General features: G+C 43.3%; 2 protein-coding genes across 3 annotated transcripts; one reads left to right on the top strand and one right to left on the bottom strand.

The window, feature by feature from the left end:
- Nucleotides 1-22472: 22472 nt before the first annotated feature.
- Nucleotides 22473-77384, bottom strand: LNX2 (ligand of numb-protein X 2). Of its 2 annotated transcripts, none has more exons than XM_065678474.1 (10): nt 77215-77384; nt 44563-45081; nt 39089-39327; nt 37815-38014; nt 33783-34154; nt 32376-32522; nt 31391-31568; nt 29396-29627; nt 27438-27596; nt 22473-24888 (listed from the first exon to the last, which is right to left on the bottom strand). In XM_065678474.1, exons 2-10 carry the CDS (start codon nt 44961-44963, stop codon nt 24753-24755), a joined length of 2064 nt encoding a protein of 687 aa, XP_065534546.1. In that variant the 5' UTR covers nt 44964-45081; nt 77215-77384; the 3' UTR covers nt 22473-24752. The 2 variants fall into 2 exon arrangements, with proteins under 2 accessions (XP_065534546.1, XP_065534547.1); XM_065678475.1 differs by lacking the exon at nt 77215-77384 and adding an exon at nt 71580-71608.
- Nucleotides 77385-77580: 196 nt separating this feature from the next.
- POLR1D (RNA polymerase I and III subunit D) lies at nt 77581-95369 on the top strand. The gene is made up of 3 exons (XM_065678472.1): nt 77581-78098; nt 86882-86956; nt 94028-95369. The coding sequence occupies exons 1-3, from the start codon at nt 78073-78075 to the stop codon at nt 94311-94313; spliced, it is 387 nt and encodes a 128-aa protein (XP_065534544.1). The 5' UTR covers nt 77581-78072; the 3' UTR covers nt 94314-95369.
- The last annotated feature ends 32189 nt before the right edge of the window (nt 95370-127558 follow it).

Raw genomic sequence — 127558 nt, 5'->3', positions numbered from 1 at the left:
CAGGACAAGGGGAAATGGCTTTAAACTGGAAGAGGGGAGATTTAGATTAGACATTAGGAAGAATTTCTTTAGTATGAGGGTGGTGAGGCCCTGGCACAGGTTGCCCAGAGAAGCTGTGGCTGCCCTGACCCTGGCCATGTTCAAGGTCAGGCTGAACGGAGCTTTGAGGAACCTGGTCTAGTGGAAGGTGTCCCTGCCCATGGCAGGGGGTTGGAACTGGGTGAGCTTTAAGGCTCCTTCCAACCCAAACCAGTCTATTTTATGATATTTTTCTTCCTATAGCAAAGATTCCAGTATGGAAGGAAAAGAAAATGGCAGCTTTATGGCATTCCAAAATTATTCTGACTTTGGCAATTTGGTTTTAATGTAAATGTAAGAATGAGGTATTCTTCCCATTAGTAAGTTAGAATAACCTTCCCTCCTCACCACCCTGTGTTGTAGTTGTAGTAATTAACTCAATGTGCTAATGAGAGTTTCCAGGGAAAACACTGACAGGATTAATTAATGGATGAGTTTCACTTTAATAAATGCATAGGCAATTTTTTAAATGCAGATGGCACTGTCCACACTGACAGGGCTCAGCCTAGGGCTACTTAATACAGTAAGTGTCTGGGGAAAGAGGTTAATTTGCAGTGTGCTTCATGATGCTGTATTGGGTTTGCGTGGCAAGGTTTTGATAGCAGCGGGGCTACAGGGACGGCTTCTGTGAGAAGCTGCTGGAAGCTTCCCCTGTGTCCGATGGAGACAATGCCTGCTGGCTGCAAGACAGACCCACCACTGGCCAAGGCTGAGCCCATCTGCACAGTTGCTGACAGAGAGGAGAGTGAGAACATGTGAGAGCAGCAGCTCTGCAGACAGCAAGGGCAGTGCAGAAGGAGAGGAGGAGGTGCTCCAGGCACCGGAGCTGACATTCATTCCCCTGCAGCCCGTGGTGCAGCCCATGGTGAGGCAGCTGTGCCCTGCAGCACATGGAGGTCCATGGTGAATCAGATTCCCATCCGTGGGGGACCCTACACTGGATCAGGAGGATGCCCACAGGAGGCTGTGACCCCATGGGAAGCCCACACTGGAGCAGGTTTGCTGCAGGACTTGTGACCCCACAGGGGACCTGCACTGGAGCAGTTCATGGAGAACTGAGTCCTGTGGGAGGGACACAAGGCTGGAGTGAGGGAAATGTGTGAGGAGTCCTTCCCTGAGGAGGAAGGAGCGGCAGAGACAGTGTGTGATGAGCTGACTGCAACTCCTGTTCTCTGCCCCTGTGCTGCTCAGGGGGAGGAAGAAGAGAATTTGAGGGTAAAGTTAAGCCTGGGAAGAGGGGAGGGACGGAGGGAAGGTGTTATAAGATTTGGTTTTATTTCTCATTTTCCTACTCTGAAATGATTGGTAATAAATTAAACTAATTTTCCCAAGTCAAGTCTATTTTGCCCATGACAGTAATTGCTCGGTGATCAATGCCTACCCTTATCTCAACCCATGTGCCTTTCATTATATTTCCTCTCCCCTGTCCAGCTGAGGAGGCCAGCGATAGAGCAGCTTTGATGGGCACCTTGCATCCAGCCAGGGTCAACCCATCGCTGATCAGGAGAGAAATAATGCTTATGTTTGCTTCCCAATGCATTATTCTCAACAGTGGAAATACGGCATCTTTTTACATGTTCACCTTTTTCAGACCCACCTTATTTGCAGTAACTTCCGACAAAAGTCGTTCTATACTTTTGGTATTCTTATCTCATGGTTTGTCACTTCTAGCACATTCTTTTAAGCTAGGGAGACCAGAACTGTACACAGTATTCAAGGTTTGAGTACATCTACGCTATGGCATAATGGTGTTTTATATTTTGTACTCTGTTCTTTGCCTAATAACTCCTGACATCGTATTTACCTTCTTGGCCACCACTGAGTAATGAGCTGGTATTTCAGAGAGCTGTTCAAAGATCTCCTCCCTGGTGATAACAGCTAATTTAGAGCCCATCACTGAGCTTTTCTCCCATGTACATTACTTAGGATTTATCAATGTTGGGTTTCATCTTGCATTTTATCCACAAAGTCACTCCACGGGATAAAATCCATCTGCAGCTTTTCATAGCGAGTTGCCACTGTTACTCCCTGACGATTTTGCAACCTCATCAAATTTTGTCACCTCCCTTGTCCAAATCACTTATGAAAATGTTGGCCAGCACAGCTCCCCAGTGGTTATCTCCCTCACCGTGAAAAACTGCCTCATCTTCTCCACCTTCTGTTTCACATCCTTTAACCACTTTAGATTAGATATTAATCCTCAAAGGAGGATCTTTCATGGCAGTTCCATTTCTGTAAGGGCCTTCATGAGGGACCTGACTGAGAGGTTTTTGGAAAAAAGGAGAAGAAAAAGTAATACCACAAAGGTAAAAGTACAGAGGGAAAAGTACTTATGAAGGTGGGTGAAGCAAAGCTCCCACTTTCCTCATTGTACCTGGAGGTAAGATACAAGCAAGAGGGAAATGAAATATCTGACGCAACTCTTTGGATGAAAAGATGTTCCTTTGAGCCAGGGTGTTCTCCCAGGCGGCCAAGGAATCAGTCCTCGCAGGGCTTCAAACCTTGACTGTAGAAGGCCCTAAGAAACCTGGTCCAGTTTAAATCGTGTTTTTCTGTAGTCAGTGTAAAGTCCTAAACCTCCGCCCACAGGAGTTGCAGCTGTGGATGTTTTATTTGTCAAGTTCTCCTATAACTGTCCTGGCCAAAGACAGTGTTGGGCTAACCTTCTGCAGTGGTCCCCGTGGGCAACCCAAATCAAGTCTTTGAGCAGCACCTGCATACGAAATCATTTCATGTCCCTCATTTTAGATAGCAAATTATCTTTCTCCCAGACAAATCTGATATTAATTGTCACTTATTACCACGAATCACTGTAATTAGACACAGCTTGCTATTAACGGGCTGTAAAAAGTGAATCAGTGTTTAATTCAAGCCGCCACTTCATGATTTAGTCATGACCTGTCTGTGTCCTTCAGGCCAGCGGCAAAGGTGATGTCTGAACTGCTCCGTCTGGAGAGTGCAATGAGGTCCCCAGTGGAGCTGGAGCTCTGGGGGTCGGTTCATCACCCCCATACACCTGGTAATGGAGAAACTGATTTGTTTCCCAACTGAAAGGGCACAGCAGTGTGAGCAGAGAGGCTCAACAAGGAACGTGTCAGTTCTTCTCTGATCCTCTCTGCTCTCTGTGCACCTACCCTGGCAATAACTGCCCTGGGCTCAATGCAAGACCCTGAGACAAACTTGAGCCACTGTACGCTGTGTTCACCCCCGTCTTGCTCTCCTTGGGGCCCACTGCTTTCTGCCAAGCTCCAAACGCTGCTCAGGCTTCAAAGACCTGCAGTCTCGGGAGTTAAAAATAGCCGTATAAGTATTCCTTATGTTCCCCCAAAAGGTAAAGTGATAGTTTTCAGAATTTCATTTACAGTGCTCATTTTATTATTTATTTATAGAGCTTAATTTTGGAGATAAAGGTCATGGACCACGACATCACAAAGCTGTTTGTATTTCGTGTTTATCTCCTCGGTCCTCATCCCAGAAAAAAGCATAACAATGTACGTTGCGTAGTTCCTTTGTCATTATCACACCGCTCTTAAAAGAAGCCCCAACTCTTTTAAGAAGTCGTACATCATTAGCAGTCCAACAGATTGCTCCAGCTAAGCTTAAAGGGAGAGTTGAAAAACATTGTGGCTATTGTTGTGAAGTCTTTTATGGGCGCACATCCCACTTTGGTCCTGACTTACACTGCTCAATGGTGTTACTGTATGAAGCAGCCTCAGCAGCTGCTGTAGACTGCATTTCTCTTGTTCCAGCCCATGTTATGTCATACCACCCACTGAACTGTGCAGGAGCTGTGTCTGTGCTGTGATTTGTGACTGAAATCCCGAGCTGGGTTAAGAATAAATGTTTGGCAGGTTTTCTAGAGGTGAGGCCAAGAGCCCTCACTCAGTTCGCAATGTGGCTGCTCCAGAGCCAAGACGTAACACGGTACCAGGTGGGCAAAGGACCGTGGTACAGGAGCGAGGGGGCACGGATGCGCTGCTGCTCGCCGCAGAGCCACAGCCTCATGTGGAGATAGTTCTCCACCAGCAGCCACTGCCATCTCCTTCCCCTGCCCTTTCATTCCCACCCGCCATGCTGCCACCTGTGCTGTACTGACACGAGCAGCTTGTGGCTGCTGAGCCAAACAGATGAAAAGTGACGTTGCAGAAAGGGGTGTTGTTTGTGTTGGTTTTCATCCAAGTAAGTACAGTGGTCCTGGTCACCCTGTGTGGCACAAACGGGTGCTGGCACAGTTGGTGGGCAGACTAGAAGCAGAAGGAGCTGCTGAAGATGGAGCTGGGAGGAAATACAGATTGACTGTCTTGTTAGTGGCAGTGCAGAAACATGCACGATACAAATGCATTTGAAATGCATACAGCCCAACAACCAGACTCTTTGCCTTCCATGGCTACCACAGTCCTACCATGTACCCACATCCGGACACCAGGATCCCTCACACAGCGCTTCCTCACCATCACTGTGATAACGCCCTTGCATGGGCAGGTATTCATGATCAGCCTGGTGGTAACACACTCAGTGATGGTGGTGACTTTGCCGCGGTGAGATAGATGACACTGTCAAACTCCAGCAGTACCACAGCACTGTCACCAAGGTGTTGCAGAAGTGTTTCAGGTGCCTGTGGATGGGGGCAGAGAGCTTGCTTTGTCGCCTGACTGACCCAGCACCTAATGGTGGAGGCAGCAGCACAAAGCAGAGCCTGTCTCCTGAAAGGAACACGTGTCCTGGGTAGGTACTACTGAAACCGCCATAGCTTGCGGGTCTGATGTCGTGAATGGTTTGACTTGTGATACTGCTAGGGTGTCAGTGCACCCCCATCACCACCCTGGAGCCAAAGAAAGAGCCCAAACACACAGGCAGGAGAGTCAGTGGCTTCTCCTGACATCTGAGACCCTCCACGCACATGTAGCTGTGTCCCTCATAGACCCCACGGCTGCTGTGTATTAAAATGCACAGTTCAAATACCACGGTGGCACACTGATGTGTTCATAATGACACCTTTCCCTCTGGTCTCCAGCTAAAAGCCATTTCCAGGATACGAGGCACAAGATGAAGTCAATGTTGCTTAGCAGGTTTCCATGTCAACTTTCCACTGTGTGTGCTCCTCTCCTCCCTGTGGGCCAAAACAAGCCAATGGTCCAGCCGTCTCCGTGAGCTCAGGGCACATGTGGCAGATAAACTGTGACTGCCTCCAAGCCCTCTGTCTTGGTGAGGTGGCTGTCCCCTGTGCTCATGCCACCAGCGTTCTGCAGGCTAGGGGCCAGCAGGTCCTCCCTGCACCCCTGGTGCAGGTGGATCGGGGTCCTCTCTGGCACTGCAGGAGCTGCTCTTCTCCCCACATGCGGGCCAGTCGGAGATCTAGATCTCCAGACCACTTTTGCTCCAGCTCCTTTCCTTAACAAGTCATAATATCCCCGTGTTACCAGCACTGCTCAGAGACTCTATTGAGTAAGTAATTTCTCAGTTTAAGGCAGTATATTCCTAACTGGCTGTAAATCACACAGGTTGAGTGTGTCTTCCCCCACATCCATCTCAGGCAAAGAACACCCAGGTGGACAAAGCACCATCCTTCAGAAAGTGTCCCCAGCCCGGAGGGCAGCAGAGCCCAGTGGCATCTAATGTGGGTGAAGTGCTGGGACATCCTGGCATGGCTTGGCCACCAAGGGCACTGGAGAGGGCCTCCTGCCACCCATTGCTGCCTGTGTGCATGGGGTTAAAGGAAGAAAGCAGCCCACTGTCATCCATCCGGCAGGAAATATGCTCCATGGCAAAGACTTTCCAAGGATGCCTATTCACTGGGGCAACAAATGTGGAGAGAGCCTCTGGAGCCCCTTCTGCAGCCTTCTCAGGAAGCTCCTCTGGAGGAAGCTATGCAGAGAGCAGGAAGCCTTGCTCCATCAGTGCAGGTACAGTAACTGCTGGCAGGTAATCCATTCACTGGGGTGGGGGAACCATGTGTGCTAGTTGGTATTTTTAGCTGCGGCTGTGGAAGTGAACACGCTTTTGTCCATGTCAGGAGGGAATGGTGGTGGATTTCTCCTGGGGGAAGGAGGGATACTCAGAATTAAGGAGGTGACAACTCTTCCATCAGTACAACCTGTCACACCCTGTGCTGTGGATCGTTTTCCTGGGAAAGATGCTGTGTCTTCTCATCCTGCCTGGAGAAAGATGTAATAAGCAGCTATTAGTACCATGCCTGCAGGTTGCTGAGCACTGCAGTGAGCTTATTGTCAGCGCTGCACAAGGTTTCTGCTGTCTGCAGTCCTTGAGAGGAAAGTCCTTGAAAAAGCATCCCTTTCTTAAAATGGACAGATTTGATGGAATTAATCCGACAACAACTGTGTAATAGCATCACTTTGGTGGTGTTTGCTTTGCTAGTGCGCTAATGCATTGTCCCTGTGCTCACAAAATTCCATTTCCAGTAAGCTGCACATTGATCACCGCATTTTGTTTTGCTGCTGCTTAAATTACTGTGCTAGCCCACACCTCCGAGTGACTTGTGCCAGGCTGCTTGCACACTTCTGAAGCAGTCTCATCGCCCTCATCTCAGCATGCTTACATCAGGTCTTAACACTCTCTTTGTAAGCAGGGGGGAGGGAAAAATACCCATGGGGGTGGGAAGAGGGATTTCTTCGTCATGATTTAGGTTGTGCTTCTGGGGGTAGAGGGAAAATGTAAACCCAAACTCTGAGAAGTCCAGAGCAACCTAAACCAGTGCCCATGCGATTTCCTGGGTTACTGGGGCTTGGAGCAACCTGCTGTAGTGGAAGGTGTCTCTGCCTATGGCAGGGGGTTGGAACTGGATGAGCTTTAAGGTCCCTCCCAACCCAAGCCAGCCTGTGAGTCTATGATTCAGGCTGGGATTTGTGGCAAAGCATCAGGTTGATTGACAGGAAATCTGACCATCATTTTCTGTGCTATATGCCATGCCCGAGGGACCTGCCAGGTGAGATGGGGCTTTCTGGGGGTTGCCCAGGCAGAGGCAGGGGCAGGAGGGAAGAGGCAGCATGGCTATGCTGCTGCCCTGCCTCTCCTGCTGAAGCATGAAGAAAAGGGAAAAAGCTGTGTTCTTTCTCTGTACCCTCGGCAGCGTGCCTGCAGCTTTTCCACTCTGTGTGTGTGTGTGTGTGTGTGTGTGTGTGTGTGTGTCTTTCTTTAACACAGACACAGATAAAAGCATTTTTGGCAAGAGCCAGGATGAAGGATTTGAAAAGCACATTCCTCTCCCTACTTGGGTTCCTTCTTGCAAAAACAGTGTTAATTTTTATTCCTATTCCATAAAGTAAATGCTAAAGAGCCTCCACTGAGGAAGCAGCAGAAGCCAGGCTGGTGGCAGAGCAGCTGAGGTGCTAGACATGGGGCTGGTTGCCTATTGAGTGGCTGACGCTTTCTGGCTGGGTCTGCTGCTCCACACAGCATCCATGAATGCCAGAGCCGGAGATGACCTCGAGCTGTCTTTACCTAAGACAAAGATGAGTGGGGATATCTGTGGGGTTTCATCTGTTTATAGTGGAACAAGAACAGTTGGCATTCAAGGATGGAACTGGCTCCCATGATAAATCTCTCCCTTCCTGCCTCCACCACACTCCTGTGCAAGGAAAAGGCCTCACAAAAAAATCCCATTTTCGTGGAGATTTTCCAGGGTAAATTTTATTTACAGAGTTAAAAGCTTGGCAAAATCAGCAAATGCACTAAAGCTGTGCTATTTTAGCATTTTCTCCATCACAGACCTTTTTGGCATCTATCTTAAGTGCCCAGGTGAGATCCCTGCTGATCTAGCTCTTCACCCTGCATATCCTTCTTATAAATCCGCAGTATTTAAGGGCAGAAGGGAACTCAAATCGCCTGGGCAGGCTGCCTGTCTATCACAGGCTACCACATTTTGTTTGCTTACCCCTGTCCAGCGCCCAATTACTTGTGTGTCCAGCCTTGAGCTGGTGATAGCTATTGCCTTTGGCACTGAGAGTTAATGCTTAAACACCCTGGCTGGTGGAGGTCTGCACTCCACTGCCAAGCTGAATTTGTGTGACTGCAGCTTCATTCCTCAGTTCTTGCTCTGACTTTCTCCTCTAAATCATACAGTCCCTTCGCAACCCCTGTTTTCTCTCGGAACAAGTTAGTACAAACTGCGGCTAGGTCAGCTCTCAATATCCTTTATAAGCTGGTCAGGTTTTTCACTGCAGTGTTTCCTCCAAGTCTTGAAATGTGGGGATTATCTGGTAACTTCTTGAATACTGAACACCTTCCCAAACTACAGAGGCTGGAAGTGGATACAGTATAAGGGTCATTGAAGTGCGCAATTAAAATATCCCTTTCAGCCCTGTTTGGATATGCAGGGACCACAACAGCCCTTTACATAGACAAGGGCCATGTTTTGTAGGACATGAACCTGTGGGAGCGACTCCGGAGGAGGGCCATGGAAACAATCTGAGGGCTGGAGCACCTGTCCTAAGAAGACTGTCTGGGATGGGCTTGTTCAGCCTGGAGAAGAAAAGGCACTGGGGAGACCTTGGAGCAGCTTCCAGTGCCTAATGGGGCTACAGGAAATCTGAAGAAGGACTTTTTACAAGGGCACAGAGTGACAGGACAAGGGGGAATGGTTTTAAACTGACAGAGGGGGGATTTGGATTAGGATTACAAGAAGTTGCTCCCTGTGGGGGTGGTGAGGCCCTGGCACAGGTTGCCCAGAGAAGCTGTGGCTGCCCCATCCCTGGCAGTGTTCAAGGCCAGGTTGGACAGAGCTTGAAGCAACCTGGTCTAGTGGAAGGTCTCTTGACATGAGAAATCCAGCTTAAGGAGCACAGCCATCTTGTGCCTTCCACTGTCTCCTGGATCACCTGGAAAGGTGCTGCTCTCCTGGCCACCAAGGAGACCACCAGACCCTGATGACTCCTGGTGAAACCACCCTATCCTGCACGCACTCGCCAAGTGCTTCAGTGCTGGTGACAGCTGCTTGCCAAGGGGTCAGCATCTTCATTCCTTTTAGGGGCAAATGTTAAATATAATCCCTAAGAAATTCCTTTTAGTGCCTTTTAGATATGGAACAATGCAAGAGTCTGGGCAGATGTTGGAAAATGCCAGACAAAGCACTAGGGCCAAAGGCAGTAATGAGGCAGAAACCTAAGTTTTGGGCATACAATTGAGTGACCGAGCTCACCAAACACCTGCTGCATGCTGGCTGCTGGGCTCGTTTTGGGGCAGTGAAGGTGAGGCAGTGGGCATCAGCAGGGATGGAGGCCCAGGCCAACCACAGCATCTCACCTTCCATGAGCAGCGGGATGAGAAAACTGCTGCAGTTCAGATGGGATGGTCTAACCTGTCCTGGCGCACTCCCCTGGCTGGGTTTGACATCTGTCTTGGGGGCCTGACTAATTGCCCGTGGTATCTGCTCCAGTTTTTTGTACATCAGGCCCAGCTCCGAGCACCAAAGCACTCGCTTAGGAGGTTACTGTAAAAACCCATTAAAAATCACCCTGGTGCAAGAGCTCTCGGGACCTTTCCTCCAGCCTGTGCATCCCCCCACAGCCTAAGCATCTCCAGCCTTCAGAAGCAGCTGTGAGCAGGGTGAGCAGTTCACCCTTCCCTAAATTGGTGGGTGCATAGTCCATTGCAAGGACACTGAGCCAAATTTGCACTGATGCAAATAGATGCAGCTGCTGTTGAATTCAATGCAAACCCAAGCATATAAACCGAAGCTGAATCTCAGCTGGAGTCTCTTTATTCTGTAATAAATTCCTAAATGGATTGTCAGATTTGATATTCTCTCATAAATGTCTAATTAAGGAAAAAGAAAACCTCTGCTTCATGAAATCCCTGAGTGATAGTACTAATAAAATATCATAAATGCAATGAATGTTGTGATAATGCTTTTAGAGACTAATTGCCTTTCATTATCATTAGCGCAGAATTGATCAGCAGAGATACCGCTGTGCCGTGCTGGCATTGCTAGATGCAGGACAGGGCCTGGCCAGGAGGAAGGGGAGAAAGGAGGGGTCTTGGTGTCAGTGGCTGGGTTTGGTACCTTCCTCCTCTGTCCCTGGGCTGGAGACCACTTTGTGGCCCCAGGCCCTTGGGAATTCATTGATCCCGGTTGTCCCCATGCACTGTCTGCCCTCTGCCCTGCAGAGCATTACCATTGCAGCAAGGAGCTGAGCATAAGGATTTTAGCTCCCACCATGGCAAGCTGTGGAGTCCCCAGCTCAGCCTCTCAGCAGTGTTCAAGGAGGAGACTCTTGACCCAACTTGCATGCTGTGGGGCAGAGATACAGGCAGAGCTTTGCTTTGCTGGTCGCCCAGCATCACAGCAGTGAGCTTTGCCTGCATCCCACACCCCAGCCATACAGGGGATTTAAAGTTGGAGGTGGTTGCTTGGAAATTACGTGCAAATGTGCAGATTATATCATTATGGTGCTGGCATGAAATGGCACACACAGAGCGGATGAAAACTTGGCAGCAACAGAAATGGGGAAAGCAAAAAGGAATCCAAAGAGGGATGCGAAGCTCCCTTGTCCCCCTCTTGCCCTCTTGCATGAGCAAGTTCTGGGTGGATAAAATCCTCCAGGCTGGCCTGGGAAAGCGTGACGTCTCCACCTAGCTTTCTGTGCTACCTCCATCGTGCTTGGTTAATGCAGCTCAACATCAATGCTTTGGCTGGAATTTATTCACATATCGAGCCACATCCGGGTGTTTGCAGTACCCGTGTGTTCTTCCCAGCCTCACCTGGTAAACGGTGGGAGAAGGGAGAAGGGGGAACCAGGAGTTTCTGTTTTCTTTGCCCTCCAAAGCACAAAGTCAAGACTGGCAGTAGAAAAAGATTGGTTTATTGCATGATTTGTTGTGTAACACGGCAGTGCTGGGGCCCGGCAGGGGTAGGACAGTGTACATGAGACGGATGGAGTTACAGTGCCAGGGAGGTCCTGGAAGAGCACGCATAAACCTTCCCAGGGCACGTGTTTCCCCACCCCTGCCTGGTGTCAGGCGGGCTGTTGGTTGGATGGATGCACCCACCCATTGCTGGGGGCTGCCAGCACTGACCCAGCATCGCTCTCACCCTGCTCCAAATCCCACCTCGGTGGCTTCTGTCATCCATGTCCAGCCTCGCGCTTGGAGCCTCAGCAATTAGATCATTTAATAAACCATCTCATTTCGGGCTGTTTTGTGTAAAGCATTTTACCTGGCTTTATTTCCCGCATTGCTTTGTATTCCTTCAAACTCCAACCCAGCAAATCAATGTGGTGCTGCTATTGTTGCCTCTAAAATGTTTACTCCTGGCTCTCTTTAGGACCTAAAAGGCTGAAAACTGCATCGTAATTGCCCAATTAGTCCTAATGCTGCGTAGTGTTGACTGTTTAGTTACCATATATTGTGTACAGAACTAATTGTGGTGAAAGTAAATGAATGTGAAGGAAACAAACAAGCTACTAGAAAATAATTACTTGGAGTGTTTCTTTTTAGTACCTGTACAGCGGATTTCATTATAGTCAACAGCTTCTAAAGCTGCTTGAAATAGCGGTATTTGTCATTTTCATAGAAACTTGATAATGACATTAATTTATCTTAATGGTCTGTTCTATTGTTATAAATAGTAAAATTAGCTTAAATTGTCTTGCTTTTGCTGGTTTTGGATGGCTCCAAAGGGCCCCACAACAGCAGATGAGTAGATAATTTGGTGTGCTTGACAGATTTCCAATAATTTGTTATGTGGAACATGAGGTAATGCTAGTACCATTAATGTTCATTTTCCTCTAAATTCATTACTGCCCTTTTCCCTTTTATCTTTTTTAATGTCTGGGCCATTTTTCTATATTTCAAGTGGAGCTACAAAGCCTATTCATATTCAGCTATAGTAGCTATTAACATTCTGCACATAGAGAACATCATGTAGAAAAACAACTCTTTATGAAATGATGAGGCTGGTGGCTATTTATGCTGCAAAGTAGGCAAAATGGGTTGTTTGCTGGTATTAGGGATTGGCTGTAATTAAGTCAAATGTAATTTTAAAGAAATTTAAATGTTTTCATTTTTATAGCCAAGGTAAAATACAATTCAGGGAAATTCTAAGATGGTGTAAATGCATTAATAAAAACTATTTTCCCTGTTTTCTGCCACGCCTGTTTAAACTTCACTGAGGGTTTTATGCATAGCTAGTTATTTGTGTAATATTTTCTACCCAATTTAAACCTAATTAGTCTTGGGAAAGTATTAAAATTAATGGTACTTTTGTGTGGGTTTGCTGATACAGTAATGATCTGAACAAACAGGAGAGCTTCTCATCGGTGGGGAATTATGGTGCGTTTTTCTCCTTTTCTTTCTTTTTACTTTTGTATCTAACTAACATCAGCAGCCTCTTCCCCTGCAGGTGCAGAGATGCAGAGCAATGGATGGGGAGGAAGGGGATGAGGTTCGCTGTCTGTATCTCACTAGTATGTACGTAGCATGCATGAAAACCCATGCAGAAGCAGTGAGACATGAGGCTGGCTGCCATGGGGTGGCTGTGGAGGGATGCCCTGCACCATGGCCACATCCCCACCATGTGGCAGGTGAGCAGGGGCAGGCCAGGAGGCAGATGGGCTTTGCTCTGGGCGAGGATGCCCTGGTGGTGCCTCACTGGTGAATGGTGGTGGTGTTGTCCAGCCAGATGGAAGGGGATTGACCCTGTGTGCACCCCCTTTCTGCTGGAAAGCACTCGGTGAGCAGGACAACAAGAATGCTTCCACCAGAGCGTGTGCTCCTGAGGGATGAAGGTACTTCTGCAATTTGCCGTTTCATAAAATCCCAGGGTCACCTTTCAGAAAAGCTTCATTGAGAACAGTCTTTGTTTCTGTACCATTTGTACTTTACTTCTAAGTTTCACAGAATCAGAGAGGGATTGAGGTGAGGAGGGACCGATGGAGGTTGTTTGGTCCAACTCCCTGCTCAAGCAGGGCCACGTACAGCCAGTTGCCCAGGACCATGTCCACAGCTTGGGAGTATTTCCAAGACAGGATTTGCTGGAAGCAGCCAGCAAGAGCACAGGCAGTGGCAGGGGGTGGCTCATTCCTGAGTTACCGATGTTTTAGTGTGGTCACGTTTCCCTGACAGCCCCCAGACCACAAGTTTTGGGTTGGGTTTTGTCTGAGATGAACCATTTCCAACCTAGGAGCACCTTAAGGAGGTGGCTGGAGGTGGTAACTCCCCTGCCATGGACCTCTCTGAGTACCTCACCCCTTGGGCCTCCTTTGGGTGTTTTACCATGTGTGCTCAATGTTGTCTGATGCCACTGCATCTCAGGAGGGGAGCTGAAGTCTTTGTTACCTACATTTTCTTGTCTGCTCTCAAAACCAGCCTCTCTCAGGGGCTTTATATCTGTCTTATTTGTGAAACTCCTCCTCCTGTCTATGGTAGGATTCATCACACCTGCCTTTAGACACTACCCTGTGAAAGCTGGTACCTCAGCTGCTCCTTTTCAAGACAGGGAAAAAAAAGCTATGCCCATAGCGTGAGTCATCTGATTTATTTTAGACAACTACATTAGGATGAGATGAACAGCCCCTGAAAGTGCCAATTTCTCTCCATTAAAGAGACCGGGAGCCCATGCTCCCTGGTATAAACATTAGATATCAACATGATGGATATCTGTGCCTGGGCAGAGCAGCTCTATCCTCCTCACACCTCACATCCAGACTGTCGGTGGGAGAGATGCCTGCCTGGTGAAATTCTCCTCCATCGTGAAGGTGCTGGGTAGCACAAAGGTTGCACAGCTACAGCCGTGTTTTACTTCAAAGTGTGAAAGTGCAACCCAGTTATATACCACGGAGCCCTTCCCGACTTCTAAAGCTGATGTTCATTTCCAAACTCAGGCTGAAGCTTACCTGCATTGTCCACAAAGGTCTATTTTGTTGTTCCTGGTTTGCATATATGAGGTTTAAACCATTATTTAAAGCTGTGCTTGTCTCACTTTACAGTTGTGGGGCTGTCGCTGCACACACTGGGTTTTGAGAAGATCCTTTCTGACTGTTGCTGCTCCTGCACTGAGAAATACATTGACTTGACTGAGAATTTGTAATTAAAATATCCGCTGTTCAAAGCTCCCATGAGTGGCAGTCAGACACACCTGGCTGAAGCTGGAAGCGGCGCAGTTTATCTGTTGCTTGCAGGTGCCTGTCACAACATGCCAGGTTTGTTCCCTGCTCCCTGGTTAGCTTTTATGTGTCTGACAATGAAAAATCACGCTGAAGGAAGGGGAAATTTGCATCGCAAAGATGCATCGCTGCGCTCAGCTTCCCACCTTCATGAGGCAGGCAACAGCTTTGTCATTTCAGCATCGCAACACGTACGGTGTGCAAAAAGACACTCTCAAGCCCAGGTGAGCAGCTCCTTACTCTTCGCTGAGAAGGGGAAACAGTGGGAGAGAAACACAGAGTCTGCAGGATATGGCAGATAAAATACCCTAAACCAAGACAGACGACCTCTGGCTGTTCATTTGTACAACACTAACCGAGCCTCACATCTTACTCACTCCATCTGACTTTACACGGAGTCCCTGGGAAGAAACCATGGCTCTGGGGCTCTGCACAGAGGAGTTTGTTTGGGGAGCAAGGTTTTGGTTTAATTGTATTTCAAAGAACAGGTACTTGAATGCTCCAGCCATGATCAACAGCAGCAGCTGAGGAGCTGTGGCTTCTTGTGCTAGGAGAGCACAAATTAAGGCAAAGTCAAACCATTACAGACCTCTTGTTGATGGTCCATGTGCAGCGTAGTCATGTAGCCCATGAGACCATAACATACACAAAGACCTGAACATAGCTGACCTGTTTGCTAATAGAATGAATCAATTTAGCAATAAACTAAGGGTTTTCTAAAAGCAGACAAATGCACTGGACTTCATTAGATTGGGACAAGCTTTTCTCTGCCTCATGGTGTGCCGCATCCACTGCCAAAAGATGTTTCTGTGGTGCTTCTTGACTGATTCCACTCCTGATAAGAAATCCCTCCCCGTAACTCCCTTGCCAACAAAATAACAAGACACAGAAATGAAATCAGTGTAGACAGAAGCATAGCTGCTGAGTGCCTTCAAAGCCTGCCCTGGGGTTGAGCCTGTCCTGGCTATAGCCTGCAGCAGCAGCTCCGCACCAGGGTGGTGGGGCCAGTACCTTCCCAGGTACTTTGGTAGACTATATAGATAGTGAGGGGAAGGTGAATTAGGAGAGAAGGAAGCAAAGGAAAAATGAGTGTGGGTTTGGTGTTTTTAAGCTCGCTAAGACTGATTTACAGCTGTGTAAGGAAGCAGAGCTGTGCCTTGAGGAGCTGTGGGTCTGGAAGCAGAACAAACAAGTGACATTCAGTCTTGCCCACACTGGGCCACCCAAAGGCTGCAGACTTTTAGGTAATTATCTATAACTTTTTATCTATAACATATAGGGAGTTATAGTTAGTTATATGGTAATTATATGGGTTGTACATAATATATAGGTCATAAAAATGCCACCCAGTCTCTGAGAAGGTACCTGAGGAGGCCACTGCAGTGCAGGTTCACATACACGGCCATTGACTGAGGGAGTATTTTCCTGTGAGTCCCAGGAGACTCAGCTGATGACAAATATTTCTGCATGACCATGTCTCACTGGATTTCTGGCAGATGATTCTGAGAGGAAAAAAAAGAGCAGATGTTTCATTCAAGAAGCTCCTTGTGAAGTACAGTTCCTTCAGACTGCAGATCAGGTTGCTCTGGACAGCTGGGAGATATGCCTTGAAAAGACAACTGGTTTTGATGTCCGGGAAGGTACCAGCACTTGCCCAGATGATGCTGGCAATACCGACACACAGAATCATAGAATGGTTTGAGTTGGAAAGGACCTTAACATCATCCAGATCCTAACCCCCTGCCATGGGCAGGGACACCTCACACTAAACCATCCCACCCAAGGCTTCATCCAACCCGGCCTTGAACACCGCCAGGGATGGAGCACTCACAACTCCCCTGGGCAACCCATTCCAGTGTCTCACCTCCCTAACAGGAAAGAACGTCTTCCTTATATCCAATCTAAACTTCCCCTGTTTAAGTTTTAACCCATTACCCCTTGTCCTGTCACTACAGTCCCTGACGAAGAGTCCCTCCCCAGCATCCCTATAGGCCCCCTTCAGACACTGGAAGGCTGCTATGAGGTCTCCACGCAGCCTTCTCTTCTCCAGGCGGAAAAGCCCCAACTTCCTCAGCCTATCTTCATACGGGAGGTGCTCCAGTCCCCTGATCATCCTCGTGGCCCTCCTCTGGACTTGTTCCAGCAGTTCCATGTCCTTTTCATGTTGAGGACACCAGAACTGCACACAATGCTCCAGGTGGGGTCTCACAAGAGCAGAGTAGAGGGGCAGGATCACCTCCTTCGACCTGCTGGTCACGCTCCTTTTGATGCAGCCCAGGATACGGTTGGCTTTCTGGGCTGCGAGCGCACACTCAAGCCGGCTCATGTTCAGTTTCTCATTGAGCAACACCCCCAAGTCCTTCTCCACAGGGCTGCTCTGAATCTCTTCTCTGCCCAACCTGTAGCTGTGCCTGGGATTGCTCTGACCCAGGTGTAGAACCTTGCACTTGGCATGGTTAAACCTCATATGGTTGGCATCAGCCCACCTCACAAGCGTGTTGAGGTCCCTCTGGATGGCATCCCTTCCCTCCAGCGTATCAACCAAACCAGCCATGCACCCTGGGAAGGACAGCCGGAGGGGAGGAAGTGGGTGTACTCAGGGCTCTTCTTGCCCCCCATGGCACACAGCACTTGCTGTGCTTCAGCTTCATGGCACAAAGGTGTTCACTGTATGAGAGATAAAAATGTGGACACTGAAATGGTGTCTATAGAGGAGTAAGGGACAGGATCACAGGGTTCCAAACACACCGGTGCTGGAACGCAGCGGCTGCAGCGCGAGTGAATGGTGATCACCTCTCCAATGGCCAGTGCCAGGAAAGGCTTCCTGGTTGCAGGAGATGAACAGCGCCCAAGAAAGCTGAGCAGCTCCTCACAGTTGCTGTGAGAGTGAACCTGCTGACTGGGGACCAAAGGTGTTGGAATGTTTCTCAGGTGAACCATGGCACTGAAGGAGCGGGCAGGGCTGGGGGCACACAGTGCTGATGGTGCAGAGAGAGAGCGGCCCTGCGGTGCACCACAGGAAGAATGGTCTGAGCCTGATCTGGACCTCCAGCACCCCCAGTGTAGAGACGCAGCAGGACTGCGTACACCATGGGAAGTGCAGAATCGGATCCTCGTCTGTCCTGAGCCCAGTTCATATGCAAAAGGCACTAGGGAAGGAGGGAGCTCTTACTTTTCCCTTCACCCAGAGAGTGATGCCCTAGACACAACTCTGCTTGGTGGGCAAGGAGCTATGAAAGGAGACGTGTGCAGCAGAAGATGTGAGCTATTTTACCTCGGTCTATGGGGCAGGTTAACTGGGATAGAGGAGAGGGGCTGGCTGCTCTCTCCATGAGATGGGTTGCAGCCCACCAGCAGCACTCCAAACTTTACCAATTACCATAGCTTCAGTTCAGCTGAGACGAGTTGGAGATTGAGCAGCTGAAATTCAGCAAGTCTTGGCGTATTTACTGCTCCGCCCTGCATGAACTCACACCAATCTGTATTTCAGCATTCATGGTAAAACCTGTTCGTGCCACTGAGGCCAGGCTGGAGCTCTTTTCTGCGGCATTAGTTCCTGGGCTTGTTTTTCCTATTCCAAAGTTGTCCACAGGTCATTCCCCTCAGCTGCAGTGAGGGATGGAACAGCACATTGAAATCATTATTGATAAAGTTACATCTCGAAGTTACACAGAGCCATTACTTCCCAAAGATGTGAACAAAATGGTTTTGCATCGTGTGAATTATTTTCCTATTTAAAACACAGAATCTCTCTCAAATAGCTTTAAAACCCATATTGTAGTGAGCATCCAGTTTGTTCCATTAACTACTCTCAGAGTCAACTGGAGAACCACTGTTATTAATTTCAGTGGGAAGCTAAAATGCAGTTCATTTTCTGTAATTGCAGGCCCATCACCTAAAGACCCAGGAAAAGCTTTTAATCCAAGGCATTTTTAGAAGGGTCTGATTACATTGCATATCTTCATAAGGTGCATAATTACCAGGGCATCAATCACAAAGAGCCAAACTTCCCAAGCTGTTAGAGAGCAGTTCCCTCCCATCACCCTGGGGCTGCCAGTCTACGGGGTGCTGGGTGGGCACTTGCAGTGGGGGACCTCTCTGGGACACAGTGCGATGCTTCCTGCAGTGGGGAGCTGCAAACCCAGCAGCTATTCCAGTGTCAGGCTGTACCCCAGGTGCCAACGGTGCTGGCAGCAATGGAAAACTCAAAGTACCCCTTACGCCTCCCCACGTCACAGCCTACGGGCTACAGGATGCTACAACAGAAAGACATGGAGCCTACAGGAAGCGTTAGTGACTGGAAGCTGCCTTGAGAAAAGCAGTACTTAAGGGGGATAGGGGCATCACTGCAGTAGGATGTTGGACATGGAACAAACAGAAAGGCCAGAAAAAGCAATGGAAAGCTTGGGAACTACAATCTAAGGGTAAATGCTGTTTAAGGGTTAGAAAGACTCTGAGGGCTGAATAGAATTCCACCGCAAGGGCAGAGGACAACTTCCTGCAGCTGGACTGCTGACCCAGGACCCCTGGGCAGGATGAGGGCTGCAGCAGCATGGAGGCTGCTGGCCTGTCCCAGCTTGCCCCCATGGACATGAGCCCATGACAAGCTGCCAGCCGTGCTCACAGCCAGAAGGGAGCACGTGGTCTAAAGTCAAGGTCTTTGCTACCTGGACTCTATTCAACCAAAACAGGATGGATGTAACACCTCCGGCATGTCTGTGGGAAGAGCTAGAGGGGGAAGAAAGGAAAACCTTTGTGTCGGAGTTATCGCTTGTCCGCCTCACTCAAGGAGGGCCAGCAGTGATCCCTGCTGGGATCCGAGGCTGCTGCAGCTCTGAGGCGTACCCACAGGACCTGCAGCTGCAGGCAGTGCAAGGCCACCGCTCCCAAGCGGGGTCCTTTGTACTTGCAAGCCTGACTCACTGGGGGAGCTCAGATCAGTGAAGATATAGACGCCACAAGACCAGCCCACTTAAATCAGGCATTTGACGTGCATTAACAGCCCCTTTCCTTCGGCTCTTGGCTTCAGTCCTCTCCTGCGTTAAGCACTGATGGACGCTGAGCAGTGGCTGCAGCAGCAGAGGGGCGAGAGCTGAAGCTGTTTCTATCCAGAGCTGCTTCACCAGTAAAGAGGAGCCACCTCTTGCTGCATCCCACAACAAGGGACCCTTTAATTGGTTGCAGAAAGAGCTGAGTGTACTTAGCACGCTGGTGGATGAGGACTAAGGTGGGTAATAGTGGTGGCAGAAGTAGCTGTTGGGGAAGCAATTTAATGAATAAAAACGTAAGAAACAGAAAGGTCAAGCCTTGCCTCTGCTGTGCTGCGTTTAATCTGCACATGTACACAGGGCTCTGGGCTCCCAGTTTGGTCTGTTTTTTTTCGCTGGCACATTTCCCCAAACACGATAACATTTTTTAACCTCAGTGGATGACATTTCATAATATGTTTAAGGATCTGTAATATTTTATGCTTGTAGCTTTTTGCGATTGTTGTTCCAATATGGCACTGATGCCAGTATTAAAGTTTAATATGATTAGAAAGCTCAATTGTATAACCAAGGGGTTATACTCTTTATCTATCCTAATCTGATTAAAATGCTTCTCTTCAGTAGCTTTCCACAATCGCTTTATAGCAAAACCTGGGAGCAAAGCCACCAGCACTTCGATCTGTCCCAGATCAAAATACCAAATGGGCTCCGTAATTGTGTACTTCATTCATCACCACACAAAGCTGGGGCCAAACTACAGACCCGGTTCGTTTGCCCTTAGTGCAGCTGCTCACGGAGAAAGGGCTTGTGGGAGCTCACTGAGAAAGGGTTTGTGGGACAGTCTGAGGCTGGCTGAGGTTCAATACCTGCATGGTTTATGAGCAGAAGAAAAGCATTTTGGGTCTTGCTGCCTGGTGGTTTTGGACCACCATACACTATGCTTCAGGGGTAAAGCAGAGCTGCTGGATGAAACCCCTACACAGCAGAGGTTATCCTGTCGGCTATGGATCCACAGCATTAGGCAAGCCTAGCTCTGAAACCAGAGTTAGCGAGTGCTCCTGATGTGTTGACATGAATGGGTGTAGCTACAGCTGAAGAGATGGGGATGGTTGCTCTGCAAGACACCCAAGGCTGAGTCACTTCTGAGACCACAACCTCTGACTCCTGTGAAGCCAAAGCTGGTGCTTAACACCATGGCAGGCCGTTGAGGGATGCAAAGTAGCCACAATGCCACTGCCTCTTTCTAAATCCAAGCCACGGTCTCACTGTGGCTAAAGCAGGGCAGGAAAGATCCAGCAAGGGAGTTGAGGTGTTTTAAGGTAGGTACTATTATTTGGGAAGGAGGGTGAAGAGGGGTAACCCCTTCTAGATGTGATATTTGCCCCTAGGAGTCACAGAAGAGGCTCTCCTCTTTCATCTCTTCCATCTTCATGTACTCCTCCTGCAATGGGAATGGTTTGCTCTCGTATCTCCTTTGGCAAAACAAACTTGGCTGTTCCTGCTGAGGAGCATGCTGTTTGTGCCTGGCTGTGCTTGCAACAAAAGCCAGCCTTTATCAGCACAGTTTAACAACAAAAACAATCCCCAAACACAAACACATTCCCTCTCCTTCTAAAACAGCTTCAGGCGCAGTGAATGCCACTGCTGATGCTGAGCAGGCTCCCTTGACTGGACTCTCAGGCCTCTGTGATATCTGATGGTTGTTGGCATCACCCTATAGAAGGGAGTTCATCACCCTCGTATCAATGCATCATTGACATGGGCACTGGATCCATATTGCACTGCTAATATTCATAGGACTCATCCACCACATGATATGGCAACAAAGAGGTCATCATCAACATTTAGCTAATATTAAGCTTTCTTACCCATATAAAGTTATTTTAATTGTCCCAGATGGATAAAGTCTGAGGCTTTCTCCACCCTTTGGGCAACAAGTAATTTAAGAATTGTTCTTTACTAGCTGGACAGGTTTATGGCTGGTGTGATGAGGTCACTGCAAATCATTTTCTGTCTCTCCTTTTTCTATGTGTTGGGGGAGATCCACTTTTTAGGTAAGCAAGCTTGCCTAGAAGGTGCCCGAAACAACTGGGACAAGGATGTTCACTGACCTTCCTCTGTGTTATATTTTGGTCCCTGTTTTATCAAGACATGTAATATCAGACATGCTGCCCTGCCTGGCATACTCATTCTTTTAACTCATCAGGATCTCCTAACTTAGTTCACAATGTATTAAAATTACCTCAGAAGTAAATGGTTAAGTCTCTCTAAAAGAAACTTGCCTTGCTTCTGATATTATCTGGGTCACACTGTATCTGAGAACCGGGCTTAGATTTTCACTATACCCACCCCAGATCTATTAGGACATTTACAAATAAATGGATTTGTAATTCTTTTGTCATGCTAAATTTTCCCCTGTTGTTACCTACTCCAAATAGGAAGTTTACAGCAGCAAATTAAAAGTCTTCAGATTTCACTTCACTGGCACGCTGTGAAGCAGAATGAACTGTTTTATGTTCTTCATTGAGGATGGCTAGGGTTGTCTGGGGAAGGTGCTCCTATGAAGCTCCAGCACACAGATGACTCGGTCCACCGCCTCACATAACCACTCTGTGCACCTTCAGCTGCAACAATGAATACATTAATCTGTCTGTAAATCAAAACTCTGATCATCTGGCTTCCACCTTACAAGAAGAGCTAACAGCCTACTGGTAGACGTGGCCAGTTTCTTCTGTGCATAGGCCTGGTTTTGTTTGAAAGGAACTCATCTATTTGTAACCCACTAACTACTGCGAGGAATAAAAATCCAGGTTCTGGGCAGCTTTACTGTTATTCATTAAGAAATTGCTTTGAGATGCATTCCAGCTTCGCGGACATCTAAAGATAGAGCATACTTGCCTGCAGGAGACTGAGAGGGGAACTGATTGCCAGGAGGCTCAAGTTCCAGCTGTAAAACTGATGTTTCCAGCAAGACTGTCTCCTTGCATCAAATCTGTGCTGTGAAAACATCCTCCAGCTGATCGGTACCAGCTGGTGCTGAGGGGGAAAGGAAACGCTGCTTGTGGCAATGCACCATAAGGCACGCATCTCACCTCTGCTTTAGAAACGCTCCTCAGCGTGGAATTACTGGTTAAACAGCTGGTACATTACCCTGCTGGGATGAGCATGCCCTCAGACTCTTTTGGTACATTCACTAACTAATGTATGATAAATCACAGCAGGAAATAAAAATACCTTTAAACCCAGTCTGATATCTTTTGCAAAGAGACAATGGTTTGAGTTACTACAATGAGTAGAATGAACTTTTATTTTCACTCATCCTCCATTAATACCATACAATTAGAATGCAATATCTGGAAAGAAAAATAACCTTGAAATAATTTAAAACAGAAGGCACAGAAAACCAAACCCAACTATGCAGCTACAAGAGAAAGAGGGGAAAATGGTTCAGGAAGGGAATTAATTCAGAAAGGTTTTCTGGCTAGACGTTCTGATCAAAAGCTACAGCTCACAGAAACAAAACCGCACAAGTTTAAGCTAACCCATGCTTTTCTTACATACACATATAAAAGAGAAAAAAAAAATCTAAAAATCTGAGTTTTGCAGGGTTTTGAATGAAAAGTGTCATTTCAAAAATATTAATTAAAAAAAACCCCAAACATTAAATCTAGTACACATGTCAAAACCTTCCCTATGCTCTACACTAAGATGTACCGTACCAAAAAAATCTGCATTAAGAGCAAAGCATACAGTTAAACAGCATCTGGGGACGTGAGGAAACTGATTCTCAAATCAATTAGAGTATCAAAGAAGTTTGGTATTTGCTTCAGAAACAAAGATTCTCAGTATAGTAATATACTGCAGAGGACATTCTTTAGTGTTTTAATGTTATGAAATGAAACTGATACATCATAGAGAGAAACAAAACCACTTCATTCGTATGAGATTTGTAGGTTGTTTTTTTTTTTTTGCAAAAGAGTAACTTTATTTCTTTTGAAAACAAAGCTACTGGGATTAATGACATGCGATAATATGCCCCGATATTATACCAGCTAAGATGGAAAATAAAGTTCATGCTTCACAATTGAAATATGCTGTGATTCTCAAATACATTCTCTGGTAATGAATACTACAATACAGAGGTCATTCATAAAATCAGTGCAGGTTGGGAACCTGCTTTATAAATGAAGCTCTTTTTCAAATTTGCAGAACACTGACAACACAGAGGGTCAGCTCCAGGTCAGCACATTTCTTTCTGTGCTCCACCACTCTTTTCTTAAACAAATGGGTGCTTAGCCTACAAATATCATGGAAAGGCAAAGTCTACAAGTTACAGGTTGGCTTGTAAAAATACTAAATACAATCCAAGAGAAACAGTATTACTCTACTGACAACTTAATAGCAGGTGCTCTCTAAAGGAAAGTAAAATAATATCCTGAAATGCAAGAGAGATGGTTCCAGCATTTGGTATCAAGGCAGTTGCACATTTGCCGGGAGGTGACAGAATAAGCGTGAACTTTGCAGCTTGCTTTGCGCTTGGACTTGAATTCAAAGAGCCTTCCTTTTAGTCTGCCCACTGGTAAACCATAGTGTATGGTTTCTTAATAGGTTGCTTTTTCCCTGGAAATAATTCTCTCGTTTAGAAAGTACAAGTCAAAGTATTTTTTCCACACATGAACAAAGGGAGTTGACAACTACCATAGAAACGGTAAAAATGATCTTTGTAAAAATGTTCATCAAAATTCTCTGACATAGCAAAACATTCATTTGTAAAGTAAAGTCTAATACTGCAAGCCACTCACTCAAAGGCGACCTTGGGCACGTGTATTCTTGCCAGCGTTGCAACAGTAATTACTTCCATATTTCTTGCCACTATAGGATACAAACTCTGTAATATATTAAAGTTTCCTAACAAAGAGTCCAATTATTGCACTTTATAAAAATTCCAGTAATATCAGGCTTTTGTCCTACTTTTCTATGAACACTGATGCCCTGCATGAAAAATCTGGGGGACCAAGTAATTTCTGGTGAGTAGATGGATTGCATGAATCAGTCTGAAATACTGAATCAAAATTGGAAAAGCTTATGCAATGAAGAGACGTACCTTTGGAAACGGATTTTGATTCATAGCAGCAGATAGATGCGTCGTTCTGGTACTGACACATGTTCTTTTTGCAGGGAAGAATGGGCACATGGCTATTACGTTTATATACCACATATAACTTCAGGACTGCACAGAGAAACCCGAAGAACCACTAAATTCTTCTGCTAATTTTACAAGCCTGATGGGGAAAGCTCAATGGCAGCTGTACCAGAGTGGGAGTTTCTCTGTGGGCTCATGTATATTTGCATTTGCGTCAGCAATAGATATATAGCAAACAGAAATGGCTATTTCAGGATGGAAAGATATACAGAGTAAGTCTGAGAGGCCTGTAAAAAAAAAAGGAAAATACAGCAGTTTTGGCCCTGCTTATAACCAGCTGTATCAACAGGGAAAAAGAGGATAGAGGAGATTTTTGTGCCAGCTATCTAGAAAAAGATGCTACTTGAACAGAAGTGATCCGCAACTCTATATGAGGCTTCCAGGCCAACAAATCACGGTTAAAGTTACTTTGTTCCTCTGCTCCTTCAGCATGGGAACAAGTGCAGAATGGCTCATTCCGACTGTGGATAGTCCATTTACAGCAACAATCATATCGCCACACCTAAAAAACACAAGAAGAAGAAAACCAAATGATGACTACTGCTCTGCAGTAACTAGTACACACCAACAAACACTTCATTGCTGGGGTGATGGTTCTGCATCGGTTGGAACCCGAAGAAGTTCAATTTTAAGTCTGTTTTACTACTGAGACTCATCTGGGAAATTCCCAAATCACCACACTTCAATTCTAATACAAAGATAGTTCTGCATTAAGAGCTAACCTGTATAGAAACATGAAAAAAGAGATTTGGAAAGATCTAATGGCGTCAAGAGAAGATAATGAGATAGCATGTGCATGACAGAACCATTTCTGTTTGTTTGTGTGGATTATAACACATTTACACCAAGCATGCCTTCACTGTAGGAGGTGTAACTAAAGATACTTATGGTTACCAACTGAAAACCTTGTTTTCAGGGGCTTACAATTTTGTCAAACATAACCATTTGGCTTGAAACCGCCCTCAGCAGATGGTTCAACTGAGCAGCTGTAGCATCTCTGTGTTTTGAAGCAGGGAGCAGAAACTTGGGAGGATGCTGTTTGTCAGCCTTGAGAAAACTGACCTCAAAGGGTCAAGTTCCAGTTTTCACAATTTCAAGAGAAGCTTCAAAAAAGCACCTTCCTATACTGAGCATGCCCCATCTCCAAGCATCTCCTTTCTGCGACTTGAGTGTGTGGCACCCACCAGAGCAGTCAAACACACCCCTGGAGATCACACAGGGCTCCTCCAGAAAGTGACCCTCCCAGCTATTGGCAGCACCAAAATGGACAGCAAAGTGATGCTTTCCTGGTGCCCTCCACTAAGGTGGAGCAGAGGAAGAAGAGTCTGTGTGACCAACATCAGTCAAATGTGCATTCAGAAGGCCTTCTCTGCCTAAAAGAAGGTACCCCTCACCCAAACCACTGAGTGGGGTCTCACTCACCCAGCCTTTCTGCTGAAGTAATTTCATCTTCTATAAAACAACACCAGACACATCATTTCATGTCAAAAAACCGTATTAACTATTGAACTATGATGTTATTTACTTTTTTCCTCCCCAGCCTAACAAAATATTTAGATAATTTAAACAAAATAGAACAGCTTCAAAAAGAACTGCCCCACAATAACTCATGGTGCAGGCTCTAATGAGCTTTCCCTTGCTGATGGCCCATTTTTAAGTCCATATTCTCAGTGATTCAGAACATTCAAACATTACACAAGAGCATCTTTTCCATTCCTTACAAGGGGATAAGTGTGACCACAGCCACTCTTCCCCTCTTCTTAAGAATGATTCTTGAATTTACATTTGTATGAATACTCCCAGTTATTAAGTCCCCAATCTGAAATTATTTACTTTGGGTTGAACAGAGATCTTTAAATTAATCCAAACTGTTCCACAGTTGGCAAAAGAAATGTAATTTTCTATTCAGCCAAGCTATTTCTTCATTTATTTATTTAGTCATTGAACTGAAAAATCAATTACTGTCAAGGCTCTAGGCATAAGTACATTTTTTTGCTTAAGTTACTTTGTAAGTAAATTTATGTGTAAAAATCATGCCATAAAACTTCAAGTTGCATATTCTTTACTACCACCTTCACAAAAAAAATGAGTAAGAGAACATCTTAAGAATACAATAGGAATACAATCCTACAATAGGAATTGTAGGTCAGCCTACAAGAGGCTAAGTTGCATATTTGAATACTAGACCTGGGGGTTGCATCCAAATATAATATGTAAGTAAAATCATATAATCTTTAAGGTCAGGAGGGACCTCAGGAAATCTATGGTCCCACCTTCTGCTCAAAGCAAGGTCAGCTATGAGACCTGACCAGGTCTCTCAGAGCTTTGTCCACTCTGGTCTCAGGAACCTCCAAGAGAAGAGGCCATACAACTTGTGCCACTGCCTGACCACCCTCATGGCACCCTCCTTATAACCAATCTCTATCTCTTTTGTTCAACATGTGCCCACTGCTGCTTTTTTGCCCCACAGCACTGTGAAAAGTCTGAGCTCTGTTTCCTTGACCATCTCCTTGCAGGTCCTGGAAGGGGCTGTAAACTGCCCTTGAAGCCCTCTTCTTATGGAGCAGATACTCCAGCTCCCACCATCTCAGGGGCCTTTGCTGAACTTGCCTCATGAACGTGCCTCATTTTCATTGTCTGCCCTGCCAACTAATGACTCAGGGTACTGGCATGGGGACTCAGTTCCTTAAAGATCTTTTCAGAGGTCTTTTTCATCTACTTTCTTGCCCTTCTGCTAAAGCAGCAGCACACCTCTTCAGCACCAGTTTCCAGCAATAGCTTCAGAAGGCTATATAAAAGAATAAAGCAGTTTTCCCCACTTTATAGAAGTTGTGACTTTTTAGCTGTTCTCTAGGAAGACAAAAACGGTACAAACTAGCCAGTTCTGCACATACACATTTTGCAATGTCTCTTGGCCTAAAGAAGAGGCCAAGCACTAATGATCCCCACCCCAACATGCTGCAGTGTATTTCCTTTAGCAATTAATTGCAGCACCACATCACTATTTAAGTGTTGATTATTATTATTACTACTACTATTATTTTAGCTTACTTTAATCTTCCATCAAAGTATGCAGGAGTTCCAAGAACAATGGTTTTAATGAAGAAAGGCTGGTTTGTGTGGTTCTCCTCATAGCCACCAACGATGCTGAAACCCCAGCTCCCTAAATTGCTTCGCCGCAGTACCACGTCATGGCAGCTATGGAGGCAGCTGTGGAATGAAAGCACAGGATAGCTAGAGAAAAAGCCATGTATAGCACATATAGATATTTCTGTAGCAGGCACAACACCTGCTGTCTCATCATTACCACTGTGCCAAGCATGGAAGAGAAGGGGAGGAATGGTGATTAGATTAGACTTCTGTTCCCAGAGTAATTTCACTATATTTAAACCAAATACCAAAAAACCCCTACAATCTTGAGACATAAAAGTGGTTTAAAGAAATAATGCAGTGCTAGAATAATTACTTCAACACAGTTAACTCTGTAATCTGACAGTAATAGAGTGACATTTCAGGGATTTCACAGGTGGCAAGAATATGGGTGAAAAATGGATACCTGATGTGTTTAGTTTCCAAGCCAAAAATGCAGTGTGTTTTTCTTCCACACCCAGTCAGTTTAGGCTTTTTCTACTTCAAGTAATGATCTAAATATCCATGCACCATTTTGCTTCCTCTGAACTGATGCATCTCCAGTAAGGGAAATACAAATGCTTAACCATTTTATTACACAGAATGTAAATAGTGCAGTTCATGCTTCACCAACTGTACTGGTATATGTTATCTCCTGCAGTGAAAATTATTTCCTGTCAAATAAGTTGGCAATGACTGTGATTAAAAGCAAAACATCCTAGACAGTAACTTTTGGGTAAAAAAGATGCGAAGTTCTTTACTGAAGTACAACACTCCTCTAAAGAATAGCAGCACAACGCATAGCATAACTTTAGGAGCCACACATGAGCATCTGTAATATATAAGCAATAAGCCACTGTTGAAGCATGGAAAGGAAGTACATTTACCAAAACTGAGCTGTTTACTGAGATTAGGTTAACTCATTAATATTTGAATGGAAGAGAAATTAATTGATAGCAAAACTCAGGAAAAGTATGAAATCTTTGGAGGGCCAATACATGGTTCTCTTCAACTGCATTCTGCTACCAATATGCCTGGTTCTTACTGTGGCTTTATACTTCGACTACAGAACTGAGCCTGGTAGCTCTATCAGAGAGGGAGGAATTAACCTGCACACCTTGACTGAAGTCAACTACACTCCTTGCTTTAGTGGGAGCTCTTCTGGATAGCAAGCAATGCTGGAATAAGCTTATAGCTGTAGCCACAAGAGTGTGAAAAACAGAAGAGTTAAAATTAAACATTGTGATGTCCAGCAGACTGAACACTAGTGAAGGGGAGGGAGCTCACTGCAGATCTTGAAGAGATTTTGTATTTGGCAGAGATGGTAATGGGTTCTTGAAAAAAACCCATAGGAATTTGTAAGAGACCCATGTCAAGAGTCCATCAGAATGACAAGTTTGATCCATCCTAAGGTTATACACTTGATCTTGTAAATTTAAGTAAGCAAAGAGACACATGGATATATACTCTGTGGTTTTATTAACAATCTCTTTGGTTTTAGATATTCTATAGAAAGTTGTGGTTAAACAAGATGGCTTGTGTTCAATGAGAAGAATCCACACGGTTAGTTACTCAGGTTAGTGAAGGGATAAACCCAGTCTATTAATCTTCCAGTTTCCTACAGATACATTGCTCCAGCTCATAGTACACTTCGTAAACACACTGCCAAACAAGTAGGAAGGTGTCCCTGCCCATGGCAGGGGGGTTAGAACTAGATGATCTTTAAGGTCCCTTCCAAACCAAACCAGTCTATGATTCTATGAGACTGTCAGGCAGGCAGAAATAAAGGCAAATATGCTGCAGCTAACAAGTTCTATGCTTTTGTATCTTGGACTTAACTTACAACAGGGAACTAATTACTTTATCAATTAATTCTGTACCTTGGCAGTCCCAGCCACATGACCCAAGATGGTGACCAGCTGGCATCATATTCATTTTCACTGATGGTACTCAATTGCTCTTCATTAGCTTGGGGCTGTTCTTCTACAATCTGGACTTCCAGGGCTTTCAGGGCGACTACTGAAGAAGCAGCGCTAGCTTTCAGCATGGCCACCGCCTCGCTGTGACTTAGGTTAGTCAAATCAATGCCGTTGATGTCCAGCAGCACATCACCTGTTCAAAGCAGCGAGAACACACCAATCAGTCTGTCAGGGTCCTTTTTATCAACAGCACCACAGCACCTCCCACATCAGTTTCATTTGACACTGTATTTTTTGGAGCTGAGGCAGTCTGTACTAAAAGCCTGGGAATGTGAATACCTTACACTGCCAGTTTGAAAGATTAATGTACTGAACTACTAAGTTGCATCAGTATCATTTATTTCCACATAACACATCAAATGCTGTGACTTCTATGGTATATCACCCTGAAAATTTGAAATAGAAATTACCTAAACACCTCATCATCTCAGCTGCAACTGCTATTGCAGGTGCCACTACATAATGACTTCCAGTGGTGGATCTTAGGTCCACCCTAACTTTAAAAGAAAGGAAGAATTTTGGAAAGAACAGTACAGGCACCACAAAGTAACCAGCTCCTGTAGGTAAGTGAGTCTCCACAGAGTGTTCTAGATCTTCTGCTTTTTCTAAGCTGTTACTTAGAAGAACAAAAAGGAATTCAAAAACTTACTGGAAAGACTGGTACAAAACACAATCCATTAGAAGAAAGAAGCATCCCTACAAAGATAATCTGGGAAAAGTCAAAGCCACTAAAAAAACTGTCACAATTTTTATTTTATTTCAGAATATTTTTAAAAGCCTCAGGATGAAAACAAGGATTTTATTTACTGCCCAAGCAGTGACAGTCTTCTCTTTCACACAATGCCTCGCTTACTGATAAAAGCAGAAGTGCAAATGCCTGGGTCACATTTGGAATGAGGCTCATATTTGAAAAGCTTTTTTCCTCCCAAGGAAAGCTAAAGGTGAGGTGCAGCTGAACTTGAAATTACTTTTGTTGCTGCTATGGCTACTTTAATGTTATACAATGCAAGAGCAATTGTGATTCTTCTATCAAGTTTGTGTTGCACAGTAGTACAGAAAGAGCATACCCATTGGTATGTGGGTGTAAATCTCTCTCTCTCAGAAGCATATAAGGATGCTCCCACACTGTTCTTTTTAAACTTGCAATCTATGAAATTCATTTCCTAAATTTCTGTCCTAAAACAATCTGTAATTCTGTGAGCCCTGAACTGCAAAGATCCCATAGGCAGTCTTTGTTTTCCATATGTTTTAATCATCAAATCCTTTGCTGTCAAACAGGCAGGCCTGCCTTCTCCTATACTGAGTCTAACCTCCACCTCCTGGTTCCCTTCTGCAAAATGAGGAACAAGGACGGGTGCTATAGCACCCATGAAGACTGGCAAACCCAAGCTGCCCCAGAGGATAAGAAAGCATTCATGAACCAAGATGAACACTGACATAGCTCTCAGGGTAAACTTAGCGTGGGTGAGCTGCGGCCTGTCATCAGAGCATCTTTCCTGTTTAGATATTATACTGAGGAGCAGAGATTCTTCAGGCAGAACTGGGGCCCAGCCCACCCAATTAAACACAAAAACAGGATGCACGTACTATACAGTACAAAGCATCACACCAGACCCTCAGCTCAGGGGATTACCGTCAGCTTTAAAGAATTTAACCAGACATTTCCTGGTCTCAGCTGCTTCCCCTGCTATCGTTCTCTAAACATCCCTTTCCTAGAAAAGGGGGAAGTGTGATACTAAATACTGTATTTCCATTATTGAAACATAAAGAAAAGCATCCATCTGTGGCTGCTTCCTTACATCTGCAAGACGACTTTTGACACCACCTGACTCCAGAGACCCTATTATTCAACAAGCAATCAGAGGCCAACCGTGCCACAAGGAAGCCAGGCCCCACCTCGTTTAATCCTGCCGTCTCTTGCCAAGCACCCGTGAGGCTGTACGCTTGTCACGAAGATGGGCAGCTCGCCACTTTTGCTGCCTCTGCCTCCTGCCACTGTCATTCCCAGGGATTCGTGTGGCTCTTTTTTCACAGTAATGTGCTTTTCTTGGCATGTAACACACTGGGAGAGATCCTGTTTGACAAGGATAAATAACATTGTTAAAGAAAAATCGGAAAACACAACTAAATACAGCCCAATGCTATACTTAGGCACTTCAACAAAATGGTTTAAAAGCACTAAGTCGTGCAAATCAGCTTTGTCTGGATTTCCTCCAGGTCAGGGGGAGAAAAAAAAAAAAGCCCAAACCGAAACAAGCCATTCATGTAAATACTTCAGTATAGTCAGAAAGTTTATGAAGGACAATGCTGAAAATTTCCCTCCAGTTTCTCTCAGCATCCTACACTGGAATAAGCTAAATTCTATGACTGCTCTACAAAACCACATAGTCAAAAGATTAGCCACAAAACAGCAACGAATCTTTTGATGTCTCCATCAACATCAGCATTACCTCATTTATCAGTAGAATATGGCCTAGAACTACAAAGAAACTCCTGAGAAATGAAAATAAATGTGTTTTCATGGTGACAGAGACCATTTTAAAGTCCTTACTGGTTGCAGCCAGCAAAAGCAGCAACAAAAATATTAACATCCTTGAATGACAGCTCTCCCATGCAGCAGCTGTATGAGCTCAGAGAACTTGCTTCTTTCACTGCAGTCAGCTAATCCAGAAAAACACTGAAAAGCCATTGCACATCTTTTGCTCCCACTCCAGACATGATGCGGGACCTGAATACCTGGGAGTTGCTTGTCATTCTTTTTAAAAAGAAAGTTATGTAAAAAAGAAGATAAATCCCTTTCTTCCAGTCTTACCTTACTGCACACTTAGACAATAACGTAAGTAAAATAGTATTTATACCTCTTAGAGGGAGAAACACCAACCTTATGTGAGTTAGGTCGGCTGTGAAACTGCTGCTGGGACTGGTGTTGGTGTGGGCTGCTGTTGTGAGTCCCGGTGTCTCGAATAATACTGACTGTCTGTGACTTCAGGGGTCTAGAGATGATCAAGTTCACTCTCTCCCCACTAGCCTGTTGAATACATAAAGCAAAGTAATTAGCAAGACGGGATATTGATTATTAGCAGAGAGGGAGGAAAACAGATAGTGAAATATGCTGGAAATTTCCAGAGTCTTCAGATTTTGGTCAAAAGCTCTGAACACCTCTGGTACTTCCTTAAGAGACTTCAAAGAAAGAAGTCATACTAGAGCAGACTGTTAGATTCTGGAGTTAGGGGAGTATCAGGAGACTCAGTTACCAGATGTTAAACAAAACATCAATTCTTTCTATTGCTGCAAAACCACACCTCAATAAATAAAAGTCACCCAGCATAAAAATCTGATCACTTTATCAAAAAACTGGGAAACTGAAATTACAGTTCTCAAGATTGTTGTTATTTTCCTTTAACTGCAAGGGACGTTACTAAATTCATTCCTGAAACAAATATTTACTACTCATTTGCACTGCAGTTCTCTATATGATGATGGCCTAAGCAAAGATAACTCAACTAGACTGCAAGAACCTACTACCGGTCTATTTCAACTTTCCTAAAATCAGAGCAATTTTCACCAACAGCTCATCAGCAGAAAGCAGCAATGTGCTGCAGCTGTTTTCTTACAGACTGGGAGAAAGGCATGAAGTTAAGGTTTTCCTGTGGGAACAGAGAAGGGTCATATGTTACAATGCATCAACCTTTGGGTAATATCTGTGTCCAGTTCAGAGCCAGACATTGGGAACAGCCCTTTCTTGAACACTCAGAAAATGAGTTTTACTGCACAGGACTCATGTAAGACCTATTTTTTTGCTTCCCAGATGCTATCTATTTGCCTCTATGAAGTCTGACAAATCACTTCCCTGTTTTAACCCCAATTCCAGGCACAGGCAAATCAATACAAAACAAAGCCCACTTTTATAGAGCTTACTGAGAGATTTAAGCTATGATTTATACATAATAATAATCCTTTTTTTTTTTCCCCTCTCTTTTCTGCTAAGCAATAGGCTATATGCTTGCTTGTAGTAACTCCTTGCTCGAATGATCAGTCTTCTAACCTTCAGGCTGTATGCCAGGGAAGACTAAAGCACTTTTCATTTCTGAGGAGGTAAAGTTCATTCTGCTAGGTGCCAAAGCAGGTCCTGTTTTGCACTATTATTTCCAAAACATAAATCACAGCAAATTGCATTGCTGCAGGCTTTTAGGCATTACACAAGCTGTTCTGTCTGGACAGCCTCTACCCCAGGCTTTGCCCAAGAAATAAAGCTGAGCTAAGGACTCAGGTAGGGAATACAGATTACCTGTATAACCTGAGCAGCAAGCTCAGGTGTCCCGTGCTTCAAGTCATGTCCATTAATTGCAAGTACGCGGTCATTGCTGCAGAGCCTGCCATCTTGAGCAGCCAACCCCCCTTCCAAAAGGTCGAGAATAAAGACCCCTGGCTCATCTGTTCTGCGCACAAGTTTAATGCCAAGCTGCTCACTGGAGTCGCGCTTGTGCAGCGTCACTTGAAAGCTGTCTTCCCGCAAGGAGCTGGTGGTGTCTGCATGGTTGTGTGTGCGGCTCCCATACCGCCTCTCTCGCAGCACAGTGAGGTGCAGCACTGAGCAAGGCTGGGAGAGCACAGCTCGAGCATGGTTGTGGGACACATTGCTTATGTCAAAGCTGTTGACCTGAAAAGCAACAACAACAATGAAACTGGAATGATATTTTCATGTGTTTTATTGTTCCTGGTTATGCCCTTTCCAAACTAAATTCAGAGTTCACTTCAAAACTAACCGTAGAGCAACCTACATATCTGACCCTACCAAGCTTTCTCTCTCATCATTCCATCCTCTCCTGCGAACCCACTTGATTGCTCAATCTGCAAGCCTACCTTTAGATTGGAAAAGATCCTTAAGATTACTGAGTACAACTATTAACCCAGCACTGCCAAATTCACCCCTAAGCCATGTCCCTAAATGCCACATCTTTTAAATACCTCCAGGGATGATGACTCCACCACTTCCCTGGGCAGCCTGTTCCGATGCTCAATAATCCTTTTGTTAAAGAAGTTTTTCCTAACATCCAATCTCAACCTCCCTGGTGCAGCTTGAGGCTTTTTCCCACAAAGATGACATCTCTCTAGGTCAACAACTTCTGTCATCACACTCTAGGGTTTTTTGTTTTCGTGGTCTCCTACACTTGCCTTCCTTAGGTCTTTATGTTGTTTGCTCTCCATGACAAGAACTTTGCATGGGCTTTCAGTATCAAGTCCAGCTTTAAAATAATAGCTATAAATAGAATGCATCAAAATCTCTGAAGAAAGCCTATGTCTAACAATATGCAGTACTTCCATGATGTGAAAAATTGAAAAAACCCCAAACACCTTGAAATTCAGAATACTGAAGTTTGTTCATTATTCTATTCTATTTCAATATTCTATTTCAATAAAAAAAAAAAAAAAGGCTGTACAAGTTCTCAAGTCTTAGCATGAAATTAGGACATTTTTCACTGACTTCAACTAGGTCAGCTTCAGACTTATAACCTGTTATCGCTCAAAACTCAGTTCTAAATGAAAAACAGATTAAACTTTCCCTCCCTATTACCCTCCTGTATTTCTTACGTCACTCATTGATACCAAGATCAGTAATTTTCAGTCATTTCTTGTGCTATAAAGTTAAGATAAAAATTGACAGTGCAATGAGATTTGGCAGAAAACAGGAGAGCCACAAAACCCAGCACAAAAGCTGTGTTTGCCTTGTTTCATAAGATGGGGTTTAAAGTCAACAGTACAACTTCATCCTTAGCATGTATTGTGCCCTGATGGAGGAACCCCTGCCCCATAATTTCAGCAGAGAGAAACTAACACCAGATGAACTATACTGACCTGCCTTAGCTAAGTCTTTTAATGCTCTGCAGTGCAATCTCAGTTAAAATAGAAACTTGCAGCTTCCTACCATATAATAGCAATATTAACACTTAAAAAAATAGAAAGGGAAAGGACCTGATCTATGTACAACAGCCACCACATTTACATCACACATCTGACTGGAGGAGTTCCGAGAGGTCAATGTCAAACCACAAAGCCATGGTGGTTTCAGCACGTTGAAGGGGTAGTTGCACCTTTCCTGAGCCACCTCCACCTCCAGCCCAACACCAGCACAAAGGTGCTACTCCCAGCAGCACTGTGAGCTCACACACCAAACCATGGCCATATCCTGGTCTGCTGCTGCCCTGAGACAGGTTGTAACCTTGGGCAAAGGAAGAAGAGGCACAGCTAAGAGAAATAACATTTAGAGCTGCCACCTGCAAAACCAACTAGAACTCATCCATCAAGAGCCCTTAAATTAAATCTAGTTTTATTTTTAGCTATACTTATTATACTTTATTACTTTTATTACTTATACCTTAGCTAGCTAAAGTAAATAGGTAAAAAATGGAAGCATTCAAAGGGCACAGAAGAATATATGTGATAATACGTAATTCTTCTGTCTACAAGGCAGTTAACTATTTCAGAATCAAACAGCATTTCTGGGGGAAGGAGATTCTCATTAGGATATGTTTTGTGTGAATTACAGTCACAGTTTAGCTCAAAAAAGGGACAATTTGTAGACCATTTTGAAAATATCAGGCACCTATCTATACCCTGCAGACAACATGCGCTTTTATGTAGCTGCTACTAAATGGTGCTCCCTCAGATCTTAGAAGGGTAATACTTATTGTTTGACTGGGCAAGAAAATGCTGAGTTTAACCTAGCAGTCCTTTCTGGCTTTCTTTTAGTTCTTTGCTGCTCATAAAAGCATTTGAAGCCATTTGCAGCAATATCTGACTGGAGTGTGCATGCTGAGCTGCATCGAACTCTGCACTTAATTAAAGCCGGCAGAGACTGAGCCTGGGCATTTAAACACAACAGTTCAGCACCTGCATGGGTAAATTTAAAGCAGTAAGATATTGTATCTTCCAAAAAGTTTGGCTTTTACCTCCTGAACCCCTCCCATGGTGTGACTGAAGGACTCTTGTGGATACCACCCTAGCATCTGAAAGCCCCAATGCCAGCACATTGATAGAGAAGACACTGCAGCTTACAAATCCCATTCATACCCATTTATCGCCACTTATGGCTTCAGAAACTACAACTGACACCTGCCCAAAGAGCAAGACCTTCCAAAACTTCACTGGAGCTCAAGCTCCCTGTTTTCTGGCAACCAAGGAGAGCGCCTGAATAACAGAATAAATTAGGTAGCATTCAGTGTCTGCAACTGCTTGTTAAAAAGGCAGCATTTTTGAAACCTCTTGGATTGCTTTCTCGGCCAGCCACTACGCTAACACCCCAACAGAGGAAAAAGGCACAATTTCTCTAAAGGGACTTTATTTTCTGAAGTGCAAACTTATTTTGTTCTAAGGGTAACTACAGTATTTAACCTACTTCTGTTGGCTTCACTTCAAGAAAGTGAAATGAAAAAGGCTGATACTACTTTTGGACTGATCTTAGACTATCAGATCAAAAGCAAACACTGTTATTGAAGTAATTTTGAAATGATGGTAATATTTTTGTTTCAGGTAGAATGATTAAAAATAGGAAAAAGCTGGAGGACTGTCCTGTTCATGTAGAACTCAGTTACTGCCATTCTTAAAGAGTCCTATAAGCAACTTTTTCCCCTAACACAAAATTAAAACTCCAGAATTAACACAATTTGATCTTTTTACACTGCCTGGGGCTAATTACATAAAACCGTGGCAAAAATACACACTTAAGCATAACCAGCTTAAATTTTAATTGTTTGGGGTAAAGGGCTGAAAAATATTTAAAGCACCTCACATCAGATCATGCCAGAAAAGAGTATCAGGGACTCTTTTACACACACTGAAAGATGCAGATCAGCTGCTTAGGGTACTGGAAGGTAACAGTGAAGCCAGATTAAGGTAAGAGTTTAGATGAAGTCAGCATCACAATCCACAGACTGCTTTCTACATAGCACAAATTATGCCAACTTGTTAGCCAGAAGTAACCTTGGGTTCCTACAGAAAGCATGCATAAATTTGGCATAAAGATCAAGTCCCGCAGCATTTAACAACAGAAAAATAAACTCATATTTTAAACACTGATAAGAGATGCTGAGGAGGAAAACTAATTCCAGGGACTGGTCCAACATACAGCATAAAACACGACAGCCTAAAGTGCTAGAAAAGGCTCTGCTCTGAATATTAATTTGCCTTCCAACTGATAATTGCAAAGCTAACATTTACACAACATAGTATGACAAGGAAAATCTCCCATCTCATTTAACAGGCGGTTCTGCGAGGAGTGAATGGAAAGCAAGCAGACAGAATACATAATTAGGTTTCATACTTGAAGTATTTGGTCTCCAGCAAGAAGTCTTCCATCTCTGGCAATGATCCCATCTCGATAAACCTCCTGAATGACAATGTTGATCAAAGGCGTTTCATTGCCACCCACTATGCTAATTCCTAATTCGATATAAGGATTGGACCGATGAATTTCAATAGTAGTGATCTCTCCTTCAGGCAAGGTAGGTGGCTGTTGATTTGCTGCCAATTATTTTTAAAAAGAAAGATGATTAATATCCTTTATACCTCATTCACTTTCAATAAAGCAAATCACCAAAGGACAATGTAGACAGGCCACATGACAACGGTTTAGCAACAAACTAAAACAAGTGCAATCATATTAGTTCCACTACTTGCAGGAACACTCAGCTTATCAAAACAGCTCTCTAATGACTAAGCAGCATCCACGCTTCCTGAAATGGGGCCATTTAGGTTGGAAAAGATATTTTGAACCCTCTGGATCCTGTCCTTTATTATAAATTTCATGCAGTTAATTCCCAATTGGGCCACTTATGTATTCACATTTGGTATTGATGATAAAAATGTTAGGGGTTACCCCACAGACCACGACTTGGTCACGCCTCTGTCAGCTGGACTCACAACTGCAATTGAAACTGTTGCTGAATCACTGGGTTAAGGGAAGAAGCCCATTTCTGAAGCAAACATGGAGTCAACTAAAGAGGAAAAAGGTGGATACTAAAGGATGGCAAATACAGAGGAGAAGGAAGGGGACAGGGCCACCTTCCTCTGTGGTAAGCCTCAACGCTTCATCTCTGAAATCCCAGTTGCTAGAGATGTTACTGCTTGCTCGGTGTAGATAAATGCAGGAGTTACTCAGCTGCTTTTTCACTCGAGCAGGACAGCACTCCATGTGTGGGAAGGCTGCTGATCCATGGTGGGGGGTAGGGGGAAAAGGGAAGAGGGGAAAAGAAATCTCATCTTAGAAAACACCATAGAAATTACAGTCATTCCATCTCACTGCAAGGCCGTGCTACTGGTGGATTAACATAAACAACTGTGCACCATGATATGATAAATGATGATACAGCAACACGATACCTGGCACACATTGAGATATTTCTTTCGTTCCTAACTGTGATCGTATCCCAGTTGTATACTTGCACATAACCAAAACCCACTAAGATTTAGCCAGGAATTGCAAAAGAAAAGAGCAGAAAATGAAGATGTGCATTCACGGTTGGTAAGAGACAACCTCTGACACCACAAATGCTTCAACTTCTGATAAGACACTTGAGAAGATAAGTGATGACATACTGTCTGCTACAGTGCTCTCCTCAAAAGTCGGATTGTCGATGCTGGGCTCATCTGTCCATGCGGGAAGGGCGGGCGAGGTGAAGTTCTGCTCGGCTGGCACTATTCCCTGATCTGCATCTGGAGATAAATTGCTAGGCTGCTCCATCCCACCAGGACCACTCTCACCCTCTGCTTCTGCTTGCAGCTTGCTTGTTCTCCTTCTTTCTAGAGCAACCCTTCGATGAGAAGCCCCAGGACACCTGTGAAGACAACATTAATACCATGGTTCAAACCTGCAGCAATGTTTGGAGCATAAAATGCCGAAGCGCTCCATCAAGTGACGTCAGTCTTCTTCAAAGTCACAGATTTAAGCTAATCATAAAAATTATTAAACACACTGGACATGTTTTAGTGGACAGAACCCCAAACTGATACTGCCTTCTACACAGAACTTCTACTACTTAGTTTTTTGGCAATGTGCTGTAAAACGCTCTGAATGTGGATTTACTCTGTTATGGACATTCCAGTTTCTGGAAGGTAGCCTCACTGAAAAGGTTAAACAGGGCTGGCATAAAACTTCACAGAAAAAAAGCCCGATTCAAAGACACGGAGACTGTGTTCCACTGAAGCAATCTCCTTTCACTTTAGTAAGCCAATAGAGGGAAACATCATATTTTCCTGGAGTCACTTGGGGGAAGAAAGACATTAAAATTTTACTTCTATTGCAATCTAATCTTCTATTGCTCATCATCTCTTGAATCAGTAGTGTTTTGTCCTCCTCCTGTCTCCCCTTTTTTCTTCCTGACTTCATGCAGGAGGTGCAATTTTTTGCTTTCCATCATGTAACAATGCTTCATCAGCATTTGGCCCTTTTCACTATATACTGATTTTTATGAGTTCCCATTATTCTTACTGCAATAATTTTTTTGCTTACGTTTAAAATCCTACAATAGTTTATTGCAAAGAAGGGCTGCAATGTTGCAAATTCATGGAAAGCTTTCATTAGTCAAATGGTCTTACATTTATGTGTAGATAATTGGATGTGGGCATCAATCTTACTTCTGCCTGTGTGACAGTTTTGCCAGTGTCTGATATTCCGCTCCTTACAGTATTTGATGTCCTTCTTAAATTTCCTGCTTCTGGAGCTGCTGACCACCTAACGATGTTTGTATTGCAGCTGCGGCAGAAAAAAGGAACCGTGTTCTTGAAAGTACTCCCTGTTTTGGGAACGTGACAGATTGTTATAACGAAAGAAGAAATGATTTATTTCTGCAACAAGAGAAGAAATGGGTTAAGAGAATAAAAGACAGCAGAAATCTAATGATGTCCTGACTTGTTAAACAAGAATGTTTTGAGAATCACAATTCCATTCTGACATTCTGTGAAGGTCATTGGTAATTATACGGTTACACTGTTTTGGCTTGAGAGATTTTGAAGAAATGTTATGAAGTTGTCCAGCTCTGAAGAATGTTGATAAAGACACCCGTATAGTAGCTTTTGTGACCCCCAGCAGTGTTACACATACATAAAGCGAGATCTATCTATAGAGAGCTATATACAGATATATTAAAGTCATGATATACATATTTAGAATAGTATAAGGCAATCCAAATGTGCTGAGTATGCAGAAATACAGAAATTAGGGACAGCTCACATTATGACATTACATATTTAAGAAAACATTTCTTGGGCCTTTCCCCAAGGACATATCTGGTCATCTTGTTCTTCAAAGTTAAGAAAGTGCAAGCACAAAAGATTAAAATGACATGAAAAAGTTTATTTGAATGATGGAACACAACCCTATGTCTTAGTTTTGCTCAGGCAGTATTTATTACATCAGATCACTGGCATAGTGGGACTGATCAGCAAAGAAAGCTGGCCAGTCTCAATTTACTCTAGTGGCCAGAGACACACAGATAGAGGTGTTTTATCATTGACCATTTCAAAATGCAAACCTCCAAAAAAGCTCCCAAAAAGGCCAAGAAAAGGAGAGATGCAAATCCCTTCCCTCAACATGCCTGAAATGCTTTAACTTGATGGGTTAGCTTCACACTCCCTGAAATCTTAACCCTGGCAACGGGGGGGGGGGGGGGGGGGGGGGGGGGGGAAGGAGCAATCTCCAGCATATCCCTCACTCTGCAGCAACTCGGCAAGGGGTAAATGCTGTGGAGAGGAAACCCATTGTCTAATGGGAGCTCTGACAGATGTGCTCTCCCAGCTGATCCGCAGGAGTTTAGGACAAACCCTCTCTGCCTTGCTGTCCCTAAACTGCTCTGCTACAGGAGTGGTGATTTTTCAGCAGAAGTGAATGAACAGCTCAAAACCAACACTGTCAGAGGACCACGCTCTCATTCCACTGAGCCTGAACGGAGTCCAGCCTTAGTAGACTACTTCTGTGAATCAGATACTTGGGTATCTTCTACCAAAACACTGTGCTGTTGACTATTATTCAGTCAGCTCAAAAGGCCTGTGGGTCCCAAAGGATCTGCTATAGATGGCAAAGCAAACCTTGGATGTTTTTTTTAAACTCCTGTCAAACAAGGACAGAACAAAAATTAGCCCTGAAAGTGTCCCATTTCTGTCAAAGCTTTCCCAACCACAGCCAGGTCCTCCTCCACCCTCGTTCATAGAGCACATCATTACCTGGCAGCTGATGAAAGTCATCGCTTGAAATATAAATAGATTTGAGGTTTATTTTTGCCAATGATATTTAATTATCATTTCAAAGGCTAGTATCAAGAAATGTAAGCAGCCTCCTGAACACACCGACTCAGCTCAGAGGAATCCCTTTTGTGCAGGGCTCTACAAGGCACAAAAGAAAAATCTCCAGATTCTTCCCCACATTAACCAGTAACTGCAACACCCTACGACTTTAGCTTGGTATCGTGCAACTGCATCACCAGGCAAGTAGTTGTCTGGTGAAGACATTAATTCAGGACATGCCAACTCACAGAATCACAGAATGGTTTGGGTTGGAAGGGACTTTAAAGCTCATCCAATTCCAACCTCCTGCCATTGGCAGGGACACCTTCCACTAGACAAGGTTGCTCAAAGCACCATCCAGCCTGGCCTTGAACACTGCCAGGAATGGGGCAGACACAGGCAACCTGTTTCAGTTGCTCACACCCTCATAGTGAAGAATCCTATATGCTTCCTTCCAAGCATCAAAGCCCAGATTGGCATTCTAGCACATCTGTAAGGAGATTTATCATTTCCAACTGCAATGTAAAAGGACTTTCATTATTACTTACAAACAGTAAAACCATACAGCAATTGTACCAGTTAACAAGTGCCAATAAATCCCTAAAGGATCACACTTTCACTAATACTGTTTTTGCCAAATACCTGGGATAAAGAGCATTTTGGACTAAATCTTGTAAGAGGTTATGTACACAGATCAGCATCTCAGGACCAAAACAAGTACTGAAGATTGGTTTTATGGGTACGGGAATTCACTCCCATGGAACAAATTGCATAAAAAAGGGCTGAAATGTGTCTTACAGGAACAGCATTTCATATCTACCTACAAAATCAGAATATTCTGGCTAGGAGCGAGAAAAAAAGTGGGAATATATTTTAGAATTTCCAGAAATTATTTTATTTCTTTCATGAATCAAGATGCTCAAAAAATAGAGATACTGAAACAACCAGCTAAAGCAACTGAGAGATGTTATTTACTGGGAAACTCAAAGGGCAGTTGCTGGGATATAAAATGAGCTCTGCTTATTCATCGACTCCCTTCTCTCCTCCCTCCAGCACCAGCTTTTGCTCAATTCTGGATGGTGACAAAGCAAAGCTTTTACCTTCGTCTTCTCTTAACCCATATCAGACAGAGAAGAAAATGGATTTTGATTCAATTTTTTTTCTACAGCCAAGTCTGCTGGGTTTCTCATTTAAAAGCTGACTTCTTGGAACACCAGCAGCAATCCCTCTCTGCAGATAAAAAGAGCTTTCATACAAAATTAAGATGTAGTTTACAGTGTATTCCATGGAATAACAGTAGGGGCTCAAAAAACACATTTGCTCACTGACTCCTGAAAAGAAAGATTGCATTGTAACTTATGCCATCAGCTTCTGCCCAGTCTAGAGGTTTGATAAAAGCAAACACACCAAATAGCTTCAAACCAGTTGCACTAAATCATTTTCCAAGCAGGAGCTGAATTTAAGCAAAGACTGCAGACAAGCAACCCAAATGCCTTTGCTATTGCTCATAAAACTGCCAGCAAAGTGACCTTACGCAGTAATTCTGGCAAGATTTACAGCTGCAATGCAAAGTAAAACACAGTATTGCTTTGGAAAGTGGAGTGTTTGGGTCTTGGTTTTAATTTTGCCAGCAAAAAAAAAAAGGAGGAAAAAACAGAAAGAAAAGGAGGCACTAGAAGCAATCTAGGTTTGGGAATCACAGTAGATTCAGGAAAAGGCAGAAGATAAAAGAGTGGCTTTGATGCACATTTTTCTCTCACACCCAACGATATGAGGAGCCTGCAACAGCCAGGTGGCTTAAGCATAGAGAACTACAGGATCATCTGGTCCAACCTTATAATAATAATCCTATTTCCCTCTTTCTATAAGTGCATCCTTTCAATATTTAAATATTTAGGGTAGGACAGGAATCATAAGGACTATAAATTATTAACAGTTCAAAATCAGGTCCTAAACATTTAGGTGAGGGTAGCATTGGAATGTATCTCTCTGACACAAAAACACTCACTTAAGCTACACCAGAAATTCCCACTGGTGTGAAGTAATGAGTTTCTACTGGATTAACAGGATGTTGGAAGTGTTCTGTAAGCAGTCAAAACAACCAAACAAAAAACCCTGGAAACTACATCAGGCCTGCAGGACACACCATCACCCTGTTCAGTAAACAGGTATTCTTTAAGAACAGATAGGTCCTGGAGAAGTCTTGACAGAGACCTCGTCTCCATCTACCTACCCCAAAGCAGAATCGATTCTGCTGTAACTGTTCCTGATAAAGCCTGGTTTAACAAGCTCATACACACTTCCAAAATTAAGGAATACACAGCTACCACCCAAGCAATCCGTGCTAGTGCCAGACCATTATAAAGCCTTTTTTCCTAAAGTCTGAACTAAATCTCATTTGTTCCTAGCACACTATTTCCTTCCTCTTTGCAGACAGCTTGTACATACATCTCATTTTCCCCCTCCCGCTGCCTTTTTTTTTTTTTCTCCTACCATAAACAGCCCCAATTTCCTTTAACTTTTCCAGTCAAATCATGGTTTTGAGACCTCTAATGAATCATGTTCTCCCCATGGCTCTCTCCAGGTCTTCTGCACTATTTCTGGTGTCCAAAAGGGGATCCAGTGCTTTAGTTGTGCACAGCTACAGACTGACCATTTCCTATGGTCTTCTACTGTGAATTTAAAAACCACCACTAACCCTCTCCTCCCTCCTGTCTCCAATTCCTATTGCTGCACAAACTGGCCTACCAAGCATGTAAGGAATATGCAGTGCAAGCATCTGAACCGCTCACCTGTTTTTGAGATGTGCTGCCAGGTCACATCGCTGCATGACTTCCTGACACACAGAAGAGAAGGGGCACAAAACAAACAGCTTGTCTAACAGTTTATGAACAAGAATGCTCGATTTTTTGCAGAGTTTAAAATGCAGTCTTTTTCGATCCAGCGGGCAGAAATCCTTCTCCTGCAGAAAGTTCCTTAGGCACTTGTAGCAGAAAGTATGTCCACAGGGAGTGTCCAATGGCTGCAACAAGGGCTGAAGGCAAATGTGGCAGACCAAGTCATCGTCCACTTCATTCTGGTAGTTGTAGAGGTGGTTCTCCCTTGTCCAGTGCTGCTGGCCACACTCGAAGCACAGAGGGTTCAAGGAGGCATTCTGCTCCACCGAAGCCATGTCGTCACCTGAAGTCCCCATTGTAGAGCTAAGAAGGCTGACGGATCCTCCTCCTCATAAGATGGGCTTGCTCACTCAAAGCTCAGAGGGAAGCAACTTCTTCCAGTGTGACTTATGCTCTTCAGTAAGGTGCCATTTTCTGCAACAAATAAAGAAATGAGAATTATCCATTTTGCATTAATTATGGAGGTTCTTATCAGAACTTTTGCCTTCATCTGGATTTACCAAAACACAAAAGCTAGATACATTAAGAGAATATCCCTATTTTGTGTAAATTTGTCACAGAAGAGAAAAAAAAAACAACCAAAAAACTCTGTTAGTATTTTTCCTTTTACAACATAAAGGTTTTACGGCTTCCTAACAGCTGCTGCACTGCCCAGTTTTCACCTGCAAGATGACCAGTTTGTGACAGCAAGGACGCCTCATTATGCAGTGTCACACTAGAAGCGTGCAATTAGCATCTAGTGCAAAAATACCCCATTGTGCAACAATGGTTATATGACTAAGTAATTAAATGTGTTCTTTACTATGAGATTATAATTTTAATCTGTCCCTACTCTCTTTTGGGGATTTTGACTATTTATGCAGAATATTACACGTTAAAGTTCAAAGTACATTGCATTAAAAATAACAGCAACAAACTGCTTACCCTGTTTGTTCCATTAGCAATATTGCATATATGTCATCACTTACCTTCAAGTTTTCACAGAAGGAGGGACTGATTCTATCCAATATGCCACATTTGATTTAGTACAGAGACCCATAATAAAAGTATGGAATAAACTAATCATATGAAGCTACTGGTTCCTAACAACTAACCTATTTTACTTGTTATCTAACAAAATGACAGCATACTCAATGTTACAATAATCATGTCAGTCAGTCAGATGTCAGTCAATCAGACTGTAGGTGGGTCACTGTGGGATGTATTTTCTAAACTCTGCAAGCTACTAAACTTCGCCCCTCTTAAAATAGCTGTGTGGTCAGGAAACTGTGCAGCCACCATCTGCAATTTCAAACACTGAATCCTTACCCCTCCCAACCTTGTTTACCCTTCTCTCCCTTACAAAATCACATTGCTTGACACTTGTAACATGATGATTTAGAAAATGAAACATTTTCTCACATTCTTAAGAGACCTCCTCATTTGTTAGTTTTGGTAAATGTTCTCATCTGTGGGGGAGAACGAAATCTAATTTGAGCAATGCCTATTTTGTGTCTAAATTCTTTCTTGCAGTTGAGTAAGCAACACTCAAGACACACACTTACTGTATTTTCCCAGAGTAGTAGCAAACATATGGAGCAATGAAAACTGCTAGCCTAGGTACCAGCCCATCATCTTTATTTTTAGCTTCTGAAACGTAGTCATAAATATGTTCTGAAATTCATGCGGAACACATGCATTTCACTAGGTCTTAGTTTTTAAGAGAACCTCTGTTTTGTTTTTTGCGCCTTAACCTCACACAGCCAAGCACAAGACTTAGAGCCCATTTTACAAGGATTATTATATCCTTTGACGCAAAAAGGATTAAATAGTAATTTGTAATCCAGGATTCTATTCTGCCATGGAAATTGATGCTCATCATTGTCCTGACTTGTACTAGATAATGTGCACCTTCTGGAAAGGATTTCCACGAGGGAAGAACATAGCAGTTCTTTGTTACTAGAGACTAAGAATGCAAAATGAGACCCCAAGAGAGATTACTCAAAACCCAGTCTTAAATGTATTATGTAAGAGTTCAAAGATTGGAGAGCAGATAAGAAGAGAGAGCCACCCGGAGGCCCTCATGCTCAACCCACAGCGCTCTCGCTCTGCCTTCCTGCTGCTGGATTAATGCAGAAGGGATGAGACTCATCTAATGGCTGTTCTTTATGTAATGCAATATAAATCAGATAAACGTTCTAGAAAAACACTGCATTAATTTGTGACTTTACCAAATTATTTTGCTGCTTACAGAACACCAGGAGAGGAACACGTGGCTCATGTCATATGGTACTTAGGGGTACCTGCTACACCAACCATCAGGTCAGAGGAAAGGGGCATGCAGAACTGGCAGAGAAAGCCATTTTAAGAGTGCATTGACAAAATGCTAGAGCCACCCCTACTATTGACTATGACCAGGACTCCTGCTCCTTCTCCAAGTAACCAAGGTCCCAAGAAAAGAGCAAGTCCTACATCAGCAAGGCTATGGAAAACCTCAGGGACCATTCCATGCACTGCAGTTACGGACCCATGACAGTAAGCATCCTCAACTCACCTTCCTGAAGGCTTCTAGCATTTCTATCCTTTGAAGGTTACCTGGCCTACATGACAGTCTCTTGCAGAGCACCAGGCAGTGTCATACAGTAAATACATGAGACACTTCAACTACATAGTCGCTACAAAGATAACTGCCCCACTCTTTCAGAAGGTTGTAAGTAAATCCTTTTGAGAGTTGAAAACTTTTTTAAACAGCTTATTATAAATTTGGAACAAAAAGTAAAATAAGAAAAGTTACTGAGTGATCAGGCTTTCACTGTCATGTTTCAATTATCATGACAAGTCTTCTTTCTTAGGAAAGGTCTATCCAGAGACAAGCTCTGTTTACTGAAATCACAAGAATTTGTCCTCAGTGAGACACAGGCAGTCACTGTTGTCCACCACCAAAAGTGGTGAGCAGACTTGTTCCTACCACTGCCACATCCCTGCTGCAAATGCAGGGACAAGTGCCCTTGGGCTGCGCATTTTTGTGGAGGTGCCACTTCAGGCTGTTTCTGCTGGTGGCCGACACCACCTTTAGCTGCTCCCCAGGTCTACCACTGCCCCATTAGCTTAAACATCAATAAATACCATATAAACTAACCACCACCTTTTCCACAGCTGAAGTGACCGCCCTTCTATCACCTCGTGGCCTGCAGAGCTGCAGGAAAAATAGATCATGGATTACAACGTTAAAAAACTAAAACCAACCCACCTGCTCCTATCACCCAAAAAAAGCCCATCGAGATTCCCCCACTTTCACACTGCTGCCTGCTTCCTTCACTGCTGGGCTGCACTTGAAGGAAGCTGTTCCATAACTGAGGAATCAGTCACAAGGATCTGTATTGCTGAGCCTTTTACAGGCTGTTCCCAGTACAAAATATCAACTGATTTAGAAAGTCCACAGACGCAGTATCTGTGGTCTGAGCAACAACTGGGGTGGCAGACATTTCACTGATGTAAAGAGCTATATCCTTGAAACCCACAATACGGGAGCACTGCCATTTATAACACCTTACTTCAACCCTCTTTATGCATCCTTTACATTATTTTCTGTATCTCTTATCACAGCAGATGACCAGCTCCACAGAATGATATCATCTCAGGAGAGCTCTAAACAAGAAAAATAGTCAAAACTATTAAAAATATAATGAGAGTAAAAGAGCCAGCCAGGCCTGTTATTCAAGTCATGTAATTCCCTAGGAAATCATTCTCCTGGGACTTCATTACAACAGCCAAACAGTACAGGTGGTGCCCTGCTTTCAGTTTTAAATCACAATCCACTTGGGAACTGGGCAAGACTGGACACCCAACTGTGCAAATTCCTATTTCATTTTCTGAAGTGGAGTATGCATGAGAGCAATTTTAGGCTGGAAAAGCCAGCCTTGTCCTTAGGCCTCTGCTAGCTCTGACTTACTGATTCAACACTCTAGAGAAGCTTCACACATTTTTATGGAAGCATAAGATGTCAGGCTTTACACCTGTATCTGGATTAATGATGTTTATTCCTTCTGTCTGAATGAGCACTGAAGAAGAAAAACCCAAAGCACAAGTAAACCTTAACTGTAGCAGTAACTTGGCCTTTTTGCTATGGCTGTCTTTTTTTACGTAAGTCACAAATAGTTAACACTAGCTTCAGTTTGAAGTTAACGGAAATATGTGTTCTGCAATGAATGCTCTCAGATTTAAGTCATTTATTTCTAAATTCTTTTATTAAAATCCCAGAGATTTAGAGCCCTTAAGTGACTGTTCAAACTTGTACCAAAAAACCTGACTATGCCTCAGAAGCAAACAACCAGGAAAATACCTGTCTAACAAACTAAAACTTATCTTTACTATACCACAATTTCCTATTTTGCTTACTATGCTCTGCAGTTTCCTCAATCAAAAGCAAAGGTCAAAAAACCCTCTGATGAATGACACCCCTGTTCCTTTGCTCGACTCCGGTGTCCCTTATCCCGAAACCTAGGATGCAGATCTCTCAGTTCTGTGGATAACAACTCCCTATGCCAGAACGGACGTTTTCCCACCATGATTTATCTAAGCACTGAATCAATGTTTAATTTCCACTGTGCAGCTTAAACCAACTGCAGGTGAGAAAATGCCCACCTGTATTTCCTCTCAATTCAAGGCTAATGGGTGCTGGTTGCTTCTCATCCCAGAGGCACAGGAATGCTCCATCATATCCCTTTCTGACCTCCCACAGTGGGGAAAGGGAGGGCATGGAAAGAAATCATAATAGCTATGGCAGAGGTTTCATAAGACCCTAAACTCAAGCAGTCCATTCCTGGTCAGTCAGATTTGTACTTGTAAGGCAACACATAACATCTATCGATCAATAACTCTGAAAAACAGTACACTCATCACTCCGGATTTCATGAAAGGTTGGCTTAGTTTTACAATGTCACAGGATTTCTGAGGTGTGTTCTCCATGGCCACAGCACCTGAGCTCCCACACCAGCCAGGAATGATGTCAGGGTACCCAAATCCCCCTGCCTTGTTCAAACACCAGCGCTGTGAACAGGATCTCTTAGCAGACAGGAATGCACCAACGCAAGCCCCAGGAGAAGGAACACAGAGAGTGGCTACATCCGCCGCTTAAAACCCATCATAAGCAATTAAACAGTAGCCCTTAGTTACCAGTCCAGTATCCTTCACAGGAATTACAGCATCAGACTGATGATTCGTAACTGTTTTCAAAGCAGACCCTAGCTCAAGTGCAAGCATAAAAGATAGCAGAAACTGTAATGAAAAGCATGATGAGAATAAATAGCTGACACACAGCACTAGAGGGGAAAAGTGTTATTCCACATTTTCCAATAAGCGTGACCTAGCTCATTAGATACAACCTCTGCTTTAATATTAAAGCCATACAGCAAACAAGTGAAGCAGAACTAGCAACTTGTATTGACTTTACAATATCTATGTTAATTATACCAATATCAGAGGGCTGCACTGTCTTCAAACACCAAACCCCAATTTGATTCTAGTGCAAGTTTGAGGCAGCAATCCTGTTAGACTCTTCGTCTTTTGAAAATGCAGACAACTGATAATGTTGTCAAAAGACAGCATATGGCAGCTCAAAGTCAGGAAAAAGGCTACGAGAGATGGGCAGAGAACAGCAATTAAACTGGGAGAGATTTCTGCTAATGCTGCAGCCACACTGTCACAGCATGCCAGTTATCCAGTACACCTATTTCTTGTGCCAATGAGCAACTCTTTTCCACATTTTCTTAAGTCATTCAGCCAAATGAATGGAATTTTTGTATTCAAACTAAATAATATTTTGCCTGAATGGTGACTTTGTTCCACTGAACCACAACCAGGCAACTCTGGGCTTGCAGTAAAACCATCTCTCCTTAGACTTTTTTGCCTCTGTGCTTATCCTTCTGCTCCACCAAAGCAATACCCACCCAACCAAGGTGTCAGCCCTACACCAGATGTTGATGTGGCATCATCGCTGCAAAGGCAACAGGTCACAGGTGCTGGTTTTCCTTCCTCACCCCAGCAATGTGGGTTTTTACACGCAGTATCTTACAACAGATACGCACACACGTTCCCCTCGCTGGGTATTCCTGGAGTAGGGCATTTTTCCAGGCTGCAAAACAAACCCCTGCTTAAATCTAGTGAATAAGGACTGTTTGGGAAAATTAACAGGACCGTAAGTTGTGTTCGGTATTTGTGGAGTGCTGTGTTTCCATGGCAACGGAGGGTTATGGGCTTTAATTACCACCACAACATTAAGGGCTGCCACTGTTGATCGGTGTAGATCAGATGCAAGAGACATGGCCCAATGTGAGGACGGTAGAAAGAACCTCTGCTCTGCCCTGAGCCCTAACGTATAAGCGGTCCGAGCAACCATCCTACCAGGGAGCAAAGAGACATAAACAAAGAGGAAGCACAAGACCATCTGACCTTAGGAGAGAAGATGATGATGCCTGCCGCCCCAAACCAGGACCTCAAGCCCAGGCACGCTCAACCTCAGGGGGTGACAGGGGGAAAGAGAAGGACACAGTGCCCAGAGATAAAATAAATGGACAGAAGGTTCTGTTCAAACACGCAAAGATCATCCTACAGCCATTTTCTATGACACAAATGGAACAGCTTCTATTTTGGGACCAGAAGATTAAAATAGCTTTAATATAGTCAAATCGGTCTTGAACAGGGAAGATGAGGACTGTGACCCTATGGAGGTCTCTGCAATGAAATATCCATTCTTTATAAAAAATACAGAGCTCCATCCGATAAATCATCTCAGAATAGAAGAGAAGGAGATAAGAGTATGAATCTTTAATGAAGATACATCTACGCATCTAAAGATTAAACTCTGTGTATCACTACTAAACAGGAACACTCTGAAAGGAAGAAGACAGACACACAAGCCAAGCTAGATGAGAGCTGCCCAGGTTTGGATGGCGATAAGAGTATGAATCTTTAATGAAGATACATCTACGCATCTAAAGATTAAACTCTGTGTATCACTACTAAACAGGAACACTCTAAAAGGAAGAAGACAGACACACAAGCCAAGCTAGATGAGAGCTGCCCAGGTTTGGATGGCTGGGCCACTCTCCTGGCCTGCAGGAAGCCTGAACCCTGGAGAAGAAAGAACTTGAACTTGCACGCTTTCCTCTGCAGGCACAGCAGCCACTGCCACCCACCCTACTCAAAGCCTCATTCCCACGTATTTGCCCTTCTCTGCCATCCTGCTCCCCAACAGAAGTGGGGGCTGCCTTTACAATTTGCAAGAAGATCCATTTACTGTGGGTACATTTGATTTTCTGCAGGTACGTTCAATTTTCTTCTAAGTGGAAAGAGAAGGCCCTGTTTCTCGGTGTCAGAAGCCACCCACCACAGGACCCCCCCCCTCCAAACACGAGACAACAAGATGATCCTAGGTCTCCCAACAACCGAGCAGGTTTGCAACTTTGAGGCCTGAGCATAGATAAAATACCTGCATGAAACCTCCTTCAAGCTCCTAAACCCATTTTGGGATTTTTGCAGCAGTGAAAAAGAATATATAGAACAGCAAAATGAAATGTAAGTGAAAATAACCCACACTTACCTATCAGTAGAGCCAAAGATAAATCTCTTTCCTAGTGCAAAGAGAGTGACAATAGCCATACCTCATTATTGCTGCTGTAACAGGTGGGTTTTTATATCCAGAGAGAGCAAAAAACAGTACCCCAAAAGCCAAAAATCCACATAAGGAGGCAATTAGTGACGCTTTCTTCTCACTGATGGAGCAGAGGAGAAAGGCAAGAAAGAGTAAAACATTTGCGTATCCACCATGGTTATTTTCTGCAGTGCAATCTGTCCACCAGCCCTTGCCATATGTGCCACCCTTTCTGTTCGGAGAGATGAAGGCAGCAGAAAGCTGTCCATCAAGATGCTAAACCTTCTGGAAAGCCCTCCCCTGCGCACTTTGCCATGAAATGGGGACTTTCGTGGATGAACAGAAAACACTTAACTAGATTAAACGTAGCTCATTCCTGGCTATGCACAAACAGAATTTCATTTGATTAATTCAAATTTTAAGGAGCTGAAGCAATGCAAAGAAAATCAGGAAGCGGTGAGCTATGTTCCCTTTTTATGCTTCTGTATCACCAGCCCCCATCGCTACGGGTGTGCATGGAGAAAATTCAGGGAGACAACACTTGTATTAATCACAAAATGGCTTTGATGACAGAGAGAAGCTGGGGGTGGAAGGGTGGAAAGCAGGATGAAAGCACTTTCTGAGTAGTTAAATCACAGGACTAACTTTTCAGGGAGAAACACCAGCCCCTTCTCTTCCTTCAGGCATGCACTACCTTGCCTAACATGTTACAGCTGGTTTCCCCCATTAACCACAACCCAAGTGATGTTGGAAAGCTATTTTGAAAGGTAAACTATGGTGTTACTAGGCAGTTCTTTAGCTCAAAAATATAATGAAAAAAAATGAAGGTACCCCCTACCAAGCTAACAAAAAAGGACAACCTCTCTCAAAACAAGGATTTCTAAGATCTGTGAAAGATGGAGCGAAGACGGCACACATTAGAGATGACTCAGATAAATGATAAGGCACATGCTGTCCTTGCTCCGCAGGAAAGCAGAGTCCTCCATGGAAGCAAGTGCCCATCAGTTGTGAGGAACCCATGACAACCCATGGCCAGAAGAAGAAACCTGACAGCACAGCTGAAATGATGTAGAGGATGGTCTAGACAAAAGGTTTGCAGCTTCAGCCTCCAGCATGAACCAAAGGTCAAACAGCATGACAGCAGCTCAGGAGCATCACTTGAAGAGCTAAAGCAATCCCCTAAACTGGTGTGCTCTCCCTAAAGACTGCTTATTTTTTTCCTAATGGAAGAAAACTAATGCCACTGCATGGGGACTCTCCAAAAAGGAAAATAAAACCCTTCAGGCCCCCAGTTAAAAGTGTTTACCTACATGCAGGCAAAATTATCCAGGACATGTTACTTGCTCGTGAGCAGAGGTACCGCATGCAGAGTGACTGGTCCACCTGCACAACTACCCTACTTGGTCTGCAGCCCAGGGCAATCAGGGAGCAGGGAAAGCTGCGCTGGCTCCAACCAGCCCTAGGCAAGAAGGTGACTTGTCATGAAAGCACTGCCATGCTTGAGTAATCCCTACCTGTGCCTGGGAATGATGTTAGGATGCCACCCGCTAGCTGTCACTTGAATTAACTCGAGTTCTTTCACTTGTAATGCTTCAGGGTGATGGCTGTTCCTCTCTCTGTTAACTCTGCTGAAGATACGTCTTCTTGCTGCTGTACGTAACTTAATTTCCACCTAACTTCCAGTGAGAACTTTCTTTCTGATCTGTGTAAAAAGGTTATATTCACAGCCTTCTGCCTGACCGAGCTTTGAGCACACAGGACAGGCAGAGTGCAATCAGTCCTCATGCTCTTTTATATACATACAAAATACCCCCATAATATTTCGTAGGATGCTTTTCAGAAGGTAAAACCTTTAAGACTTCGGCTTACATTCTCTATATGTACATGTACTGTACCTCAGATGTACTCTTTTTACAGATCCTGAAAGTAAACAGCTTCGCACATCATCAGAATTTACATAACAAGAACATGTTAGATCTAGAAGCTGTAGTCTTAAATATACAAATATTATCTTAAATAAAAAAATGTAAATATTTTGTATGTAAACAGGTTTTTACATACACAGTAGACTAGTACTTGACCTGGGGCCTCCAGACAGGATTCAGAAAGGGAAGTGGACATTGACTATGTAAAGTCAAGTCTGGTTGAACACATTTGACAGAGGCAAAGAATACAGAAAAAAAAAAGAGACAGCACTGCATTTGGTTTTAGTCCAGCTGCAGGAATTATATATTCTCCAGTTCAACCCTTGTAATTCCACAGCCACCAAGAAAAGAGATGATGTCTGTTGAATTAAAAAAAAAGCCAACAAAAAACTCCCACACTTCTCCTAAAACATTTCTCTATCCCCTGCATTTGCAGCTGTTTGTTTATGAGTTCATGTTAAACACATATATACATACACACATACATATATTTAAAAAGTAGAATTTGAGCGCCTATTTGATAGGGAGGCTTTTACCAGGCAGTTATTTATCTGCCTGAGCTGCAAAGTTTGGCTGCTGCAGCGTGTGCCCTGAATCTTGTCAGCGCTCTCATAAAGAAACTACTTCAGTGGGAGCGCTGTTGAAAAACAGTCCTTTAAGATTCAAGTCAAAATGTTAGCAAAGATGCATAGTAACACACAGTAGGTCAACAGGTCCTGGTATGTACTCTCAAACGAGTGACAGGAGCTAAATATTAAGAAGCAATCTTCTACCTCTCCCTTGCAGAATGAATAATGTGGAGGAGTGAGTGCTGAACTGCTGTTAACAGCATTTCTGGCTGCTTTCCTTGGTAGTCTTGTTCTCTTTGTTTAAAAAAGACAAGATTCCTAAACAAAGGCAGACAAATGGAAGATCCTTCAAAGGGAGTAGTACAAATTAAAATAATATTGAAGGAATAAATAAAATACTAAAGATATGCAAGTATGTAAAACACCAAACTGGTAGCCATAAGCAGAAATAATATATAACAGATACATTAATATAGTTATAAAGAAATAAACTAGAATAAAATTGGCCAGTAAAAGTACAAGAAGGTTAAGTGCTCAGAGAAGGCTACTTCTCCTATAACCAAACAGGGAGATGGGTCAGGAGAAGTTTGCTGGGATGGGGAACCATCCAGACTCTAACTGGTACGCTCACTTAGCAAACAAAAGCAGAGTTGTTAGGAAAACAAAGATCTAGCATTAAGAAAGAAAAATGCATTTCAGTTCTCAGATACTTCATCATGAATTTGCAAGATACAGAAGACATTTACTCACATCAGTAGGGAATTCTGGTTCACCACATTTTGAGAAGAGAGTGGGAAAGCAGCGATGCGCTGAAAAGTCCCACCAGGTAGGATGTTCAAATTCCTTACTTCAGGCACCACTTTTCTGTATCCGTGGTCAAAATGGTTCCAGCAATAGAGGCTGACAGAAGCATACTACATTGGGAAGGAGCCAACCCTCTCCTCCTCTTCCCTGTCCAATCTCTTCTCAGCATGCTGAAATTTTGCATTTGAGATTTTGTGGGGGATGATACAATTTTAACTTCCTCATTTATTCTGTGTATTCAACCCTTATGAGCTAGCACTGAAAATACCAGTCTTGCTTTGAAGGGCATTACTTCATTAGCAGTGCTTTTGGAAAAAAGTTCTCTAAGAGACAGATGATTCAGCCTCCGGAGTACCCATCTTCTTTGCACTCCCTAACCACAATGCTCATTTTCCCAAACCAAGCACTTCTCAACAAGTTCGGTTAGGTACACAGACATAAAAAAATTCAAACTCGCATTTATTTCCATACTTTTTTAACCTAACCCATGCTAAACACTTTCACATGTTTTATGCCAGATACTCAGATGAAACTTTTTTCAAACTTTATAAACTTGGGTTTTTTTAATTGCTATGTTGTCCAAGAGCCAGAAACTATCACAGACAACGCTGCTACTGCACTGGGAGCCATGTAAACAAACCCAACAGATTATGCTGTCTCTAAGATAAAGATTCACATTCCCATGGGATTCATCCCTTTTTTGTGAAAGGGGAGCAGTGCTGTGCACTAAGATGATGAGACCTCAAGTACTACTGTAGACCCCTGCCTACCCTCCATACAGAAGAAACAGTAATAGCAGTTGTGTTGATTAGGGCAGGTTAGCTTAATACAATGGCACTAGCATAGAGTGGATGGAGTATTGGAAATCACGTACTTCGAAGCTTCTCTGCTTCCATCAGCAGCAACGGGGATTCAAAGAATTAGTCAGAAGTTCACCTGCAAGAGGTGCGCAAACAGGGTAATTAAAAGCTTTCATCCTGTCCTTTCTGTGTGTAATCCAAAAACCAGAAGTGTGGTCAACAGTATGATGAGATTTTCATTCAAAGGAGACATCTTACTTTAAAAGCAGCAGACCTTGAGCAACGCTGTCTGTTATTATCAGTCATATGGGATGAGAACACAGAAACAATAAAATCCCAGGCAACTAGTCTGCCCCCATATATTGAGTAAATGTAAAGGAAACATACACGAAAAAGGAAAAAGTCCTGAAAAGGCCACCCTAGCTGAACAACTTCAAGATGGAAAAGGTGAAACATTTAAAAGAACCGAGAAGTTACACCAGAAAGCTACTGCAGCAATATAGCACACTTTGGCTAAAAAGAGCCATTTCCATACATTTCCCTTTATAAATTTCAGAAGTGGAAATAGATGAACTGTGATTCACTGCTTGCCCATACAGATGGGTTTAACTGAACATGAAGTTTCAGCAAGGTTAGTTTCTGAACTGATACTTATTTTCTTGCTAGAGCATGTTGTGTTGCTTTAGCTTCAGCCAATCCCTACTACTAAACTGAAGTAAATATAAAGCTAAAAGGGTTTACAGTGAGTCTTTGTGGTTGTTTTTTTTTTTTTTTTACTAAGTAAATGAAAATAAATCACTGCAGCCTTCCTGCATGCAATACAAGATGGACTTTTTTGGATGCTTGATTTGGGAACAGCATGTCTGCTGGGGCTCCGGCTGGCTGGAGACCCACATTCTCCAGTGCCCTCCAGACTCCCTTCAGACTTATGCTGTGCCTGAGGGGATACTTTGGCTCAGAGATTCCTATTTTAGCTGCAAATAGGGGGTTAAAGCATGCAATGAACTAGCTATAAAACCCTGTCCCCAACAATTATTGTAAACACTGGTACATAGCATGCTGAGGGTAAGAAAATACACAAACAAAACCACTGAACCCTTACCAACAATTTCAAATCGTCAATTAAGACCCCTCCTAACAGACAGACCTAATGCCTCACTTTGCTCTCCCATTTTTCTCTCTCCCTCCTTCCCCTCCCCAAATCCTGCAAAAACAGCAAAACAGGAACTATTCTTCTAGGAAAACATTTCACATTTCCACTTGAAAACTTTAAGTACAGTTATTTCAAAATACCTACACTCTACAGCTATTTTTCTACCAAGAAATCCTGAAAGCAAATAATTTAGTAAAAAGAAGAAACAAATGCACAACTGATGTTCTGCTTTTCATTCTGTTTTTCAGAAGTACAATCATCCCTTTTTGCTTTTAAAGAAGCTTGAACCAAAGGACTTGTTTTACTTACACCTGCATGCCCTGCACAATGCTCAACAAAATGAGAAGCCTTTTTTTGCAAGGTGTTTATAAAGGCTACCTGGAAGTTTACCAGGGTTTCTAGGATGCCTACTGGAAAACCTTATGGATAACTGTACAACTATTACTACATACGTATCCTAGGAGACCAAAGAGCTTTCACATTTAAGAGATTATTTCCCAGCCACCCTCCTGATACACATCTTATGCATTTATAAATAATACAGATAGCCAAGAGAAAGGAGGATGTTGGTTTAATATCAGCCAGAATATACACTGACCTCTGCTTTTATCAGCACAAATGTTTCCTTTCATTTCAGTTTACCTTCTTTCTCACCTTCTGATTACAAGGATGTCAGAAATCTCACGCAGATCATGAAAAGTGCTTTTAAACTTGAATTTTACAACTGAGCAGAGCTAAAATCTTAACCTTTAAAAATTCATATGCATACACGCAGATCACCAGAAAAAGCCTTTATACTCATGCAAGTGAAATTTAGATTCCTGACCACAACATTTTGCAAAGCATCAACCTGTTAAATACAACATATCAGAAATCTGTGCAATTTAGGAAAAACCCCCAGAAAGAGAAATGAATAGATACATATATATTTAAATAAAAACCACAAAGCAGCTAATTCAAGAGAGACTCACTTTACACTTCAGGTTAGAATAGCCTACGCATTTGAAACGAGCCATATCAAAAGCATTCCCGTCGTTTCTGGTTTGTAATTCCTGTCACAGGGTCTAGCCTGCAATTAAACACTCGGCACCCAGCCTGTGAAGAGCAGCGCCTTTAAAAACCCGAGCGGAGCCCCGGAAACACCCAGGTATGATTCCTCGGCAGCTGGCACCAAGGATGTATTACAAAACCTGCAGCACAGAGCACGACAGCCCCTTCCCTTCATCACCTTTCTAGTCTACATTTACCTACCGTTCCATCCCACAGAGGCGAGGAGGGAGCACAGCTTACCTGCCCAACACACAGGAAAAGAAGAATATACTGCTGTTCTGGAAGAGGGGGTATCACATGACAACAAGGAACTTCAAGGAAAAAGGCTGTCGGCATGCCAGCATACACAGATTAATTCACCAGTGGGTAATTAAAACAGGACCGGCCCCTCAAATAACCACTAAGCAGCTCTGGGGGTTTGATTTACTTACAGCAGTAAATTCACCTAATCACCTAACCTCACACAAATGAGAGCGAAGCCCTAATAGCTGTGGCTCAGTAAATACTAACCGGAGCTGGAGCCAGCGTAAAAGATCAGCAGGCGCTCTCATACGCTGTGTGCTTTTCAAATCCTAAACCTAACATTAAAATTAACCGCAGGCTAACATGTCGCCAGCAATCTCTCATGAATGCATAATGAAACGGTGCTACTACATCAAGCACATCACAGTTTTGTAAGCACACCCGGCGAGCATGTGTGGGTATCACACAGAGAAATACTTACAATAACTCCACGTACATAGTGTTTTTACAGCACACAGAGTCTCTGTCATGCTCTCCATGGGCTGTGAATATTATGCAAAGCAACACAATGTTTGCCAGAAAAACAACCCACAACTGCATTAAATAACATTCTTTTTCTTTCCTCCCCTCACCTATTTTAAGAAAATCCTGCTTTAAAAAAAAAAAAATAAAGGAAATGTTGAAACCACACATACTTTCTGTAAAACTCTCAGTTTCTAAATAGCTTTATAATTCAGTATCTAGAAGGGTATTCAGTGCTGAAAGTCAGTTTTAATCCTGAAATTACTCTGCTTGTGTCACTTAAAAAAGTAGTCAAAAAAAAAAAAAAAACAACCAAACAACCGGTATTCTGGTTTTCTTTTAAATTAACTAACTTCCTGGCATTTTGAGTACTAGATACACTGCATGTTTGCAGACTCAAACTACAAGCCACTATCCTGCAGTATACTGGACTTCAGTAACTCCAAATTGAATACTCAAGTATTATTTTTCCATTATACTGGACATTAAGCAAATGACATGCGAGAGAGTCTATGGCCAGCTAAATGCGATAACCAGCGTATCTTCCAAGACACCATCCTCTCCCTTCACTTACTTGGTCCCATGAAGTGGATGAAAGGAAAACCTAAACCGACAAACAAGACCATAAATCAGTAGCAGACAAGTACGCTCCAGCAGCAAAGGGTTCAGGCTGAGGTCTCAGTAGATGCTTCAGAAGACTTCAGGGTGGTCTTTATACCACTCTCCACTTGAGAAAACGTGACTGCAGAGTAAACTACCCATCTGAAAAAGTACCAAAACTGTTTTTCTTGATCACTCTTGGCTTGGCCTTAAACAAACAGGCTTGGATAAACAGCGTAATGAAGAGGACTAATGCCCTTCTGGTTCACAGGACAGCTGCATGGCCTAGATGAGACATCACCCCTGGTGAGGACAATAGACTAGTTAAATAAATTGTCTGGTCAGAAGTAAGGCCCATTCTGCTCCTTCCCATGAGATGAAACCTGTGATGGTATTTCAAAGGCCTAGAGAGAGCTATGGAAACTTTTGACCTCTGCTATAGATATTTCCAATGGCACTAAAATGACGATGTTGAGCATATTTACACTAGGCTTGGGGTGTTTTCTTTGGGTTTGAGCGTTTGAGTCTAACACACCATTTCGGATAGAGAACCAATACAAACCAATCCAGGTACAGCGTTCCTCTGTCAGCACACCAATACTACACATTCCTTTGGCACACAAGTGTCATTAGGTAAAATAAAAAGAAAGTCATAGCTGGAAATGACATTTGCTAAGATACCAACATTTTAACATGAGGATCTTGGCAGCACTGTGAAACGGTGTGGCAAAATGCCACACCACAAAGGGGGTAAAAGCAAAGCTGCTGCCCAGCCCTGCTGCTGCAAGGTTCCCTCCTCACTCCCAAATACCAGCACTGTTCTCACTACTGATGAAGGCAGTGAGATTCAGGAGCCATGTCTTTAAAAGACAAAATGGCTGAAGGAAGCCTCTTCTCCTCCTGAATGAGAAACCTATTCACTCCATCAACAGAGGATTTGACACACAGACTTAGTAGGTTTAGCAGTGCTTTGCAGCAGGAAAATTAAGATTTTAATATCTGATTTCAAATAATGACGCCACATGTTGCAAGGAGCAGTTAAATAACGATGTTTTATTGGAAAGAAAGAAAAACCCACCATAAAATATTATTAACCTCAAGAAAAACAAAACAAAACCAACATGTATTTCTGAAGGAAGAGGTAAGCAACTTTTACCCTCATTAAAAAGTTGAGAAATGTGCATACCACCACTAAAATATAATTAATACATATCCTTCAGAAGAGTCCAAAGGAGCAATTTAATTAACCACCCACTGATTTCATAAATGACAAGAACACACAAATGTAATGGCACCTTGTAATTGAAAATGCCCTGTTCATTTAGCTGAGCAATTGCATTAATACAAGGAAACACATCTTGAATTCATGGCATTTTTAACTTTGTGAGGTGTGACAGAATGACATGCTGCCCATGATATAACTACAGCGTGTGTACTCCACTTACTTGATGCCTTTACCTAAGAACCTCAAAGTCACCGGCAACCATACAGGTCTTAACCTTTATGAACATTTTTGATGGGCTTTTTCAATACCCTCTTCAAAAACACGGAAGAGGTGGGAGGAAAAAAAAAGCAATTTTATTGGTATGCCACTTCAAACAAACTATTACCTCATGCAGGGGCTTAGTTTATACCTGTAGTCCTCCCACTTTGATCCAAAGGGATCCTATGTAAGCCCGAGGAAATACTTCTGTTGATCTTACAAACTCACTTTGCAGTTTCTCACCCTTTTCTTTTCAGCTTCCTGAAAGGAAAAGCTTCCTTTCAGCCACTACATCCTTTATTAAAGCTGAAGAGAATCAGCTCTTACGAAAGTAGGAAAACAATGTAACAAAGTATGGGATAAGCTCTTCCTTATTTTTTTCATTGGGCTTCTCAGGAATAAAGTTGAACTGAATTAATATTCCTTCCTGCATTCACAAAACTCAAAACGCCTTTGTGCTGCTACATTACACCCATCAAAGTCTATTTGACTGAACAGGAAACAGAGCAACACCTGAATTTACGAGCTGCCCATCTCCCCATCCAAAGGACACACTAGTAGCATTCATTTACACCTGCTCTGGGGCCTACATAATTAAAAATAACAGACTGAAGAGAATCCTCAAGCACAGCAGTCTCCACCAGAAAGAAGACTGCCAGACTAAAAGGCTTTCCTTACAGGACTCAACAACAAGAACCTCAGTGGTCTGCGACCACAACAGCAGTGGCCGGGAAGGATGGATATGTCTGCCTTGCATGTTGGTCTCAGGATCTCTGGTCTCACCAATCCCCTGTATCAGCAGCCTTGGGATGACATCAATGATTTACACAGCACTGACTCCCTGCCCACCTACTACAGCAAAAGCGTTCCTTAAGTTGCATCGTTAAGTGCTGATCCCAACAGCATCACTGTACAACGTATGTAGCTGAAGCGATTACTTTGTGTGTTCACATTAAATACACATTTCTGCAATTTTGCATCTGACAGTGATATCTTTACTTATTGTTTTTAGCTAGTCATGTTTACTGTTCCTGAGGGCTTCCCATCCTTAAGTGTTTATGATATTTACTCAGTCTCTAGCAAACCATTACCAGGCCTACCTAGCTGTATTAGCTGCCTGTCAGTGATACCACCAGATATGCAAACATCTCTTTAAAATGATGAAAGTTCCCATTACTTTTATGCACTATGGTTTATTTACCAATTAGATGAGGAAAGAAGGCTTCTTGAATAAATACCATAAAGCAGCCCCTAACAATTTTTACAACTCTTTTTTTTAAAGTCTTTGAGCTTTCATGTGTTAACTCTTTCAGATCATTCACATCAGAAACTGGCAGGTCCCCAGTACCACCTGTCCCCTATACCCAAACAACACCACCTTTGTGTTCCTTTTTAATACCCCCTTAGGTATCCATCCTTAAAGGAGTCTTAGGCATGTTACTGTGGGACTGAACAGAGCTGTTTTCCAATGGTCAATCACGATGAGTGCTTCATGTTTTCAGGATGCATTCACACTGTGAAAATTACTTAGATTTTCTGCTTTTAAATATTACAGAAAATACATTGCTTAAATTGTAATATATTATTCAACTGCCTGCAGCTTCCGGAACAATCTGGACTGCTCAATATTGCTGACTGGTTTCTAACATTTACTATTGCAATAAACTTTATCAGAAACACTCACCTTCTTCCATGCCACTTGTATATTATGAAAGAACATGATGCTCCACAAAGCTTCCGAAGAACTCAATTTACCCATGATATTCCTTCACAATAACTGCATTCAAAGTTTCTTGAGTGGTCTTACCAGTAGTAAGAGCATGCCCATAGTACACAGATTTCATGGGCAAGGTTAACTAGGAAACGAGCATTCGAAAAGAGACTGACCACAGCTAGGGAAAGGCTTAATCATACAAGTATTTGTCTAAGTGTCATGTCCTGCTGGGGAAAGCTCTCAAAGATAAATGGTGTCTGTGAAACTCATCAAAAGTCACCTGGGATGCAGATGGGGAAAAGGAACAGGGAACCCTTGGTAGCTCTGAATTTTTTCAGGAGAGCTCTAAATTTTTCACTTCAGTGGGCACTTTATTTTTTCTTTATAACACCATCTTTCCAAGTTTTCTGCTACACAAGTTCAAAGAGCCAGAGCCATGGTGGTCTGCAGCTTGTTGATGAAACCGACCCTGACTATCTCTCCAGGCAGCCTGGGGATGCAGGCATAGATATCCTCCCTCCTGCCCCCCAGTGATACCTAAGCCCACTTCTATGGAGATGCAGGATGCATGCAAGGAGATACATGATTAAGTGATCAAAATACATACAGAAAAAAAAATTAATTTTAAATATCATATTGGGGGTGTAAGTAGCTTATTAGTTACATCTTCTAGATTAAATTCTGCTTCCATTAGACAGTGACACAATGAAGTAATTTAAATCAAGGGATTTAACAGCACTTTGAATTAGTTTAATAATCCTTAAGCTTACTGTATATATTCCAGTATTTAACTCACAAGAGCTATATTTTTTCATTATTTTATAAAATTAGTTTAAAAATCAAATGTATTTCATTACTATTCCTGGTAGAGAGCCTTATTTCAATTTTACAAGAATAATGAAAATAAACAATATCATTTCATGTTTAAATGAAACTTTAAAGGACTCACTTTAAAAAAATCATACTGCTTATCACTACAAAATTAGATTCTTTCAGTGCAGTAATATCAGGGATTTGCCCTTCTCTCCTCCTTGGCACCAAAGAAGACTTACGTTTGATTTCTACCACTGAACAGCCACTTCTATTCACTGGCATTTCACCATAGAACATAATTTCAGAGTGGAAGTCTTGCCTTGAGCTTGGATTATTGCCTCAAAAAATCTTCCTTAAAAAATTCCCCTCGCATTCTCAAAATTAGGATGAATAGAAAATAAAGTATGGTCAGAAGTGTTTTTCAGGTTTCTCTGCATATCAGCAGCAAGATGACCTCAACACCAACACCTCTACATAAGACCCGCTTTCACACAGCCTGCTCAGATTCTTCAACCCAACAGCTCAAACAACATTTATTATCTTTTAGCAACTACCTGCTACTGCCTCTTTCTGTTTCACAGGCTTTTCCATGGCTTCTAGTTTTAAGAGGAACTGTCAGGGAGGCTTTTACCAGCACTAACTCATTTCACATTTCAACAGACCAGGAGAACATGGATGCTCAGCTTTCAGGGCTCAGCCAAGGTAACTTCTGGCTCACAAAACCAGAACTTCCTATGCCATCTCCCAGTATCTCCACTAGTATCACAACTAGAGAGTTATTTTTTCAAGTCTTATGTATGTGTGTTACCTGGGTTTAATGAAATAATAAATACAAGAATATTATTCAAACAAAATATTCAGACTATCTGGTGTAAAACCAACCTGGCAAACCACATTAGAATTCCTTAAAGACACCAAATGTCCTTAAATTCAATTTTCTGAATTGAGAGGAAGAATTACATTAGGAGTCGAGGACAAATTTAGCTCTTTCTGTGCTAAAGGCTGCATTCACTTTGTGGCTTTATAAACTCCAGAATTGCTAAATACATGTAAAGTTCTTAAATAAATAAATAAGTAAAGCACTGGGAAAATTTTTCTTCCTGAATTACTCTGCAGTGTAACTAGAACGGTACTTCTCCTTCGCTGCAATATTATGTTGTGGCACTAACGCAAAAGTTCAACCTGTTTTCATTTCTTTATTACCAGTAGCAATCTAGGAAATGCTGCCATCAATAGTAAATCTACATGAAGCTGCACTCCTCTGGTGCATTTTGTGCATAGCAATCAGTTCATAATGCAGTCTGGTGTTGTTTAAAATTCATTTTATTCTTCAATTACTCTGCCAGCCCAACTCTAATTTATTATATTTATATTTATTATATTTTCTGGTACATTTGATTTTTGATATTACGACATCCTGGCTCATGCCATTAGAGAGGAAACATAAAATGGTGAGGATGTCTAGGGACAGCTGAGAGTAAGATAGCAACAGCCTGGAAAATTAACAATACCACTGCCTGCGCTCAGCAAGACCTCTCCTGCATTAGCATTAAAAAAATTTGGCAGTATTTCTCCCATATCGACTTGACATCCAGGAACAGCCTCAGAGGCACCATGAAACCTCAGCTAGTGCAGCAGGCAGCTTGGGCGGAAGGGAGGGCACATGGAAGCTTTTGTGGACACTGAGCTGCAGAAGAAATGAAACACTGGTCCTGGGCTGCTTGAGCCCATCAAAGGAAACAACACAGCTCTAAATGCCATTGATATTATATATATTGATTTTATTTTATTTTATTTTTAGTCTTTTGATGTCTCTGTCCTAGCTACCATTTATTTCTCCCAGAGATCAAGGTGAAATGAGAAGCAGCAGACAGAAGCTTTCTCAGAGCATCCTTCTTGAGAACCCCAGCAGACAGAGGGCTTTGCCTCCCCCTCTGGCTTGGTGACCGACTGCATTAACCTTCAGGGCATGCTGCCAGCCCCACCTGCTTACTCAGGCTTTTGCCAGCAAGGGAAGCTCTCACCACACTGATTTGTCCTTCGAAGATGCATCCTCTTTTGCTTACTTCTTACTTCCCCCATAACATCTGGCATTTGAACTCCTGCATCCAGAGGACGGAGGGACAGCCCCAAAGGCAAAACATCAGGCTCCTGTATTCACACCCGACCTTCTCCCCAACAACAGATTCTGATAACTTCAAACATAAGAAATCCCCATGTTCCCACAAAGCTTGCTCTGTCCCAAGAAATTCCATACTGGGTTTTGAGAAAATTTGTGTTTCCCTTCTTTTGTCTGCTCTTCAGAAAGCCTGAAGATGGCTTGCCAAAACAGCACCCAAGACTGAAAGCTCTATAGGGAAATCCAGTGGACCTGCGAGAGGCTGCCTACATTGGGAAGAACTTGTGGTGGGGGAAATCTGCCTGGACCCAAATCCTCACTGATCACTTTGTCCTTCAGAACACAAACAAACAAACAAACAGGCTACTTTTCTTTCTTTCTTGGGATAATGAACTTTTCTCTAAGCTGTCTTGTAGCTCAGGCAGTATTGCCAGCTCCTTTCAAACCTCCATAAGCAGTAAGAGTTTTACTAAAGATATAGTTGCTGCCAACTGCTGCAGTTATTTAAAAACACAACATGGAAAAGTACATGTAGCCATGGTAAAACATAACAATTCAGATTGCAAGCTCATTTAACAAAATTAAGAAATGCCACTTCAGAGCTTACCCACCGCCTGTCAGTTTTCTCCACCCCTCCTGAACCTGTGCTGTAAACCAGTTGCTGGTTTCTGTTCAGAAGGTTTTCTTCCCAGCAGCCCAGTCCCATGCAAAGGACAGTCACAAAAGGGAGCAGCATGAGGGAGGCACAAGCGTATTTTCAATGTTAGGCTGCTTGATTTCACACTTAAAACACCTCACTGAAAGTTACTGGCACATGAGAAATATGGAGTACAATTTTAGTTTGTGAAGTCTGATGGAGTCAGAGCAAATCCCACCAGGCTGCACTTAGGTGGGATGGGGAATTGGGATGGAAGGGCTCTTCCCCCCTGTTAAGTGCTATCCCATGCCCCAGTATAATGAAATATCACTGGCAAGATGAGAGGAAATAGCTCCTCTCATATTGGTGTATGGGTACCAGGAAAACATTGACCAAGTTCTTTAAAACCCCGTGAGAACTTCACTTCCAATTATTTTCTCTTCCCAATCCCATATACTCTTAAGTAACTTGTCTACGCTTATGCTGAGAATCAATGCACACACTCCGGTGTCTCCCTGCATCTGCTCTCATTACCCTCTGTTTGAAACAAACCACAAATCAAGGCCAGAGACTCAATTTCACTTTCCAGCATGCAGAGAATAATCATCAATAATTGATGTCAGTTGGCTTCATCTGGGGCACTGCCTCAGGCATGCAATGGAGACTTATGGTATGCACCAAGAAAAGGAGGATTTGTATATAAAATGATTTGATAATCTGAAAAATCCCTCAGTAAACAAAGGAAGTTTACAGATAATCGCATTAAAGATTAGAGTTGTTTTAAAACAATGCAGAATGTATTTGAGAACATGTGGGAAGAAAGATGATAGTTTTAAAAGCAAAACCTTGGGGGAAAAACATTTTTTCCCCATCAAACAGAAAACAGTAATTCACTTTATTGAATCCTAATCCTCTCCAATTCATGTTAAGACAGAGCATTTTTTCCAATAAAGAGCTTTCTCCATCTATTTAAATGCAATTTTATAAATAAATATTTAAATATTTTTAAATACAGGTTTAACATCCGATTAAATGATTGGTTATTCCCTCTTTTTTGATTGCTTCCATTTCATTTCAAACTTCAGAAGGAGGCTAACTTAAAGTCAGAACACTGGGTAAATTTTTATTAAATAAGGATAGAACTGAATTTCTGGACTACAGAAAAAAAACTATCATGACAGCAAAAATCAATCCAATGTCTGTTTTTCTTTATGCACCTACTGAGCAGATGGAAAATTAAGAAAATAACTCTTCCTGTCTTACAAATGTTATTATTTTCCCATCACTGATTTACTGTTTCCCAAACTTTTGTTCTGGCGGTTTATGTGAAAATCCCCCAAATAAAACCCATAAATTGTTCATGACATTTTCTACTATCAATATTCGTAATAAATAAATTTGTAAGCATCTTCCATTTAAAGAACAACACATTACTGAAGCTCCTCACTGCTAAAATTGCTGACAGCACAAGGATAAAGTTACTCTATAACTAAGAAGTAAAAGCAAAAACTACATAACTGGACAATAATTAAGTTAGTAAAAACATATTGCACCAGATTTTTATGTCTTTACCTACTCTATTTCAACTTCAGTCTTCCACAAAAAATGTTTAATGTTAGAGATAAATTTGGAAGGATTTCTAAGTTAAGATCTGAAAAGAAAAAAAAAAAAGAGAAAAAAACCTGCTGAAAGAGTAAGTACAGGGTTTTTTCTCCTTTTTATACAGCTTTCATTTATATATAGAAATTGATTTTATATATATAAAATATGTAAAGTAAGTTCAATGACAAGCAGAATGCTAACCAAATTTGTACCAGCAGCAACTGAGCCCTGGCAAAGAAATCCCTAAAGGATGCTTTGCTATAACTGTGGTGAATTCAATCACTTCCTCTGGAGCAGGACGCTCATGCCCCCAAAGGACCCCATGGAGTCACCACTGCAGATTCAACTGCATGGTCAAGCTGTAGGGGTGGCTAAGTAGGACATCACCTGAAACACAGCACATATGGGGTAGCAACTGCTCCTAACATGTGTGGGCGCATTCTAGTGAAGTCCCTTCTCTCCTGCATTTTAACTTCACCTGCTTAGCTTTTTTTCAGGCATGTGTGAACTCACTTATATCAACATTTCAGAACAAACCATCTCCTTTATCCTCAAAGTCAGTACTGCAGCTGAAACAGAAATCTTTCCTCTTTGACCCTTCGAGGCAAAGAGAAATAAAAATCCCAGCACAATGTTGATAACACTGTGAGAAGTAAGTTGCCTTCCCTAAATTTGAGACTTAAGAGACAAACGACACCTGTTGTGAAATCCGTATGGTTCTGATCATCTGCAGGAGGTAACACGTCAAGCTCTGCCCAAAAGCTCTTCAAGTATCTTCCGTTTCACAACGGCGTGACACTTAGTTCTGAACACTTCCTGGTTCCACAGCCTTTCCAACTTTTCAAAATATGACTTAGAAAGCATTACACTTCTACAGCATTTTGCTAGTTGACAGCATACATCCCTTACTAAAGAAGAAAGAACTGTAACAGTTTCATTTCACACTCCAGTAACCCCAAATTCTGCATTACCGCTCACTTTGGTGTTAATTTTCCCACAGATTCTCTTTTTCTGCTTACATTGCAAGACAGCTCAGGTCAAGTGCACAGACAAGCTGTGCTGCTGATTCTCCTTTTTACCACCACTGAATCACCTTCACTTTTGCTTCACTGGAAAGATATCTTCCCTGCAGAACGGAGAGCCACAGTCAGTAGATAAGTCAGCAGCCATCAGTCAAAATGAATTTCAAAGTCTGAAAAAAACCCTCCACACAACTAAAACTGCAAGTATTATTTACGCAGCATACGCCTATGCTGTATAAATATACGACAGGTATATTTGCTGCTGTACATGCAGTGAAACCAAATTCAGTTCATGTCACTTCCAGCTACAGACAGGCACGTATCAGAAGCTGTAGAATATAAAGTATCCGTGCTGAAGAGACATGCTGAGTGATCCCCCAGATAACAAGAATGAAGAGTGGTTATTTTGCAGGTGAAGCAGAAAGATACCTTTTTTTACTGATGACTGGAAACAAACACATTTGGTGCTTGTCACTGAATTCTCATGAAGCTTTGTAATGCGTACATTTTGTAATGTAAGATCTAACATCTTTTTAAGACATTCGGATGAAATGCATGACCGATCCATGAGTACACAAACACATCTGTATTTTTAGCTTAATATAACCTGGATGGGATTATCTTTACTTTAACATTTAAGAGGGATTAAAATAGTTAAACGAACCTAAACTCTGAAGGCATTCAATACTGAACAAATAGCATTTTATACTGGTTTAGTATAAGGCAGGAAACCCTATGATTTTTAAAACCTCAATCTTCATTAGAAGCAGCAATGACACCTGTAAAGAACTACTTGTAAAAACAGTCCAGGAATTGACTTGTACTAATTTTAATTAACATAAATGCAAGATGTAGCAGAGACATGGAACTATTTTACTAATTCACTGCATGAGTCTTCATTAGCTTCTGTCAGTAACAATAAAGCACTGAGAAAACCCCTCTACTGCAAAAAGACATAATGACAGGAAAAAGAGGCCAGACAGAAGGAAATCCTTGCCAGCTTGCTCTGGAGAAAGCTTGACTGAAAAAGTTATTTTTCAAGTTTAAAAAGTTACTTCAATTAACAGTCAAAACAAGCCCAGGGAGCAGAGGGGGTTTTGAAGATAGCTATGTTGCATACACACTGTACCAAAGGTATAGTTACAGCTGTATCATCCCACAGGGGCTTATAGCAAACTCTTTGAACATGACCAGAAAGTTTATACAACACGTTATGATCTATGTGGTCTTGTGAGGTGGTGTGATCAACTTCCACTTACAGCTATTCCAGTCTGGTTACAAGGAAATTGTAAACTTGTTTAAAAATATATATAGGAGAAAATGCTGGCATAGGGCAGATCTAATAAAGAGAGTCAAGAACACAAGGAAGGCTATTGGTAAATAAATGCGTGAACTTGGAAGTAACAATAAGGCATCCTCACCCACATGAAGTGGCAATAGCTGTTATTTTTATTCTTTGATGACTTTTAACCTCCAGGAGGTGTAGAAGCAAATTCATAGGGTCCATATTAAAGAATATCATCTATTACAGGAATTCACTGCACTATCCATGAGGCACATACAGATATTAACATCTCCAGTGTCTTTCCTGAAGTGTGACTTGCTCTATATGTAGGCTACCCAGCCATAAGATGGACTTTGAAAGTACTGTTCTGCACAGACTGACAAGAAGGCAGTGTGAGAACCAACTGTGCTGAAATCAAAGCGTGGCTAACTTAAGGGCCTTGTGGGGGTTGTGGGTTTTCTTGTTGTTGTTTTTGCTGGTGTAGCAGGTAACAATGTCAGTTACAGGAATGATCTGAATGACATTGTTGCACCCACAGAAAACCCCAGTATAGGCTCTCATCTACTGCCATAGGGGTATCTTGCTGACACAGCTTATTTAATCTAAGGACTAGTAAAAGGTCCACAGACAAAAGCACATTCACGTTATGACAAAGTAAAATGCATCAACAAAAAAGGCTCGCTGCTGCCAGCCAAGCTTCTTTTTGCAATGAAGACTTCCTTCAGCAATGCCAACCAAAACCTGATAGCCAGAAAAATCACAACACACCTGGACTCTGAAAAGTTGCTTTGTGTCAAGAAAAAAACCCATGGGCTGGTCCTTTCAAAGCAAACACAACATTCCTGTGGCAGAACATGACAGTTTATCCAAGCACAATATAGCAACCACCAAAAACCGCTTTCCACAAACTGGTTTTGGTACACAAGGCAGTGACATTTTACCTCCTTCAGCTTTGCTTGAATTTCCATTTGCTTCTGTTCTGCCAAAAACCTCTGCTGCACCAGATTTCTTTTTCCGATGTGTGCACTCAGAAACAAGGATTAGCACTCATCTGAAGAGCAAAGCAAGGCACAGGAAGGTAAGAGCTTAAAATCTTCCATCACTAACATTCTTTGGCTTTTGGGGCCAAAATTTTGAAACTGACACTGCATTGAGAGGGTTCTCTGTAGAGAAGAGCTCAAATTCAAGCAAATAGTGCGTGCAAAGAAAATCTACACAATGAGTACAACTGCAAGAATCAACAGAAGTGTCAAGATATAGGAACACTGACTTGAACCCAGTAACACACTGTGCTTATTCCTGACTGTTTTCTAACCAGCCAACCGTCAGGAATGCACGATGCCAGCATCCTCATACCTTCCACTGGGCCTGTGCACCTCTTTGGAGGTGGTCATGGGAACACACCATGGCAGTGTTATCTCAGGGATTTGGGGTCAAAAGCACAGTCTATAGCACACTTCAGAATCACTGCCACTGCAAAGAATATACCAACACAGCTTGTTGCTCCTTTTTCCCCACTGTGCTGGACAACATCTGACAGCACTACACCATGACAAGCAATCTGATCCAAAACCCCTGCTTGGCCTTTCTGCAGCTACTGGGTTCTTTCCTTTGCCCAGACACACGTGGGCTCTCCTTTAACAGACACCACTTCCCTTGTGCTCGATTGATAGGAAAAAGATATACATCATAGTTCCTTCTTCATTATCTAGAACGACTTATTACTACCATTTACAACATTTTTAAATTGGATCAGTTCATACATTGGTTATACTCCTTGATAAAACTTCATTTTGCTCTACAATAAAGGCTTCTTCATAAGAATTCTGCACACAGCAGTTAAGTGTTACATCTCTCTACAATGAGATATAGAACCACTTCCTTCTCCAAGTGCCAGTCAAGTCAACAAGGAGAGCTGCTATGCTGGACCTTGTTCTCACCAGCAAGAAGGAGCTGGTGGGGAACATGAAGCTCAAGGGTGATCATAAAAACTGTGGAGTTCAAGATCCTTAGAGCAGTGAAGAGGTGCAAAGCAAGATCATTACCCTGGACTTCAGGAGAGCAGACTTTGGCCTCTTTAGGGTTCTGCTTAGCAGAGTAGCATTAGATAAAGCCCTGAGGGAAAGAAAGCAAATTAAAATTCAAAGAACGCTTCCTTCAAGCTCAGGAGCGAGGTATTCTGACAAAGTCCAAAACCACCATGAGGCCTACATGGATGAACAAGGAGCCCTTGGAGAAACTCCAACACAAACAGAAAACCTACAGAGGCTGGAAGCAAGGACAGGTAGCCTGGGAGGAACACAGAGAAATTGTCTGAGCAGCCAGGGATCAGGTTAGGAAAGCCAAAGCCCTGACAGAAACAAACCTGACCAGGGACACCAAGGGTAACAAGAAAAACTTCCACAAGTATGCTGATGAAAGGAAGAATAGGGAAAATGTGGGCTCTCTCCAGAGGAAAACAGGAGACCTGCTACCCAGGATATGGGGAAGGTTTAAGTACTCAGTGACTTTTTTGCCACAGTCTTCACCAGCAAGTGCTCCAGCCACACAGCGCAAGTAACAAAAGGCAAACACAGGGACTGGGAGAATGAAGAACCATCCACTGTAGATCAGATTTGAGGAACACGAAGGTGCACAGATCCATGCGACCTGATGAGATGCATCCACAGGTTCAGCCAGAGAACTGGCAGATGAAGTGTCTAAACCACCATCCATCATATATGAGAAGTTGTGGCAATATGGTGAAGTTCCCACTGACTGGAAAAGGGGAACCATAACCCCCATTTTTAAATGGAGAAGGAAAAAAAAAAGGAAGACCTGGTGAACTACAGGCCAGTCAGTCTCACTCGGTGCTCAGCAAGATCATGGAGCAGATCCTCCTGGAAACTATGCTAAGACACACGGACAATAAGAAAACGATTGGTGACAGCAAACATGGCTTGACTAAGGGTAAACCATGCCTCACAAATTTGGTGGCCTTCTATGATGGGCCCACAGCATTGGTTAGGCAAGCGAAAAGTGACTGACATCTACCTGGACTTGTGCAAAGTGTTTGACACTGTCCCACACAACATCCAGAGACAATCTAAACTGGATGGATTCGACAGATGGACCACTTGGTGGATAAGGAATTGGCTTGAATGGTCACACTCAAAGAACTGTGGCCAATGACTCAATGTCCAAGTACAGACCAGTGACAAGTGGTGCTCCTAAGGGGTTGGTATTGGAACTGGCACTGTTTAACATCTTTGTAGGCTGCAAACATTGAGCTGTATTACCCCAAGTTTCCATTTTTTAAATAAAAGCATTTCCCATTCATTGGGCAGAAAAAAATCACAGAAGAGAAAAACTATTTAAAATCTTGCACGTTCACAAGTTACCTGATTTTGTATCAAACATCTGTGTATTTAAGCTTTTGTTTTCACCATCTAATGCACAGCTCAGTGTGAGAGACTCAGCAACAGATTCCTTTAGTCTTCCAGACCCCAAATTACTTGTAATACTAACATCAATTATATATAATTGCTGAAAATAAGCATCTATGAAAATGTAAAGGATTGATATCTATGCAAATTCATAACACCCGAAATAGTTTAGAAATGAAAGACAGCTGTAGTACTGCAAAGCACATTGCAAGGATGAAGTCAGCTGACATACAGCACTGCTACCCCCTCTAACACAGCAGAAGCAGGGCTGGGAGCATATCCATACATGTCAGTAGATACACCAGTCCCCAGATCCAAAGCAGAAGTCAGCTACTTACATTCAGAATACAGAACAGTCAGTATGAAAACACGACAGGTTTATCCCATGAACTTTGTGAACATAAATCCTGACCCTGAAAACATTTACATGCAGGCTTATCATTAAGCCTAAGAACAGACCCACTAATTCCGAAAGAAATACTTGGGCGTTTAAACACAAACATCTGCACAATCAGGGCAAAAAAAGAAAAAACAAACCACAAAAAGCACACACCACAAGATCATTATTTTTTATTGCTCTGTAGACATCATGACCCAACAATTACATTATTTGATACTGGTATTTAAAAGAATTTTCATCTTTAAAAGGCACTACAATCTGTAACAAACTCCACTGACCTAATAAAGCAATTAAGCAGCATGCAATTCAGTGTGTGACATTAAAATTGCCTCTGCAAAGCAAATCAATACAAAATTTTCACATATCAGAGACAAGCCACTGCTGTATCAAACAGGCAACTAATATCCTCTGGGGCCGTTTAATACCAAATGAATGCTGTTTTCTTATTAGTTACAGCTCTTAATGTGTACTAGCTCTTTAAACAAGCATAACTTTGCTATTCTGAGACAACTTATATTAATCCAGTGTCTAGTACAATCATATCTTTATACATTTCACTTCGATAGGGTTGGTATCACTTCTCCACAGTTGCTTTCAACTGTATTAAGACATTTTTTAAGAGTACATAAAAACTGGATTAAAAGAAAGAAGGGGATATTTTGAAGTATTTTCAAGTAGACAGTTTTAACTAGCAGCTAAAATCACCCCCCCATTTTTCAGTGATACAGGCCCATAAACATATACTGAAATAGAGATGGACAGGCTGTTCAAGGGCAAGTAAAGCCTTATGAAAAAACAAAGTTTCACCAAGGTCATCAGGACTTCAATGAGAGCAGACTCCAAACAAATGCCAAAGCTTGCAACGTCAAAGCAAGCATTTCTGTAATTATGCATGACAGGTTTTATTAACCTTATTTTTTAACCTAACCCAACTGTCTCAAGAGAATAGTACTTTTCCACTCCATCACCAGCTTATGCTCCTCTTGTAAAGTTTTGTCCCTAAAATGCAGCTTAATTTTAATTTAGTTTTAATTGAATAATTCAAGTCCCGTATAAGGAAATCATGCTGTGTTTGCAAATCTCAGACCCAAGTCCAAGGCCCTGGCCTCTCTTGCTGAAGTCACTGGGCAGAGTCAGGGGTCAGTAGAGTCAAAAATTCAGTACTGAAAACTGTCATTGTAAAATTACGCTTCCCCCTCCCACAATAGCCAGAGATTTTAGAACTGTAACAATACAAGCACTTTAAAACTTAGCACTGCATTAGGGGTTTTTTTTATTAAAGAAAATAATCTACTTGGGCACATTGGTGTTCATTGCAGCTGTTGAATTTGGAACTAATAATTTTATATTGCACTATGTTCAGGAAAAAGGATTCCTCCCTCAGCAAGCTTAGAATTTAGAAAGATACAGAGTAAATGATAAAGGACCATACTAAATCTTAGGACTCTAGCAAGTGCACTGATATACCTTGTTTCCATTTTGAGGAAATGTGTTTTAATAATGTCAGGGCAGCATATGGTACTATCGTGTTTACTTTCCAAGTGGTAGGGACACTAACCAAAACCATCTGATGTTTCTCCCTAAGCCTCCTTGATCTGCTGCTGGATTGCAGCTTAGACTAAAGCATCGTGAAGCCAAAAGGAATCGGGCAGAGGAAAAATAAAAAACAAAGTAATTCAAAGCGTTTGTTTAATGACAGCCGAGCTCAGACCAGTTTCCCTCCAAACAGAAGCTCAAAAGCATTTATGATTTGAAATTTACTTCCAGAGACTTCCAAACGTACCCCAAAGCTAATCCCCAACAGAATTTTTTTACTTTGCACACAAACACAAAACCACAATATCATGTAATTAAAAAAGGAATTAAACGAAGCTCAGAAGTACTTAATAGTGGATTTCTACAGAAGTAAACAATCAGCTCTCTGCATCAGGAACAGTCAGAAGAGTCACAAGGGACTGTCAGATTCCTCACTACCACCGCTCCAGCAACTGCTTTCTCAATTAGTTGACCGACGAGCAATGACAATTTAAAAGCATGCCTTGCTAAAGTTGAAAAGACACGAGGCTTTAAGTTTCCTAACCGCGTTTTCAGAGATAAGAGCTAACAAACGGGGGGAAAACCCAGACCGCCCGGGTCAGAGCGGCGAGGACCGGAGTTAATATTCCAACATAGCTGCCAACTAACTACACAGGGCTCAGTCATTTCACAGGCAGCGCCGGGCTGCTCTGGCGCAGCTGTAAGGCACACATCGTGCAACCAGCTCCTGCAGCAGGGGCTCGCTCGCAGCTGTTCGCCTGCCTCCCCCACCCGCAGTAACCTGACTCCCTCGCAGGCAGCCGCTCCGTTAATCGAGCTGCCCGGGAGCACGGAGGTGCGCTCGGGGACCCGGAGCACAGCCGCCTGCGGAGCAGCCCCACCGCCCGCGTTCGTCGCGGCTCCGGGCGCAGTCCCCGCTCACCGCCAGCGGGCAGGGACCCGCTCGCAGCCGCGCCCGCTCTCCCTGCGCAGAGCCGATCCCGCCGGAGCCCCGGGCCAGAGACCCTGCTCACACACCTCAGCCTCGGCTCCTCTCCCGTACTTGTTGCCCCTACAGGGCGGCGCAACCCGGCAGCCACAGCAGGCCCAGCCCCACCACCTCCGCCGGGAGCCCCCAGACCCGCGGCCGAGGAGGAGCGGGGGTGCGGCCGCCGGCGGCCAAGGGGAGGGCGGCTGAGCCGCTCGGCACCGCGCTGGGGCAGGGAAGTTACTCACCGCCGCCGCCGCTGCGCACCACGCTCCCCTCAGCCGCAGCCGCACCCCTCGGCCGAGCCGGCCGTGCCCCGCACGCTCCGCGGGAGGCAAACTCCGCGCAGCACTCGGCGGAGCGCTCCTCCGCTGGACCGGGCCGGCGCTCCCGCCCCCCGCCCTGGGCAGCGGCGCAGCCCAAGTGACAGCCGCGCTCCGCCACTCCGGCGGCAGCCCGGGCCGCGGGGCTGGGCGGCGGGCCGCGCAGCAGCCTATGGGAGCGCGGCCGGGGCGGGCAGCGGCCGAGCCCGGGGCCGGGGTGTCCCCGCCACTCGCCTGATCGCAGACCGCCGCGTGGGGCGGGGCCCCGGCGGAGGAGGGGCCGGCCGGGAAACCGCCTCGCGCGGAGCGCTGCGGGGAGACCTGTCCGTGTCCGGCCGCGTCCTGCGGGCCCACTGAATGGCGAGTCCCTGCGGACTCCGCCGCTGACAGGAGGCTCAGCCCCGCTCCCGGCCCTCTCCACTCAGACACGGAGGAGCAAGCGGTGACCGCCCCACACCGCCTTCTCCTGGCGCGGGGCCCGCAGCGCCCCTCCCGCCTGGACGGAAGCGTCCGGTGCGTCCCGCCGGCATGCAGCAGGGCGGGCAGGGGCGCACCGGGCCGGCTGGGACAGCGCTCCCCCCTCCTGCGAGCCCGGCCGGGACCGCCTGCGGCCGAAGGTACCCTGTGGGTGTGGCGGCGGCCCGGCTCGCCCCGCCCCGGCTCCTCCCCGCCGGGGTCCTCACCGTCCTCTGCGCCTGCCCCTGTCGCTTTGGGCTGTGAACGGGGAATGGCGCTGGCCTTCGCCTGAGGAGCTGGGCCGCAGCGGGGAGAGTGGGCGCCGGCATGGAGGAGGACCCAGACCTGGAGAGGTGAGGGCGAGCGGCGGCGGTGGGGACGGCCGAGCGGCCGCAGGAGCTCGCGGCCTCAGCGGGATTTCTCCGCCGAACGGGGCCCGGCGTCATCGTCTGCCTCGCGGGGCCCAGGCAGTGGTGGTCTGGAGCGGGCCCCGCGGGGTGAGACGCGGGCTGCGGGGCTCTGCGCTGCTTGCCGCTGTGCTCCGAGCAGGCTGCGGCCTGGCGCCCGGCCCCGGCGGCCCACGGCAGGGAGGAGACCTCGAGCTCGCCTTCGCTCTGACCGACATCGCCGCGGCCCTTGGGTAGCGGTGGGTGCGCGCCAAGGAGCCGAACCGCGCCGAGTCCTCACGACAAACCATTGGAGGCCTCGCTGAGGGAGTTGCAGTAGAAAATTAGCTAAATCTTCGTGCATCATGAGGAAACCCATTACAAAAGCCAGCTATTCTTGTGAGGCATGCAGGTACCATTTAGAAACAAGCTTGAGAAGGCTTAGCTGGCTCCTCTTTCATCAGTTATCATTCGGTGATACTTGGTGAAATAAATAAAACCCAAACTTTATTTTCTTGTAAATGGTAAACTAAATAAAGCCCAAACTTTATTTTCTTACGAATTTCAAGGTTCAGTGCTGGAGATCTGGCAGTTGACTAACTGTTAAAATTGTTCTATTCCTTGTATGGAATAATACCAAGTGTTTGGCAGTTATTTTGTGGGAAATAATAAAATTGCTTTCTGCTTTGTGTTTTGTTGGGATGAGAAGATGCACCTCTCTGTGCATACTGTGTTCCCAAGCAGACGCTTAGGGTTTAAATGTAAATTTCTATATTTGGACGCCCAGTCGCAGTAGGCCTCTTACTTTTGCTTTAAGGAATAGACTTAGGTGTTTATATCACAAGTTTTGGAGTAATAATCCTATTTGTTGTTACTGGATTTTTTTTTTTTAAACATGCTTGTTTGTAACTGCAGTTTTATTATGGATGTTAAAAAAAAACCATTACAGTGACTTGGTGACCAGAAGCTTTCTGAACTGTTCTGCTCATGGGTCTCTCCCTTAACTTTAAAGAAACTATGTCTGAGAGTGCTTATAGAAAATAACTTCTCTCTGCTTATATTTGCCAAGTATTCTAAATGAGCCGAAAGTGATAGCACTGCAGCAGTGGAAGGCCTCAAGTGCATAATGCTGTCTAAGAGGCCTTTAATTCTAGTAAGCTACTTCTGCTCTCAGATCATCACTTAAGTTTCTTTCTTTATATGCATGAATGTTATTTTTACTAGTGGCATTCCACATTTAAACTTTTTTCATTCATAGCAAGTTGAAACCGTGTCACTGTTCTTCCATGCTGCCTGTCTTCTGGCTGCTGTGGCTGTGCTTGGGACTTGGGGGTCCCCCAGGCAGTTCAGGGTATAGCCAGTCAGTCAGTGTCTGTAGCTGCCTGCTTGTCTTGTTCTGATGCTCTCCTTCCCAGGAACCAGATTCAAAGTTTTATCCAGCCTCATAGCTTCAGCTGGAATTGGGATTTGCTATTCTTTTGCTGTGGCATTATGGTAGATAGTGAAGATGAAGCTCAGTATTACTTATCATGGGGTACACAATAGACTTTAGCTGTCCAGTGTCTTCAGTCCATGCTACCATCTGTCTCTGAACACGTTACAAGTACAATACTTGATCATTATCACTTTCTGGGCTGGATCCTCCTATCATGGGATAGGGCTTTGGGCAGTCTAGTTCAGTGGAAGATGTCCCTGTCCGTGGCAGGGTGGTTGGAGCTAGGTGGTCTTTACGGTTCCTTCCAACCCAAACCATTCTATGATCAGTTACGTTTTCTACCATCAGCTTTTGTAACAGCTTACTTTGCTAGTAGCACCCTGAATTCAGCTTGTGCTGTATGCATGTACATGTCATGCTTGGATATTTCTTACTCCAAGTATTCTTCCCTATACAGTCTTCTAGAGTTTAATACGGACCTTTTTATCCTTTGGTTTTACAGACATTACTCCTTAGCTTCATATTCAATGACCTGTTGACCATACTCTCCTGTGAGTAGTACAGTGATGGTAGTTAAGGTTTATAATTTTTAGGCTTTTGATAATATGGCTTTTGCATACGAATAATGGAATTTCTCTTCTCCAGCCACAGTGTTAACTATTTTAGGTATATTTTGAGTGTTCAAAAATGGGCTTATTTGGAATATTTTCAGTAGTCTGTCTCTGAATTTATGCTTGTCTTGCATGCACAGGTCTTAAGTAACAGATGTATGGGGTTTATTTAATTTACCATGGCAGAAAAAGAAGTGTAACTTTTTTTGTGCATGTTTTCTCAGGTCTGAAGTAAATTTTGTGCCCCAGCATTCCAAATAGTGATCTGTTAAGACAAATAAGTCCTATTTTTTTGTTGTTATCTAAGGAGAGGTCTCTTCATCTTGCTTGTTCTATTTTGTCCTTACTGACACATTTTCCTGCTGTTATTTTTCAGTTTCACTGTGTCTGACTCTTGCTTGACCTTGCGTTTGATGGTTTTCTCACTTTAATAGGAAGTGATAGTTGCTACCAAAGCTGAATACTAACTCAGAAGTTACCATGTGATTGTTGCATACTCTGGATTTTAAAACTGTAAATGCTGTAAATACCATAGGTGTGTAAAATAGTAATATTTGCTACATTCTGCTGACTTACTTCCTCTGCTCCATTTCACACAGTAACCTTTGCTAGAAGTATGAACTGATGTTTTTTCCTGTGAACATACTGGTACATCAGTGAAGGCCCAGAGTCTTGAGATGCAGTGTGATTCTAAGAAAATCCTAGGCTAAATTCTGTTAACACATAATTAGTGATATTGTGAAGATAGGACCCCAGAATGGGGGGGTGGGGGGGTGGGGAAGGTCACAATCAGCTACTAGGAACTGTTTAGTTTATTTCAGCTGCAAGCAAGTGCAGTCCTAGTTTATTTCAACTAAATATCCATTGAGATATTACAGAGGTAATACTTTATATCCCTATCTAAAAAAGAAAATAAAACTTCTTTCTTCCCTTTCTCCTTCCTAAACTGTCATGGTGGTTCTGTGTGTTTGAAGCCAGCAAATACGTCATTTCTCTGTGAGTATGAAAGTAGCTTTGTTACGCTATGTGTCTAAATCCTTCCATAATCCATTCTGTCTTTCAACAACTATAAATATTTCATAACCTTGGATACCATACTTTATTAGAGGTGCCTACCAAGCTTGTTTGGAGCATTATTTGCTTGGAATTAAGTGTTTCCTAGGGAGGTGCTGTTCTGAATCACAAGGATTGCTTTAATTCTGTAACAAGAGGACTGTAGCTGAGGATCTGTAGTCTAATAATTTTGCTGCACAGGCATCCCAGTTAAACTTTTCAGCAAGCAAGCTTTGTGCCTTGGAGACATTAATTATTAGTTCTTACTGTTGTTTTTAACAGTTAAAGTTTCAGGATTTGCTATGCTATTCTTTCTCATATTCATGGCAAAAAAAAAAAAAGTGGTCTGAAAGTTAAAATTGGAGTCTGAAATGGAGTGGTATGTTCACTACTCAAGCTGGTCAGAATATCAGCACAGAAATTTGCTGCAAATAGCATTCATAGAACTGACAAATACAATGTTTAAGTAGGTAGAAACCTGATCGACAGAGAATGAGAGCATTCACGTGCCCAGTGTAGTGTGTCTTTGCCCTTGAACAAATGTTAGGAAGCTTGTGGCATATTTGTCCATTATTTTTTTTCCCCATCCTTGCTCTTAATATTGTGGATTAGGCTGTATTCTTGACACTCCTTTTCATCAGTTTTCTTAGTAAGTGTGAGCAGATAGGCCAAATCGGCTCACAGGAGTTAATTATAGATAACAGTGGCCTTCATTACCATTACTTTGTTGTGAAAGATGGTATTTTCAGTCCTTAACTTGACTGAAGGTCTTGATTTTAATTATTCAGATGTAATCAGAATACCAACATCACTTCTATTTCCAGTCCCATGCATGGTTGAAAAGAAGCTGTGTAGTCAGCATAAAGCTACTTTAAGAAAACTGATCGAAAAACCCTGCTATTTTCCTTCCTGGGCTTGCAGCTTACTGTCAGGACCCAGAGTGCCTCAGGAAGTAGGTTTAAGTGTGATTTTTGGGGATTGCAGTAGCTGATCAGCCTGGCCTTTGAGTTGAATCGTAATGGTATAGACTGCAAGCGGTTATTAATGCTATGAAGGTATTTCATGAAAATGTGTAATAAAGATGACTCTTCTCTGGGAGGTGTTGAATATGAAGGCTGCTCTCCTACTCCAGGTCTGTGTACTTCCATAGCCAATTGTGTGTTGTGAAGCAATTCCAGTAGATACATTTTCATTAGAGTTCTCATCAGGATCTTTAGTGAGAAGATGGCATGGGTGGAGACGGCAGAATTTGTTAGGTTATGTGCTGAAAGCTGCCAGGCATGTCCGCAAAGGAGAGGGACTTTTTACAAGGGCATGTAGGGACAGGTCAAGGGGGAATGGCTTCAAACTGAAAAATGATAGATTTATGTTAGATATTAGGAAGAAATTGCTTACTGTGAGGGTGGTGAGGCACTGTCACAGGTTGCCCAGAAAAGCTATGGCTGCCCTATCTGTGGCAGTGTTCAAGGCCAGGTTGGATGGGGCTTGGAGCAACCTGGTCTAGTGGAAGGTGTCCCTGCCTGTGGCAGGGGAGTTGCAACTAAGTGGTCTTTAAGAACACTTCCAACTCAAACCATTCTATGGTGACTAAAGAAAGACCATGGTGGTTGTGGGATCCCAAATAATACCCAGCCCTGACTTCTGCCAAGCCCATCCTGAGAGCCACCAGCCCATCAGAGGGTCCATCTTCACAAGCCCAGAGGAGCACAGCCCACAGTGGCAGATGGGAACCCCACAGTAAGGACCAGGAGGAATGAATGTCTTCTCTAGGCCTCTCCCAGGACTGACTCCATGAGCCAGCCTCAGCTTCCAGGCATGACACCCATCAAGATGAGTCAGTGCTGGGGGTGCCTTTGAGACTTAAGGGTGTTGCTGCCTAGGGTTGTGTGACGCATTATGGGATGTGTGAGAACAGCTTTTTGAGATTGCCTGTGGCTTATTATGGGATGTGCAGGAGAGGAACCAAAGGTGGGGAAAGGGGTAGGTTCAGGTGACTTGCAGAGAAGCAACAGTGGGGAAAATAGATGAATAAGGGAATTGTGAGGTCTGGTTGTGTGTGAATAGGCTGCTGATTGGTTTACTTGTCTACACTTTGCCTGCTGGGAGTAGATTTTCAACCTTGCTGCTGGTTGGACCTGGGCATAGAGCTGTGGCTGCCTGGCCTCTCAGCCATCAGATGCAGCATGATGTGTTTTCTGCTAGCAGAGTGGTCTGTAGTTACAAGCATTGGGTGGTCTCTGTAATGACATGGTGTTTTCATTGCCTGTAACTGTATCAGACATAACTCTTTATTACCAGTTGTTAATTTTTCAGCCTGTTTGATCTTTTTGGGGAAAAAAAAACACAACTGAAGCTCTTTCCATGAGTGAGGAATAGAAAATATCTCCGGTATTGCCTGACTTCAGAGCCTCAAACATTCTCCTGTTCTTTAGGCACATTCATTTGTGATGCAGGTTGTTAGGATTTAGTTAACAGGAGCTTTGCCTGTAACCTTAGAATATAGAGGAGAAAGTCTAATCACTCCAAAATGTAACTAGGTCTTGGGACCATGCTCTGGAAGATAAAAATACCATTGCTTTTACCTTTGTGTTACTGTAATTCTGCAGCTAAGCTTGACTGCTAAAAAAGGATTGCCACACCAAGTTTTAAGTGGTACTTGCTATAAAACATGCCGGAATGGTGAAAGTATTCTTAAATATGCCCCTGACCCTAATTTTCCCTCCTATCAGTCCCATGGTCTTTTTGGGCAGCTCTCGTGTGAAAGCTGTGTGCTGCATTCCCTTTACTCTTGCTGCTGCTCTTGGAGTTGAAGCTGGCAGCCACAGGACTGTTTGTATTATAACCAAGCTGTAAAAATGAAAAGAACAAAGAATGCAGAGTCCCAAGAGGCCTCTAAAAGCAAATGTAAAAACCTTGTTTGCATAGCTTTTAAGCTTTTGGCTTGCTTGTGTAGAGGGTATAAGTTCAGTGAGTGGAAACACATTCTTTCAAAGAGGATCTGAGCTTGGTTTTTTTCATTTGTCTGTCCAAGTCGACAGGGCTTTGTAAAGGTGCAGTGAGTAAGAGTGATGTTGAAAGACCAATATTAGGAAATAGTGTTTGATTACAAAGGAGGGTGTCGACTTATAAGGCTACTGAGATGGATGCCAAGTCAGTCTGATCTTTGATATAATCACAGAAAAAAGGTCTCAGATACTTAATGGCTTATAATTCCTTCCTAAGTTAATAGAATTGGTGTCACCATATTAATTTATTGCGATGTTTCCTCTAAAACCAAATCTTAGCTGTTTAAAAATGTATGTGTGTTTTATTAGTGCTTTGTAGCTCAGATGCTTTCATTTATGATTTTAATTATAAAATAATGACAGGTTTTATAATATTAATGAGAAACTTTTTATCTGCTTCCTAGTCAGGTTTCTCAGAATCACCAAGTTTGGTAGCTGTGGAGTAAAAGGGAGACACTGTTATTCCAGTTTCCTCCTCTTCATCTGACATTGCTGTTTGAAGGCTCAGGACAAGACTTTATGAAGATGTGTTTTTCTGCTGTCATGACTATAAACAAGCTCAGGCTGCTCAGGTAGCAAATTCTGGGTCTGGTGAAGAACTAAATTATGCCATAATTTCATGGAAGCCTGTGAATGAAACATCTCCCAAGTTCCAGTGGTACAGTCTTTGTTTCTTACCCTTTCTTTCTGGATGAGTAGTTGTCCCACACAGCCCACTGCTCTTACCTGGGAAGGCAGGAGTAGCTGGTGAGTTTCCTTATACTGGACTTAAGATCTACATGCAGGAAACTCGGGTTGCAACTTACTGGGCAGGTACTCAGTTTCCATGAATGGCTGTGATGCGACTGGATATACAACATGTCCTCAGTCTGATGTATGCTTAAAAAAGGTTTTGAGGTACCCCAAGCCCAGCTGCTACTGTGATCATACTAATAATCTTACATAAGAAAGAGAGAGACTTCTATGAGGAACCTTTCACCAATGTGCCATGAATACACTAGTGCAAAGGGAGGCAATACTACAAATTTCAGTGTATTTCTCTACTGTCGTTTATGTGGAAGTCTTTGAACACTTTCCTTTGCAAAGCCCTTCAAATGCAAACTCTCAAAGGAAAAGGCTTATGTTAAGACCATAATAAACTGAAGAAGGTTAGATCTAGACTGACAGATGCAGGCTGCTGTGTAACCACATAGCACTTTCTCTTTAGCTATTGAAGGAAATTCCGTACTGCTTATTTTCATTCCCTGTTATGCATATGCAGTGTATGCATTTAAAGCTAAGACGTCTTCTGTGTTCTATGTAGACCTTAATAACCTAAATAGTAGTAAATCACCCTGTTAGATGTTTAGAGCCCAGCATTAACTTGTTAGATCTTCACATGAATCTGCAATACAAATTGCTTGCTTTTCTTCTCACACCTGCCTCTGCTGTTAGATGACTCGTGACTTCTCTAGTCTCAGTTTTGGCTTGACAACAAAATTGATACTTGGGCTTTTCTTAAGCTGTGGCAAAGACCCAAGATCCTGCTATGCCGATAATACCATAACATGATGGGACATGACTTCCTTGAAGATTGAGTTGAAGTCTGGCGGTTGCATTTTTCCACAGTCTACACACACACTTGTACTATCAATATAACGACTCTGTTGCTCATGTAGTCTAAATGCCAGGAGCCATTCTGGCACAACATAGCAGGGAGGGCTAAACAATAAATACCCTCTTTGCTACCTCCTACTTTCAGTTCCTGAAGCCTTCAGTCTTCATACTAGGTATTATGGCCAGGTACATAGCTTTCGTTTTCTGTCTTGCAGTTATTTTTGGTTGCCATAAATAGTTGCTTACAGTTAGCTAACCAAATTGTTAGTTTATGCATTCAATTTATAAAATAAATGGCTCACATTATCCATTCATTGGTTTTCCCATTAACTTCAAGCATGTACTGTAGAGCAGTTGAAATTAATTTGTAAAGAGAACTGAAAGACTGATATTGCAGGAGTTCTCTATAATTTCCATAATTTAGACTCTGATGACTTTTTATGTGAGCATAGTTACTTAATTGCTATAGTGTTAGCCTGGCCAGTTTGTTTTAGAAGGTACTGAATGTAAAGGTTGGGTTTTTATGTAGTGGTGGATCATAGTCACAATGATGGTCTCTTTTCTTCCACTTTTACATGAAGCTAGTGCAGTTTGAGAGCTGGTAGTTGCAGTGATTTTATTATCATCTGACTGCTTGCTGTTCTACTGATGGTGGTGAACTGTGTTCAAAATAGGTCTGCTGTGGTTGAAAGACTTCAGGAAAAACCTATGTGAAGTGACAGCAGGGAGGAGCATTCCTAAAGTGAAGTGATAGGGACTTGCTTTTCAGTGTAGTACATCAGTTTTGTACACTTTTATTTCTGCTCTTCCCTTAGTGTTGCATCTATTGTATTTGCAACAGTTTTAATCGCTTTTAGTATCTTGGAACGTTTCTTTTAATTTTGGCGCATAGGAATGTGAATTATCTTAATAAAAATCAAGATTATTTTGGTAGCCTCTTTATTTCTTACTTCATTTAAATGAAACAGTTATCCAGTTTATTTACATAAGTACATAAAGTGGCAAGTTCTTGTGTTGTGCAAGTGGTGACTTTTTTCTCCTCATATTTAGGAAGGCTGTGGAAGAGTTACTTAAAGAGGCAAAACGTGGGAGAACCAGAGCTGAGACAATGGGAGCTATGGGTTGGTAAGTTGTGCCAAGAGGAAATGAATGCTGTGACCAATGCCAAAATAAGTCTTACATTTAACATGTGGTAGAAGTCTCTTACCTTTAATGTGCTTCATGTTTAAATAATTTGTCTTCATCCAGGTATTAGTTTGTCTGGGCAAAAATTTGAGTCCAGGTAAGAAGGAAGTTCAAGTAAATTCTGCTTGCATTAAATTGCTTGACTAAATATGTTGAAGTCAACGCAACTGGAAAACTGGGAATAGCTTCTATAATAGCATTTCTGTATAATTGATGGAATTGTGATGTTGAGATTGGAGCCTTGTGAGTCTTGAAAATACTGAGTAGCTTCAGTGTGCACATACTGGCCACATGTTACTGGGTTACATTCTGTTTAAGTTAAAGGAATTTTAGCCTGAATTCACAGCCTAACAAAGAAATCTAAACCCTTAATACAATGAAAATAAGAAATGATCCTCTAGCAGAAAATCCACATGTAAACTGCAGCAAAAAATGAACTCAAAGTAATCCAATAACCCAGGGGCTAATTTGTATAGCCAGCTGGAAAAGAATCACAGTATTTAAACCTTACATGAAATTCAGTATTAATTCTTCAGCGCAGTATTTCAGTTTTTACAGCTAGATTATCATGGAATGTAATGTATGTAATTGTAATTGAAGAAGTAATAACATGCTGAGAAGGGTAATTCATCTCTAAAGTAATGTATATAACTTTGATAAGAAACTATTTGATCTAGGGATGACCATGCAAGTAGTGCACCAGTTGACTGTATTAACCTCATTTGTAGATATGGTTTGGCTTTCTCCACCAACCTGAGATAAGCCTGCACTGTAAATGAAGTTCTTAGCTGGTTTCTTGGTTGTGTTTGTTTTGGTAGCTCTGAAGACATCAAAATAGTGTTCTGCTGAAAAAAAAAGTGAATCTTTTATGTTTTCTAAACAAGTTTTGGGGTGTTTTCGTGTATTTTACCCAATATTTCTGCTAGTGTTTATATCCTTTTTGTTAAAGTCGTTCAATTGGTTTAATTCCCTAAGGTGGCTGTAGCTATACTGACACAGCATGCTTTTGCTGTCAGCCTTGCCACATGGCCGGGTAAACCAGTGCAGAAAATGAGGAGTGAAGTGTTGTGTGCATCCAGTTACTGAGTTTGCAAGTTAATTCCAGGTATGGAGACTAAAGATTTCTGTTGGGAGATAGCCAAGTGTCACTGTGCAACTTTACTGCTCCTTGTGCAGTCTGGAATACCTGCTAGGACTATGTATAGGCTTCTGTTTCTGGCTACTTGTTATTCCTTATCTGTAAAAGAGTAATAGTCCTGCTCAGCTGGCTATGATGATCAACTTGGGGTAGCATGCAGTTTACTGAACTCTGATGCCCAAGACCCGCCAGAGGAGGGGATAGATAAGGGTGACCTGTTCTTCAGAACAGCTGCAGATTCCACTAGGGTGAAATAATGTCTGGCTATGCCAGGCTTGTGTGAAAGGTGGAGGAGAGGATAGTTAAGGAGGCTTCAGGCAGAGGAAGACTGTTGACATAAGGGTTGGTGTGGTGATACCCTAAACCGAAACTGTTGAAGTAAGGATTCTTGCAACTGCAGAGGAACATGAGGATAGCTATACTGAGTGAAACAAAGGATCAGTCTCTCCAGTGCCCTGTCTCCTTTGGCAGTTGATACCCGGTGCCTATGAAATGCAGCAAGAAAAGTACAGTAAGGTAGCAGTACTTCCTCAAGGTACAATCCCAGCTATGGGCAGTCTGCAGCTCAGGATATCCTGCACTGACATGGTGGGGTTGTTTGGTTTTTGGTTTGCTTTTTTTTTAATGATACTTCTCCAGGGACTTTTGCTTCCCTGAGTTTGTCCTTAGAATGGCAGTAATCCCATTTGTCACAGATCTGCTGCCATGCAGTCTGGATAGGCTAGTGTACAGCTGGTGTATGTGGCCATATGTCATCACCAGCTTGTCTAAAAGCACGGTCTTAGCAGGTAAAACGTAAAACCTTCCTTCCTTGCCAAACTCAAAATGCTTACAGGTGTGTTTCGTGAGGACTTCTGGGATTTCCTCAGCCCTTTGTCAGAGGAGTCCTGAAGAAGAGATGAACAAATCCTGGAGACATCTAGTGTAAGGCCATCAGTCCTGCATTGATACTGGATAGTTGAAGCATCTCTGCCTATGAAGAAAAGATTTGTTCTACCACCTGTCTTTGGGTAAGGAGAAGCAGAGGCTGCTACTGCTCATACTTCTCTGATTCCAGTTTATGTTGCTCTCCAGCACCTGGTGAATACTGGGAAATACATTTCTGGAGTCAGTGGCATTTGACAGGAATTGGTTAAAGGGAGGTGTGTGGGGAGGTGACATTCCTGGGGGGATCTGTATTGTGCATGCCATTACAAAGGAGTAGTGTCTCCTGGTGGGTGCTGATTGCAGCAAAACCTTAGTCAGCAAGCCTCTGAACACTGTTTTGGAGCTGCTTTCAGGTTCAAGGCACTGCTCTGTTGCCATCCAGAGTGGTATGTTCTCCATATTTCAAATGCAGTGTTTAAAGAAGATTCCCCAAGCACACCTACCTAACTTTTTGCTGTGTCTTCATGTGAGATGGATAGTCAGCTGCTATTTAAGCCTAAACTGCAAGCATCAAGCTAGCATAGCTGACAGGTATAGGAAAAATGTGCCAAGCAGTCACCCTGTAGCCCACAGTCTGTGATACAAAGGCTCAACCTTTAAATATGGGCAAGTGTTGCTAATATTTCTTCCAGTTTGGTATTGCTTTACTTTAGTGTTACTTTGTCTTATAAGTGCTGTGGATGACATGGGTAGGTGCTGCAACCTGTAGGGGTTAGATGTTAGTAGAAGAAAGGCTTGTCCCCAGCAGGGAGGTTGATGGTGAGCGGAAAAGAGCTTTTGTGGGAGGGGAGGTTATCTGAGACTCTCTGGACATGGAGCATCTGTCAATATTAAAGTCTGAGTTGGTTAAGAATCTTGTCTGTCTGGCCACCATGCTGTCAGGACTGCTCAGGTTGGCAGTATCTAGATCCTTGGCAAATTAATCCAAGAAATACTGGGTATTCACATTTGTAGGTTTTGCATTATTGGCTCTTGAGTGTTAACTTGTTCCTTGGATGTCCTCAAGATTCTTGTTCTCAGCACTGCAGTATTTGTAGGTCACAGGACACAAGTGGAATAAAGCTATAGGATATTTGGGGGTTTCTATTTTGTTTCTAGGTAAAATCAAGCTAAAAGCTCATCTTTCCTTAAGTGGTTTTGTTGGTCCTATGTACATAATTCGTAAGCTTCCTTATAGCAGTGGAGTTACGTCCTGTTTTAAGGGGTTGTTCTGCTTTAATTGAGAAAGGCAGTTGAAATGCCATGAAAGCTACTGCTTGGGAAAGGTCTAGAGGCTTTTTTAGTTGTTATTTTTCCTCCAGCATATAGGTCTTATCTTCAGAGATGCTGGTAGCAAGTAAGTGAAGACCGAACTGAATACATTCTTCTTGCCGTACTTGAAAAGCTTACCTAAAATAAGATATGGAAAACAGGATGTTTTGGGATGGTTTGTTCTGCTCTACATTGTAAGAGCAGATGAAATTACAAAAAGAAGATAAAGTGTGGAGGCATTGAATTATTTTTAACTCTATTTCTTGTAAGGCAATCTTAAAATTGCTTTCATTCCTATAGATAGGTTTCTGTTCAATAACAAATATGTTAGAGGTACTGCAGAATACAAAATCATGAAGATTTGGCTGAAGTGTTTAAGGGCACCGGAACTGCGAAATGCTGTATTGCATCTCATCTTTGAATGCTGTTGCATGACTGCAGAAACACTGCAGTGTGATTCCTCTACATCTCTTTCATTTGAATGTAAAGAGGAGGAGAAACAGGGTGCAGACAGCAATTGAAAGTAAATGCGTTAAAATCTTGTGATCAGAGTACAGGTTCCCATCCAAAGTTCTGCCAGCTGTATCTGGCTACCAAGACCATAAAAGCTTGCAGTGTCCTCCCAGGCTTCCTATTTTATGAGATCCTTGTGAAACGATAACAGCCAGATAAGTTGGTTTGGCAAAACAACCCCTAGCTGCCTGTTGGTTTGTTTTTTTCTTCTGCCTGCAGTCATTGCTGCAGTCGTTGTATCTTCCCTGGAAAGATGTGATTTACTGCGTATGCTGAGACTGGCTGTGCCAAACCTATCCAATATGTCCAGTTACTCAGCAGAGAAAAAGAGTGGCACATGGCATTCTGGTTTCTTAAATGGTGTCAGCATGTTTCACTGTTAAGAGCTTGCACAGTGCACTTCTGTGTATAGCTGGACTGCAGTGCTGTACTTGAAGACAGGTTTTGGCTGGAAATTCTGTATTACTGCACAGAAGTTGGCTTAAAATATCAAAAGTAGAGTTAAGATTTGACCTGTGTTGGCAATAATGAATTTCATCTTTCTTTTTTTTTTTTTTTTTGTTGCTCAAAATGTGGTGTTGACTCTTTGTCAGTGGGGAGATTTTGGGGTATGTGGGACTTACCTGTAGAGGGGGACAAGGTTCTGTGGGCAAGAACAGCTTGGTTTAGCTTCTTGGAGCATGCAGTATAACAAATGAACCCTTACAATGAGTGAATACGGTGCTACAGAACTGGAGTTTGTTTTGTAGACCAGACTGCTCAAGAATTGCAGGTTGCATGCTTGCTTTGGTCGCTCCTGCAGCCCTGATTCAGGCACGCTTCAGTCTGAACTTTAATGTTTTTTTAACATGCTTGGGGCTTTTGTTTAATAAAAGCTTTTAAAATCTGACCTGTGGCCCTGTTTACTAGGTAGCAGTATCATGTTCCACCTTGCATAGGCTCAGCTTGCCTCCCAGCCCTTCAAAATTTACATTGAAGGCAAAGCTGTCATTGAATTGAGTGTTGCAGGATCAGACCTACAGCAAGCCTTTGGCTTGTCTTCAGGGGAGTTGGTTTTCTCACTATTAGAAATGCTCTCAAAGATATCAGTGGATTAATACGGTTCACTTTTCTTCACAACTCCATATAACCATGGATATATGTAAACATTATGGGCTTTTGTGCATGTGTAATGTAGCATGTGCTATTCATCTTGTTTCCTTTAAGGGTTAAAGGCAGAATTTGCTTTGTTAAAGTCTGAGGTCACTAAAATCAAGGACTAATAATTCTCTTCAGTGTCATAACTTACTGCTGCTCTGTGAAAGCCCAGTGGCTCGCTTTTGTCACTGTAGGATGGTGAACTAATGGCATCTCTTAGCTGATGCTGAAGCCCTGCATTTCTCATCAGTTTTCATTCTTAATAATAGCTCAAGCAGCATTCATAGTGCCAGAAAGAAATAAATACTTCAGGAAGGTGAATTTATTTAGGGCAGATTGTCTCATTCTGGTGCTATATATTTACTACTTAATCAATGCATTAGCTCTTAAGAAAAAGCAAGAGGAAGGAGACAAATGTGAAATAGCTTTTTCCTGAGTGCAACCTAGAGAAAGCTGCCCTCATTGGTAGGAAATGTTGAGGTGCAACAGTTTAGTGCTGGCATAAGACGGAGAACTTAAATGTTGGCTGTTTTATGGTATGTCTTGAGTATAACCTGTGCCATGGCATGTTCAGCACCATGTTCATAGGTAATACAGCTTGAAGCAGAAACCATATTCTACTGACATATGTTAGTCTTGTATTTTTACTCAGTAATACAGTTAATGGATAAATACTGTCTCCCTAATTTACAAAACAGCTATACTAGGTGTGGATCTAGAATTTTTTAATGATTTTTTTTTTTTAACTAGGATTGGAGCAAACCAGTGTAGATTTATATGCAGAAAGCTTAGAAGACTCCAAAACTAGCTGTGCTGTGGAAATAGGTCACGGCATACCTAGCGGAAATAAGACAGTGTGGCTGTTCATACTTCTAAAATTACTCTCATGATTGTTCTTATCCTAAATCCTTAAAGAATTTATCAGTAATACTTAGTAGGCAGACCTGAAGCAAAACACTGCTGTAAAATGCTGTGTCCCGTTCAAAGTCATGAAGTATGTGAAATAATCAGATGTGAGCTCTGTTATGCTCTTCTTGTCGTTCTGATACCTCTGATTATTCAGAGGTGTCACAGGTTTTTAAATGGTATAGTTTCTACACTTAAACAAAGTACTCGGGTAGAATAGGTGATCCTAACATCGTGGTGTTAGGATTCATTGACTCCATAGAGGATCCAGTAAGTGGCACTGTGATCTCCAACAGCTCTGCTTTTTTAGGGTAATCAATAACTTCTCCAAAACTCAAAAATGTTGTGAAGGCAAACACCATGGTGCCTCCTACCAAGAACAAAGTCTTCAGAGTGATTTCTGCTGACTGCAGGAATATCTTCAAACTTGTTTTTTTCTCATTCCATTCTTTAAGAGCTTATGAATTTGGAATACAGCTGATACCACAAGATAAATGAAATATACTTGTTTACTGGAAATAGATGGTAACTACGTGCAAAAGTGATCAGCTGTAAGAGGAGAAAGTCAGAAACAGTGGGAAAGAGTTGGATAAGTATCTTTTCTGTTTAAGAAAAAGAAATAAAATGTTCAGTTGTTGCCAGATACAAGTTAAAACTGGTATGCCTTGTGTATATTTTATCGCTACAGCTGTTTGGGTTGTTAATGCAAGTATATATCTTAATTTCTGAATATCTCTATTTGTTACATAGTGCTGACTTCAGTAGATTATCATCTTATAACCGTTACAATTTGACTTAAAATATGATACTAAATGTTTGATTCCTGAATATCTAAGTTAAGCACCATCAACCTTAAAATATATCACCATCCTCTGCTTCCCCCTGCACACACTACCCTGTGAAATTCATGTGGATTTCACTGTGTTGAAGTAGAATAATTTTCATCCTATAAAGGATGAGATAAAATGAGGATGGAGACTACCTTGAGCATATCTTTCTGTACTGAGAGTTTACACTAGGTGGCATGCAAGGAAAGCCAAAAGCACAAACCTGTCTTAAAGATGTTTGAAGTTAAAATCTCAGACTTGTTTCATGATGGTTTTATCTTGTCTTTTGATGACTTTTAAATGTCTTTACAGGTTGAAATGTCCTCTTGCTGGTACTAATAAAAGATTTCTTATTAATACCATCAAAAACACATTACCATCTCAAAAAGAACAAGACCAAGAACGTGAGCAAAAGGAAGACAGTAAAGAGCCTGAGCCGAACAAAAGTAGGAGAGAAGAAAAACCAAAGAAACGCAGAATTCACCCATACACACCCAGCTTTCAGTCCAGAAGGAGAGTCAGCTACTCTCCTCCAAGGCACCAAAGCAGGAACCAGCACACAAAGGATAAGCACGAAAAGCGATCAAGCAAGCGATGAGGAGAGTGATGAATATGTGTTGTTACAAGCTAGGAATATCATTAAGTGTTGGACTGCAGGGATGTCTCCGTTCTTCGGGAAAAGATACTGTTCAAAACTGAATTTTGAACCAAGATGCTTGTGTGAGAAGTAACCTTGAGGTAGCTTTAGAAAACATTTCCTTGAGATCTGTAAGAGAAAAGCAAAGTGCAGCATAAATCTTCAGTTGTTTTAGAACAGACATTCCTTTCACTTTGCTTCATTCCTCTTTCCCCTTCTGGCTAAGCTTAGAGTCTTGGTGATGGAGCGTGGTACGTGTGTCACTGATAAAACTCATTTAGTCATGTCACTCTTTGGAAAAAAACTAATTAAGCAGAGATCTATTTATTGTGTAAAGCTGGCAGAACTTCTTTGCTGCTAACCAATAAAGAAGTTTTGCCTGTTTGAGTTAGTTTAGTTTTACAGAATCTAGAGGGAGGGAAAGCTGGTCAGTGCCTGGCCAAGCACATGGATTTTTGTATAGAATATAAGAGTTGAAAAGAACAAATTTAAAATGGTCAATGCTTGGTTTGCTCTCCAGAAGGAACTACCAAGAAATACTGATTTGCTTGTTATTGTATATTCACAGACCTATCAAAGATAATAAACGTTACCAGTAAAAAGCCATAACTGCAATAATTGTCTCTGTTTAGACTTCCCTCTGTAAAGAAAGAGTTTGAACAGTCTGTTGTCATGGTGCTTTCAAAACAAACCTTGAAGTCAAAATTATCATGTTCTCTGTCCACTACTAGAAGTTTCCAAGTAAACGTGTAATACTAGAAGTGCAGAGGTGATACTTAAAAACAGTCAAATGCTCACTCTCCAAACCTGTGTGACAATTCTGTAGTGGTACAGCTCTTGTGACTTGGAGCACATATAATACAGATCAGCATATTCTATGTCTCACTTCTGTTTGTGTTCCAGTAACAGACTTCTGTGTGAAATATTTTGTATTTCAGTATTCTCAAAAGTAGATGTTTTGAACATAGGTTTCCAGTTTTAAGTGTATGGACAATAAAGTTAAAATGTTCATTGAAAGTGCTTTGTGGAGTTAATGCTTTTAATGGGTTTCTTCACTGAAATGGGCCTCCTCTAACGGAAAGTTAAGACCAGCTCTTCATGGTCTTTCAGTGTTGCGTCAGGGCAAGAGTGCCACCTATAGGCTTATCTCTTCTTACCGTACTTAACTGTCTCTTGGAAAGATCATGTTAGCTAGGAGGTGGGGAGACCAAGGTGGAGATCTTTTTGGGGCTAGATTTTGATGCATGAGCTGGAAATTACTCTTCTAAGTCACATGAAGGTAAAGTGATGCTGAGCCCACAAGTGGCTGCCAGGGTCACAATAGCCAATAAAGTGGGATGTTGCTACAGTTCCACTGAGGAGTTGTGGACAATTTCTCTATTTCCCTGCAGGAGCTGTAGCACTAGACTAGAAGTCCCAGCTTTTCAGAAATCTCCAACGATTTAATTGTGATCCATGGAAAAAAATAGTATTTTTGGAGATGTAGGACTGTCGTTGCTTTAAATAAACAGATGTTGTTTGTAGTCCTTATTTTCCTGGACACTGGTTGTGTTCTTAATAATCGTTTCTTGAAGGACAGCACCTATAATACTGGCTGAGCTCTGCTGCAGTGACAGCATAGATGTGGCTTTGTAGCAGAACTCATCTCACTATTAGTCAGGATCAGAACTGAAGCGTTCCACAGAACAAATCCCCATAAATTCGTGTTGGTTTGGCTTGTGGTAATAATACAGTGCCCCGAGAGCTTTCCACACTCAGACCTTCAAACACTCCTCTAGCATAAGTGCTGCTGTTGATTCTACGTTGATTTAAGCCAGGCTTTTAGGTAGGGAAAGTGAGTAGAATATGCTTTCAGCATTAGTCTTCATGCTTGCTAGACAGTGTTTCTGTCCCAGAAGTGCTCAGCTAGAGGATGTGACATGACCTAAAGCAGATAGCTGGAGAAAGCCTGTCTTAATCAGTGGTGGTAAGTTTGGATCTATTTCTGCTTTTTTATGACTTACAGAACATACGTGAATTATTTCTCTTTCATTGGTTGATTCTGTATTTTATTGCTGTGTTTTATAAATGTATGTAATAAAACCACAAACCTGCTGCTCATTAACTGTTCTTAAGGCAAATGTTCACCTGTTGACCATTTTATTTAATAAAAAAATAGGTGCATAAAGCCAGGTTTGCGTTGTATCTGCAGTCGTTCAGACTGTGCAGCACCAGCATCCCATTTATAAGGTATCTTAAAGGTAGGACTTAAACCCTGAAGCTAAAGCTTGAAAATGACTTTTCAAAATGTTTTCAACTGTTGTGACTCAGAATACTTGTTACTTGTAAAGGTGCCTAGCCCTTAAATACAGAAATAAATAGTGTGTTCTTGGTCTCGGCTTCCCATAGTAGTGCATTGCAACCTGATTACTCGTGTGGGGAGGAATGCACCTTATGTTAATGTTGCTGCAATGATACTTCAAAGGTATTTCTTGTTTATGTGTGAGCTACTAGTGTTGTCTTTGTTTAGTTTCAGTGCACACTATACAGATAACAGTGTTTATTCAGGTTAGGCTATTCTCTTGCCATAGCCAGAAGAACTTGCTAATCAGGCTTTATTATTGAAGAGAAATCCTCAACAATGTTCATTTTCATCAACCTGATGCTGACTGTAGATCACAAAACTGTGAAAGAGGGGGAGGAAACATTTTGTGATTGTTATTACTTATGTTGGTTTTGACTGCCAGTGATACTAGCATGTGGTTCTTACATTCATTGCACAGCCTCTTTTGTAAATCCAATTTGAATTATTTACAATGAATCATGAACATCCAAGAAAATCCCAACAGATTTCGTGTATACCACAACTTAAAGGCAAAAATAGACCTTGGTTTTTAGACTGATCCAGTCTAAACCAAAAGGTTTTTGAGGTGCAGTTGTAAGAGCTTTCCTTAGTGATTATGAAATTTCTACAGAAAACTAGTTAACAAAGGAGATGTAAATGTTTGTAGATCAATGGAATAATGTAGCAGGAGGGGGTTGCTTTTCCTGCACAAACAGAAATGGGTTTTGTGCGGTGGCTGCAAGTTGATCACTGAGGAGCATGTTTCCTCTCCTGCCCTATCAGGGCTCTCATTAATAATTATGTGCTTTCAGTTAATTAAACTGGAACAACACAAAAGTAGACTTGCTTAGATAAGCAACAAGCAAACCTACTTGGATTGTGTTTGGAGAAGGATTTTACTCATTTTATCAGTGGAATCACTGATCCACCAAATCTTTATTCATGCAAGTGATCTTTGCACTTGCAAATAATCCTGGTGTAGCTCACCATCTATGAATGAAACTCTTGTCTGCATTAATATACGCTCTTTGTGATAATCAAAAGTAAATGTTAGAGGGCATAGCTCCAATTAAAAAGAACAAGCCTTAAACATTTTGCAAACTATATATATTCACACCCTCATTTCCAGATACAGTAGTTTTTAAAACAAAACAAAAAAATCCTTTGATGCCAAGAATTTAGCAGCCTCTTTAAGTCTCAAGTGAACACTTTGATGCATCTTCCTTATTTATTTTACATTGGGTCCATATTGCTTACACTCTAAGCTAAGGCTTAGACATCACAGCCTCGTATTGGTAACGTCAGGCATTCTGCATCCTGTGAAGCACTGTTACGGTACAAAGAATGGCATGACAAACAGACTCATGTTCTGCCATCTCGGTGTCATCACAGACTGGAACATGGTCACAAAAAGTGCTGCAAGGATATGACACAGTCACAAAGGCAAAAATCAAAACTTTGCCAGAAAGTGAAGGTAATGGCATTTTTAACGGTGTGGTTGAGAAAAGGCTGTCTAGACCACAGTAGAAAACTAGTGTAACTGAGGATTTAATTAGACTTTTAAGTCTGAAAGGACAACCCCCGAGGGCCAATGGAGATTCTTGTTAGCAAGCAGAAAGGAAATCCTGCTGCTTTCTGCCACCCTCCCACCCAAACCAGTTTGGCTTTGATGGGAGGAACCATGGCTACCCCATTGCACACAGTTCCTGTTCCCTCGGGTGGCAGATGCAGCAAGTGAGAGTCTTCCCTGCTCTCTCATTGGTCCTGACCCATCTCAGGTCTGTGCTGAGATGGCAAAGATCTTTGATGTTTGTCATCTTTAAGGCTAAAGGCGCAAGCCCTGTGAGCTGGTAGAGTTGACTCACTCATCACAAATGTGCATTAATTAGAATAATAAAGAAAAGGCAATGTATGCTGTAGCTACTTAATCATTGATCCTTTTAAACTGTATGTTTAGTAAAGTTCCCTTTGTGGAGATCCCTCCTTGGATTGTTCCTGCGTAGTTGCAGCTACAGTGGGTTGGCCACTGCAGAGGTACAGCCTGGGGGATCTGAAAGAGAAGCATGAACATAAGATCATGGTGTGAAAGGGAGAGTGCAGGGATGTGGCCTGATGTTCGCTTGGGCAGTCGACAGCTGGAATAGTCTTTAGTGCAGTCTCACTTCTTCCTCCTGCCAAGCATGTCCCTGGTCTTCTACTGGCCATGAAGCCCATGGCCCAGCCAGGCTGCCTGTGTATTCCTGGGGAAAGACTGCAGAAGGTGCTACAGGAGCAATATTACACACCGCTTAATATCACTTGTGTAAATGCAACCAAAGTCTGGTTTTGGAAAATGTGGATAGAAATTTTGCTTGAGACTGTCTTCTGAGTTCTCCAGCCTTTCCTGGAGAGGAAAGGCTGTGTCTTTTAAAACATCCCATGAAGATGGGAAAGTTTCCTCAACACTAGTCATTCAAAATGCCTCAGAGAGAGAAAAGTGCCAGCAATCCATGAGGAACAACAGTGACAGAGTTCTTGATAATGAGCCATCACTTAGGTTCAATAATATTAAGAGAGGAGTATAGCACATGAAGAAAACCAAGGCTCCATGTGAGCTATTGTTTTGTCTTAATTCTGTATATGATATGCAAACACAGTTTTCTCTCTCTACCATATTAGCAGACACCAGAGTAAAGGAAGGTAAGCAAAGTAGTTGGTGGTGTCAATCTGAATATCTAAACTCTGCCCACAGCGAGCCCTTTAATTAGAACACCACTCTTCAGTGTAATCCACTGCATTGCTAAAGCAGCAGAGAGGTAATGTGGCTCGGATTTCATGGCATTGCTGGTTCAGTTTCTAATGCTCATCCAGCTGTTGCTGGGAGGTTAGTGCCTCTGAACCTCTCCATGCAGAAATGGCGCTTACAAAGTCCTTGGAGGATTGAATGTTTTGTCTAGAAAAGAGTTTGACTGTTATCTCCTCTCTCCTGGTCCTCATTTACTAACCTGGGGGATGCCTTAAGGAGAGGCAGGTGAAGTTTCCCATGCTCTGGCACTGCACCTCCCTTCCTGCAGACCCCAGCAAGGTGCTGGCTGCCACGAAGACCCCCGTCACATCAAACACCTGAGACTGCTTCGTTAAATAGAGCTATGGGAGAAAGCATAGCCTCCTAGGAAAGTGGCTGGTACCATGTCATCATCTGGTGTCAATCAGCCGCTGCACCAGCTAGGCACCTTGCTATGTCTCCATCAAGCACTGATGCATAGGTTAAAGGGTAACTGAAGCCAGAAGAGCAGTGTGGGATCACCAGCAGCCCCCACCAGTCCCATTTTTCCCCTGGGACTCATGATTTGGGTACTGCTTTCCACAGCCCTCATGACTGCCTGTCCATCTTGCAGATGAAGACTGTGATGCTCAATACAGGTTCTCACTTGAACTAAAGGGGAAAGGGGCTGCAAATATATTTTCCCTCCCTATCACCAGCCCTATGGTTGGTTACCTTATTGAAGATTTCATATCTATAGTGTGCTTTGCAAATGCATAGCAGTCCTCCAAGCATTAGCAGGGTGTTCAGCCAGAGCAGGGAGAAGCAGCTCAGCTCAGTGCTGCACTAGCATGGCTTTTGGTCTGCCCTATGTACATCCTGCCTGCAAGCAGCACTGCAGACCTGCAGGCAGACGTACAGCTCCTTGCAGTGTTGGCCTGGTGAAAGGACCGAAGATCAGCCCCACTACGGGGGAATCCCTTCCGAGGGTGGCTCTGGCTCTGGCTCACCAAGGGGTCCTGTTTGGGCTTGGATCCCTGTGGGAATCTTCTTGCAACAACGGAAGGACTAGGAAGCCAAAGCTCTACCTTTCCATAGCAGGTCCTATTGCATCCTGCCCAGTAGGCTCCCTGCTGCCTGAGAAATGACTTAAACTAGCAAAAAACGTCCACAGGAATGGATTTTACTTAAACTTCACTTTTCTTTGCTCATTGAAAATGATTTCCCAGGCACCTCCGTCCTCAGGGTGGGGGGGAGCAGAGAGCCCCCACCGTGCTCTCATTACTCGAGATTCACCTCCAGCCACCGCTGCCAACTTTTTCTCCTTTCTTCTCCTTTCTAGGTTGAGGTCTTTAATAATTTCTTGTCTCTTTCAGCCTAGGCTCCAGCCTGGGAAAAACAAACCTGCTAGCCTGGCGAAAGCCAAACACACACGGCCCAATTACCAGCTTCCCCACTGTTCCTTTGGGCTGGCTGGTATTCTCCCTGCCTTTGTTTTGCTGCCTGCTCCCTGCCTCTGAGCAGCTTCCTTTGACTCCACTCCATGCAGCCGGGCAGAACGAGATCCAGCAGGTAAACTGAGGAAGTGCTGTTGTCCCGCCACCCCTTGCCTGTGCACTGCTGCGGTGTATCTGCTGGCAGAGCTTCATGCTGATGTACCCCTGTACCCTTTGCTTTTCAATTAGGGGAAAATGTTCCTTTGCACTTAAAATATGTGTGCACCGAGAAGGCAGCACCCATGTGTCTCGGTAACAGCAGACCCCATATCATGGTTTGGGTGCTGACTGCAGGTTGAATCATTTTGGCTCTGACTGCATGGTTGTTGTCTCTGTCAGCCAGTGCCCTGGCTGGAGCTTGTCCTGGCAGTGTTGGCAAGAGCTGGGAAGGATGGATGGGGCTGTGTCCATGGCTGTGTGCTGCCACAGCTCTCCAAGACAAGGACAAGGGGATGTGCATGGGAGCAGTGCTGTGAGGACCTGTCCTGGTTGTCTTGTGGCAGGGAGAGGCTGCTGCTGGTGCTACCTGTCAGCACCATCTGGGAGGTGGGAACTGGCAAGGATGGGTCACTGCTGGCTCCCAGGGTAGGTGTTCACAGTGATGGGGTCTCAGCTTGTGCCACCACCAAGCTCCCCCACTGCATCTGCATCCACCTCCCGTTTTATAGGAGGGCAAACTGTTTTCCAAACATGCTGCACTAACTGGGATCCCCAGAAGACCTCCTGGGGGTGAGGAGAAAGCAGCCAGTCCTGTGTTCACTTCTCAGGCACCACCACTTTTCCCATGCCCCAGCTGCCCCATCTTACTGAGACCCGAGTGCCCATGGAGCACCAAGTGGTCCAGGTGATGAGGGCTTGTGCTGAGGACCAGCTCTTCGCAGTTGTGTCTGTGGAGTCCGAGCCTGGCGCTGCCAGCTCACATCTGCCTGGCTGCAGTCCCTAAAGCAGGACAGCCCCAGGCAAGCTGCCTGTGCTCTGGGGTGATGCTAGCTGGTGGAGCCAAAGCCATGCCAGGGTGGCACTGACCCAAAGAGAAGACTGGGGTTACGTGGGTTTCTGGCTTAGAGGAGTAGTGGGTGCAAAGTGTGGGGCACACAGCTGGCCTCTGGTACCTGTCCTAAGAGCAGGATGCCTTGGGAGTTGTGGTGGATGTCCCAAGACAGAGTCCCTGAGATGCACCATGGCTGAGTGACTGTTCTTCAAGTTAACAACTAAAAATTGACTATCAAGGGTGAGAACTGACCGGAAACAGAGTATCTTCCCTGACTTCCATAAGCATGGCTGCAGATACGAATGTGCTCGCGCCGTTTAAAGGATTTACAGTTCCTGAAGGATTGTGTGTGGGGAGGGAGCTGGCAAGGGGAACACTGGGGAGAAGCTTACAAGTGAATTGTTAGAACATGTCTCCATCTCAGGGCTCAGTTTGTAAAACAAATTCTTCAGGCAGGTGCTTGAATTCACAGCCTCTTTAGAGGGAATTTATCAGCCCCAGGAATATACTGGTTAAGAAAAAAAAGACCTATCGCCATCAGCTGCTAGGAGGGAAAAGCTAATCATCTAAACTTTACGGCGGGAGAGGTGCAGCTGTCAAAGCAATAAGGTAAATGAGTCTGAGCCTGAAATGGTTTTTGCAGCAGAACTCTGCTCCCTGCTAAATAGGGGAGATTGAACTATAGCACCATTCCACTATTCCCTGGTAATGCACCATTTTGGGGCTGACTGGGTGGTCTTAAGTCCATTGCCACAGTGGTTATATCGCTGATACCAATCAAGGCCCCGCAGCTGAGACCCTGAGTGACCTGCTTCAGCAGCTTTTTTCAAACCCCAATTCACTCATTTGTGTGGGATGCTTTTCTGCTACTTTATTTATGGGATTACATAAATGAGCCATTAAAAATGTAAATCTTCAGAACAGTTGAATAATAAAGATTTAAACAATAAGCTCAGGGCGGTACAGTACAGAAACTTCCCCGAACCAGCAGTACTGCACCATCGTGGCTATGGCAACAATAGCGGGTTAAGGGAAAGAGAGAGCAAGGAGGAAAAGAAAACGTCCCGGCATTGTTACAGTCACTGGCACCACAGAAAGATTAGGGATTTTTTCCCCCTTTTTTTTTTGCAGACTACTAGAACAATAATGAAGATGTGCCATTATGCACCACAAAGGGGACCATGCTATCCCTCACATAGTGCAGGTGTCAAAACAATCGGGCTGACCACAGAACTGAGTTTAAGTGAAGTTTGTCCCACCTCACCACAAAGCATTTAACCCTTCCAGGGCCACAGCCAGCTACAAACATGCCATGGCTAGCACAGGCTCTTTCCTCCTCTCTCCCTGTGCTGTTAGGCGTCTGGCCTGAGCATCTTTCTCCATGAGCAGTGGCAATAAACCTGTACACTGAGTACCTTACCGGGCAGGAGCTGGCTGCAGGTTTTATTTTGGCTTTTTTTATTTGTATCATGTTAAAGTACCTGGTGAGGCATTAACACAGTGAAGAACTGTACTGAGGTTTAGGTAAGTCCCACTGCAGCCTTCTCTCTGCAAAGAGTAAAATTATGGAAGTATCTTCTAAGATCTGTTAAGCTCAGAATTTGTGAGACAAAATAGCAGATTTTCTCTGTATATCTGTGTATTTTAGGTGTCACATAATAAGTTTCATAAGACAGCTGTAGTGAAAAAGACTGAGATTCCACTGGCATTTTAGGAGTGCTCACCTTGAAGACAAGCTCTGAGGCACATCAGTGTTCTCCCTAGAAGCAGATTACAGCATGTAGCGCACTATTTTAATAAGGTTTTCCTTTCATTTGTTTTAGGGAACTGAGGAGGTTTTTTGTATCCATAAATTTGGGAATTTATATAAAATTCCACAGTAAATTTGGGAATCTATATAAAAGACATATTATCTCCCTATTTCAAGGGCCACCACCCTCTGGATTTTAATATTTCTAACCTAAAAGTAAATGTATACTCGTATCATCCTAATTCCTACACTGCAGGAAGGGCGAGGCCAGAGCGCAGCACCCACTGCTGCCCAGTGAATCGTGTCTCACAGGGAAGACGATGATCTCACCAAACCTGGGCTGTGTTCCTAGGTGTGACCACGGTGAAAACGCCTGCTTTCAGATAAAGCACCTCTAATTAGCTGGGCATGTAAAACTTACAAATTAAGTGTCAGGGGGAAGCTGCATTCTTCTGCAAGTAAGTAGGCAAGATGTGATACGGCTTGCAGATGAGGTCTCCTACAACAAGGAGTTTTCATGTATTGCTGTATTTGATTGACCTTTAATACACCTTATTCCAGAAATACAGGACTTGGGCCAGATTCCTTTCTTACATCTGTGCAAATCCATAGACATCAGAAGAGTTACTGTGAATTCATGGTGGTGAAAATTAGCAGTGAAACTGTTTTGTAGTCCCTCTTGCCCATAAGTCTCAACATCCTTTGTTGATTCTTGCTATATCTTTACTTTCTGAAAACTGTTTACCATAGTGTACCAGTGTCACAATGAGATTTTAGCAGTATTCTAATGGCCAGCACTCAACTTAGCATCACAGAGGGGCTGAAGTTGGAGGGCATCTCTGGAGGACGCCTGGTCCAACCTTCCTTCTCAAGTAGGATCACCTACTGGTTGTCCAGGGGCATGTCCAGATGGCTCCTGATTATCTCCAAGGAGTTATGAATAGCATCATAGCACTACGTTATCATACTGTGATGATTTTTTATAGGTGCAACTTCTGTTGATAACAGTGGGACTGATTTCACTGTATGTAGACAGTGGACACCATAAAAGCAAGCCAGCTCCCTAGAGGTTGTTCTGTAGGGCGAGAGGAAGAATTCCTGGTAGTGGAAACAGAGAAGAATGTAAAGAATACAGTAAGGTTAACTATGCTAACATGATGAAGTTTATGTTCTAAATGGTGGCTTTCCCAGTGGCATTGTATGTTTGGGACAAAGGAAGAGATAAAAAGGGAAAATTGACTTATTGGCAAAGTAGAGAGGTCACAGGAATGCAAGAGGAAGACAGTTTTGTGTTAATGAGGACAGTCTTCCTCTGGGTTGCATATGAGACTTTTTGACATCTAAGGGCAGAACTGGAATTTTAGGCTGGGGAGATCCTGGCCTCAGAGTGGTGAGCTTGGTGGTATTTCCAGATGCTGCTGCCTTATTGTGTGTGAATGCTCTTAGGTACATTTGGTTACAGTATTGGTTTGTATGGCTGTGGGCACTAAGAAGGCAGGCCATGGGGCTGCTGCCTCATCCAGTTCCAGTGCAGAGTGACCAGCCATGGCTGCTTGAAGCCAGCTGCCTGTGCATGGCAGTAGGGCTCTTGCATGGAGCAGGAGGATGTGAGTCCATTTAGGAGGATGCATTTAGTTTCTACATTCATGTGACTTGGTTCTTGAGCAAGCCCATGCAGTGGGCAAAGGATGCAGGGTTGCTTCAATCCAGCCAAATGTGGCTTTGTGCAGTGCCACCCACCTGGTGGACGGCACATACAGAAGAGGTGCACATGTTCTGCAGCCGCTTCAGAAGTCCCCACATTAGCTTTGCCACCTCTGTTCACAAAGTGAGGAGGCAGTACAGGAGAGAGCTGGCCTTGAAGATTTTACATGGGTTAATGAGCCATGCATGCTCAGGCTTCTGCTAAGATTGTGACCTCAATGGCCTGGATCCAAGTCCTTAACCATATTTAAAGAACCATAGAATCAAAGAACCATTTAGATTGGAAAAGACCTTTAAGATCATCGAGTCCAACCATAACCTGACACTACCATGCCCACCACTAAACCATGTCCACCAGAGCCACATGTACACCCCTTCTAAATACCTCCAGGGAAGTAGTCATGGGCTACAATTCTGTTTGCTTCAGAGGGTTTATCTTAACCTTTTCAGTCTGAAAGCAAGTGCTTCGTGGAACATAGAGACTTAAGAAGACCAACCACTCCATCATCATGATGTATGTGATTTTATTTTCATTCCACATCAGCTTAATTCATTTATTTCGGAGAGGCGAAAAAGGCCGATCTGCAGCAAATGTGACCAAAGAGATTTTTGCCGTGTCTTATCTATGAACTCAGTGTGGCCAGTGACCCTAAACCCCATCCTGCTTCTTAGCGATGTGACCTGTAAGTGCCAGAGAGGAGGAGGGCAAGGCCATGGTGTGAGCTGGCGAGCTCCCCCGGCACAGGGTGCTGCCCTTCCTGGGGCTTGGCTGGGTCAGTAACTGCAGATGCAGCTCTCCAGGTACTTCCATGGTCAAACAGCTCAAATGGGTCATGGCTGTGGTTGCGCTCCAGCCTGGCTAAGGCTGAATCCATGTGGCAGTATAGCACATTGCCCACCAATCTCACAGCTGTGAATATACTATGGCATGGAAAGGCAAACCAAACTGGACTCCAAATTGAATAACAACACACTACCTACAGGAAAGATCCCTCTCTGAACCACCAGATTCGGTTAGTGGTGGTTTTGAGTATTATCTGTATGAAAGCAAATTATTTTATTTCACTTCTGAAGTTGGTAGAAAGAGAACTGCAGTCTTCATTGGCTTTTCTTACGTCTCACTGGCAAGCCAGAAGCTGGACCCTGAAGATATTATATATATATACACAAATGTCAGGTTTACACAAATGTCAGGTTTACAAGGTGGAGTGCGTGACGAATTAAACGTTTCCCAGTACTCCACATGTCTAAGGCAGACTGAAGCCCCTCTGATATCATCAAAGTGGTTTCTCCTCTCTGTTCCCTCAGTCGCAAGCACTAAAGGAAGCTTTCTGCTCCTGTCTAGGTTGAAACCTCTTTTATGATTTAGGAACGAAGTGTTTGGACCTTGGGGATAAAGGAGGGAGCTTTTTTAATGATCTGATACTGCATGAGGCAGCTTCTGTCCTTCAGGCAGGATCTGATACTGAGCTCCAGGTCTTTGCTGTGCCGCTATCACCCTCCTCCCACCCTATCTTGCTTCTCCATGCAGCTGCGAGGCGTTACAGATCACCTGCGCCACACTGCTTCATACTGCTCTGCTGGGCTGGGGAAGCTCATGATACGAGAGATCAGTGTGGCTGTCTTCTCTAGGAAATACCTCAGGATAAGAAAAGCCAAATTTAACCTCAGGCTTTATAGAAGGCAGTCTTCCCTTACAGCTTTCCCAATGTACCAGATTTCAAGTACTTGGGCTGGTATTTAAGTGGAGCTGGATGTCTCCAGTGAATGTGGAGTCCTGGATTGGGTTGATGCATCAAAATAGGTCTGGGGGTCTCTAGAAGTCCTACTGCAGGAGCAGGAAAGTCAGGAGGGGAGCTGGTGGGAACATGGGACTTGTGCTCATGTCCTGAGTTCTGTGGAGACTTCAGGACAGCCCTGGCCTCAGGACTGGCTGTGTGAGGGTGGGGATGGGGAAGGAGGGCTAATGATCTCCCCTGCTCAGAGCTATGGTAGCAAACTGCAGCCCTGGGTGTGATTCACCTTCCTTTGTATTGTCCCAAGCAGGAGTGCAGTTGCTGACTGGCTGAAATGGGAGCGTCCTGTGCTCAGCTGGCACCCACCAGGGCCAAAGCCATGAAACACACAGCTGCAGACCTCCTGTTGCTGCCCAGGACAACACTTCTTGCTGCCATGTTCAACGTGGGACTTGCTTTTTTACTTGCTTCAAGTTAAAAATGTGAAGCAACACAACAGTCTCCTTTGGGGAGATGAAGGAATGAGGGATGAAATTTGTCCCTCATCCTTATCACTACTGCTTGAGCGGGTGAGTCCTTTCACTACAGTGCTAAGGTTAGCAGAAGGCATGAAAACTGAACTCTCTTTTAAACTGATAGATAGACTGAAGGAGCCTCTCCATAAGCTGCTATTCCCTCCTCATGCCTGCATCAGTGCATCTGTCCTCAGTCCTCTGCTGGGACCCATTGCCAAAGGTGGCCAGGAGCTGAGGTCAGCAGAGCCATTGCCACTCAGTTAAGCCGCAGTCAGGTGAAAGCAGAGGTGCTTCGGAGTGGCAGCAGCCCTGGCTAAAGGGTGGCCTGGGGTGAATGCACACAAAGCACCTTTTGCAGGGAGCAGTGGTGTGTGCCACAGCCTGGAAACACGGGAAGCTCCTGGAGCAGAAAGTCCTTCTGACCTAGAAGGGAGACAGAAACCTTCTCAGCCTAAAGTCTATGGCTCCTGTTTCAGGCCTGAAGAAAAGCTCTTGTGCCTGAGCGTGTCTTTCTCCATCTCTATATATTAGTCTAATAAAAAGCTTCCTCTATACTGACCTCAGATGTTTGCTTCTGTCTCCTTTCTTTTTTAACCCATTTGCCCCCAGATGGAAGTTATAATTTGACATCCCAAATAAAGCTGGATTTTACCCTGTCATAAACCATGAACATAATTGCAGGAACAATGTTGACTATCACCACACGCTTTAAAAAGAAAAAAAGAGTCAAACAACCAAAAATAAGCAATGTGAATTCAAAGTAAAAATGAATGGAGTCTGCCTCATTCATAAATGACATACGAGACTTTGGTTAAAAAGGCAAGCCTGTCATCCCAAGGCCAGCAGCTGTTGTTATGTTGAACAAAATGGATACAAATGGGTATTATTTTAAAGTGAAATGCTTAATCCCAGGCCTAACAAGCCCACTGTCCTCTCTGTAACCCTGTGTCATACAAGCCATGATCTCCAGTAGAGGGCTTGATTGCACAGGAAATAAAATTCCCCGGCTGTGCCCTACCAAACCGACAAACACCCTGGCAATGTTTGAGTTACTATGGCAATCACAAAATAGGAAGGCCTTTTCTTCTTTTCCCCATCTCTGCATGCAGCCGCAGGCTGCTCCTGAATAGCTCACATCTGCAAAAAGTTTTAACACGGTACTCAGATAAAGAAAAGGATCCCAAAAATGGGCATTGACCCGTCTCAAAAAATGTTGCAAATTTTATATACAAGAATTGGGGAGCTGTGCCACTTTGCGCAGGTTATGTCATAATGCGAACAAAAAGGGATAAAAGCTGATGAAGGCTTTTGCTGTCAAATACGGAGAGAGGGGAAAAAGCAGAAGTAAATGACAGCTTTAATGCAGATGTAAGAAAAAAAGTCAAAGATGGGTGACAGAAAGTTGCTGGTCAATGAATAAGGGAAAAATTTCTAACACAAAAACCAGACAAAAGAGTAAAATACAATAAAAATCTCGCTATAGAGAATACTGAGAAAAGTCCCAAAAGCACAGTGAGCAAAATCTTGGAGCTATCAAACCATGTGAAACGGACATGTGGTTCTTTAGAGCGGCCCATTTCAGGCATTAATAGCTCCCATTATAAAGGGGGAACCTGATCTCTGGCCTGGAAAGCTTTCAAGAAGCAGACTTTTTACAACAAAATTGAAAAGCAAAACAAAACCGAACCTTTCTGCCTTGCACAAATTAACTAGGATTTTGGTCTTTCTAGACAAATTTGGTCCTGCATAATGAACTGTTACACATTTTACCAGTTTTCCTTAGGCAAATACTTTCTGGTAATGGAGAATTATGTATTTAAATGGGGATTTGCTTTCTGGCAGATCTCACCATCGTAAGCTTTCCGACAGTAAACTTTCCACCATTAAAATATATTTATTGCTGATAATAGAAATTTACCTTTACCAACAAGCTGATTTCAACCACAAAGTTTAGATGCCTGTGTAGAGTATGCGAATGTGTGCTAAGTGCTTGATGGTTTCACCGGCCTATTTAATCCCAGTGAGAGGAAAGGTATGAATCCAGAATTTAATATAGAGGTCTAGTGTTCTGAGCTGGTTTTGCCACAGATGTCTGATCTGTGGTTTGGGAGCTAGAAAGTGCCACCACCTCCATGTGAGGTGTCTCCATCTCTCAAGAAGGTTCAGTAAGAGTAAATTTACTCTTAATTTGTTCTTAATCTTAGATTCGATTGACATGCTATGGCTTCTGAAAGTATCATTGCACTTTAAAAGCTCTCGCTGACAAGTCACATTAATCACTAGCATCTGAGAAAAGCTTAATGTGGGGAAATGAATGAAAATGGCATAAACAGTTCACAAAAAAAGTCCAAAGGGGCAAAAGAAGCCCCAAATCCAGTAAAAGTGGGACTGCATTATACATTCATTGACTCTTGTTCTTTTGGGGGTGTTTTGGTATGAAAAGAAAGAGACAATGGAAGACAATAGCGGTACCTTATCAAAGTTCATTCAAGCAGCTATTTCAAATACTTTTAACGGCTTGTCACTGGGTCTTGCAAGTCTCCAAGAGTCTAAACACTCTGTCACATTTGTGTACTAACCACTTAAAGTGCTGCTAAAGCCTTTTGACCTGGACTGACTCTCCTTTATCTAGGTCAAAATGCAAGGCGAAGCCTTTGTGTTCCACGGCCTTCATTAAATTCATTGATTTGACCTGTATTTTAAAGACCAAAAGTCAAATGGAATGGGAAGTTAAAGTTCCCATACAAAATCTTCCACTGAGCATTTCACTGCCTCCTTGAACTATGTAACATTCAGAAAAGGCCATCTCACGGCCATTTGAAGTGTGGGCTATAGCTGGAGTGGCAGTTTTGTCCAGTTTTTTCACGACCATTGAGGGGATTCATCAGAGCTTTCCCTCTCTTAAATGAGGACAAAAAAGTTGAAGCTTGGAGACAGTCCCACTGATGTTTTTTTTCTTGCTCCAAGTCATCTGTTCAACAGGGCATAGCAGAGTTCAGGGGTAGATAAATATTATTTAAATCTCTTTAGCAGATGGACAGGCATGGATGAGGTTTGCCGCTTTACATTGGATTCTTGGCGTGCTCGTGGTCAACTGCAGTATCGGGGGAAAAGAAGCAATCAGCTTTTATGTGTCAAGAAATAAACCGCCTGTCCTCTGAGTTTGGAGATCAAATTTCAGAACTAGTGTTCACTCTTCCTGGGAATATGGCGTGAAACCCAAGGGCTTTAGATTAAAAACGCAGGTTTAAGTCTTAATTTAGTTTTCAATTAGGACTCAGACATCAAAAATCTTGAAACCTGGGGATTTCATTTATCCCTATTAAAGAGTACAGTCTTGCACCAACACATGTTTCTGCATGAGGCTCACCCAACTGATGTTGTAAGAAGGAAGAGGGAGACTGTTTGCGATGCCACCGGCAGTCCAGGTTGACCAGAGAGGCAGGTCCTGCCCTGTGGGGATGTAGACAAGAGCAGACGCCAAGGGCTCTGGCTTGCCTTTGGAATATCGCTGTGTGAGGCTGGAGTGGACTGGTCACCTTGTCTGCCTGGCTGAGGTTCATGGCATCTTTGCAACAGGAAGAGTGCAGTGAAAGAAAACTGAATTACAAATACGAAGGTAAGTTTTAGCCAAATGATAGGCCACACAGATCTTCAAAACCAACAACCTGCCTTGAGAAGATCTACAAGTTTATAATTTCAACAAAAATGATCATGCATGATCCAAGCATCTTGGCACAGCTTTTCAGAGACTATGATTTTCATGACTGGCATTAGGGGTGGCAATAGGGGTGGGATTCAAGTGCCTAAGGGTGTTAGGTTATGTGACTGAAGGCTCATCTCTGAGAATACAGAGAAGCACAGAGGAGCAGTGATGACATGCAGAAACTCCCAAAGCCTAACTGGAGAAAACCAACCTAACCTAGCTGAGAAAACCTGCCCTTCCCAGGGCTATCACAGGCAGGGCATCGTGCTATGGTCTGGAGGTAATAGCCCAGAACCAAGAGGGTCCCTATGGACTGAGGAGGTTAGTGCCTTCTGGGTGAGTGTGACCCAGTATGGGATGAGGGGGGAAAACATTTTGGGATTGTACAAAACTTGTTGCAGGACCTGTAAGGGAAGGACTACAGGTGGGGACAGAGAGGGATGGAGGTTCTTTGGGGAAACAACTGTAGGAAAACAGAGCAAAAGAGAATAAAAAAGGCTGATCATTACCGTCTGTCCCATCTTCTCATTAAACTCCGTTTCCATCTACTTTCCTGAGCATGAGGGCTCTGTGCATGGAGGTCTGAGCTCCAGCAACTGGAGCAGAGCTGTGAGGCTCAAAGCCCATATGTTGGCAGTGGCCTCTCAGATAGTCAGATAGTCCTGGACACCTGAGTCAGGCATTGGGATGGAGTCTTTTCACTATCTGAGTGTTGTGCCAAATAGTGGAGGCAAACCTCCTTGCGGCCATTGGAGTGGCTCACTGACATTCCCACTCCCAGGAGCTGGGGTGCCTCACACATACAGATCGCACACTGCCCTGCACACAGAGGGGCTTACAAGCAGGATGCGCATGGATGAATGTGTTTCAGAAATGTGGGTGATCCTTACAGCTGAAGAGATCAGCTGGAGCCTGAAGAGGGTGGCTCTTGGGGTATATCCCAACAGGATCTGGAGAAGCTGATTTTCTTTTCCAGAGATCTGATCATTCCTTTCTCACATTATACCCACTTTAATCTTTAGAGCTGCTTACCGGCATGAGCAACTATGAAATTAAGGGATGCTAAGGCAGAGCAGAATCCAGAGACATGGTGGTGGGAAGACAGCAGAAGGAATGAGTGGAAGAAAGAGGTGAGGGACAGTGCTGCGTTCAGATTCCTGCTCAGAAAAAAATTGTCCAGCCTACCCTTTCTCCTCTTCCTCCCCATATGCACTTATTTGCTCTTGGTCCCCTTGAAGCAGCAATAAAGTGGTTAAAATGCTTTCTCAGATGCTTCCAGCAGACTACATCCAGCTCTGAGCTGATGCAGAACCAGGGCAAACCAAGTGCTTTAATCCATAAAACAAATGAACTCAGTAAACACAGCAGCTCACGCAGGGATCACTGATGAGTTTAAATGTTCAAAAGGAAGTCCAGGAACAGGCAAAATCTTCTTCATCTAGCAGTAGGTGTCTAAAAGAGTAGGTTCTACTTCTATTTCTAGGTTCACATAAGTATTATTTTACAGATCCTGCCACCCAAAAGATGTAGAGGTGAGGAAGCAGCGGAAACAACACATGGAAATCCTTTGGTGGTGGGTAGTGGCAGAATGTCACCTTTATACAAAGGCTGACTGAAAAAATGAAGTTTCTTTAACTGTTGAATGAATTCTGTGGTTCTCAGAAAGGTCATTCTGACATCTTCCAAGGGCACAGCATTCATTCAAAAGAAGCAATTGCAAACTTAAGGAAAAACAAACAAACAGACAAACAACACAGATCTAAACCAGCCCTTTGAGCCACTATTTTCTATGATTCCAATTTTGTACCAAATCAAGACTCTATAAGCTAGGACAGGACACCCAGCCAAGGCCAGTTTATTTGACTTTTTTTTTTTGTTTGAAAAATCATCTGTAAAAGGATTTTGTCTGATTTATTGTTCACCTGTAGCGATTTGCTCACCAGTTGTGCAGTGTCTGGATTGTCCTCGGGCTCCTTGTCTATTGCTTTGTGCATTCCTAAGATGATTTTTTTTTCCTATGTTTTGTGACTGGACCATAATTGGTAACTTAGAGACACTTTCTTTTTTTTAATGTCCAATTGGGCAATTCCTGGAGCTTTGAAGATTTACCAGATGATCCTTTCCTACTGTGACACTTCATGGAGGAGCATGTTTGCCAGAGGCTCTATGTCCATGAACATCCTAGCAGACCGTGTTCCCCTCACATCTCTGGAAAGGAATCAGATGAAGAAGGAGTTGAATGCCACCAAAGCAGACTGATTATTTTGTATTTGGAAAAATATTTGCAAAACTGTTTGGAGTTGGCTGTAAACAGTCCTTTTAAACCAGTGTCTCTGTTACAGGGGTATTGTTCTCGGCCACCAAAGCAGAATAAAAGTAACTCCAGGACCACATTCAGAGATGTGGAAACCATCTAGTCCATGGCACACTCTCCTTTCCTGCCAGCCCATGGTGGTCCCTTTGCAGAGAGAGCTTTCTTTGGGCTCTGGGGAAAGCAGCAAGATTTTTGGGCAGAAACTGCAGAAGGTGAGCTTGAAAAACACCCTGCTAGGTCAGAGTGGTGGTCCCCAACTGCCTGACTCTGTGTTGGTGGCAATAGGAGCTGCTACAAGGGAGAGCAATGGGTAGTGATGGGATGTTAGTGGGAGATACCTGCCTAGGCTACTGAGTACCACTGCATGAGACTGCTGTCCACATATGTGTCTAATCCCCTTGTGAGCCTGCTGATACCATTCACCTGTGTGGCCTCTTATGGGTGTGATTTCCGGATGTTTGCTACCAACCATGCACTGGCCTGTGTCTGTTTTCAACCAATCTCTCTGAGTTTCTTAAGTGCTCTCCAGTGCTTGCGTTAAGGGACTTGGTGAACAAACCCCAACAGCAGTCCTGTGTTCACCTTACCCATCACCTTCATGGTTTTGTGAATGTATCACCTCAGCCTTTCCTCCTCTAAACTGAGGAGTCTTTTTAGTGTCTCCACATAAAGTGACCGATTCATCCCACTATCATTTTAATTGCCTTTTTCTATGCCTTCTGAATTTACTACATCCTTCTTGAGATGCAAAGACCTGAACTGCACTCAGTACTCAATGTATGGGAGAAACAGTTTTTAGCCTCTCTTAATTCTAGAAAGAAATGAGGAAGAATACAAAATTAGTTAAATGTAGACTACATTATGCACTAAATAGAGGGTTCTGTTATGCTATGAACACCACAGTAATCTCACTAGTAGTATCCTGTGAGCAGCCTTGATTCAAACAAGGCTGCCAGTGGAAGAGGTTTTGTCCATGTGAAGCCTGCCAGTGCTCTGCTGGCTGTAGCACCAGAGGTACATAGAAGCTATACATAAGCAGAGGCTCCCGAGGCAGAGGCTGCTTAAAATATGGACCTGAATAACAACCCCTGAGCTCAGGTCACCCACCTCTGAAGTACAGATGCATGGGTAAGCCTTACACACTCCCCAGGCAGGATGTATAGGCTAAGCTTTTTTGATCCATTTGAGATAACAATTTTGATGTATCTATTTATTTTACTACTTGCTGTCTTTTCTTGGAAGTTTGACATCTACAAGCTGTGAAGATTACAGCTGATTCAAACTATGGCTGTTTGAGGGGCAGAAAGGGAAAAAATAGAGCGTTTAAATTTCACTTTACTCTGACAAACCAGTCACCACTAGACATGCTATGCTGATTCAAACACATGGCAGGACACTTTCCCTCCTTGTCGAATCATAGAATCATAGAATGATTTGGTTTGGAAGGAACCTTAAATATCATCTAGTTCTAACCCCCCACCATGGCTGCAGGGATAACTGCACAATGCCCCTGGGCTCTCTGTGGGCTTGTACCAGTGTTAGCAGAACAGACTTCTAGCACTTTCTTAGAGCTTTCTCTTTCCTCCTTATTTTCACTTCTCTTTTTGGTTCCTCTCCAGAGATCTACATCACACATCTATGAACAGTGATCAGCTGAGTACAAAAAAGGGCCCTCCTTTGCAGTGTACAAACACATGAGAGAGTATCTCACATTTTCAGTGCAACAGCAGAACAAATGTGCTTAAATACCAGCATAAGCACCTGAAATGATTTCTGTGGGTTCTGTTGCCATTGTGGGAGTTCCCGTGCACATCCTCCCGTGCCATCTGCAGCAGCTGGGATGAAGCCCAACAGGTACCACAGAAGCGCAAATCCCCGTTACTTTACCTTGCCACCTTAGCATTCACAGGAGGAAGGCGCTCGCAGCACAGCACCCTGCTCGAGCCCCACCATGTGGGACCCTGTGGCTCTCTGCATTCAGGAGTTCAGGAGAGCTGTATTAATCCTCTGAACAGCCACGTCTGACAGCCTTGTTTGCCAAGCTGCGAGCAGCGAACGGCACGACGTGTACCAAAACCTAATGATGTACTACCAACATCCACACCAAAGACAAGGCCATTTAGAGCAGAGAGACAAGCTGAGTTAGCATAAAAGAAGAGGCATCAATCACCATTGCCCCAAGACAATGGCGATAATTTAATGGCTGTTTTTTAAGAAGAACTGACACTATACAGAGATTGAGGAGAAAGGTCTCATAGGCTTCACCTGCAGCTGAGAGCTATTTGTTCCCATTGTGCCAACCAGAGTGAGGTTTGAAATGGCAATTTCTGCAGCTGGCATCATATGCATCAAGTTATGCTTGCAACTAAAGGTTTACTTTAAATTGCTAGATTTTCTGGCTCAGACTGTTATTAGTCAAGCTTGAGTGACTTTACTAATGAATTAACTTTCTGTTGAATTTCAAGCTAAACTAGAGAGTTCTGTAGCACAATTTTTCTTCTGTTAAAATCATTTAACTTTCTGGAATTATTTCCCTTTAGTCTACTAATTCTATGACAATTTTTCTAGTGGGTTCACTGAAATTGAATTCAGACTTAGGACAAGAATTTGCAAACCTGTTATATTTAACTGAATTGTGTCCACATACAATAGCCCTATACTTGACACTATTTTGTTTTTTAGAGGGATGAACAAGTGCAGACAACCTCACATGTTGTGTGAGGTGACTCCACATGATCAAACCAGAAGTATCTAGAGAGCCCAGAGAGCTTAAGTCATCAAAGTAGATTCACTCTGAAAGGTTACAAAAAAGGCAAAGTATCAGAATAAGACTGGAGAGGTTTTCAAGCTGTCTTTTAATCAATACCACAGCCACAAGACATGATCACCCTTACCCCATAGAGGTTTCTCTAAGTTGTTTCTAAAGATTTCCCATGACTGACAGCACACACTTCTTTAGCACAGCTCCACTCCTTCACTGTCTATACTATCAGCAAGTATTCCTAGTGCCTTACTGGAACCTCTTCACTGCACCTAAAACATTAGTTCTCGTCCTATATGGGCATGAAAAGCATTTTGCTCCTTCTTTGCAACAGCTTTTGTCGTATTTGAAAAGCATTATCAGGAAACCCCTGGCATACACTAGAGCAACCCCTGTTCTTTCGTAGTATATCACACTTTCTGGGCTTACTGTCATACTCCTAAACCTCATCTGGGCTCTCTGTTTTGCCTGCAGATTCCCAGACATGCACGTCCCAGGCTGAGTCTCAGCCCAGCATGGACCAGTGCTGAACAGGGAAGCAGAGTTAGCCAGGGTCCAGTTTAGCCTTTAGGTTCCCTTGCCAGATGTTTGAACAAACATTTCCTGTTTTGCTGAGACCTTCTCAGTTTTTCAGCATAAGCAACAAATTTTGGCTTTTGTAGCCTTCAAGTAAAATGTAGTGTGGACATGGAAATTCTTTGAAACAAACTATCTGAGAAACCAGCAGCACTCAGTGGCCTGCAGCAAGATCCAACTGGACTCACCAGTCCTAGAACTGCATCTAGTTTATCTGACAGCTTAGTTTTATTCCTAACTGTTCTTCTGAGGGCTGCCCTTCATACTTTGAAATGAGTCTTTCCATTTCCTCTAGCAGTTACAACTTGTGCTCTGGTAAGCCTTGTTAGCAATAGCTGTTGAAATGCATGCCAAGAAAATAGCAAGCCTTTTTAACCACAGTGAATGATTTCTAAAGAAATTGATAGTTTTCTCATGTGTTTTAATTTCTATTTTTGTTTTTCAGATATTAACTTCCATGTTTACTTTTGCTCATCCAAACTCCTCCATCCATGAGCTTCATGAGCATGATGGGCCAGAAAGCCAACTCTGTCCATCATCTGCCCCAATGTGGCTGTGAGCACCCTGGAGGGTTAATGAGTGGGACTCATGAGGCACAGCCTACTGCTGCCCTCATATATGCTCTTTTGGATTCAGTCTATTTGCACAACACAGCTACTCCAGACAGACAGTGGCAACAAGGAGACTTCATGCAACACTGAAAGATAAAACCAGCAACTTTGTGGTGAGCGTTTCACTCACACTGCAGGTGGGACAGCAGTGGGTCAGCAATGGTACAGCTGCAATTAGGTTTACCTCAATTTTTTATCTTCTGCCTTGTCTGTATGAAGAAGAGGCAATTTGAGTTTTATATGTGTATTTCAGTCACTGGCCAAAATGTAGCTTAAACAGTGCCTTGAAACCAGGGCCTGTCACACTCAGTTCTAGCACTGAGCCTTCCTTCAGTCGCAAGGTTGAATTGTATCTGCACTGGGGAGACTCCAGAGGAAGCCCATATGTGCAAGTAAGTTTGCACAAGTGATGATGAATGTCCATCTGTAAGTCCTTTATCCATCTTCATTGATGAATCCGCTGCTATTTCTAAGGGAGCATCCTGCAGTGAAGCCATTGCTACCCCTACTGGAAAGAGCTGCTTTAAACTTCATCAGGGGCTTCTCATGCACTTTTGGGTTTCACGTAGTTAGTGCATCAGGTGAATGCTTCATCCCTCTGTATTTTCTATCAAGTCCTCTCACCTCCAGGCTCCTAAGTAGATAGGAGGACGCATGCAAAGGGAGAACCATGCATGCATGGTTTCTTAACCAGTTTGTTCATTCAAGGAAACCAAGACCACACCTTCGCAGTGTGCTCCAGCCCTGTGACGCAGGTGTTGCTCACAGTCAGCATCTTTCCCTTCTACAGTGGAGGGCAAGCAGGGCTATTGGAGACTACGTTGGAAGTACTGATCTCTTCCTGTCTTTCAGAGACAATAGTCTGAGGGCTTGCAGTGCCAAAAGCTTTTTCAGCAGCCTTCAGCATGGACAGTGGCTATGCATGCTGCTCAGGTACAATTTTTAGGTGTATATCTTGAGTATTTGGTCTTCAGAACCACAGAAATCTTGGCTCTATGATAAACATTTCTCCTATAAGTCACTCTAGGCTACTAAAGAGGCCACTGCCAGATCAAAAAAAAATGAATTAATGACTTCCTACCTTTCTTCCATTCTTTCTTAGCTACTGAACTTCTAACAGTGACATTAGGAGCAGTATGAGACTTCTGACTGTGCTGGAAATGTAAATTGTCCCAATTTGCTTTGCATAGAGGACTGTGGACAAGTGCTTTACGTAAGCGTTGTAAAATCAAAGCTGAAGTGTAACCGTCACAACCGTCAGAAGGAGCAAACCTTGAGATAACTCATGGCTGAGTCCTTTGAAGGCACAGACCAGGTCTCTGGCTTGTAGCAGGGTCTGGGTGGTATGTTTGGGTCAACTTGGTGGTGTATTCACACAGCTGCTTAGCAGCTGAGCTGCCACAAGTTGAACCAACTGGAAGTCCTCAGAGAACCAGGAGGAGCTGAAAAATCCCAGATCTTTCTGTTTATGCACGAGCTGTCAGAGTGCCCACACTGTTGTGTGGCTTTGTCGTTACCTCAGGCTCTTTTTATCACATTTCCCCAAAGACAGAATTCCTGTCATGAAAACAAAAGCCTGTGTGAGCCCATTAATTCAAGGGAGTCAATCCAGATTTCCACACACTTTTGTACAAGTGGAAATTGGAAGCAATTCCTTTGAAGTTGCTGGGTTTAATTCTGCAGGACTTGCACTGGGAAGACTTGTGTGCCATGTGTTCAATAGCTATCCAGAACAGAGGGGCTATCACATTGCTGTTTGAGGCAATAGAACTATCTAGGAAGACAGCTGATAGCAGGGGATGAAGCTTCACCCTGAGTAGGGTAATGCTGGTAGAAATGAAAGACAGGTCGGTTCCACCCTGTCAGGGCAGGGTGGAGGTAAAGGGCAGCACTTCGATGGGTGCAACTGGCGGATCCCCAGCCACTTACTCCAGCTCCATGCACTGCTGGGGTGTCATGGCAATTTATGGCTGAAAGTTTGCCGTTATGAAATAGTTTATATAATGTGATTACAGTTATGTTTTTTATCTTCCAATTAAGTAGGTATGCCATCAACTGGCCCACCATGCTGCACTTGCTTTGAAATGTTATAATCTCTAAGATTACAATGCAAAAGAGGGTGGAATCTGGAGCGCCTGTATTTTTATTAGAGTTTTAGCTGAGCTTTCAAAGCAAAACAGGTGAAACCATGAGCAGATGGTTGTGCAAATATCTAAGCTTTGGCCAAATGACTAACAGTGACACCAATATTGTTCATTTGAGCAAACACATGGAAATATTTAGCTGGGACAAATGCAGAACAAATCATTTTAGCTTTTCTAAGGAAGCTTATCAGATTTGGCAATCAATCATCAAAGCTGACCAAGAATACAGTGTCTTTGCAATAAATGTTCATGCTTGTCGTCATTAACATCATTTAGATTTTAGACTTTTTCTAATTAAGAAAGGTTCCCACCAGCAACAGCAAAAATCCCTACCACCTCTTTCATTATCTCAGCTTTTCTTCCCTTTAATTACTATTGAGCTCCTGGCTGATTAAATTAGGGTTTTTAGGTCTTTTCTGAAATCTTAGGGAAATTATCTAAAAATCATGAAATCAATTCCCTTACGCTGTTTTAATCTTTTATGTTTTGGGCTCCAAGAGGGACGGGCGGACAAGTGCAGCCCCTCGGAAAAGTGTGCAGCACTAGACTGCTTGCCAGCCTTCTATTGCCTTTGTGGACCATCTGGGTCAATTTCCTTCCAACTAAATGAAATGCAAATAAAAATTCCAGCAGTTTTTCAGCTGCAGGCTGCCCAGCTGATTAGCATGACAGAGGCAGGGAGATGAGGCCTGACCCTGTGCACTTCCCCTCATCTCATTAAGTTGTAACTCTACCGTGGCTGCATTCATGGTGTTTATTGACGCTGAAAGGCGTCTTTATCCAAAACTAGCTAAATTCACATTCAGAGTTTTTCCATGAAGGCTTGCCTGCTACAGCATCCACATGAAAGTGAACCTATTGTAGCTTGGTGATGTGTCCTGCTGATTCCTTAACAATCTGAGCTTTCTCCCAAAATGTTAGATTCACAAGTTGAAGTTCCATTAAAACACACAAACCTATACCCCAAACATTTTAACAACTTTGTCGTTTAAAATGTTAAGAATATAAACAAGTTCCATTCTGATGATGGCAGCTGTGTATATTAATCACACTCATGAGGAGACAATCCAGCCAAAGTACAGTAGCGAGAGAGTGCCTGTATCATGTAGGACTGCAGACAACGTGGTATTATACTTATCCTCACATCCATCAGCAAGGAGAAGGATATAAGATTCAAGAAGGCAACATCTTCAGCAATTTATGGTCTCTGAGAGTCACAGCTGAACAACAGGGAGAAATACACCTTCCAGCTGCCCAGTATTTCATGTCCTGTCACAAGTCCCCATGAAAGAAAGGAAAATACTGTGGAACCAAAGTCTGGTGGAAACGAGCATCACAAGGATGGTCCTTTCACCTTTCTCTTGAGCATCCTCACTAGCATCCTAGCTGGATGCAGCAGTGGCACAGCTAAGACACTGCTGCTGAAGCTTTAGGGTGGATAGGTCTACTGGGCAGTGTATTTTCTCTGCTGTAATGTTTGAGGGCCACGTGTGAACTAAGGTAGATGGACTGTTTCCAGGAGGCATGGAAAGGAAGAACAGCTCCTGCAGGTTTTTAAAAGGAATAACCAAATGCTCATGCTGTCCCTACTGTTCAGGCCTGCAGGGCATGGACAGTAACTGCTCTCCTCCAGGGCTCCCAGACTGTGAAGAAGAGTCAGGGTGGGTCCAACCCTGACACCAATGCGTTTGACTGGAGGCAAAGCCTCGGTGTTAAATACTTCTGCTCATGGCAGGTGGACTGGGAAAAGAGGACAAGAGAATTTTCACTGGGCCACTGACAAGTTTCTCACAGCATATTTTATTTTATTGAGAATGAGAGGATGTGGGGGGGTTTGTTACGGAAAATAGAGGGGTTTTGCTTCCACTGTGCCAAGGCAGATAGAGGTGAGCAAATGTAGGAGGTTCAGTCAGAGACTGACTCTTTGGATAAAGTCACAAGAAGAGGTTACAGGGCTGTGAGCATTTCATCAAAGTGATTTTTATCTGTGCAGGGCTAAAATGTGGAATTAGCGCATAAGACAGACTGGCATCACAGGCTGTGAGGGGAAAAAAGGGAAAATGCCACATCGTCTCCATTCACAGGTCACATGGAGCAGAGAATATTACAGGCAATCTCTGTTTGGTTATCCCACGAATAAGAAATTCAATAGTCATTTGCCCATGGCTCGTTCCTAGACTTTCCATCTTACTGGCTAAAAAGTTCCCATTGCTTCATAGAGACAGATTTGAAAAACATTATCTTGATCTGAGAAGTGATGCATAATGCTTGGGCAGGAAAATTAGGGGTTTTTAATGTTCATGGTACGTTAATGCTTTCCCACTGAGACACAAGGTGTTATAAACATTAAAATAATGGTTTGGATCTTTTCTCATAATCCTATGGAAGTCAGAGACGTTCTGTTAGCTTCCGTAGGGTGTTGGTTCTGTTCTTTGCTAGTTTGACTTGGTTGATTGTTGCCTCAAATAAGCATGTTGTGTAGACAGCAGCTGAACAAATGCCTCAACGCTTGGCTTTCCTGTTCCTCCAGGTGAGTGTTTGCAGAACAGATGAACACCTCTCAAATGTATTGTCACTCCCAGATGTGCTGTTCAGGCAGGTTCTTTAAGGCATGTAGACGAGGGTTTGACTATAAAGGCTTCTACTTTAAAGTAAAGAAGGCAAACACGTGGCAGAACAGTGGGAGCATAATGTGTTTTGGCCACTCATGTTCCAGCTTTGCAGGTTCTTGGAAACATCTCCCTTCTGTATATAGCTCAGCCTCATCAATGACAGAACAGCTTGCCTAAAATCAGTTTACGCTGATTTAAACAGATTTAGTAAATCTGGTAGAAAAGGCATGTTACGGGTTAACATTTCATATTGAACTATATCCAAACACAAAACAATACTTCAAATTTCTTGCTTAGTGCACATTCAGCTTGTAAGAAGTGTGATTTAGGAAAGATTTTGCTTCAGTAATCCAGTACATTTTAATTTTGCAATTCATTTGACTTCAATAAAGTGGAAGTATTATAATAAAGTGTAATTATAAAATATATGCGCTACAATAGCACCAGAACTGAGATAAAAATATCAAACCATTATATTACGACTTTATTAAAATGGAATATTTTACAGTATTATTAGTATGGAATAATGTAGTCAGGACAAACTAAAGCAACTTCTTCTAATTGTGTATGATTCAGTTATCTGCTACCTTCCTTGCACACATTCTGATTTTGACAAAGCAGCCTTTATGATAGAAAATCATTGTTAGAAGTTTTCATCCAGGTTCCGTTATCACTGTTATCCATTCAACAGAATATGGAAATCTGGAGGCTGTTTCACTTGGGAAGGTGAAAGCAGTGACAGTTGTGGTTTTTAATTCTGGCATAATTTAATTAAATGTGTCAGTTTATTTCTTTATGAAAAAAGGCCCAAATAATTTTTAGAGCACATCAGAAAAAACAAAGGAAAGAGTAAAGAAAGAAAAGAGGAGAGAAAACTAGACTTCACTCAGGGTTGATGTTTGGGTGCTGTACTTGTCCTGTAGATGAGAAGAAGAAGCTACAATCACAGGCGTTGGGTCCAAGGTAAGAGGAAGGAGGGACCACATGAAAAGAAGCAGGGAGGACAAAGATAAGGACACAAGGTTGGGGTAAGAGCCCTGTGCAGGGAGTCCGAGAGGGGACAGGAGGTCCTCATCTGGATTACTTTCTGCCAGATCAGCATAGCAAATGGGACAGGCTGATCTGACAGCAGCAGCAAGTAAAACAATGAACTTCATCATTTACCAGGTTTGGCAGACTTGATGAATGTCTTATGGTGTCTATTTCTTCTTAGCTCCAGTTCCTACAGTTCTGAGTTACACGGTGTTCTCGTCTTGGGCTAAGAAACAACCATAACATGTTGTGTGGTGCCCAGATTGTAGAGTTTGAAAAGGTGGCCACTATTGGATAAAACACAGCAGAAACAAAAAAGACTCAAATTTCTCTCAATAATTTCTGGGAGATGTACTTATAGTTCACAGGTCCGGAGGTCTGGAGCTCCCTACATTGCTTATCTTGGAGATGACATGCAGCAATGATCTCTATGCTCATTCTGAACCTGAAGAGCATCCTGAATCTGAAAAAACAGTCTTGTCGGGAAACCTGAGCTAACTCCCCAGAGCACAAAAAAGGGAGTTTGCAGGTGTAGGTTTCACTGCAGTGGTGCTGATCAAAAGGAAACGTGCCACAGGAGACCTTAATGCCTCTCAAAATACAAGGGAAAAGAAAGGAAAACTACAAAGCCAGTCTGAGTATTCTGGGGAAAAAATGACCAGCCTGATGGCAGGCACTTCAGGGTTACACAGAGGCAGGTCAAGAAACCCACAGCAGGATGGATGCAGAATGGGATGCAGGCAATGGCCAACAGCTGCAGCTCTGAGGTCTCATGGCCTTGGAAAGCTGCTACTATAGAGGCCCTTTCTGCATTTCTTATGTCTTGGTCTTGAATCAGGCGGGCTAATGTCCTCATGTGTGGGGATTGTTTTTGAATCCTGTTGTGGTTTTGAGGTCCAGATCAGTGCAAACATGTTTGTTTGCATCAGGTCGAACATACCCTGCCTGAGACTGGATCCAGGTTTCTTATTTCTCTGCATTCAGCTTCTGCAGCTGCAGGGCAATGTTTGCAATGAATTGCAATTTAACAGTTCATGGGTCTGAAGTATGCTTTTTTCCCCTTGCTTTGCACAGAGAAATCTCTGCACTGCATACATGAGAACCCAGGGTACTGAGGCATGCTCAGAGTTCATGGCAGCTTTACCCATCAATGTGTGCCTTAGGCACAAAGAAAGAGCAGGAATTACCTTCTGTGCTAGGATATAAGGCTCTTTTGCACTTGTCTGACAGTTTCTGACTGTCCTCCTCATCCCATTTTTCCTTACCAACATGATTCATATTTTGGCCAATTTTCCTCTGTTTTGCCTCTCTTCATGTCTCTTGTCGGTCATTGTCACAGGCTAGTGACAATGTCTCCATCATAGGCTCCTCTCCAGCCTTTCTGCCTCAGTCTGTGACTCTCTGATCCAGAGTCTGTAGCTGTCCAGGCTGTCCCATGTACACATGCTCACAGTCCCCACATCTCCACCATACATCCAGTCCTGCCTTCGCAGCATTGCTGGCTTCAGTGTACTCCTGCCATCCATACCCTTCTGCCCAGCTCTTGCTCAATCCATTCTCTGCCTGGTCCTCCTCGAGTGCAGCAGTGAGTTCACAGACATGACCGAGTCTCTTTGAACTTGTATCCTGGGGTGGCCATACCTGGCCCTGAGATGGAGTTAAGTTCAGTAGATAAGATTTGTTCAACCCTACAATGTCTACTGAGCATGTCCAAAATGTGTTCCTTAAGAGCCTGGGGCAAAATGATAGCTAATGGAAAGAACAAAGGCATAACACCGCTTTTTTCCTTCCCCCCAGTCCTGTCTCCAATGCACACGGTACAGCTTCACAGTGAATAAAAATGCCAGACATGGGCAGAAAAATGTATTTGTCTCAGAAATGCCCAACTTGCTGTTATTTGGCCATGTGCAGTCACACATGCCTCACATGTTTGGGTAGTCCAAACTTCAGGGCTGCAGGACAGCAGGTTGATAAGAGGTGGGACTGACAGTTCTTCAAAGGAGAGGTTCCAAGCAATCTGTGATACGGACATGCCTATCAGTGAACTTCCCTGCCAGCAGACACAGCAGATTGTGTACAGAACATAGCACAGCTTTTAGTTTGTTGATTTTCTGATACATTCCACCCCTGGGGTTTCTCCCCTTTTAGATATGACTTTTGAATCTTTCCCCTTTCAGATATGACATACGTTTCTTAGGACCACACGGCTGTAGGTGGCTGGGTAGGACTGGGCAGGAGGGTCAGATACTTCTGGTAGGGGTCTTGCTCTGAGCTCACTTACATTTACAGTTACATTTACATTTGATCCTCCTGGATCACTGCTAATTGCTGCATTGCTCCTCATCTCTAGATTGTTTCTGGTGAAAAATTCACTTTTTCAGTTGAGCTATATGCTGTCCTCAAGCAGGATCTGGACCCTAATGATACATATATTTACAGAATCAAGGAAGTTAGGGATTAAAAAAAGGGGCAATATTCTGGGGATACTTTAGGTCATCTATCTAGCCCATTACACAGGATAAATTTAATTAATAAGATAAATAGAATTATTCAACTGAATAAAGGATAAGTCCTTTTTAAAGACACTTTGCAGAGAGCAAAACGAAATTAAAGTTGTCTGAAAGTCTTTATTTTTTCAGTATTCCCTCTGAAAACTGCTGCTGAATTGGCGATTCTGGATCAAAGAAAACAAAAAAGAAAATTATAAACAAATAAGGATTTTTCTCTCCTCCTCCAAACTTGTCTCATTTTGTTTGTTTCACACATTCAACCACAATCTGAAGATAGGATCATAGAATAGTTAGGGTTGGAAAGGGCCTTAAAATCATCTAGCTCCAACCCCCAAGGTGATCTATGACCTACCTGTTGGATTGTGCAGTGTATGCCAATTGTCACATATATCAAAATTAACAAAAAAACTAACATTAATATGAAAAAGAATCATTCAAGATCACTGTAGGGCTCAACATGAGACCTCTGTATTGCATTATCCTTTTTATTTTCACAGGGTTTATATAGGATCTGTACTAATAATTCAGGATCGTTAACTTAGTCATTGATAACTGCCCAAGGAAGCTGTGAATGCTCCATCCCTGGTGGTGTTCAAGGCCAGGTTGGACAGAGCCTTGGGTGAGATGGTTTAGTGTGAGGTGTCCCTGCCCACAGCAGGGGGGTTGGAACTGGATGATCTTATGCTCTTTTCCAACCCAGACCATTCTACGATTCGATGATAATGCAATGGCTGATGTATGTCCTTAACTTCATGCGGAAGTTACCACATGCTCACACATGGAAGGCCAGGCATGTTCAGGAGAGTTTCCATCCTTGGGTAACCTAGCTGCAGCACAGTTACAGTCATTGCTCAAAGGTGGAGTGTGACTCTGACATTACGTATGTGGCTGAGTGCTGGGGTGGGGTCATAGGGAAATGAGGTTGCCCTAGCCAGGGATTAGTTGCCAGCTGAAGATGCCTAACTTCCTCCACCAGCTACAGCAGGAGCCCAGCTGACTTGCTTACTCCTGACTCCAACATTCTGGGCAGTCAAGGGTGATGTGATGATTTCCCCTCTTACGTAGTCAACATGTCAGGTGTTTCTGGATGTCTGTGAAGGTCTGTACCTGCTGTGTTTAGGTAATGGTCAGGCAGAGGAGAATGCTCCTGTAGTTCCAGGGAACAGCAGGGGACACCTGCAGAGGATATCTGCTTCTGGTTCTTGCTTAGCAATGAGGGTCAGCCAGCCTTCCCCTTCCTCCCACATCCCCTTTCCAGTCTCTGTCTGTTGGAGATTCTATGCTTGGTGTCATTTTCCACCACAAACCTAGCCAGTGTTTGTTCTGCTAAGCCTATGCTTCAGTGCCTTGAACTCCCACTCCCTGAGGTGCTTTCATTGTGCCAGGGCTCCTTACTGTGCTGCTTTGTGCCATCCATAACCAACAGCTGAGACAATAGCATGGGCAACAGCAAAGGGCTGTTACTTTGATTTCACCTCAACCCTCTTCAACACCTCTTTCCCTTCTGCCTCCCACTGCCCACACCACCTCCCTGTCTCAGCCAGACCCAGCTCTGGCCCTGCCTGCTTTTGCAGAGCTGCAGGTCACAGAGACAAGTCCCCTGGAGCCAGAGATGTATTCTCTGACCACTGTCCTCTCACTTGGGCTTGAGGGCCTATATCTTCAATGTGGCAAATCCACTC

Source organism: Lathamus discolor, chromosome 4 (assembly GCF_037157495.1).
Source record: "Lathamus discolor isolate bLatDis1 chromosome 4, bLatDis1.hap1, whole genome shotgun sequence".
NCBI classification, from domain to species: domain Eukaryota; kingdom Metazoa; phylum Chordata; class Aves; order Psittaciformes; family Psittacidae; genus Lathamus; species Lathamus discolor.
The sequence above is the reverse complement of the archived record's forward strand: the minus strand, read 5'-3'. Positions and strand labels throughout refer to the sequence as shown.

Bases quoted from the DNA above. Each gene is read 5' to 3' on its own strand.
- LNX2 (XM_065678474.1), bottom strand. From the start codon at position 44,963: ATGGGGACTTCAGGTGACGACATGGCTTCGGTGGAGCAGAATGCCTCC. The intron at 39,328-44,562 runs GTGAGCGGTTCA...TTGTCTTCACAG, and splicing joins GCAGCACATCTCAAAAACAG to GTGTCCTGGGGCTTCTCATC. The intron at 27,597-29,395 runs GTACAGAATTAA...TTCATTCCACAG, and splicing joins ATGTGGCTGGGACTGCCAAG to CTGCCTCCATAGCTGCCATG.
- POLR1D (XM_065678472.1), top strand. From the start codon at position 78,073: ATGGAGGAGGACCCAGACCTGGAGAG. The intron at 78,099-86,881 runs GTGAGGGCGAGC...CCTCATATTTAG, and splicing joins GAGGACCCAGACCTGGAGAG to GAAGGCTGTGGAAGAGTTAC. The intron at 86,957-94,027 runs GTAAGTTGTGCC...ATGTCTTTACAG, and splicing joins ACAATGGGAGCTATGGGTTG to GTTGAAATGTCCTCTTGCTG.